The sequence below is a fragment of the Leiobunum rupestre genome, chromosome 8 (genome assembly GCF_980474605.1).
Source record: "Leiobunum rupestre chromosome 8, qqLeiRupe1.1.hap1, whole genome shotgun sequence".
Classification (NCBI taxonomy): Eukaryota; Metazoa; Arthropoda; class Arachnida; order Opiliones; family Sclerosomatidae; genus Leiobunum; species Leiobunum rupestre.
The window spans coordinates 15,645,587-15,789,765 of NC_143391.1; the positions used below are offsets into that span (position 1 = coordinate 15,645,587).

General features: G+C 40.0%; 1 protein-coding gene across 3 annotated transcripts; it reads left to right on the top strand.

Annotated features, from left to right (window-relative positions):
- Positions 1 to 43,674: 43,674 nt before the first annotated feature.
- LOC149932479 (uncharacterized) lies at positions 43,675 to 96,151 on the top strand. 3 transcript variants are annotated; one of them, XM_090156493.1, is made up of 4 exons: positions 43,675 to 43,789; positions 81,559 to 81,764; positions 92,052 to 92,220; positions 94,635 to 96,151. In XM_090156493.1, the coding sequence occupies exons 1-4, from the start codon at positions 43,747 to 43,749 to the stop codon at positions 94,793 to 94,795; spliced, it is 579 nt and encodes a 192-aa protein (XP_090012619.1). In that variant the 5' UTR covers positions 43,675 to 43,746; the 3' UTR covers positions 94,796 to 96,151. The 3 variants fall into 3 exon arrangements, with proteins under 3 accessions (XP_090012619.1, XP_090012621.1, XP_090012620.1); XM_090156495.1 differs by having other exon boundaries at positions 92,052 to 92,184; XM_090156494.1 differs by lacking the exon at positions 43,675 to 43,789 and adding an exon at positions 52,642 to 52,973.
- Positions 96,152 to 144,179: the final 48,028 nt, after the last annotated feature.

Sequence of the window (144,179 nt, forward strand, 5' to 3'; positions counted from 1 at the left end):
AGGAAAACGCAATCTGATAATATAATAAGTTAATATATTTGGCATTGGCTAGAGCTTTTCTTCGGTTCTCCAACGAAAAAAAGAAAAAGCACCGCGAATATTTTCTTAAAATAGTGACACAAATTAATGAACCATATAATAGTGATTTAGTGTGTAAAAAGGCCCTTGGGTGTTTGTGACGCCTCGATTCGATAATGGGGTAATAAAATAAAGCATCGTAGCGGTATATAGGAATCTGTTCCACTGTGCCGAATCCCATTCGACCGAAAAAGCCGCTCTTTGGCGGATTTAGGATTCGGTCTAATGGGATTGTCCGATTCGACCGAAAAACCCGCACTTCTCCGGGTTTAGGATTCGGTTTTATATGTTTCAGCATCTGTCAGAACAGCATGCAGTGTTACCTAACCTAACCTAACCAGGTAATTTTTAAAGTGGTCAACTCATTTGCCCACTACCACCACAATTTCCTTTCCTTTCCTAAGCCTAACTAATTCGTTTCCAACAGACTTAAAAATATATTAAAACGCTTCCATAAAAATTTAAAAGGAGTAGAAAGAAAAACTATTTTTTTTTGCGGTCGCTCAATTGTGAATATTGCGTCGGTCGATTAGAAAAATACAAAACCCGCCTTTGGGCTAACTTCATCAAAAACATTGGCGGAATTCGGTCGAATGGGATTCGGCGCAATGGGAAGATACCGTATATAGTTATGAAGGCCAAACCGAAGAAATTGCCACATTGATTTTAGCTATGGAAGTCAAAGTTCACAATGGAAATCATATACTGAAGCTAGCAGGGTATCTAACATTTTTAGAAAAGTAATTTTGTTATAAAGCTTAACCACAATCAAACAAATACTATCAGGCTACATATAAGAAATAAATGTCAAAATTGTCGAGTGCTGTGTCGTAGACATTGGGCGTTTCCGTGACGGAACCGATATTCGTAGCTTTGAATTTTCAAACCCATTTACGAATGCCTTTTTAAATTTGCATTGTCTGACCCCGCCCTTGAGAAATTGTCTCATTTATATTACTGAATTGTTGCGAGATTGGATAATCAAGGCAACATCATGCCAAGGGCAATTTAAAAATATTTGGACCAAAAACGTGGAAGCAATTGGAGCTGGAAGGAGACCGCGAGAGTGCTGACAAAGGATTTCGAAGTTCGAACTCAAGGTGAGGGAGCTGTGTGATGCCCTAATTAAGTGAAAAATATTTCTTACTTGGGGCTATTTCGGATCCACTTTAATTTTGAAGAATGTTAAATTTTTAATTACTCATTCGCTAATATTGATTTTCAACCAACTGCAACAAAATAACCATTGTTACACAGATTTCCATCGAGTTCTGTCTACCTCACTTTACTTCCACTTTAACATTTTGGAGTTTTCAAAATATATTTTTCACGAGGGGGTTAAATAAATTGGGTACATCGTTTCTGCGCTTATATTGCGTAGGAATAAATCGAAAAACGCATCGAATCAAAACGGGCAATAGCAAAAATCCTTAGCTCGATTTTTCATATCCCGCGTCTTTGGACTCGATAAAAGAAGAAGTTAGGAAAGAAAAATAAAAAACAAGTCCGTCACCTGGATCCATATTATTGTTTCACCCGACATATAATTTCATTTATCGTAGCTATTCGGGTTTAAAGAGACTTAGCAAATTATTTTCCACGCTTTGTACTAGAAGTTCAGGCGTGATCCAAATGGATTTAAACCGGCGTTTAAAGATTGGTCCACGACATCGTTGATAATTTGGGCGACTTCCGTGGGCCGAATCTAAAGTCGCGTGAAACCAGAAAAAGGAATGTTGGTAGAAAATCATTTCTTTGGAAGATGGCAATAAGATTGAAAGGCAAGAGGCCCTATTTTTAGGCCAAACGTATATCGGAGACTGGCTACTCGGTAGACACAAAGTCTTTATCCAATATAACCTCATCCCCTCTCTCGATCTGTTCGTTTTTTTCGCGGACTTCGTTATATACTCTCATCCTTTAACATTGGCCGGGGATGGTTCTAAAGTCAGTACACAAACAGAAGACTTATTACGAAACTTATAAAGGCGAGACTCGCCTGTAGAAATCCGTTACAGCGCTTGGCGAGCGCCACCCCCTCCCGCGTAAGGAATAGACGGTGCAGCCCCGGCTTCGAAGAAAACTAGAACGTAGTCATCCTCTACGGCTGTATGAGGATGAACAATATAGATTTCATCTTATTTTTTGAACCCCGGGGAAATCTTCCTCTCTAATACAAAACTGTCGGAAGAGAGGGGAGGGGAGGGCGAGGATGCTCCTCGCGGGTGGGCCTTCTTCTTAGCCATCTCTCCCTTTTACTATATCTACCGCGCTTCGGCGTGGCGGCGCTTAAATCCTGACCATAGGCGCCCTAATGTTAAGCGATTCGTTGAGGAATTCCTGCGCCACCGACAAGTACTGGGTGGCTGCGGCGGATGAGACGCGAAGCAACGAGAAAGAAAGGCGAAAAGGGGGAAAAACACGGAGATTTTTTTGTCTGTCGAGAACTAATAATTTATGATCATGTCATAAGCGAGACGGAGGAGAAGGAACGGAGGCTGAGAGAAGAGTAATTCTCTTGGGCGTAAGGACGGTATACCCCTTCTCTCACCCCCATTCTCCCATCAATGGAGGAGCGCCTGGATAAAAAAGAATAAGAATGATACGTGGCGCGGGCGGCCTGATATATTCTTAAATCGTTATCATCAAAATTCGTTTAGTTCGCTTCGTTTAATGACGCTACAATGTCTAAGCTATCTTAAAGACCTATTTCTCTACTTTCTTTACCGAAGTCTACGTTTGATCTAACCAGACATTCGAGCTTTCCGCTACATCATCAACTTCACTCGAAATTGTAGCTTTAGAGACATTATTCGAATAAAACTAATATAAATAATATTACATATTGTGTGTAACATTATTTATTTTTGATAAAACTAAACAATATTTAATGGACAACAAATACGGGCGGAACAGATAAATTAATTGCCAAAATTTCGGTGAACTGTTTATTTGTCGATATAATTCGCGGTTAAAGAACGATATAATATGCAAAAAAAGTTATATTTCTTATCTAAACACCGGGCTCTAAATACGGGTAAACTTCTCAGTATTGACTTAAGAGTACCGAGAATCGCAATTTAAATTATGCCCGTAAAAATCACGTTCGTGGGGGGAAAAAGCCAATTTTAAAGTTAGTATTTACTTTATATCCTTTGAGTATATAGACATCGAAGGAAAAGATAGGAGTACCAGAATAACGAAAGAAATCAAAGTATAGCTCACGATCATTTTGTTCGCATCAAAATCTCAGTCGCGTCGCAGGTGCTAGAAAATTTCATTCTATGGAATTCAAGAGGAGAAGGAAACAAAAAGGAATAATACGAAGGGATTTTAGTATTGCGAGCGACCGTCAGGGGTTTTTTTTTTATTTTCGGCGGAGTGAGGGACTAAAAGAAAAGAGGAAGAAAAGTGCTATTTTATGCTCGGATCGATATCTTTCAAGAAATGAAGTCAACCTCTATTACTATTACGGAAGGCAGCGAGGAAACGGCTGATCTTACGTTACGCGGAGACCGAGTCTTACTTTACATGGCCCGTATTTGGGACCAGTTTCGAGTTACAAAAGCGTCTTCCGTTAAGTCATAATGGAGGTCTAAAGTTACGCCAAAACTTCGTGTCTTCAAAACCGAAATTTTATCCCTATTAAAATATTTCACGGGGAAAGCCTAAGGTGAGTTTAGTATAGTGGCTATATTTCGCAAATTTCGTACCTCGATTTTATTCAGTGATATTATATCATTGATTCATTATCGGAATGAGGTCAAAGTGTTTTGTTCCAGGTCATTCGACTGCAAAAAACTCAAGCCCAGGGCGTTCTATCTCGGCGTTGGCAACGCCAATTACTAGCCTAGAAAAAGAAAACAAATTCCAATTTCGCCCGGGTAAATTTGTTAATTAAAACTGAACGGATTAATCTAGTACGCGTTCGTAATCTCCGTAGTCCTCTAATGAATAGACAAGAAAGGTTCCAGCCAATAGTCGCTTAAATTAAGAGGGACGCGTTGGCGGCTACCTCCGAACGCAAGCGCCCCCTGCCGATTGGGGGGGAATCTAGCCGCTAATATATATATATAGAACTCCATGCAAATTCAAAAAACTAGGAACCCTCTGTAATTAATTTCTGGAGTCATTTCCAGCGGTGTCGGCGGCCTCGCGCGCTCCTGTTGGACCAAGAAAGAGCCTATGACGTAAAGAAAAACTGAAGGGGGAAATAGGAGGGGGCTGCCCTCTTTCGCTTCCCCTTTTTTACCCATAAAGTATAAGCGACTCGGCCCCCTACCTATCTCTCTAATTAAGCAACGCTGTACAATGGAGAGCGCGTGTCGAGGCGCGAAGGGTTACCGTCTTGGTGGCTGCTGTCGCTGCCTTTATGCGCGGAGCCATTCAAAATTGAATGAATATGGGTCACGGTATTGATAAAATTACCGTATTAAAATTCTACATCCCATAGGGACAGAGGGAGATTAGCTAATTAGGACAAATTTTCGCGAAGAACCGCCCCACCGCGGCGCTTCTCTCCCTCCCTCCCTCCATTATATTTCAACCCTTACAAATAAATATTAGCCTATTTCGGCCGAGTTCTCCGAGAGGTTGGGCTGCCAGGCCTGTAAAGGCCCGCCAATTTCCCCCAACTTAATAGGTTAATCTTTAAAGTCGCTAATTACTTTGGAATGTCCGCGACGTCTAGCGTTAATTAACGCTATTGACGATCCGAGCCTTCGAAAAAAGTCGATTAAAAAATGTCATCGTATTTTTTATCGCTTCACCGAGGACGTTAAGGGACGCTGTCGTAACACGCCTAGAGTCGTTTTTAAAACTATTTTCTGACCTACTGGTGATAAAATAACAAAATAGTCGTCTTTATCTTTTTTAGAATCCCTGGAAATGGCGAAAAAATATGCAGAGTGAATTATAAACGAGATTCGAGGGACCCTAAAAATAGGAATAAATTTTCACTTCTTCTGTCCGGAATGGGTAGAGAGGCCAAGCGCGAAAAGAGGTCTCTCTATGGGTCCCACGTAGCCTCTTATGGGATCCCTTATTCTTCCACTCGGCGCGACTACTCAGTCTCTGCTCTGGGAATCCGCGTCGAATAACAACAGCCCTTACTAGTATTAAAGTCCAGTTTTTTTTTCAGGTTTTCTGTTTTTTCCCTTTAGTTCCATCCGAGTCAATGCTCCTACGTACATTCTAGTTTTAAAAGTTTCTTCCGCTAGCCTTAGAACGTCCTTGTGTTTTCTACGGCTTAAAATGCTACGCTGCAGTCACCGTTCTCTAGTTCATTGAAGTGCCAGATAACGTTTACTTCTTGAATGACTGTTTACGTAGAATTGAACCTCCCACGTCGCGCAATTTACTTGGGCTCAAGAAATTTACTTAAGGAGTTGTTTATCTTCTTTTTGGATATATACTTTTCATCTAAATTTATTAATTGAGGGGTATTGTTGCGGCTTGACTTTTAATATCTAACTCAATCAGCCTCAAGGTTTAATGAGCGTTTGGCATACGGGTGTTCGCGTTGAAGCGATATCCTTAATGACGGCCAACCCCCGAGTGCATTTTCAATTCCGAAGTGACTTTATTGATTGATTTTGTACGTAGTTTGGAAACTGCTTGGGATAAATCCCGGTTGAAATAAACTTGTTTGTTATGAAAGAAGGAAGCGGGGGTTTGAGGCGCGAGTTGAGGTTGGGGTTTGAAAGTGTCGTTGCTGGAGAGATTCTCCGTGGAATAAAACCGAGGGATTACCAAGAGGGAATTCGGGTTCTACACACTGCGGGCCTAGTCTCCAAAATAAGCCCTTCAGCCACTCAGCCCTCGAAGGTTACACTTTCTATATATATTAAGGATAAATTTTTACTCCAGGGGCACCGAGAGTTGTTGAGCTCTATGGCCACTATATCACGGGGGAGTGTGAGAACGGGCGCTCCTGGGCTTAGGAGGGGTGATTACCGAAGCGGGCAGCCCCCCCCCCTATACGCCGGCATCAGTCGACGGGCCGCCCGAGTAAACAAGGCGACGCGAGGGGAGAAGAAGGGCCGCTAACGCAGCAATTGGAGCTAATTGAAATAGTAATTAAAGCGGATTTAGCTCTTCTTTTAATTTCGTAAAAGGCGCATTAATTTTCGAGGAGCAACTTTATGGACGGAAACTAAATTAAGTTTTAACGCGTATAGGTTGTTAATGCGGCGGTCAAACATTGGCTCTTGGCTACGTCTAAATGTAGCATCCTTTACAGTCACGCGTATAGCACCTCTGTATACGTAAAATATTATATCCCGCTTAGGTATAGCTCCGAAATGGACAGCTACGATGCCCACTTTATCGCGTTATTATAAAACCCTTATATTGAAGTGGGTTGAAATTTAAATGCCTGTAAAAGCTCCATTTAACGCGGAAGACCCGGACGTCACGGCGAATATTTCCTAATCCGGATCGCAAACTTTCGAGAGCGGCCGACTTATACGAAGGTTACGAACATCGGATCCACTTAGTAATACACCAAGGCGCTCGGTATAGACATTTATTTGACCAGACTTACACGATACCTATCTTCGGATGGATTAGGTCTAAAGTTCGGGTTACCCTACGAATATCCGCAAACATTTCAACGCCTAGTATTCGAAGAATGAATATTTAAAATAAAAATATACGTTCGTCACTTTTATTTAGTTGGTTGGGACGATGTATTGCGGGAAAAGTTACGGATATCTCGGAAGATTGAGTTTTATATCCCAGTTAGTCCAAGAGCCCATGACAAAATAAGCATGTGATGAAGTATAGGATGGGTCAAGATATTTTTTAATTACGTTAGTGATTTGTAACCAAGAACTGTTTGTCTTACGGGTCAAAGTGGAGGCTTTCCGGAAATACGAACCACGCGACGTCACTTCCGGTGACCTTGAAAATTGATATGACCTGATATTGGTATCATTCGATTGGTCTCAACGTGCTCTTACCAAATATCGCTAATTTAACGATCAAATCTGAACCAAGAGGCGTATAAGACTAAAAACTAATTCTGAGCCCCTCCCAAATTTACACGTATAAGACAAAATTACTTTTTAGCTTTATACGCCTCTTGGTTCAGATTTGAAGGTTAATTTAGCGATATTTGGTAAGAGCACGTTGAGACCAATCGAAAGATACCAATATCAGGTCACCAGAAGTGACGTCGCGTGTTTCGTATTTCCGGAAATCCCCCACTTTGACCCGTATGACAAACAGTTCTTTGTTACAAATCACTAACGTAATTAAAAAATATCTTGACCCATCGTGTACCTTATCACATGCTTATTTTGTCATGGGCTCTTGGACTAACAAGTAAGTTGTTTGTTCCGCACTGGCTAGGCGAATATTGAGATTGGTTTGAAATGAAAAGGATGGGCTAAAATCTATCAGCAATACCCGCGAGGATCGAAACCCAAATAAAGGGAGAAGGAGGGAAAAATATATAAAAGGGGGGATTGCCGATACCCATTCCGATGCCGTTGATTGTTATTCTAGAGCGTCTTTCATAAACGTTAATCTGCATATTCATAGATTTTAATTTTTCTTTTCCATACGCTCGCTAGTCGCTCGTGCGGGGAGTCGAAACTATTTCCTAATTTTTTTCGAGGCTTTCTTCGGCGTTCGTTGCCTCGTGGGCCGGGCTTCTCGGAACCTTTCTACGGGGAAGAATCTCGTCGCGCGCAGCCTGAGGGATCATTCTCGTCTTATCCTAAGCAACGAGAGCGGAGTCGTAGTCAAATCTTACGGGGAAAGAAAAATGGAATAAAAACATCAGCGAAATTTGCCCGAAGCGGATATCTCTCAATAATTCTCGCGAGTTCCGTGGCTCGGTTTGGGCTCTCTGGAGGGATGGATTTCTCTGGAATATAAAGAGCCAGGTCCCCGAGAGTGGCGAGAGATGGAATAGACATCGGGGGATTGGAAGATGACGGCGGAATGAGAGAATTATAGCGAACCAACCCGAAGGAGAGCTACGTTATAAAAGTGGGAAGCAAAAATAAGACTTTAAATTTACGCGACGAAGCTTTCGTGAAATGGTTATCGATATTCGGGAACGGGTCGTTTCCGAAGGACGTAAAAGTCTTCTTAATGAGAGTTTAAGAGAGAGTCTCTCTTGGCGATTTTTCGAGTGGCGTCGGAGAGCGGCTGGGCGTGTCCAAATGTCTTCGCCTCAGTATTTGGAGACTTATCTTTGGATTAAGCGGAAACAATGAGACTGGGAGCATCCGAGAAAAGACAGTAATTTCCCTTAAAAGCCCTACAGACCCATCGATCGCTCGCCGCCTATCTTTACCCGCCAAAAACACCTTACCCGACTATACGGTGGACGGTGCTTAAGAAAGGCTTAAGAAAGAAGGACCTTAGGGTTTTTTTTACCCCCGTCTCCACCGCTCGTCTTCTCTTTCTACTTAATTCTCTGTCCTTCGCGCCACTGTGCATTTTTTTATCCTTCCGCATCCCCTCAACCTCTTACGAGAGCCAATTAATGTAGAGGAGAGGCGGGAAGATAGGACGCTTCCCTGCATCGCTTCTTTTTATTTACCCCTTGACTTTTCTCCCCAACTTCTAATATTCGATAAGTTAAAAAAAAATATATGTCTATTGAAAAAATATCGAACGAGATGATGATGACTATACGTGACGATTCCCTATTTTTAACGACTTCCGCTATCTCTTCGATAACTTTGCTAATAAGGGTTATAAAATAGTCGAGAATGGAAGTATTCCGTATAGCGGGGAGGGGGGGGGGTTAGAATAATGAAGGTACCCCTTTCTCTTCTCTGTTGGTCCCCGCGTCAGAGTCCGCCATAGATGCAAATTAGCGTAATTAGGATATCGACTGTGGAAGCGTGAAATCGTCGCTACCGGCGATAGATCGTCCTTTTCATCCGCTTTATTTTTGCTCTTCCAAAAAGTGCGGGGATGATCTTTTCTTTCTGGTGACGGCATCTCCGAGTCTTGCCTCGTTAACGAGAACTAGATCCCGAATACTTAGATAAGAAGAAAATTGACAGCCATTGTGTATAGTGTAATGAATTTGAATATGGCTACGCTTAGCCGCCTTTCACTTCCGGGGTGTGTTCAAATCTATCGATAGTCACCGAAGTTTTAAATACTCTTACCATACTACTCGGAAATAGATCGAAACTATATAGCCTTTCACCCTTCCAATTATTACCTTCTTAAAATATCCATATCGGTTGAGTAACCTTTTTAAAATTTATTTAAGTAAGACTATCTACTATATTCTATCATTTTTAAGGTCGCATTGTCTTACGACAACGATTTTTAATACGGAAAAACAAAATCTAGATTCTTGCGTTTCGTCTATTTTATACCTACTAGCGCCTGTAGAAGTGTTCAACCCGCAGCACACCGGTGTTCAGGGTAAAGTAAATATACATGCTGTTCTCCATAACCGATATGAGGTGCTAAAATTATTCTTAAAATAATTCGATTTTGTATTACGGATCAACACCATCCTTTTTCGGGTGGTGAAGTGGAATATTTTTTTTTTCAAATGTTTTTGGTTCAGATTTGGTATGCCAATTAGTAACGCGTCGATGTCATATAATAAAGTGAAATCCGCATTGCGCGTTGGCCGAACTTGTTCAATAGGTGGTAATGGCGCAAATTGCGAATACAGCGGTGAGAAGGGGAGGAGGCCCTTTTGTGTTTCCGCGTTTCTTCCACAAAATTGGACGGAACGATCAATCTCCGGCGGGGCCTTGAAAGAGGGACAACGCGAAAAAGGCAGTTTTTATTATTAAATTTAAAAGGAAATTTTCGCTAACGTAATTATTCAGTTTATTTCCCGCCTGAATTCGTTTAGCTTAATAAATTCCGAGTGCGAGGGGGGAACTATTTTTTGCACACTTCCTTCCTTTCGGCACCGTCCTGACAAAAATCCCCTCCATCGGACTGTTTTATACCGTTCTCGGGTGGTTCCCCCTCGTCTCACGCCGGGCTTGCCGAGAGAGGCGATAAAATATATTAAAACACATTCGGAGTTGACGATTATTATCCCAGTGACGCTTTGCTCATTTTTGCGCGCTAATGGGAGTGGACGCCGAAGATTAATGGGACGCCGCAAAGTTTCCAAACCGCCCAACGTATACCCGCGCACACGCTTGCCGTTTATTTTTACTCCTCCCGCCCTCCTTTCTGACGCCCACCGTAACTCCCTAACGTATTAAACGGGCCTTCGCTTTCGCGATATTAAGAGGGTGAATTGAGCGAAAATGGAGTGGGATTGAAGTCGCGACGTTGCGACGAACGTCGAGAAATTTTGTCATCCGGGGGATTCTTTGAAAAGAATCGGTGACCAGTTTTAAAAGAGTGTTGAACAGTATCGAATGAGGGTGGTCCGTTCGCCGTGATTCCCCCCTTAAACTGATCCTTTTCTCTCGACTGAAGCTCCCCGCTTTCCGAAACAGGCATCGCCGATCGCTCCTTTTCGAGGGAAGACCTATCGACTGATATGGATGGAGAAAGAGTGGCGAGCAGCTAGGATTCATTAATCAAGATAGAAACCCGAAACAAAACCAGTCGCTCGCCTGGCGACGACCACCCCCCCCCTCTTCCAAAGCTAATTTTGGGAAGTTGGAAGAGAGACAGAAGAGCGGGTGACCTTATAACTCGTATTACGAGCCGAGAAAAATCTTCATTGGTCTCCCTCTTTCTTCCATTTCTCTCCTGGCTGGTTGATTAGCTGGCAGGGATGAAATATATCCGAAGATGTGTCCGTTCATTCCGCCTCCATAATCATCGGAGATATTAAAAAAATGAGAGACTGTTGGACAGGAAAGATTTATTCGGCCGTAAAGGGTTGACCGATTTACTCTTTTGTTCATGATTTTCTAATTTTAACTTAATTGTTTTTGGCGAAACGCCTCCGTAAGTGCGGTGGCGTCCGATAGGGGTCCGCCAATAAAAATGGCCAATGAAATTAATCCCAGCTCGTTCGAACTAATAGCCCGAAAGGGTTTCTCGTCTCCCACGTGGCGATTGCGTCCCTCGCTTAAGAACAATCGGCCCGTCTTTTCCCTTCCCTTATGAATATCGCGACGTATTATTCGGGAAAAATCAAAAAGGTTAATAACATCCTAATGAAAAGAGAGTACGAGGTTTCTATTGCTTTCTAAATGAAAGGGATCCGAAGGGTTGGAGGAGCTTCGATCGCCGGGTACATACGCCCGGGTAGGGTGTCTTAAGCAAACATTCCCTTTAAAAGGAATAAGGTGAAGCGGTTTATTGAAGAAGAAAATTCGCTCGTAAAGAGAGAAGGCGGCGGATGTTAATAGAATCACGCTTGAACTCATTCGGCAAACACGTTATTTAATCCTTGAGGAAACACAAGTGCTTCGGGTTATCTAGACTGGTGGCCGCCGTACGTATCGTCCACGCTCTAAAAGAGGGGGACGGAGGTATAGTGCCGAATGGATCTCAGTCGATGTTTTCACCGATACCAAGGCATTTCTACTCAATTTTATCCACTATCAGCAATAGCTAGTGTTCAGTCTTTGTTGAACTTGGGTCATTTGCTTTTTTATTCGCAGTTGTACAGGGTAAATATTTTCCCTTTCATTCGAGTGAGAGTCTCGTAGATTAGTATATATAATGGTTTTTATCGGTTTGGTATTCTTTACTTCGATATCGATTTTTTGAACCAGTATTTTCGAATAATTAAGTCGCTTTTAAATCTTTCTCAATATATTTTTAACATTATTTCAGCCGTTTTTTACGTAGTGATGTAGTTGACACTCTGATCTACCGTTACGCTTGGCAACACACGCGCTTTCCGTATCAGTATTGGTAAGCGAAAGTTGGCAAAAGAAATTAGCTTTACGTAATACGATCTTGGCGGGAGCGTTAGCTTTGACGAATATAAATTCGAGGCATCAGAATCGGCACCGTTGGAAGGGGATAATCCGGGAGAACTGACAAAGAGCCATTGAAACAAAAATTGTATTCCGCTGAGATGAAGGGGCTGAAAGAGAACGAACAAAGGTGGCGGCGGGAGGGGGCCCGGGCCGGGCCTGGCCGAGAAAAAGACAAGAGAGCGGAAGAAGAGAAGGCGCCGTTTCATCGCGATGAATATTGCCTTGGCGTGTCGACGAATATGCCAGCGATTTGTAATCGGGGTTCCAGGGGGAAAAGAAGTACAGCCTACCGTATCTTTGCGCCTTTTGGGCATAAAAGGAGAGACCAGCCGAGATATGGAAGGTTGTAGGGGTATAAAATGAGAATGACGAGAGGATGAACCAAAAATGTTGCGAAAGATCCTTTGTTCTTTCCGTATTCGAGGAGAAGGATTGGTACACGGACACGACTCGCCATTCCTTTTGTCCGCGCCCGTCCTCGAGAGTACGAAATCTTTCCGAGAAACAGCTGCTTGGAATTAAATTACCCCGAATTAGGCCTCGTGGATATTAAATGATAATGGCTGGACGTTGGTCTAACGATATACCTTCCATGTCAGAAACTCGCGCCTTTAAAATGGCGCGTCTCCGCCGTAGCAACCGTAATAAAGAATCCTTGTAAAAGTAATAAGAGTCGTAAGCGGAAAAATGTTTCTATCGGGGTAGTCGTCGTTCTCTCATTCTAGAAATGCCCCTGTCCTAGGCAACTATAAGAAATAGGCGGTAAGCGACTGGTTCGGAGTCAAGGCCCTAATGTAGTTACGGGGACCCGAATTCCGCAGCATCCGAGAGAGCTAGGTCGCTAGTTTTTCCCCGGGCACTAACGGAAGTCGATTCGCTTCGAAAAACGCTCGAGGAATAGACGCTTCTGGAGCGGGATTCCGGTTGCCGGGGGCACGTCACGCTCGGGCCCGCCCGCGTTTACCAGACTAAATTGCTCGGCTCCTACTTAACGCCCGCAAATCTCGTATTCTTCTAGTCTCTTTCTCATCAACGGTTTTAATAGGTTTCTAAGACGAGCCAACTTTTACAAACCCGAGTAATTCGGTTTACCTTCGGACCCGCGTTCGCCAAAATAGAAACTTTTTGGGCGGAATCCTTAATCCCCAGAAGCGCCGCCTGGATCTCTCCGAAGAGGATAAGGCAGATACAGACCGCGGAGAAGGAATCGAAGGGAAGAAACTAAATCTCTACCGGCCTTTATTTCGCCTTCTATAGCGTACATTTCCTGGCTTTTTGTTCTTCCTCGCAATTTCTTTTTCGCCTTCTTCCGTTATACCGTATACTAGCGAAAGGCAATACCCCGCTGTACTTTACTAAGTAAAATTGAGTCGTTCAATCTGGTTGGTGAGTCGCGAGGGGCGCCGTTGTCGAAGCTCGCCCTCAATAAATTGGAATGACAACGAACGAGACTAACAAACTAAGTCCCGTTTTTTCGGTTGGCGAAATGTTGAAGGAGGGTTGAGATGGAAATGCGGGTTCGGGAGCGACTGTTTACCAAAATCAATCGAGATAATATAAGGGTTTCAACGGTGCGGAGCAAACAAGTTTGTATATTCGTTCGACCGCCTCCAAAGAAACGGAAAGCTAACGTGACTCTTCGGTATATATTAACTTTAGAAAAATAACCGTTCTTTCGCGCTCGTCGAATTTTAGTTAATATTTCTCCGCACGATGAAAATAAAATATAAAAGATTAATAATAAAAGTAAGAAAACGTAAAAAGGATTCGCCTTTCAATAAATACGGAAGTCCGAAATAGAAGCCGCCGTCGTTGAAGCTGGTCCGCGATACCCTTTGCCAATAAGAAATGAAACGAATGAGTGGGAGAGGCCGCGCGGAAATCAAAAAGAAAAGAAAGGTTATAAGGCTCGTTTTTGGAAGGGCTTCCATTTCCCTCGCTCATCGAAAGCCGTTTCTTTGGAAATGTGTCTGTCATATATAGACGGAGGGCGTATAAATTCTACCGATGTTATTAGATCCAAGAGCCGAATCAATCTTCTAAACCATCCCTTCCTTCGCTCTACAGCCTCCTTTTCCTCCTCGCGCCCAAAAAACAGCCAAAAGGAAGAGAGAGAAATAGAGAATAAACGCGCCAGAGTAGACTTTCTCGAAAAAATAAAAGGAAGAGGGCCCCTACAAGTTTTCTTCGCGCCTACACCGGTATGTCACTATCTATAGATAACACGTGTCTGTAGACTCGCTGCAGTGAATCTTTGCTGACTTTAGAGATAAAAGCCCGGCCAGTCCTTAAGTACCGTATTGTCTGTAGGAACTATACGACCCGCGGTGTACTTTCTACAAAGACGTAGAGCGCCATATATTACGTACGAAATTGAATTTTTCTCAGTTTCCGCCGTTTCGTAAAGCGTCGCGTTATGTCTAGTAAGTTTTAATATGGATTCGAAACCAAAGTCCACTCGTACGAGGAAAGCCCTTGAGTTATGGTAATTGGTATTAGTCTATTTGCCAGTCGAAGATATATCTCATCGGCGGCCGAGTGATGGAATGAAAGATTTAGAACGAAGAAATCTCGCGGGCGAGGATTTAAGCGGCCAATCTCTTCGAACAATCGGATTTAAGAAACAAAGGCTTCGGACAAACGGAAAAGTCGTATTTAAAGGTGCGCTAGCGAAGGAATGGGGAAAGGGGGTGTCCGAGGTTTTTTGCGGGAATGGTCCAATCAATCATCGGGGCCCTAGTGCTTTTCTCCGTACTCTAATCGTACCTCGAACTAAGCGCCTTTCTGGGCTAGCGAGAAAAACTAAGGGCGAGAGAGAAAAAAAGGAAGCGAATACCCCAATCGCCATCCTCATCATGATCACTTCATGTCCGTGTAAAAGTAACGGCGTATAGCTCGTTTGAAGCCCACGCGAAGAAAACAAGAATAAATAAAAAATGACAAAGGATTCTTTAAAAATATATGTATGGACCAGCCTTCCTCGAGAGAAGAACTCTTGTAATAGTTTTGGTCTGAGGAGAAAGCACTCAAGCACGCCATTAAGGCTTTTTCAAATAGCCACACTCTTTTGGAACTGGGCTCCTATACCTATTACCGCGATATCTCTCGTATAGCGTATGGGTTTTGTTGGTACGTTTAAGCGTTCGTATCGAAACCTTTAGTCGACTTACCGCTAATTGTCGGTGCGATGAAAGCTTTGAAAACATAATGATTATCCATGATATTTCTACAAGTTTGGATTTAAGAATGCAAATAAACCACGACAAAGGTATGAAAGAACGTTATTTAATGGGAATAAACGTGGTACTTCGGCACATATGCCTTCGAGGCGAAAAGAAAACTAACAATTAAAGGTTTTAAGAAAATGACAAATTTGAAAAACAGCGTGCGCGAGGACCACGCGACAACACGTGTAAAAAAACGCGAGTAAAAACAAAGCTAATGAAATGGAGAAAAGGGGGGGGGGATTTACAAACGGAAACTAAAGAACGTACAAAAATTTATATTGTAGAGAACAGTAAACAGTGAAAACCTCCTAAATAACTGTTTCTTAACCGATTTCTATTATCATTGGATTAAAACCAGTTGCCAAGTTACTGAATCTAAACAAATTCGTAAGCTAAAAGCGTTCGTCGGATAGTTATGATGGATTAAGCATTCGCTGCTAAACGTATTCGATAAATGAGGGAACGGTAAGCGGAAAACGTTGGGCGAGACATATTAGACTTTGAAATAAAATTTTATTTTTATTACGTGACGTCATCAAGCTCAAAATTAATAGTTCAAATCATTTCAGAAAGCTGACTCTCTTTGTTTAGTTGATTTTACCGTCAAGTTAAATATTCGTCGTAAAATAACTCTTGTCTCCTAAAATAAATCAAGTGATTATTTGTTTCACTGGGTAATTCTCTTCTGGTACTAGAGGAGAACCAAAAACGTGTTCCACCATATATTGAGTAAAGGTTCACTGATAAGATAAATAATTGAAAAATAGTAATCCTAGCGAAAAAAACAAACATAAGCTCGCAAAGGCTTTGAGAACGTCAAAGGAATTTACTAACACGATCAATATACAAGTCAAACATTTTAGGCTATGGACGTGAACACTTCAATTTATGGCCGAAATTTCTTACGTTTCGATTTAATATAGGCAGTATAAATGGAACTTCCATTTTAATCCGTTTAATATAAAGTAGTTCAGAGATGAGATCAGTATTGGCACACCGATTACAGGGATATCAGATTGAGTAAAACCTTCGGTAATACTTAATCTGTAATCAGTTACGTTATCACTTTATTACAATCAAAGCCACCGGTCTGGAAACCTAATGCAGGGGAGTGATCAGCAGAAGATGACGTTCCTTTTCCCTAATAAAGCGGTGACGAACGTGCCATTATTAAGCATGGGAAATATAATATAGTTCAATGTCCCTTAACTACAGTCCATAGTGTCCCAAATTATTATACTCTACAATCATGGACCAAGACTAAAGAGAAGGACTAACCAGCCTCAAAAAGGATAATCTAGAAATAACGGAGCATTTTAGTACATTTCAGACAAACTTGATGTCACTGCAGTTGATTTTTTTTCCACTTCACGCAGTGATAATAAAGCTCTTTGAAGTGGCTAACGCATTGCAGACTTTACAACACTACGCTGTCCAGAACCGGAAAACGGCATCTAAGTGTAACTATATGCTCTGACGAATAATTGGCGAAAGCAGAAGACCTTTGGGGCGGAAGCATCAAACTACACGTGTCTCTATTAACATCCTTTTGACGAGCTGTACGTGGCTGGTGGACGTGCACGTTTGAAGAGACCAAAACTGCCGAAAAACAGTCGATTAATGGCAGTTTTCCTTTTTCTCAGCCCTTGGGTGATGAACAAACTAAGGTTAATAGTTTAAACAAAAACCAAATTAATATAATAATAATAGTATGCCAGTGAAGCTATTTCTTTAGTCATTGCTAATGGGCTTTGTACATTTTAAACATTAATCGAATAGCCAGTTAAATATTTCCTCTCCCTAAAGCGGGAGATCATTTCTATAGCAAACCATCAATCACTCTAATCCGAAGTGTTGCCTTCCACTTTACATCGATTACTCTTTCTTTCGATCACGAGCATAAAGGTTGTCAGCCAAAGATCCAATTTCACTGATTTTTACCAATTTACAATTTGTACGCTACTTGGTACACTAAATATAAACTAATCTTGTTTTCACGCTTGATCCTCCAATTGCCCTTGTTCTCTTTAAATAATTTGAGTATTGAAACAGTTTTGTTCCTGGTTCGTTCAAGCTTAAGCCTGTTAAAATCTTACTAGGTCTGCGCATTTTGATGATTGTGGACGGTTATTGAAAAAAAGGTTTAAGTAGGGTTTAAATTTGAACCTCGGGATTTAATCGTAGAATAGGGTTGAAAATGAAAACGAAGGCTTCAATTTACGACCCACCAAATTTCAAGTAGGAAAGGGTCCAAATTGAATCGATTAAGAAACGTTTTCGTTTGCATCGCTGAAAGTCAATGTTGTCAGTTGGGTGGTTTTCGGTGATTGTTAGAGGAAAAATTGTTCGACGAAAAATTAGTTTTTGGGCGGTTTTGAAATTGAAGTTGACCATTATCTGGAAAACATCATACAAGCGCATTTACAATGAGTTTACAAGTTAATGGTTATGAAACACAATCAGAAACGTATAATAATAATAATAATAACAAACAGCTAGCGACTTTTATTACCTTTATTCCAAGTAGCTTGGTTAATTTGCGAAGGAGGCTAGTGACAAACTCTTCTTCATGCCCCGCAAACCAGCTGTTCCCTACAATAACTATTACCATAAGTTAATGATACCTCTAAGTAGACAAATGGCTATGCTGCCTATGGCGGATATGCTTGTCCTAATTGACCTATGTCTCTCCGTACTGCGTATCAAAGTAGCCTTAACATAGACTTGGAACTGCCGAAGCTGACGTTTCTTTAATCCCGTTTGGTGCAAGGCTAGCTTGAACTTCCCCAAAAGAGATAAATTTCGGTATTCCCTTAGAAAATTCGTTCCCCCCGCAGAGGCCAAAGAACGTTTTTTTGCTATTGGTTTATTTCTCTCAGTCCAATATAGTTTCATTCGCGACCGCACAGCGGCGCTGGGTCCGAGATATTTTTAAAAACTTTCATTTTCGCGGGAATCGGAGAGACAAGATTTGACATCACATTTTCTGGACAAAGATTTCACCTTGAAAGGGCTTATTTGTCTACTTAGAGGTATCATTAACTTATGCTATTACCGTTAACTTCAACACGTTTTGACAGTTTTGTTTATAATATTTATAAACAAACATATTCTAGGTCGTTTCGGTGTGTAGGATCTTTCGGTGTCTAGGTCGTTTCGGTGCCGGACGTTTCGCGGTCTAGGACGTTTCGGTGCCAAGGTCATTTCGGTGTACAAATTATAAAAAAATGCTTTTCAGGGGGAGGTTTCAGAGGGAGGTTTTCATAATCTTTTCGTTATCTTTAAACTTAAAAATTAGGTTTTTTTATCTCTTTATAATCTTTTCCTTACTTTTAACTTAAAAATGTTTAATTATCTCTATATAAACTTAAGCAATACATTTTACTAAACTAAATCAGTTGTTAAATATGCCTGTGTATTTACGTAGTAAGCGGGGAGGAACTAAATTGGTTGAAGAAAATTTTGAATACGTGAAAGAAAGAATCAAAGACGAAAAGGTTTAGTTACTTTTATTTTTTAATTGTTTCATTTGTTAAAATACGTGTAATTAAATTTTTCATAGACCTACTGGCAATGTTCAAGGAAGTCTGAATGTAAAGCACGAGTGCATACTGCCCAGGGGATTATTGTCAAATTTGTGGGCGCTCACACTCATTGTTCGACAGTTTCTGAAATGGAAGCTAAATTTGCAGTGGCTGAAATGAAAAGAAAAGCTATTACAACGCCGTAGAAGGTTGGCACCGTGGTTTTAATGCTCACGTGTCAGCATCGCATCCAAATATTTGGAAATTTATTCAAATATTGAAGCAAGAAGAAGCCATATCTCAGGTGACCATCGACAAGCTAGATGCAGGAGAACGACCGAAAAAAAGAAGGAAGTACGAAGATTGTGCCAACAGGTTAAAAAACATATCGGAAACCTTTAACATGGATATTTAAAAGGAGTCGCAAAAAACATTAATTTTTAGACACACTTATTATTTTATAGGTAATTTTGAATAAAAGTTATTATTTTAAATTTGGTTATCATTTAATCACACCGAAACGTCGTAGACACCGAAACGTCCTAGACACCGAAACGTCCTAGACACCGAAACGTCCTAGACACCGAAACGTCCTAGACACCGAAACGTCCTAGACACCGAAACGTCCTAGACACAGAAACGTCCTAGACACCGAAACGTCCTAGATACCCACCGAAACGTCCTAGACACCCACCGAAACGTCCTAGACACCCACCGAAACGTCCTAGACACCCACCGAAACGTCCTAGACACCCACCGAAACGTCCTAGACACCGAAACGTCCTAGACACCGAAACGTCCTAGACACCGAAACGTCCTAGACACCGAAACGTCCTAGACACCGAAACGTCCTAGACACCGAAACGTCCTAGACACCGAAACGTTCTAGACACCGAAACGTTCTAGACACCGAAACGTCCTAGACACCCACCGAAACGTCCTAGACACCCACCGAAACGTCCTAGACACCCACCGAAACGTCCTAGACACCCACCGAAACGTCCTAGACACCGAAACGTCCTAGACACAGAAACGTCCTAGACACCGAAACGTCCTAGACACCGAAACGTCCTAGACACCGAAACGTCCTAGACACCGAAACGTCCTCGACACCGAAACATCCTAGACACCGAAACGTCCTAGACACCGAAACGTTCTAGACACCGAAACGTTCTAGACACCGAAACGTTCTAGACACCGAAACGTTCTAGACACCGAAACGTTCTAGACACCGAAACGTTCTAGACACCGAAACGTTCTAGACACCGAAACGTTCTAGACACCGAAACGTCCTAGACACCGAAACGTTCTAGACACCGAAACGTCCTAGACACCGAAACGTCCTAGACACCGAAACGTCCTAGACACCGAAACGTCCGTATACCATGAAGTAGGTATATAGGTATTTAATACCATAAGTCACATACTAACAAAAAGTATGTCAATTAGGAAATATTATTACCGAACTGATTTTCAGAACTATTGCACAATCTAGATTTAGTTTTCAACACAGAGCCACCTATTGTCTAAATATGCTACTACCAAGGACGATAACATGCTACTTATTTCGAGTGCTAGTCCGGGTCGGAGCTTAGCGATAATTTCAGTATCGAAAAAACGTTTGGTCAGGAAATTAGCATAAAACAATAGGGTCATACTTATTGTTATTATGTTACTTACGGTAATACCCAAAGCAGCATTATTAGCCCAAGTCAGCGACTTTAATAATAATACGGAATCACACCCTTACCAAAATTATATTTCGAAAATAAAACCTTAAAGGCCTAGGTTTTCTTCTGCCTGTCACCTTTTAAATTTACTTTCCTGCCAAACAAATACCCTGGTGGTAGGCCAATGTGTTCTGCGGTTGGCCTACCACCAGGTTATTTGTTTTGCGGGAAGTAAACTTAAAGGGTGACAGGCAGAAGAAAACCTAGGCCTTTAAAAGCGCATAAAAAATCCCGAATAAATCTCCCACAGTCCGAAACTCAGACTAAAAATATACTTAAATGTATTTTGACTTTTGATATAATTATCTTAATGTTGGATTTCAACGGACACCCGAGCGTAAAGGTTGTCTGCTGTATAGCAATCGCCATGCAATAATTGGTGAAGAATTTCACTATAAATGGCAATGGACTGCTCACACATAGGGCACCCTGGATGTATTTTACTTAAATGTAGATACCATGAGCCTTATTTTTGTTTCTTCAAGCTAGCTCTATTTAAGATCCTGCATTGAGACTAGTTTCAATGTATTTACATAAGACCTCATTCACACTCGATTTAAAACATATTTTTATGATTTCTAGGAGATTCGATTTAAACCCATATTTTTTATTTATAGGAACGCAATTTAGTCGTGCATTTTTCTATGTTTGTTGGAGACTTAATTTACACTTTTTTTGCGATTTGTTTAAGACTTGATTTAATCACTATTTCCGTGATTTCTAGTAGATTAGATTTAAACCCATATTTTTAATTTGTAGGAGATCCAATTTGTTGGAGATTACTTTTAAGCCCATAATTTTTTTATATGTAGGAGACTCAATTTCGACCTGTGTTTTACTATTTGTAGGAGACTCAATTTCGACCTGAGTTTTACTATTTGTAGGAGACTCAATTTCGACCTGAGTTTTACTATTTGTAGGAGACTCAATTTCGACCTGAGTTTTACTATTTGTAGGAGACTCAATTTCGACCTGAGTTTTACTATTTGTAGGAGACTCAATTTCGACCTGAGTTTTACTATTTGTAGGAGACTCAATTTAGACCTGAGTTTTACTATTTGTAGGAGACTCAATTTAGACCAGTATTTTACTATTTGTAGGAGACTCAATTTAGACCTGAGTTTTAATATTTGTAGGAGACTCAATTTCGACCTGAGTTTTACTATTTGTAGGAGACTCAATTTCGACCTGAGTTTTACTATTTGTAGGAGACTCAATTTCGACCTGAGTTTTACTATTTGTAGGAGACTCAATTTCGACCTGAGTTTTACTATTTGTAGGAGACTCAATTTCGACCTGAGTTTTACTATTTGTAGGAGACTCAATTTAGACCTGAGTTTTACTATTTGTAGGAGACTCAATTTAGACCTGAGTTTAACTATTTGTAGGAGACTCAATTTAGACCTGAGTTTTACTATTTGTAGGAGACTCAATTTAGACCTGAGTTTTACTATTTGTAGGAGAATCAATTTAGACCTGAGTTTTACTATTTGTAGGAGACTCAATTTCGACCTGAGTTTTACTATTTGTAGGAGACTCAATTTAGACCTGAGTTTTACTATTTGTAGGAGAATCAATTTAGATCTGAGTTTTACTATTTGTAGGAGACTCAATTTAGACCTGAGTTTTACTATTTGTAGGAGACTCAATTTAGACCTGAGTTTTACTATTTGTAGGAGACTCAATTTCGACCTGAGTTTTACTATTTGTAGGAGACTCAATTTCGACCTGAGTTTTACTATTTGTAGGAGACTCAATTTAGACCCGAGTTTTAATATTTGTAGGAGACTCAATTTAGACCTGAGTTTTACTATTTGTAGGAGACTCAATTTAGACCTGAGTTTTACTATTTGTAGGAGACTCAATTTAGACCTGAGTTTTACTATTTGTAGGAGACTCAATTTAGACCTGAGTTTTACTATCAGTAGGAGACTCAATTTAGACCTGAGTTTTACTATTTGTAGGAGACTCAATTTAGACCTGAGTTTTACTATTTGTAGGAGACTCAATTTAGACCTGAGTTTTACTATTTGTAGGAGACTCAATTTAGACCAGTATTTTACTATTTGTAGGAGACTCAATTTCGACCTGAGTTTTACTATTTGTAGGAGACTCAATTTAGACCTGAGTTTTACTATTTGTAGGAGACTCAATTTAGACCTGAGTTTTACTATTTGTAGGATAATCAATTTAGACCTGAGTTTTACTATTTGTAGGAGAATCAATTTAGACCTGAGTTTTACTATTTGTAGGAGACTCAATTTAGACCTGAGTTTTACTATTTGTAGGATAATCAATTTAGACCTGAGTTTTACTATTTGTAGGAGAATCAATTTAGACCTGAGTTTTACTATTTGTAGGAGACTCAATTTAGACCTGAGTTTTACTATTTGTAGGAGACTCAATTTAGACCTGAGTTTTACTATTTGTAGGAGACTCAATTTAGACCAGTATTTTACTATTTGTAGGAGAATCAATTTAGACCAGTATTTTACTATTTGTAGGAGACTCAATTTAGACCAGTATTTTACTATTTGTAGGAGACTCAATTTAGACCAGTATTTTACCCCATTTTTAGAACACTCGATCTAAAAAAGCCTACTGAGGTTTGAAGCAGCTACATCCGATTTTTGGGAATTTGTCAGACATACTAGAATTAAATCATCTCTAGCTAGGTACCGAACGTATACTTTTTCCAGAGTTACACAAAATTTAAATTTTCATTTGCAGGGTTACGCGTAAAAATTAAATTTTCACATCTTTATGAAGGAAACTATAGAGGTATACACTTGTGAGACGTAACACGACATTTCAAATTTATTGGCTCGAGGTTTGACGCGAAAAGAATGCGTCGTCATGGTAACAAATAGGCGATCTTCCCGCGCAAAAAAAGGCTTATAAAACAACTAGCCGAGAAGCCCACCATATGGGCGGGCCCTCAGCTAGTTGTGTGTTTCGAGGCACTCCAACCCAGTAAGGCCCCCTGCCCCTTTTCCCCATGCCAGAATTACCGGGGTACCCTCTTCCCCCCGCAAAAATAACATAAAACTCGTCTTTCTCTCTCGTCCCAAACCCCCCTGTGAGGCACCCCTGCCCCCCTTTTCCAATGCGAGAATTTCCGTGGTACCCTTTTCCCCATAGTCGAACCAACCCTGTAAGGCACTCCTCCCCCTTTTCCCCATGCCAGAATTACCGGGGTACCCTTTCCCCCCCGCAAATATACCAAAAAACTCGCCTTTCTCTCTCGTCCCAAACCCCCCAGTAAGGCACCCCTCCTCCTTTTCCCCATGCCAGAATTACCGGGGTACCTTTTTCCCGCTCAAAAATAAATTAAAAATTCGCCTTTCTCTCACGTCCCAAGCCCCCCAGTAAGGTACCCCTCCCCCTTTTCCCCATGCCAGAATTACCGTGGTACCCTTTTCCCCACAAAAATTACTTAAATACTCGCCTTTCTCTCTCTTCCAAACCCCCTAGTAAGACACCCCTCCCCCTTTTCCCCAGGCCGAAATTAGACCGAGAGACGACCTCGCCTCACAAAACGGCGGAAGGGCCAGGAGTGTCGAAAAGCTGGCCGCATTCCCCCTCCCAGCTTTGAAAATGTTACCTACTGCTGCCCCGACTGAGTATAAAGACGCCTCGCCTCTCCTCGCAAAACGGTGGAAAGGCCGGGAGTGTCGGAAAGCTGGCCGCATTCCCCCTCCCAGCTTTGACAATGTTACCTACTGCTGCCCCGACTGAGTATAAAGACGCCTCGCCTCTCCTCGCAAAACGGTGGAAAGGCCGGGAGTGTCGGAAATCTTTACGCATTCCCCCTCCCAGCGTTTCGTCTTTGTAATAGTTTTAAATTCGTTCAAAATGAATTCCAGTACCTAAAGAGTGTGGCTATGAACGAGGTTTTAAACCCTATATTATTGATAAAATATTTAAAAAAATCTGTAATAGTAGATATCAAAATAATACACATTTAGTAGCAGTTAAAAATAAAAATAAAAAATTTGTAACAATGTCTTATGAGGGAATCACCTTAGAAAAAAAAGTTGTGTATTAAAAAAGAACAATGCTAATTTAGCTTTCAAACCTAAAAATCTTATAAAAAATGAATTAAATAACGGTAAAGATAAAATCGAAAACAATTTAAAACAGGGCATTTATAAAATTCCTTGTAGTTCCTGTGAAAAAAACTACATTGGTCAGACGAAACGATCATTAAAAAAACGGATTAATGAACACGAAGGCCACACTCGACGTGGAGAATGGGACAAATCAGCTATCGTTTTACACTGAAATAACACAGGACATTATGCTAATTTTCCAAATGCGAAAATAATCGCGCAACCGAAAATGTGTGTGTGTTTTTTTTTGAGATACACAGACATCGGTGTCGACCCGAGGCCTTAGACACCAGCACACACACAATAACTGATTAATCAGGGCGAGATATGTGTAACGGCCACGCCAACGGGGGGATACGTGGGGACAGGGGTGGGGACACCCTTGGCGGAAGTATCCCGACCACCCGTTAGGGGATTGGTAGTCGTCCTCACACGGCCATCCACAAATTCTGCCTCCCGGACGCCTGGGATTACAGGAGTGAGCCACTACTCCCGGCGCAACCGAAAATGTGGAAACAGAGAGACACACGCGAATCTATTGAAATATACAAAAATAGAAACTCCTTAATTAATGTTTCAGAGGGACCTTTTTTACCGATAATCTACAAAAAATAATTGATAAGCATAGTTCAATTTGAAATATGTTTTTTTCTGTTGATTTTTTTTCTTAATATTATATATTTTGTTTAACAATGTCTCGCCGCTCTTCATTCTCGCCTTGACAATGGCACAAGGTTGTGTCGAAACTGGTCGGCCTTTTTATATTTTATTGTAAATAAATATAGCTACTTTTTATAATGACCTACTCAAACAGTGAATCAAAAATGACTACTTTATTCAGCTGTCATGCTGGATTGCAAGTTCTAAAATCTCCAGACTGGCAGACTTAATGCCTGCTCTAGATGCTAGGCTATTTTTGGATCAGTTCAGTTACACACTCATAATTATAATTAATTTTACATGAAATGAAATATCCTAGTTTAAAAATTTCAAGTATATTATTTAGTATACTTAGAATTTTTAAACTATGCTATTTTAATACAAAAATTTTAATTTTAAGTATGAGAGGATTTCAAGTGAGTTGAGTTTAACCAAAATTAGCCAGCCAATCCCTTAAGACATTTTGTAACTAAGATTCAAATTGCAATCCATCATGGCAGTTGAACAATAAGCTTTTATATTACCTGTTTAAAATTAAATTTAAGGGGCCATTATAGTAGATCTCATGAAGGTGAGTTCAGTTGTTTGGACTATACAATATTATTATAATTGTATAATTCAGAAGTATAGTACAGTATAACAGAAACTACATGTATTTATATTATATAATTGGCGCCTCACTGCGGCGCACAAGAGCGAAAATAATTTTAGAGAACACTACAAAAATAGCTAGATAAGAGGATCCAGTCGAAAGTTCAACGTGAAATTTACGATTACTTTTATTTTAACTTCAAATTTTAATCTCTAAGCAACTCTCAATTAAGCCTCTTTCAAGTCCTCAAAAATGAGACTAAAGTGAAGTTTTAAATAACTCTTATTTTAATCTATAATTGGAACCCATAATCAACTCTCAATTAAGCCTCTTTCAAGTCACCAAAATTGAATCTCTCCATATTAAACTTAAGTGAAGTCTTAAATAACTCTTAGTTTAATCTAATATTGTAGCCCACAATCAACTTTCAATTAAGCTTCTCTCAAGTCCCCAGAAATGGGTCTTCTTAAATGAGACTAAAATGAGTTTAATTTAAATATATAATAATAACACTCTTTTAGTGAGACTAAAATAGATTTTATTTAGGACAACTCTGGTGTCAGTCTTATGCTCACATAATATTTTAAATCCTTGATTCTACATTGAGACTTAAAACTCCTATTTTGGTAAAGGCAGGCCTACGTCAACTAGTGAAAAATACACTAATAGGTAGAATAGTCCATAATGAAAAGAAGCAAAAAGCAAAACCCTAAACAAATTTGAAGAAATTTAAAAAACTAACAAATAACTCGTACCAATAGGTCTTCGAGTAAACATAAAGACCCGAATCTCGGACCAAAAAGATCTTCGAGCAAAAAACTAAATAAAATCGCCAGAAATTCCAATGATAGACCGGTTTCGTCTTATTAGGGAGTCATCAGTACCATGTGGGAAAAACTGGCTTGCGTCTATTACACCATAAAGAGAAACAATGGGTCCGACTGTTAACGAATTCAATGACAACCAAAACTTAGTTGGGGCTCTGATAGGTATCCCTCAATCTGACCATATTCATCGGACTGCAATGGTTCAGCGTCGTTGTACCGGTACGCTAGGGCGGAGGTAAGTGTGGGTTTTGGTAACTTGACATACATTTCTATTACCTCGGAGCTCTTGCGCAGCATATGTCGGACATATTCACGAACGGCTTGCCTAACCTCCGGTGTTTCATCCGCGAGGACTTTGTAGCGTGGGTCCAGTAAGGCCACTATGAGAAGTATGCTCACTTGCTCTTGGTTGTCGTTTGTACTAATCTATGTGCATTTAAGATGAAAGCGCGTCACTTGTTCCTTGACAACTATACCTTTAAATTCGGGAGTCATCGAGCAATCGCTGGTAGATATATGGTTTCAACTTTTGTAATTAGTGGTCGAACCATGGACGCTAGTGAACTATCACTATAAAATAGCGTAGTTACCATTTGCAATGGTTTTAATAGGTATACTAATTCGGCAATTTGTGTCCACTATCTCTCGGCCATGTCAAGCTTTTCAGCAACGGCTCTGGTTGTGAGTGTTCTATCGGTTAGAACACTGGTAATGGACAGTCGATTCTCGAACAGGCGTTGTAACATTTCAAAGGACGAGTTCCATCTGGTTTTTACGTTTTGTATGAGTTTCTGTTTTTGAAATCCCAGCTGCACCTGTATTGTCTAAAAAGCTAATGTTGCCAAATTTGAGTGCCGAAAGGGTCCAACTATTTTAGAGGCTTGTGCTCAAGAGCCTTATTAGTGGAAAGTTGGATTGAATGTGCTTCACTTATTTCACGAATAGTGTTGTCAACTTTTACTGCATTATCAGTCAAAACAGTTATAGTCTTGTCTAATATGTTCCATTCTTTCAAAACGTCTTCCATAACGTTGCAGAGATTGGTCGGAGTGTGACGTTCTTCCATAAGCTGTCACCGTAAGATATGATTGTTGGAACTGTGGCATACCAATCATCTTTGCAAGGGCTTGATGAATTCTTTCGGTGCGGTCTTGAGGACAAATGTGTCTACGAGACCCTGTAGAAAGGCGTTTACGTTTAAGTACTGGCTCAGTTGAAAAGGATCTGGAAGCACTCGTCGACGGTGTATTGGGTAGATAATCGATCTGAGCAATATCTTTGCTCTCGTTATCTTCCTTTCTAGTAACGTCGTCCTCCTTGCTGTAAATTAAAAACATTGCGTGAAGTATTCCAAACACACATTGTAATTTCGACATGATAAGATTAATGCGTGACCTGACAGTAGGTTTTCGTACATATCGAAAATGTCCTAATTTCACAAGACAATATTTCGATTGGCAACCAAAATAGTTGTGTCACACCACCAGATGAATTGCAGTATTTGAGCAATACACGCAAGCAACTTTCAACAAAGACAAGCTCTTGCATTTAGAGCTGAACTTATTCAAATAGCTTCAATGACATTAAAGCGTCTGCAACCCAGAAACATATTTTAGTTGAAGTAAACTAAAAATATCCCTAACATGATGTTGCATTCCAATTCTTAAACCAAAAATACACTGTAATTAAAATTATACCTCTATTAGGATTTATACACTAGACGACCGAAGCAATATTTTATTTACGTTATGTATTTTTCATTTATACAAGTATTCGGTTATGAAAAATGGTAAACCAAAAAATGTTTTTAAAACAGTGTTGGTCCGTGTGGAAATCAATCATGCAGAATTCATGCTATCCGATGGTATTGTTGAAGGATATTAATGTCGACATAAATTTTTCGGTGGTGGATTATCTACCACCCAGTTCCCTAGACTTAAACATTATTAGAGGTCACTCTGACCTCGTTCTAGCTTCTCCTCGGGCCCCCCTTACTTTTGACCCTTGCCAGGCTCTAAGCTTAAGCTTACTTAGCCTATTGGTTAATCTGCATGTATTAAATAATTTAATAATTTAAAATTGATATTATAGCTATTCAACGGTAATGGAAATTTTTGAATTAATCTATTTTACGGTTTACATTTTTATTTATTTGGTGCATTACAGTAGAAATAAGAATTGTATTTTCACCGTAAATTTAACGGTCAAAAATATGAAATGTGTTTTATCCGTTAATTTAAGTATCAACTTTCGGTTAAATAAAAAACTCTAGTTTGACCGTTGATTTTACAGCGATATTTGAAACATTCATATAACTGTTAATTTTACAGATATATTACAGTTCAATTACAAAATTTAGGAATGTAGGAGCGGTTCCGAGTTTTCACCCAGTTTTAATGTCATTATTCCACGTGACAGTGTTAAATTGCAGGCCTGACACTCACTATTACCGCTATCCTTAAAACGTTTTTATGGAAGAACCTGGGAGAACCAGTTAAGCAGTGGGGAGATAATTTTCAAGTTTTAAAGGCCTAGGTTTCCTTCTGCCTGCCCCCCTTTAAATTAGGCCAACATGTTCAGCGGTTGGCCTACCACCAGGGTATTTGTGCTCCACTAAGTTAATTTAAAGGGGGACAGGCAGAAAAAAAACCTAGACCTTTAAATAACAAGCTGGGCCGAGCTCAAGTCGCAATCTATCATATAAACAATCAAAATGAAATATACAAAGACAATTTTTATTCTGCCATAGTTAGCTTTTTATTCTCCTTGTCCGTCGTCTCGTTCCATACAAAATCGACGATTGGAAAAATGGAAAATAATTTGTAGCAATCGATTCAGTTCTTGGCGTAGCTATGAGTCAGTCTAATGTAGAAGTATGTAAATGGTATTTTTTATTTCTTTAGCTCGTGGTTTTATAGTAAACAGGTTCGTAGTATAATTCTCTAGATCGCAGATGGTCATTTGTTCTTTAATAGAGATAGGAATATAAATGATCTGTATATGCATTCCAAAAAACTGATATCCGACCATTTAGTACTGCATTAGATCTTCAGATTTAATTATTTAAAATTTATTTATTTTTAAAAATAGTGGAAATATTCAGTTTAAAACGTGAGCTAAGAAAAAAATTATACTCTAAACCAGAGGTGGTTTTTCGCCTCAAGGGATAAATTCTTAATATGTCTCGGCTCGCAAGTTTAAAATTTAAAATTATCTTACTAAAACAAAATAAAACTTTTCAGTTCATTTATTTTTAAAGTATGATTTTCAGCTCCAATCTTTTATTCGGGACGAAGAAGGCATTTCTGGAAATCCTGCGGTCCTTCATCAAACGAACATAGGCTGCGTTCAACAACTAAAATCGTAAAATAATCCGATTCTTTTGATCAAATACCAAATGCGACCTATACATTTGAAAATCGGAATTCAAAATTTATAAAATTTAAAACACGGCGTGCCACAAGCCATCCCTGCTCTAAACGTTTACCAATTGACGAAATTTAACCATTAACGCCCGAACTTTTTTAATGGCTTAGAATTGAGCCGTTTGGGGCTGAATAAACAGAACGCCAATATAAAACGTTCTACATTGGTTTCAACCGTAGTTTATTTTCCATCGCCATATTTTGATTTTCTAAAACTATTTCCATAGTTGTATAGTTTATAAATAAGAAAGGAAGTGAGATATTTACATTTTGCATTGTTAGATAGAGTAGCAAACTTGGAAGATTTCAGCCGTATATTGATAATCCAGTTCAGCGTTTCAAGGCACATCAGACATTTTACAAATATCACGGGTATAAAATCATAGTACTATAATATAATTTGTTTTTTTTTCTACCATAATTTTAATATTTTTAATTATTAATACAAAAACTGGATTTATTTTAAGTTGGCGCTACAAAACATTAACGGACAACCCACTAATGTTGTATAGCGTAATTATTCAGTATAGTCTGAGTATAAATCTTCCTCATTACGATTAAGGAGTTGCTATTTAACGTGTTGATAACTCTCGATTCCATAAAATGTGTACTTTCAAGTTGAGAGTAATCTTGAAATAAACTCTCATTTGAAAAGTAAGCTAACGTAATAGTTAAGCACGCGAATCCAATGTTTTGATGTCAATATTTGGGAAATTGGTCCTTCGTATCGCAGCTTCTCAATCTAGTTAAACTTGTGAACAACAATATACGCATCCTTAACGGTATTTATTTGAAAGCTATTTTGTTTTGAGATATATTATTTATAATCATTAATACAAATGCAAAAAGGGATGATTTTCAGTATTTCTAGTCGTGTAAATCTTCGTGAGGTAATTAAGTTGGTTTTAGTTATGTAGTTGTTTTCCTTCTTTGGAATTTCATTATTCATATCCGTACAAAATCCGAAGAAATGTTATTAAAAATTTATACCACGAAAAGGAATTATAAATAACTATACTAAACAAATTATTTTAATTAATTTTGAAATATTTAGTAGTCTTGTTCGGAAAATGTTTTTATTTTAGATAAAATAAAATAACATCAAAGTCTGTTTTGAGAATGGAAATTAATATTCAGACAAAGGAATAGGATTTCATTGGTACTAAATAAAAACTCTAATAAACACATTTTGAAACATTAAGTGTTTGAACTCAAATAAACTCAACTTTACACCTTATTTCGAATTAAATTCATCGAAACAGAAACATAATTGATTTTGCGCTAAGTTAGGCGATCCAGATATTACAAAAGAAAATGGTTTTAGGGTTTCTGATAATTATTTTAATACATTAACGTAATTTGGAAACGAATGAGTGACCCATCCGACAAATATATACAGACTTTGTTTTCATTCGTTTACATCAAAAACGTCGACCATCGCCAGGGTCCCAACTTTCCGGCCGCGTTCATTTTGCTTAATTACCATAATCGCTCTTCCGTCAACGCCCGATAATAGCGCCATAATGCTCAATTTTATTCACCAAAAGGCACGCTTCGCTGGCCGTGTTATACACCGGCAAACTATAGTCCACGATACACTACGTGGGTTCGATCTTGGCCTATATCTTTATTCAACGATCCAATTGGACAATCACGATGAGGCATACTTCCTTCAATCGACTGCCAAAACATTATGAATGTTTAGCGTTGAAATGCCTCTCGCGTTCGCCCCCAAACGCGTTCTGGGATAAAATCGCAGCTTTTCAATTATTTATTCAAATTCTCCAAAGTACGAACATTATACGCGACCATTTCGCTAAAGCGAATCTCATTGTCGTTCACCTAGGCCTATTATCCGTCTGAAAGAGGTTCCGACGAAACTTAATATATTGATGTTAATGAGGTATTACTCCGTTACGAGTCGCTTCTAGTTAATATCAAATGAATTATTCGCGAACTCGGCGTTTCGAATTTATAGCGATACAAATTGGTCTAAAATTGCTCTATTTTGGCCTGTAGAAGTATTCTTACCACCACGCTTCGTCGCGGCGCTCATTAGTCTCCCACCAGGGGTGAATAAAAATTAAGTACGACGGAGGATTTGAAGTTTATGAGTAAACACCAACGGTATTTTATATCAAACTAAATTAAATTAGTTCGGTACAGCGCCCACTAATTCTAACGTAGCTAGTGGGGAAAAAGCCGGTTAGTGGGATAGCGAGGAGCATCCCCTCTGGGGGAATATACCATTATTCGTAGGGGCCGCTGTCATCGCGTTTGAGAGGCAAGCGTCGCGCGGAAAGAAGAGAGCATCTTTATTTATGACAAGCAAATGCTGTTAGTCCGACTAGAAAAAGAAAAGAGCGACAAAAAGAAAACGAATATGGCAGCGGGAGGAATACGCCGCGGGGTTGACGTTCCGATTCGTCAGTCTCACCTGGCAGAGACGGGTCCTCGCTGGGACCCCTCCGCCGCTAGACCATAAACGCCCGGGACACGATTCCCGTAAAGATAAGAGTCCGCTCGCTAAATATCCCTAGTACTACTTATTTATCGGAGAGACAGCGAAAACATTAGGGAAAAGCAGCGAACAAGGAGCGCCCTCCCCCCGGTAGGCTTCTCTTCCGTAAGGCTCTTCTGTCTTTTCCGTTCCGGGCCACGCGTCTCCTTGCATATCTACGAAGAGGGACACCCCCTTCTTTTATTCCGCTAGCTTATTTAGGATTATAACTCCGGCAGCTATATATACTGGTTTGAGTGGAACGAAGGACGCGGTTTTATAGCTAGGGTATTACGTACTCCGCTTGCCCCCCCCCCCGCCGTAAGAAATATATAATATACGAAGAATACGTTATAAAAAAGGGAGAACGAGGGTGGCCGCGCCACTCCGGGATCGACGCTTTTTACAAGACGAAAATTTGTCGGGAATCGCTGTACCTCATTTCCATCCTGTCAGGAAGAATTTTTTCAGTCGTTTGTCTCTCGCGGGTCCTCCCCCTTCTCCCGCTTATCCCGAGAGAAAATGTAGCCTCCCGTCGCTCTACCCGATGCCTATCGGAATAGTTTAAAACCCATCCCACGGGTGCCCCCCGAAAAGACTCCTATTCTACTGTCGAAGCGATACTCCCAATGATACCCTTGCCTAATGGTTAAGGAATATTTGGCTACTACTTATACCGCGGAAAGGGCCCGGCTTATGGAAGAGAGAGAGAGAGAGATCGAGAGGGGTAGAGGTATAATATATCCAGAATCCGGACGTTAAAAAATATTTAAGCCAGCTGCAGACACGTCAGCTTTTTTACTCGGGAAGTTCCTCGATTTTCTCTCTTTTGTTCCGGCTGCGGGGGCTTATGTACTGAGCAAATCGAACCCGCCTTCCACCCATCGAGAAATGAGTTATTGGTAGATCTATTAGAGCTTAACCGAATTTTTGGCTGCCCTACATATTGGTCTTTCCTGGGCTCTCTTCGATAATGCGTATTCCTAAAAGTCTACCGTATAATTTAGTATACGGCCTATACGAGATCGTCGCATCCCATTATACCGCGTAGAAGGGAAATCAATGATGGATCCTCGTTCCAATATCTCCTCCCGTACGTTTTTTTTTCAATTATTATTATTAATGTTAGCCTAGACTTAAACCATAAGTGTTTGTTATGGTAATGTTTCACGTTTCTTTATAATTTTGCTTTCCGATTAACCGGTACTTTAATTTTTGGCATGTACGAAATTTCTGTACCCCGTCGATATACGGGCTGTTTACGAAAAACGATCCACAGCTAATAATTGAAAAACTATTTTTCCTTGAAATTTTCTATTTTCAGATCGTATAGTACGCGCAGGGGGTCATTAGCTGATATAAAACTCAATGACCTTGAACCATGTCTCGAAATTTTTTCTCGAGATCTGTTGGGCTTAGAGACTCGGTTCCAATTATAAAGTAGCTCTAAACCGATTTGTATTGGCCAATAGGAAGCCAAGAAAAGAAACACCAAAAACAAGAAGGCCATAAATAGAATATGTCCAAGACATCACGCTAAGGCGCTAATAATTTAGAACGCACGATGTCTTCAAGGTCATTGAAAATTTATCTCGAAAACCCTTATGTTTGGAAGGTGGGTTCCAATTCCAAATTCAGTTCCAACGGCCATATCTGATCTCAACTGAACTGAAATTTTAAGATGAAAATTATAGTCAGTATACATCTTTAATTATGATCTTATTGTTTTTAGTGATTGTTTTCTTGGCTTCCTTAAGGCCAATACACATCGGTTCAGAGCCATTTCGGGCAGAAAATGCGATGGCGCACACTCCTACTAATCGGAACCAATTCTCTAAGCCCAACGGATCTCGAGATAAATTTTGAATGACCTTCAGGACATAGTTCCAGGCCACTGAGTTTTTTTTTATCAGCTAATGACCCCTTGCGCGTGCTATGCGATCTGAAAATATCAAATTCCTAAAAAAATTGGTTTTGCATTATTAGCTCTGGATCGTTTTTTAGTGGACACCCTGTATATTGGCTCTAGTTTAAATATTGTTTTTCGCCTTTTAACCTTTTTTTTCTAACTACTAAATATTCTAGGCCTAGCTTACCTTTGGCTAGTCTATCCACGAAAAAGGGTTCCCATTCCCCTACCACCACTCTCGAGCGACTGACAAATTTTCTTTAACGCTTCATTCTTAGGATTTAAGATGTGAGAAAATTAAATACATGCGTTGCCATACCCGCGACCAGCTTTATTTTAAGATAATGCTAACTTAACATATTAATCTTCTATTATAATTTAAAACTAAAATTATCACATACACTACTAAACCTCATACTGGAAATTAACTCTGAATTGATGCTATTTGGAAGCACTTGTGAATTTATTGTGTTATATGCAAAGTACTTATCAGTATTTACTTGGTGAGAAGTCTTGAGCATAGCTTGTACTTTAAGAAACGACCGGAAATGACCGTGAATTCACTGCCAGCTCCAACTTAAGTTTGATAGTGTTGGATTACGATAGACCTTTTTTCCTGTATTGTCTTCGTATAAGACGATCGCAAAATCTTACCAACCGTTGATTCGAGGGGGAGTTGATTTCGTCCAATGGTTAATAGGTCAAGGCAATAACGCCATTGATCATACACACATACTTATAAAACTATCAGGTAGACAACGACAGCGTTTCCGATATGGTTTCGTAAATTTCGGTTTCTGAGGGTCGTTGGCTTGTTTTGGGGTTTGATATAACGTATAGACCGTCTATATTATTTTCCACCGCGAAAAACGCTTTGGTATAAGAAATGGAACGACTTTGTCTCAAATGGAGTGGGATGAAAAATATTTTCGGCCGCGGAATGGGAGGAAGGGACGTTGGAGAGCAAAAGTGACGTCAAGTTCACGTTTTTCCAATTTGTTTCGCCGTCGATATTTGTTGGACAAATACAATGGCGACTGTCAGGGACAGAAGTATCTAAAAGTCATTACGCGGAGCTGATAAACGAGGATACCTGTTCACTGGCCGCGAGTCGGCAGCGCCTCGGGGAAGCGTTCGATTCGGGTCAACTAAATAAGCGCTCTACCGTTGAATCGAGCGAAAGAAAAGGGACGGAATCAAAGGGGGGGTTCACCATCCTACAACCCCGTCTCTCCTTTTTCGTTTTTTACGCTAGCCCGGGACAGACTGTGGAAAAACGAAAGGGCCATAAAGAAGCTTACCATCACCGAATACGACCCTTAACCTATCCTGGGCTATTTCGAAAGAGAGCCTCGTGCGAACCGAGGAAGAAGTCTCGAAATCCATCTTTTCTCCCCCATCAGTAAAGAGACAAATTGATTTTTTTCGCCTCGGTTTAACATTCGCTGTTGGGGGACCGGGTCTTACGCTGAAGCTGAAAACGAATTTCGCCTTATTTGGGTCGGTGTAGAACGCTAAATAAGCGTAAGTCTGGCGTGTAAAACTCGATTTTTTGTAAAAATTAAACGTGGAATCTGACGTGGAGGTTTTTTCTTCGCGGGTCGTCTTATTCGCCCGGGATATCGTTAAAGTAAGGGCTGACGAAGCGATCCTTAAGTTCAATAGGAAAAATCTCGCGTTGGGTCCCGCGATATATTTATACAATATTAAAAGTTAAGGAGGAAGGGTTGCTGGGAATTATTCAAACGCCAACGACCCATATCACATTTCGAACTTTTATTGATCTGTAAAGTTTAACGCTTTCACGAATAATATTAAAACTGATGGGAGAGACCGTTTCTCGCGACTCGTTTCGGGGGGCAGGAATTAAACCCGGCAAAAGCGAAGGACAAGCGGATCGAGGGAGAAAGAAGGGAAGCCTGCCAGAGTGAAGAAAAAAAATTGAATCGTAATCCGATATTCCAGATCAATCTCCGCGAATTTTCCTATATGTATAGATTCGTATATGGCTGCTGGCTGGCTGCTCGACGGATGAGAGAGAGTGATATACTCTTTCGATCGTGCGGATTTGCTCGGAAATCAAAACATTGTAGCGCAACCCGCGACAAATTATGAAAAGCAAGTTCGATTTTTGGTCCGAGAGAAGAAATTTACTCGTTTTTAATCCATAATCCGATACCGGAAATTGTGACTGCGAGAAAAGAGAGACCCGTACCAGAAACAGAAACGGGAGACGGAACCCGAATTGCCAATACACGTATATCGTCCAACCCTGCACCGGTTGGGGTCTGCGTGACGGCTGCCAATCCACTCCAACTACGCATTAGGCAGTGAGCTCCGCAGACTGCTCGTTACATTATGCCTTCGACGGACAAACGAGCGAAATTAAATTATCAGTATCGACTCGTCGCTTTCGATAATATATCATTAGTGAGCTAGATTCGAGACAAATGACGCCGTAATAGATATTATAGAGCAGCCTATGTCGATGGAAATAAATCCGAACAAAAAAGGATTACTTCGGTAACGAATGCGCCATTTTCCAATAATATATTCGTCTATTATAATATTTGAAACCTAAATAATATAATTCTTATATGGGGGTTAATTACGGTTATTAAAGGGGTTCGAATTGGGTCCCGAGGGACCCTGTTTTAAAGCGATTAAGTCTCTGTGCGATTAAACGTTGTCGAAGATTGGAATGGAAGGTCGGCGACGCTACGATGGGCGCCGGGCCTTGCTAAGATCAAGTTTATTCCAGCCGCAATAAAAGCCATCTCGATCGGAATGATCGAAGCGCCTTTGATTGCGAATTAAGGAGCGCGGTTCGTAAATGATCAGAGCGATATGGAGAGGGGGTTGACTGATTGTATATATACAATTCCTTCGAAGGAAGCGCCCCTTCGAATTCTCTTCGTAATTGACAAAATATAGGTTTTCCCCGTTGTCGATCAAGAGGGAAAGGGTCGAATCAAGCGCTATAAAACGTCCATTTATATTTCAAGCGGCCTTATTATACCCGGAGAGATAATGCACGAACTGACACGAAAATTCGCGCAATTCGAAACCTATTTAGACATCCGCCGTATATCTCAGGCTCGCTCGCGTCCAGACATATTTGCAGGAATGGTAATAGCTAGATGGATCAATTAGAGTCGGACCGAGTGTGTAGGTATAATTTCGAGAGGGCCACTCTCCCTCCACGCTGTTCGTCGAGAGATTTATCGATAAGTCCTCTCTCTCCGGCCCTCCTCCCTCTTTCCGGGGCCTCTTTAATCGAGTGTATAGTTTGGCAGCGCTCGTCTCCCCTCCCCTATACATTGGCCAAGCGGTGGTGCGCCATCTTCCGGCGGCTTGTAGCCGAGCTATAATGTTCGTCATTTCCAACTCGCGCTCTAATTATTGTACGCCAAATTCGAATTTTACGACGAAAGCGATTGGCGGATGGCGCGCGCGCTCGGATCATCTCGACCTTCGGCGACTGTGTCTTTCGGCCCCGCCGTCGCGCCCCTTTATACAGGGTGGAAGCCTCAGCCGGGGTCCAGCCTTGATACTTCTCCTAGTACACTCGAGTGCTGCGGGTGGAACACTTCTACAGGCGCTGGTAGGCCAAAAATAGACCAATTGGATAATTGGAAGCCTCAGCCGTGGTCCAGCCTCGGTACTTTTCCTAGTCTAAAAATAGACCAATGTGAGAATTAGAAACGCATCCTACAAATGCTTTTTCGGGTGATTGGATAAAGATGTGCTTCTAATTATGCCATTGGTCCATTTATGGAATACCAGCGCCTGTAGAAGTGTTCCACCCGCAGCACTCGGGTGTACTAGGAGAAGTATCAAGGCTGGACCACGGCTGAGGCTTCCACCCTGTATAGTCGTATTAATCCGACCTAATTGGGAGGGAGCGCGGGAGGATGGCGCTAATCCGCCCGATTAAGAGATTCCGCGACTCTCACTCTCCACCCTTCCTTTGTCTTCTCGTATCTGTTTTCATAAATCTTCGCTAAAATTATCTCGTTCTTAATAACGGATATCGAGATTTTTTCTTTAAATATTTCTCGAAATAAGCGACCTTTCGATCCTTCGAGTTCTGGCTGGCTGCCGCCCTAATCGGCTCGCGTATTCTCGTTCCTCTCTCTCTGGTGGCGCGCCCTCTCGTGTTTGGGAAGCGGCATTTCCTCATTCGAGCGTTCCAGATTAAATAAGCGAATGGGCATTATAGGCGATTTGGCGCGGGAACGCCAATATACACGTCACTAATTGAAACGGTTAAGAAGGTTGAACGGCTCTCATTCTCAATCTTCCCTACGAATAGCAACCGTGGCTTTACGGTTTATACAACGAACATCGGTTCCCCCGCCGCAGTTTACCATCTACAAGTATAAGCGAACCCGATCAATTAGTTATTCGGATTATAGTTCGCTTTGTTTGCGGTGCCAACTGAGAGGGGTGACAACCCGTAATTAATACTATCGGTACACTTACATTAGGAGTAAAATTATCCGCGTCCGAATTCGAATTACGTAAACAAAGGTAAAACATTTATAACGAAAATTGGTACTGGCACGAGAAGTCGAATGAAGCGTACTGTCGGGACGGGCCGAGCCAGCGGTATTTCGATAATCGATTTCGCTCTTAGTCGGGGGCTTGATTTCGAGACCATTGGCAAACACGGCGAGCCGTTTTATTCAATTTTCGACCCATTTATATTCAGTGGTAATAACAATAAAAATATACGGTAATTTGATACGCTTGATTGATTTACCTCCTCGCGAAATTGTCGACTAAATACCATTAACATTTGGCAAAATATTTCAGCAAAAAGAATCTTAGTAGGCTCTACATTTGATCTACTAAACCCCTGTAAAAGTGTTCCAACCGCCTCACTTTGCGGCGCTATGGGTTGCCCTCATTTTAATTTTCGGGGTATAAATGTTAAACTAAAAGAAACAGATAAATTTAAAGAGTCATCCGAGTTTTGTATTACATCTATATTATTTATCAATTTTCTTCAATAAAGAAAATTGGTGTCCTGAATTTTTTTATTCACAAATTTGCAATTTGAAACTATTTGACCTATAATAAGACCAATGTTAAGGTTTTTAATTTCTTACAGCGTGTAATGTCGCGATTGAATAAAACATTTGGTTTTATGAACAGGACATAGTTCCATCTTCGTAACTAAAATAAAATTGAAAACTAATATAGGCCTAAGTAAAAAAAAATATAAATCGAGGATGTGAAAAGAGACGAAATCGATTTGGAAATTCCGAGGACAAAAAGGCTCATTTTGAAAAGAGGCCTGGCGGGGGGTTGGGAAACCAAACTGGGGTAGACATAAAACCTTCATTGATATAGAAATTTCTCGTTAGCTCGGGTATACTCGTCGCTTTTAATGGGATGGGGTAAAAATAATATCTTTCGTTGGGGCCAGCCCCGTTCGGCTCATTCCGCGAATACCTCGGAGAAATATTAGTAACGCCAGCGGTAGTCGGCTCGCACACCCCCTCGTTTGGAGTCCGTTGTTTGCTCGCAGGCCGCCTAAAGTCGCCCGAAGAGAGGGAGGACTCGCGACGGGACTCTACGGCATACACTAATGTGTCACTTTTCCTAATTGAATCCCGCGCACGTATACGCGGGGCCAAGCAGCCTCGCGCTATTATACGTCATACAGGCATCACGCGCTATAACTAGAATAGAAAACCGCGTCCGCTCAAACGGTACCGAGCCTGAAATTCCGGTCGCTTTTCGTTTCGGATAATGAAGTCAACCGAGGTGCCGTATTGGCGTCCAGCGGGAGATGGCCATCGATAGAGACATCTTTTAGCGTCCAGTAAGCCGCCTTCGATAAAGAGACGACGCTTCCTCCTACTTATAAAGGGTCCCAGAACGCTTTCATCTCCGAGCGAGATAGCTACGCCGTAGCAAAGATCTATGCCTAGTAGGGCAGAGCGTTGCAGCGGGGACGAAGCGAAACCTAATAGGAAACGCGTTGGTTTTATTCCCATCGGAATCGCGACCTTCTAACTAATTCATTCTCCGACCTGGCTTATAAATTTATTCTTCATGCATATGCCACCGCACCGTAGTGGCTTTATTCCTCCATCCGAGCACTCCTCCGCTCCCTCCTCTCTATCTAAAAAAGATAAATAATACACTGAGTTTATAAGCGTGCCGTAAAGATCCTTTTTCCTAAGTCGAACGGTGGACGCCGCCATCGGGCCAAATACGCCGCCGGGTTATCTAGCATTTAGTTAAAAAGATACGACGAGCCGCGTAATCTTACCCTGTCTAAAGTCACGTTCACACTTACCCCTAACTTTGCTTCGTTTTAGATAACTATTCTTCGGCTATAAACAGTGTGAGAAATCGATCCGTGTTGGTTCGGGAAGCAACTCGTCCAAGTCAGTTCGCTTAGAATCGCTTTCAAAACGACAAGGCGGGGGAGTAAAATTGCTCATATTTTCCAAAATAATGGGAATAAAATTGTTACTAATGTCAAATAATATTACTGTATGTATCGTCGCCGTTAAAACAAAACCACGTAACTTGAGATACGTGGTTTTGTCAAAATTGACATATTTAGATTCTACACCCCAATTTAAGTATATAACATTAAAAACATTAATAGGTTGCAATTGGATTTATTTTTTTAAATCGAGAAAACATTTATTAAACGTATCTTTGATATTCACAACTTCTTTCGCGCAAACGCAAGTATCTTGCTTATTTTCAGCTCCTATCTCACTTCATGACGCAAAACCACGTATCTCTAAAAATTCCCCCTTAGCAAAATATTTTTTAAATTAAAATCCTCATAAATTCAATATTGAAACGAAATTATTTAACTATTAAATTAACTCGCGTGTAAAAACCTAACACGCGATTTCACAAGTCCCTGCAAAATTAAAAAATCAATTTTTCTCAAAAAGGCCACCGAAAAGATACGTGGTTTTGTTTTAACGGCGACGGTATAGTAAACATGATTAACTAATTGTTTTGGGATACATTTTAATATTTCAAAATCCTGGCCATAATTTGAAATAACGTTAAACCTTAGCTATAAGTGAACCGGAGTGAATCAATTTAGCGCGTGTGAACCAAGAATTATCGTCGGCGGTCAAAACTGGCATTCAAACCGACCTAAACTGGGTTTTAAGATCAAGTGTGACCGTGGTTTTAGAGACGCGTTGGCCTGTAGCTCGCGAAATTGGTCCTTTTCGAAAATCCTAACCCGGCGTATATACTCTAGGGTGGCAATTCAGTTTTACCAAAATTATGCGAAAACCGTCCGTAAGAAGATTTAGTCGATAACCCTCCATATGTATAAGACGTACTAGCGGAGTATCAGAAGAAGTTTCCTCTTTAGATAATACTTTCCATATAATACCCACTTTATTGCGTATTTACTAGTCTTTGTTTCGGATAAAACGGGAGAGCTTTAACTCCCATCTGTATACCTCGAGAAGCGGAACGTCTACTAGCGGCTTTTTATATACATACTTTTTTATTATTATTGTCTTGCTAGAAGAAAAAAAAAAGGGAATAAAATAGAAAAGCCCCAGGTAAAGACGGAGCAGGCAGCGTCCTGCTCCCGCAGGACACGAATCCCCCCCTCGTCCTTTACGTTGCGATTATGCTCGGCATAAGTTCGTCAATTCCGCCAGAGAAAACGAGGTTTCCGTTATCCGTCGTAGAATAACAATGGACAGGGTTCGCGACTTCGAATTTAGGCGCAAACGATATGGAAAGTAAGGGTAAACAAAAGATGGGAATTTTTAAAAAAATAAAAGGGGAATGTTTATGTATTTTTAGTCCCGCAGTTTCGAATACGGCGCGTTGTTGATCTATTTTCGCAACCCTTCCAAAAATAAAAGGTTTCGGAGCCAACGCCGACTCGCGTCTTTCGAAGGAACGTACGAGTGTGGGAGTGGATTTAATTGTTCACGTCGGCGTATCCAGGGGGTCGGGGTCCGTCGACGCCGTTGTTGTTGTTCCTTCCATTTACAGGTAGGCGGGAACCCGCTACGGTATTAAAACTGCCATTTTCCAGATAGAAACGCATTTCGCATGAATATGGAATAATCGTAGCGAATGCGCTTTCATTATTAAATTACTCGTCGTTATTAAAGCGAAAATTTGAGTCGGCTCGTGTTTTGTAGCGCACGCTGACTCGGGCTCTGGGGAAACGCGTTTATAGAGAGCCCATTACGAAGAAACGCTGAAAAAAGGTTCAAAAACATTATTTGTAAAAGGGGTATATTATAATAGGTGAAACTTGGCAAAGGGTGCTGTCGCGCTGAATTTGCACGTCCCCAAATCATTTCTAAAGGGCGTGATCGCGGCCGGAGAGAGACCGCGTACGCCTCCCCCGCGCCCCCAACGGTTATTTTGTGACACCGAACCAAAATAAAATGACCACTCCCAAAAACTAGGAGCAAAATATTGTAATAAAATGACGGAACTGCCTTTTCAGCCTTAGCCCGTCATGGCAGCTATCTAACGTACCAACCACCCGGCTTATCCACGTAACGTTGCCGTTCCATACTCGAAGCCTAAAAGTACGCGTCACGAAGTTGCGTTGGTGAAACGAGGTTTTAATCCTATCACGATGTAAATGTAGAGAAAGATAGAAACTAGAAATTTTCCGGGAGTCAAAGGGGGGGGGGGGGGGGCGGAGGCACATAAATATAAATTATTTTCGTCCGTGTAATCGTCTCACCCTCCCGTTTTGGTTTGTCGCATTTTCTAATTATTTAGTTCGACCGTAATTTTAAAAAGTGGTAATAGACGAAAAAAAAACTACGCAAATAAAAACGTAAATTACTCGAAAGAGGCGTTTTAAAGGAACTGAGTCAATTTTTAGCCGCTTCCAAATATACACCAGGAAAAGGGGTCGAGTTTAAAGCGAGGTTAAAGGGAAGGGGGTTTAAAAGGGGGTCGAATCTAAGTTGGAAACTTGGTACTCGACGCGCGCGGTTATAATATTGAAATAATTACCATTTTATAGACTTGCCCCCCGCTAATATTCCTATGATGCAAATGAGAGGTTCGTAGAGCCTTCCCTTATTTGATTAAGCCGCGAGAGTTACGGTTTTGATTTTACAGGCGGCATCTCCCCCCCCCCCCCCCCCGCCGCGTATGTCTTAAGTTTATAGTGACGTAGACGTTTCAATATTTCGTTCTCCAAGGCGGTTGTTCAGTCAAATAGCTTTCGCCGTTACCTCGCTTGAATATCTTGAACCGCCACTCGACTATAGTTTATATGGATCTTGGAGCTCACTTTGTTAGCCGTACACAATTTAAAGGTAAAATTTTCTCTCCAAGTTTTAAAGTACTTAAAATATGTAGTCAAGCTCGCCTGGCGCGTGACGTTTCAACCAATAACGCTCTTTAGGCCATATTTTTACCTCTCCGAGGGGACTTTGTACCCTAGGAGGGATTATACAACCACCGTGTCTGTCTGTCAGGCCTGCGAACGCGTTCGCATTTTCGAGTCAAAGGGTAATCACTGCGTACGCAGTTTCTTAGAATCAGGGAAAAGGTTTTTCCAAAAGCGCCCTCTTTTTGTCACTGGGTGTAGTATAATTTTTTAAACAGCCGGGTTTCGAACCCGAGCCCTCTTGAACGTCAGGTGAGCGTTCTACCGCAGAACCACGGATATAGTTACGCTTCACTGAAAATTAAAAACTCTTCCGAGGAGAGGTATATTTTGGTTGGCCAACTTGTTATATTCACTTTATATTGTGGTATAATTTAATATTTATTATCGTAGACCGATCGGTTTACCACACTGAAATTATTTCGGTTTAGTGTGGGCTTATTCACGCGCTATTTCGTAGTCTTTTTTTTATAGAGATTCGGAGGCCCTGAAGCGTAACGGTTATACGGAACTGAAGGGGAAACGTATTTGGCCACCTGGCGCCCGTGCTGCTAATGATAGCGCGTTTCAGCCGATGCTGTTCGCTTCATGTAGTTTCGCCTTTATTACGGAATATTGGTAAACATATTAGGCGGAGGAAGCTATAAAATAAGCCGCGTTTCTTTGTTATGACTAGAGTTACAACAGGGACTACCAAAAGTGCTTTATTCCTCTTATTTTTCCTGCAGAAATACGTAAATGACACCCGAATGCTAAAATAGATTAGCGCTGATGTTCACACGCTCGTTATGACCGTATATATTTCTAAATTTGTTTTTATCTTTTTTATCGATATAAAATGTCTAATAACAGTAAATATACTACAAAACAATAATAGTGTTACATTGTTAATCAGTTTAAACTAGTTTAGAGGTTTAGTTTTAGATTCGAAAAAATAGGCGAAAATACCGCTTTATTTAAATTTGCAAAGAATAATAATAATAATAATAAGCTAGGCTAATACCCAAAGCACAACTATATCCCTAAGTCATCAAGCGACTTTTAAAGCCATTAATTAGACTTATCATGGAATGAAAACTTTTTTTTATTTTTTTCGGAAAAATACGGGAAATTTTCCGGAAAAAAGGCCTCGGACTTACAACACTATGCGCTTTTAATATAAAAATATTTTAATCAAACATCTATCTGCTAAATATTTGAGAACAAAGTTATATTATTAGTAAATAATAAAACGTTTAGAGACAGGTTTTTAAACAGCATTGCCTTACGTAACGTCAACGTAACTGATAAAAAAAGATAAATTCGGCTCGATAAATTAATGAATTTTTATCAGATTACTGTGATTAATCCAAAGATTAGGCTAATCTGATTTTATAGAGTTCTAATAATCTAGATGTTTCAGACAAACACAATTAATATATCTCGGTTTGAAGGACTGGAATAAGATTTTCAAAAGATTTGTAAATTCATGGTCGAGATGATTTGATAAAATTAATCAAATACACTGAAGTAAACTCGGAAGTTATTTATAAGGATAAATTTAGTTTATTACCAATTATTTTTTTATTAAAACAGGAGACAAGTAGCAGTCGTTATAGGTGAAATTCCAAGGAATTATGCATTGCACTTCTCATAAAAATAGGCTTTTATCAAGAGGGTCTTGAAAAGGTCGAAAATATACAAATTTACTGAGCTAATAAGTGTTAACTGAACTGATGGATGATTTCGTTTTAACAAAAGTCTGAGGAAAATACTTTTTAGACACGTTAGAGAGCAATGCGATATACAGTACATATTATTGGTCCTAGTAACAAGTGGGGTGGCGGAGTGGTTAGCGCTTTTGCCTCGCAGCAGGAGGAGTCGGGTTCGAACCCAGCTTGTGGCACTGGGTGAAAACTCGGAACTACTCCTTCTGCGTAGAGTTTGCAAGTTCTCTCCCCCTTTAAGGGGTTTTCCCCTGAGCTCTTCGGTTACCACTTCCATAAAAACTTGTTGAGGTTAACGGTAATAGTTAGTGTATTATTATTATTATATCATACCCATAATTAAAATTGTTAACGTCCAAGGTGCAAACTGGGCAAATAGTGAACGATATTCCCCAGTTCTACGTACAGCTCGATTTATCTAACAACATTCCAAATTCAATATTATTATAGATAAACTGATATTTAACTCTATACTTAGACAAAAACCAATAAGTTATCATTTTTAGTTAAAAAGATACAACAACCTTATACTTAGCCAAAAAAACCAAGAACTCACAAGTCAGTGGCCACGAGAGATTGGCATTTGGTTTGAAAGACGATCGAATATCAAACGAAATTAAATCGGGCTTTTAATAAACCGAGAAAAAATGAAAACGATCCAGCCAGCCAATCATTCTGCATGGTAATGTTTTTATCTCAAAAGTAGAAATGCGATCGTAAATATGAATCTATCGAAAAGAGCTCCGAATCGATTTTAGTGAGCGTTCTACACTTAAATATTTATGAAAACGCAAAAGATTTTTTAAAGGGCTTATAATTCGATTTTTTTACCACGGGTTTTGCTTTTCTTTGTAAAATTTAAAAAAAAATTTAAGAAAGGTTTTGATAGACTGCTTTAAAGTACAAGCTTATAATTTATAAAGCCTTATACTCTATGAATTGGTAACAGTATTAGGTTAGTGGAACATGAAGGCCCATTCTACGTGAAACCCATCACTATGGAAACTCACCGTTCCAAAAATAAATGTATATTTTTGTCAATAGAGCCCAAAATGTTATATAGTAACTGATTTTGATATTTTCGGGACCAATTCCTAAAATTTTCATAAATATTAAAATTTTTAAATAAATTTTTCTTTATGAAAACTATGGCGGTTGTCGACCTAATTATATTTCCTATAATTTTATAAATATCTAATTTGAAAATTACTTTGTGGGAATCATTCAGAGACCCATATTGGTTTCTGGATCAAATGCAAAACGTGGTTTATGAGCATTTTGTTCAATCGATACATGAATTGTGGAGGATATTTCATGTCAAATAAACCTATTTTCTATTTTTGCTAAAATACACGTAATTTTTTAATAAGAAGGGTTTTAATTTAAAAAATATATAGCAGGTTTTGACGATTTTCTGTGCTCAATTAATCATTTAAATTTTAAAGTAATTTCTAATATATGGGTGTACAAATGTACACTTGAAACTTCAATAACTAGTTTCTACAATGAAATTTGGCAACCCTTGATTAATTTCGATAAGATGATTGATTTCTTTTCAAAATTTAAATAGTTAAATAATTAGGAAAATGGAAAATTTAATAAAATTAACACATGCTTTATTGTTTAAACAAGACGTACGACGGTCAGAATACACACAATCCTCTTAATGTGTTAAGTTTTTTTGAGCTATTTACAGCACCCTGCAACGCCGATGACATAACCAATATATATCCACGGCCATACTTATTTGCACTTATACTTATTTGTTACTTCTATGGTCACACTTATTTGTTAATACTGGTCAGACGTTGAGTATCACATTTATTTGTTACTTATGGTTACACGTTGAGTGTCACTCTTATTGGTTACTTCTGGTCACACGTTGAGTGGTACACTTATTTGTTAATTCTGCGCAAACGTTGAGTGAGTGTCACACTTATATTTACTTCTGGTCATTCGTGGAAAGCGCGGCGCAAACGGCCTTGAAAAAGGCGAGAGGGAAACTCGCGGGTAGACTTCTATAAGGACGCCGATTTACAATGTCGGAAGTTGCGGTGGTCCGTATACGCTGTCCAAAAAACCTTACTTCGAATTAAAATTAAACAACGTGATTGCAAATCTAGGTTATATGACACCTTTTCAAAAATATAACCCTCATGAAAATCGGACTTAAAATAAGGAACGTTATGTAGACTTTTAGGCGAAAATATAAAACCGTGAAAATTTGGGTCTCGTAAATTAAATTTAATATTTACTGATATAACCGAAGGTGTAGATCCGCTGAATCCTAACCTAACCAAAAATATTTTATTTAACGTTATCGGACTAAATTTTAAAAGAAATATCAACCACACAAAGCGAAATCACCGAAAATAGTAAATTGGGCATTTGCCCAACTTCTAGGTAGAGCTCTGCGTAACAGATAAATTAACTGAGAAAATTTCGATTAATCGTAAATATTTTGGTTAACTGTTTATTTATGGATATTATCCATGGATAAACAACGATAATTGTAGGTTATGGATAAAAATTAAAAAAGTTGTTAATTTTTATTATACACACAAATCCCTAGGATTGTGTGTAAAAAACGTTTCTAAACCACATTAAAACATCGTTCAAATTTTATTCAAATCGATTTTTGTGGTTATAACTCAGGATTTCACACGATAGTTAACAAATTTTAGTTTATTGGAAATTCCATATGCAGTTTAAGGCAGATTTATTTCGTGAACCAGTTTAGACAACGTAAAATATTATCGAAAAAAGAATAATATATAAATTATAAAATAAAATATCCTTATTGTTAAGCTTCCCAATAAAGTTTTACTCGTGATATTACCCACGCTGGTTGCGGTTTAAAACGGGTAAACCAAATTTAATCTTTATTTATTCCGAAATAAACAGAACACATCTTTCTTAAAACGCGTCCATTTCATCGGTATCCCTCTGGGTGGGTAGTTGTTAACCGAGTCAAAGATTTGACTGGGGATACGAGACTATGTTCGTGTAAGGGGTAAAAGCCCCGCCGACTTTTCGGCGCGAACTCGTGTTCGTATCTGTTGACAGAAGGACACACCGAGTTGCGTGTGTGTTGGTCGTCGACGCGTCTTGGAAATCTATTCATAATCATCTCATCCCGTCCGCCCCTCTGGCTCGTCCTTCCCTCTCTAAATACGAGCGCGCTGATTGAGAAACGATGTCGAGATCATGGGTAAACCCGGCCTTTAATTAAAAGGCAAATCCGTTCATGCAAATTCATCGACGCCGGTCTACCCACCCCTCCCCGATCCCGTCCCTCCTCTCGTCACTCGCTTTAAGGGGAAACTAGAGTGGGGATGTTTTAAGCCGCGATCGGCCGACACCACTTCCGAACGTCTACGAAAATTCCTCATTACGGATACCCGTTTCCCTAGCGTCGAAAAGCGTGGCAGCTGGCGGCTAGGAGTTGCAGGGTGTCGCGACAGTTTTAGAAAAGGGCAGAGAGCGGGTCTGTCTGCCGCCAATATTAGAAGCGCGGGGGTGTCCGGTCATCCGTTCATTCGGAGGTGTAGAATTCAGCCAGTTTTCTTTTTAACACGCTCCGGGGATCACGTTCCGCAGCCGTCGACGTAGGGCCCCCTTCTCCTCTCAAATTCGGGACGGGGCCCCTCTCTCTGCCTTTCCCGGAGGGAGTGGATGATTCCCCCCGATATGGCCCGACTCATCTAAACGCGTTAGATACTCAAATATTATGAGTAACGCTATCTTAAATACGTTAGAGCGCCCATTGACTCGCTTGGTCAATTATATCTAAGTAGACAGAGAAAAGCGTTTAATGTCCGCTGACTTCGTCTGGCCCAGAAACTCGCTAATGTTTTACAACGAAATTGGTCACGGAGACTGAGTCGCGTACGAGGTTATGTCAAAGCCCGTTGAATAACACTCGGACCAACTGTCTGTGTTTTGTGAGGCATTCGGTCTTTAAGGATACGGGAAGGGCTGCCGGAAAGATCACTCGGAAAACAAAGGTCTCTTTGTATTACGTTCCTACATTCAAGCAAAGATTCTCCAAGGACGTATTGAAATTGAAAGTGTATTGTTACGTTATCACGCTCCGTTGGGAGTTTTAGGTTGAAACTCTTTTAGCGTCATTTTTTTTAACCCGCGACGTTTTAAAACACTCACGGGAGAAGGCGAACTGCGTAAAAATCCCAAAACAAATTCCGCGATACGATTGGTACAGTTATTTCCTAAAAAAAACATGTTTTGAAATTTTGAACCCGTTTTTCTATTCATTTAACTCGAAAGGCACGAAGAATCTGTATAATAAGCATCGCTTCTTTGTTCGTTTTTTCGTTTTCGGAACTTTTCTAACGGATTGTAGCTATTCACTACATTCGATGTATCGCGTATTTAATCAGCTGCGCAACTTTCTACTTAAAGCACTTTGCGCTATAAAGGCATAGAAAAAAAGCAAAAGCGCATTTTATTAGCTGATATTTTCGTGTTCGGCCGTGTTGTATATATTTCGTTCAGTCTTCGTATTCAGCAGAGGTGCCCAAACGGATGATCTATAATAAAAGTTTTTCTTCGAAAATATACTAAAATCTTAACTACTTCCATGATATTGACCTTCCAAATGGCTATTTTGGGACGCCTGATAAGTAAGACCAACCAGGCCCGTACACGGGGGGGGGGGGGCGCCAGGGGATGCTCCGCGCCCCAAATGAGTACTTGAGCATCCCCAATCCGACTGACCCAAAAAAAAATCGATTGCTCAATTACCGAAAGATATGATCTAAAATATTTGTATATTAATCAAAAAGGAAAATTACTTTTACGAGAGAACTAGTATCAGTTAAATATTTGAAACCATTTTACTAAAGTTTTTGAAAATTGCTTTCGCGCGTCTCACTGCAATAGAAAAACTTTTCAATTGTAGAAATATTGAACCAGCTTATCAAAAATGTTTTGACGGATATTTTAGGGCTACAAGCGGATTAGTATATTTACTAATTTCATAGGTGGGGAGATAAAAATTACTCAAGGTATTGGCACCCCCAAAAAGAATTTGAGCGCCCCCGAGTTTTGGCGGCTGTGTACGGGCCTGAGACCAACTGGAAGTTATCAGTTCGAAATATCGTGTTCAAACTAAGTATAAGAGCATAAAACGTTTATTTTAATAACTAAGTTTTCCTCTGACATACATGTTTGAGTTGTAAATTTTGTAATGTTCCTACGGGCAGAAAGAGTTAGAGACTTTGCATAAAATTAAACGTAAATATTATGTTTGTCAAGTCTTTTTTCGTCAGGCAAATATGGTAGAGTTGTAATGTTTGAAAAGTTTCTAGGGCCTCAGCTCGGTCTCATTTGGGAGGGAGGTTGTCGACTTCTATCTACATTAGCTCACTTTTTTACTTTCCATGTTAAGAGGTTCAGAGCTATACTCATTTCAAAATTGACATTTAAACTAAATTCGTTACATATTATAATATTTAAATGAAGTAATAAAGTCCAATCTATAATAAGAACACTTATTTATGTAAATTAGCACTCTCCAAGGCAAATATTTTGAGCCCTCAAAAAATTAACTTATTTCCCGGATTTTTACTAAATATAGAAATTTCCCGTCAACAATCTAGTTCCATGTTTTCCTGGTCTGTATGAACCCTGATTAACAGATTGAAACAAAATCCGAGTACGTATCTAACTCTATCCATAGCACCCGATTTATGATAAATCAAAATGTTCGTATCCCTTTGGAAAAAAATTATTTAATTCGTAGAAATGCAATAAATTTAGGATCAAAACGGCTTGAAGCTATAAATCATGAATTCAGAACTGAATCAAGGACTAAGAAACCATCTAACAACTTTAAAATATAGGTAAAATCTAGCCTAGATATATTTTCGTCTAGTAGGAAAATAAATTCTAATTACAATTGCATTTTAGATAAATAACTTCAATGTACATTATTAACTATTACGTGACTCAATTGTATGAAAGATCGATTCCCACTTAACAAGTTTAGTGTAGATAGGGGACCATTCTGTGCTCAGCTTATTTCAATGAAATGAATAAGTATTCTTCTTATTCTTAATTGACCCCTCAATTTTCATAATAAGGAAAAAGTGGGAGATGATGAGTGGAAGGCAACAATTCGGTTAAGAGCCAGATTCCACGCTAACTTGGAATTCTTACGTTGGCGGGACCATCGGGTTTATTGAATTTTTAATAAAAGGAATAAGAAATGCAAGCCTGGTCTATTTCTATATTAAGGGTACAGTGAAAATAATATTTAAGGAAATGGTCTAACATTAGATTAAATACTTATAAGAAGATCGAGAAATTAAAACCAAATGAATACCCTTCACTCTCATAACAATTTGTCAAAGAGCTCGAATTTTCGTGGAAACCAAACTAAGTTGCGGAATAGCCCGCATATTTTTCAGTGATTATAAAATGAAATGGAGCTGGATAATATATGGTAATATCGGCTTCTAGTTCGCGGCATGGTGCGAAAGAGACTTCGCATCCATGTTTAATGCTCTACTTTTCGACATTTCCCTAGGCTCGTTATCTTGACTCTTTGTTCATTTATTTAGTAGCTGACATAAAGAGTCGCGCTCGCCCTTTATCGAAAAGCCAGGCTCTGTTAGCGCTCTTTTTCAACTTAGAATAAGAACAGAGAGAAAGGAAAAAAAAATAATTTCGCGAAGAAGGAAAGTTAAACGAAGAGGAAAAAATATATATATTCCTTCAATCGAAATGAAAAGTTTCGGAAGGAGATAAATTTATTATCAAGTTTTACGAGTTCGAATAACGTTGGACGGAGGGGAGGGGCGCTCGTTTAAAACCCACCTGTTTAATATTGTAGCGTCTACATCAGTTTCCAACTTAACGATAGGAAAAGAATATTTTCTCTTCCGTTTTCGGAGGCTTTTTTGCAGCCCCAAACTCCGGGTTCTTAACGATGAAGATAGCGTCGTAGTTCAGTCGGCAGTCGCCAGAGGGCCGTTCTCGCCGCTGCCAGAGAAGATAGGTGGAAGGTTCGCCTCGCCCTCATAGCGCCTCAGTCGAAGCCCAACTCTGATTCGAACCGGGAACGTAAGAACCAGTGTGGGTGGCTAAGCCGGCACACAAGCCGAGCGAGTAGCCAGGTCGCCTGCAGTTGTCATTTTGAACAGGCGCGACTTTTTACGCTTCCAACCATAAAGCTAACCAATTTTTATAGCTAAGTCGTCGTAAATCGTCGATCTCGGGGATTTACGGGGACTGATTGGCCGCTTCTCTTTTGTCTCGCCACGCGGCGAAGTATACCTACGAAGGATGAAAATCTAGAGAATCTAAATTGTGCGCGCCGTTCGTACATTTTTCAACGAAAGGAAATGTGGTTCTACTTGGTACTATTTTGCATCGTTCACAGTAAGTTTTGTTTCATTCCGTGTGCACTGTGTTCGTGGTTTGGAAAATGTCACCGCTCACCCGTATTACCATATCTGCCGACCGCTTTCGAAGGCTAAATAAGATAGGCGGAACGCGTTAAATCAATTATCACGTATCGAGTCCGAGCGATAATTATAGAAGAATTAGGGGAGGGTGGGGCTCCGTTCTCTTCAAGGTTTTAATGTTGGCCGAAAACAGCGATTTACGACTATTTCGACCGGCCCTCAAATTATTATCATCAACGCTTCGATCATTCGTACACCGTTATATCATTCTTTTTAATGGGATGGTGTTTAAGCGCGCTTTATTTTTGACGATCATAATTCGGAAGAATGTCTTTTACGGCAAGTAATAAAACGGTTATTTTGAACTTTTAGAAAACTGATTATATTGTTAGCCTAAAAAGTGACCTTCAATATCCAGTACCTCACTCTTCCAAAATGTTTTTTATTTATTAATTATGATACCCGCTTTTTAGTAACGGTGTTTTCGAATGAGATGTAACCCCGCAAAAGTTCCAACCAGTATCATTATTTAGAAATGACTCTCGGTAAATTTTTAAAATGTCGAATCAGTGAAATCCAGTGTTTTTGTTTATTTAAATTGGTACCCTCTTTCCAAAGTAAAAACGTTACATTTAGAATTTATATATCCGAATAAAACAATATAATTTAGAATTGATTCGCTCGATTCTGATGTCGAAATTTATAGTAGTTTTTGGATTTAATACGTACATATCTTGGTAGGTACTGCCTTTACAAAATCTCTACAGTTCTCAAGAACATTAGGAACGTTTTATTGAATATTTAAATAAATAATAATCGTCTCGAATGTATTCATTATTGATGAAGATTAAAAATTGCAAAAAACACTTCTTGTACAATAAAAAAATTATTTAAATCTTTAAAAAAATTTAAAATTTTTAAAATTCTGACCTGACGAAGCCCCCGAATGGTGGCGAAACTAGTCGTCCGAATTTTAAAGATTTGAAAAAAAATTAAAGATTTAAATAAACTTTTTATTGTACAAGTGGTTTTTGAAATTTTATGTACAAGTGCCGTAAGTTACTTCTAATAGTATTCATTATTTTACATCGGTTTGAAAAGTTAGGTTTTAATTTTGGGAATAGTTACATCAGGAAAGGTTTAGAATACACCTTTGAGTTACTTCCCAAATTTATCTCGCTCGAATAGCGTGTCAAAATATTTAGTAAACACTGTCTCGATAAATAGCGAGTGTCTTTTCAATTCTCTCTTTTCGCTGACAGCCCGTGGCAATAATATAATAAAATTGAATCGTCTACATCCGGTAGTTGTTACGTACATCGCTCGGGATTTAAAACCAAGACGTACAGTAAATATTATTCGTATAGTTATGGATCGGTTGATTCTCCGTCTTATAGAGAACCTATTTACGAATTCGTTTGTAGTTTCGGTGTGAAAGGTTTGCCGACTTCGATATATTTATATTAAGAATCAAAGCTCGCTTCATATTTAGTCGTGCGGCCCTACTTTATTATGTTTCCATTTAAATTTTTAAAACTTTACATATAAGAGATACGTAACTAGGAAAATACTTGAATTATAATAAACGTTGCTTACGAAAATATTTGAATGATAATAAATGTTGCTTAATTTAAAGGGGTATAATGGGTGTTTCGTTTGGCGCGCGAGAGCGACGGAGGCCTTTAGATTATAGCGCAGAAATAACTAATTTAGCACGGTCCCTTTATTCTCGTAAGCGAAGTGGCCTAATGAAGCGGAAAGGAAAAATAAACGGGGAGACCTTGATGGCTAATGATTCTAATTAGGCCTTTAACAAAGAATTCCGCTCTATCGCGTTTGTATCCAAGGAACCCTCTCTCTTTCTCTCTCTGTGTGTCTCGCTGTTCTTGGTTTCCGTGCATGCCCGCCGCTCGTTGTTTGTTGAATCGCATCTTCTCCCGAGAATTCCGAAGAACTTCGCCCGCAGATTGGTCAAATACCGAGAGGGGGCGCTTTGCCGGGGAAGCGACGTATTTTAATCACGCATTCACGGCGCTGTGTACTATTCTATATAGGGAATAAGTCGCCAGCTCAACTCTAAATAAATGACTCTGCTTAAAGAGCTCCCCCTCCGGACTTCTTTCAAGAACAAATTGAATAATTCGTATAGTTGCGCAACCCAGAGTTGTAGTTTGACTATTTTAAAAAAAAACTTAATTGCTTTAAATATTCCCCTTCATCCGGTTGCTATTTTATGTACAGGATAGAGTTTTGCACTTTTTACATTAAACTGCTTCGCGGGCTCATCTTTGCTTCGCGGTATTATTCGTACAGAAGAGCTAATTCCGAGAGGTCCGACATTCGTTCAAATCCCGTACCCCCTAGAGAAAATTGATTTTAGTAATCTTGAAATCAAATTGAAAATATCGAAATTTGTTCATTTCCAAAATCTCGAAATCAGTTTCTGATTTCTGAAATCACTTCACATTGCGTAATGAACTTAGTACACTTACTTCGGAGCTGTTATAGAGTATCAGTGTTGAAAAATGTTTCGTCGAGAAAATGTAAGTGTCATTCTTATTGGTATTGCGTTACTTCTATTAGAATTTACGTAATGATTAGAAATAATATTGTTGTATCTATCGGCAGAATTTGAAAATACCTACAACACAGGAGGGGTATTGACCTTGGAACGAAAAACAAAATTAATTAAATTGAATAATATTATTTTTAATAAAATGTATATATAATGGAAAGCATTTTTGATCCCGAAAGGCTTTAGTGTGACATTAAAGGTCAATTACCCGGAAACTCGGAGGAGTAGCTGTTCAACACGTCCTCGTCACTGGATAGTCCGCCAAATTCTAGTTCTGGTAATACCTCGAGTTGTAACGTTGTCGCGACGTATAGATTAATTGCGTTAGAGGTAAAGTAGCGTTAGTTTACAATACATCGCGTAGAGTCTGTCGTATTAGATCAACAACATATGTCGGAGCTGGAAAGATTCGCGGAAAAGATTACTCATAAATGATAGCCAAAATTACCGTAAAAGACGCATTTGCGGATGTTTTCTCTTGTTTAAAAAGAACAATTCGGAAGAAAAAAGCGATCGATAATAAGAATAAGGAAGGGCATTAGTAAGTCATTCCGAAAATGAAGGTTTGGCTCGAAATAGACGGTAATACGCGCGTGGGGTGGGGGGAAGGAGGGGGAGAATCGATAACGGAAACAAAATAAATACAGCTCGAGAGACACGCCCACTACGAAATCGGTGTCTACCCTTTCACTTTGTACTTGTTCCAATTAAATGCCTCCATATTGCGGCCGTTCTCGATGGACGAACGGACGGAGCTAGCTGACAATGAAATTTATTCCGGGTTCTAAATTAAATTAGTGACGGAGTTTTTGGGCGCTTAAAGTTTAAATCGGTTTTTGGGCGTGAAATATTTGGCGCGAACGACGACGACGACTTTTAAAACTGAGGGCGAGTGGATATTAAATTACGGGAACTATGCATTATGCATGAGACAAAAATATCTCCTCTCGCCAGCTCACTTTGGAAACTTCTATTCAAACAAGCTAATTATTCTTTTCTTACTTCTTTTGGAGTAAAACAATCTGGAAGGGCTCGAGAAAGAGGGAATCGAGCTAGTAACGCTTGGAAGGAGCCCGCGGGGAGATGTTTTCTATCGGCGTTGCTTCAGCCTGGAATTGCTCCTTCGTGTGTAGCTTTATTCCTTTTCACAAATGCCAGAAAAAGAGTACGGTGCCGGAGCATCGAGTACTGCCAGCTTCGTCAGAGTATAATAGAGAGAAAAAGGACAAAGTTTTCGAATTTTATAAACTAATTAAAACGAGTACGCGCGTCTCCCCACCGCTCAGAGCGTCAATTCCTACTTCGTTATTTCGCAAGACGGTTTTTTTTTGTTTTTCTCTTTCCCGATTCCGTATTCATTCGCGTATTCTTTGTTTCACTCCGTTCTTTTGTCGTCTTAATTACTATCGATAGAAGACATTCTTCTAGAATGTTTATGAATTTCGTTACAAACCTTTTCCTCCGAGTCTTAACTCTTCGAAAAGAAAAGACGCTCCGTTTTTCGAGAAAAAGAAATATAACGGTAAAAAAGTGTAGAAAGAAGAGAATCGTTTAGGAGAGAGATAAAAAACGACGTGGGGGGATCTTCGCCGTTCCCTATATGTTTTTTTCCCCTTCTACTCCTTGTTTCTCTCGGTTTTGCCCCCCCCCCCCTCCCGAAGCCATAGAAAACGAAAAATAATGAGGATTAGAGCCCAAGATTTTCTCTCGTTGGCGGAGGAGCAGGTGTGGGAATCCGTTCGCGGAAAGCGCGGGGGATGTGGTGAGTATAAGGCCTAAAGCGGCGGCGAAGAAGCCCCCTTTCCGCGGTGGACGGAGACCGAAAAAAAGATAGGAAATCATTCGGGCACCACTAACATTAGTATAAAGACTCGTATAACCACGAACAAACTATTGGAAAGAAATATAGCCGCGGAATTCTATCAGGGTAGTCCCGCGGGTGGCTCTCGGCGATACGGTGCCCGAAATAGTGGCTGGGCTGAGAGACTGAAGCGTCCTTAAAGCCCTAAAACCCTTTCGGGCTCGTCCCCGGGCCTATAAACTCGAGCGAAAACCCTCGGAAAGAAATATACTACTTCTCGCCGTATCCCAAGTACGGGGGTTTCTAGCTCCTTTTTAAAACCATTCTTCCGACAGTTTGCCACGTCCCGAATTCCGAGGTCGTCCGATCACTCTCGTATTCCAAATAGCCGTTCACGTGCAAAATTTATGTAAAGCAAAATCTGGGACTCTTTTTGAAAGCGCGACGTTTTTCGCGAGCCCGCTCTCGCCGCTATCTACCTTCGCGAATTGAGTCTGTATCATAAATTTTTCGGCTTCTCTAAGCTTCTCCGATACGTGGGAGGAGATGGCCGCGCGTTTCGAGTGAAGTGTTTTACAATGGCACGTAAGGAGAGCGTGGCCGAGTTTCTTCTCTTTCAACGCGTGTACCTTTCTCTCCGGAGCGGGAATAAAAACATCTGCTTAGTATCTCTGGTAAAATGTATACCCCGACCGAAAGACAATATTATCCCGTTGCCCGCGCCCGATGGGTGTTAGCCGATGTTGGAGCGAAGGATTTCTACGGCCGCCCACCCTTCCGCGGCTATAAGAAATCGAGACGCGAGAAAAACCCCTCAGCCCGCGGATTCCCCCGACAAACGGTGCCACGATGGCTGGGGTATCTCCCGCGCCTTCGCTCTGCCCATTCTGGTGATCGGCCGAGCGACTATAGACGAGTGAAGGGAGAAATCAGAGAGTGTACGTATATTCATGATCGAAGGCGTATAAATAAAAGATGGCTGACTTTGACGCGCATCTGGCCGTACTGTGGCTATCATCTTTCTTTTAGCGAAGGCGCCGAAGAAAGCCAGACGATATATAATCATCTATTCTGCCGCGTGCCCCCTTTTTTTCCTCGTTCGGGTGGGGGGTGCTTAACTGGGGAGGACCCCCCCTCTCTAATGTCTGCTACGACCAAAATGACAGAGTCGCCCTTCGCGTATGTGTGTGTACCCAATATTGGCATGTAGATCTATATCATTATATACATCAAACCCCTCCTTTACCGTCGGATAATATTGGATTGAAAATATTTGTACAAAGAACGAACAGCCATTACGACATAGCGTCTTGGAATATATTTCCTGTTTCTTTCGACCACAAATTATATTAACGCCAAAAATATCGCTTACAAATCAATAAATTTTCGCGAGTAAGAATTGACTTTTTTTTCTGTTTCAGCGGCTAGGAAGAAAACAAAATTATCGGTACGAAAGACAACGCCCCAAACTACTTCGCCCAGTATAGAATAAAAGAATGAAAAAAAGATGCGTTTTCGTCTCGTGTGTATGTGGTACGAGAAAAGTTAGGCAACTATAATCTAGTTTCTTCGGAGAAAAAAATCAACTCGGGATCGAGTCAATTGAGATTCAATCATATCGGGGAGACGTAATTCAAACTCTGAGATTTGAATGCGCAATCCGTTTCGAGGTGGTAGGCGGTCTTCGTTCTTTTTTTTATCCAAGCCCTTTCTTTATTTGATGGGGATAAAGGCTAAAAGGGAGCAAATTTTGTTACGATTTCATATAGTTGTTCTGTTTTTTATTCTTGGCGCATATACGGCTCTTTCCGCCTTTCGTCATCCTTCGGATTCCTCCGGCTTTTCCTCGGGGGATTTTCGCTTATAGCGAAGCTCATTCTCAGTAGGAATTCTCAAACAAAAAGGTTAGAAAAGCGAAATTTCCGTGGCATAGCTCGGCCGGGACAAAAACGAGTCTGGAGTTATTCGTTGTTGGTTCGTGCTCTTCGCGTTCCAACTCGCGATCCGAAAGATTGCAGTCGCCGAAATGAACGGGTTGCGAATTCTAATGCGGGTGGCCGCGACTCCGAAGAGTCTGCCATTTTTAAGAGGAACGAGCCGAGCGTGTAAGGGTGCCGACTACGAGGGGTACACCTATAGCGTGCCAACACCGACAAATATACAAAAGGAAAAATTACTCTTAGCATTCCTACTAATGCCGGCAGCGCGTGGACGCGAAAAACAAGGCGTTTACGACCGTTCAAAGCCTTCCTTCCCTCCCTCCCTCCCTCCCTCCCTCTATACGGCCGCGCGAGCTCCGTTTTCATTATTATTCCAAACGAATAATGAAGAAAACCTACAAAGGAAATTGATGGTTAGTCCGGCTAGCTTAGAATCAAAGGTTTAAGCGAGAGTCGCTTTCTCTGGGGCGAAAAAAATAATGGCCATATCCGATTACTTTATTTCGTGTTTAAAAAGGTTTTTAACGTTCCATCACGAAACAAAAGGCAAAAGAGATATAAAACTAAGTAAACGAGGGAGGGGGATCTTAACGACTTTATATACAAAAGGGGCCGCTCCAGTCTTTGTTTATTTCCGCTGGCGCTTCCATTACTCTACAGACGTCTTTACCCAAACTGGTTGATCTATGGGCTATAGGTTTTTGCCCGAGAGAAAACGAGCCGCGTGTTCCGTACCCCTTATCCGAAAGCAATTTCTCGCTTTTAATTGCTAGAGTCCGACCCGAATTAAAGGAAAAGGAGGGGGTCCTCTTAATAGAGCTGGAAATAAGGGAAGAAATGAGGAAAAAATATACGTATAAAGAGCGAATGAGAGGTAGTTCCTCGTAGAAGGGAGAAACAAATGGCATTATGTAAATGATTTTTCCATATAGCCCAGCTCGTATAGGAACCTCAGGAATGGGAGGCGAGCCGGCTAATCTCTTTGGGCCGCCCTTAGATTGGAAACATTTTCGCGTGACGAAGCTTCGAACGTTTACCGCTCACCCTAATTATTTCTTGACGTAGGCGACTCGTAATGGGTTTCCATAAAACGACGCGAAGGAACCGTACTCTTTCTTAGCCCGCTTAGGCCCAACACGTAAATCTACTTAGCCTTACTTCTCCTCGTTCGCGCCGACGATAATTTTTCCATTTTAGAACTTTTAGAGTAAAGAGGTATATAGAATCAAACCCGTTCTGTCGGATAAATATTCAAACTGGGTTAAATCCTTTAGAAATAGGGGGAGTTTAATCGGGATATTTATCTACCTTATTTTCTACCTTATTTTGGGAAACTGTCTCTTCGAAGCTTTCGCGTCGCCGGATAAATAAAGCATCGACGCGGCCAGTCCCTTTAAAGAAAAAGAGGAACGTCCTGACTTTTTATACCGCCCGAAAAGGCTAAGTCCTCGCCGAGAGTAATTGCCAACGTCTTGTATTAAGATACGAGAGGTGATTTGACGGCAATTTAAATACGAGAGCCTTTACTTAAAGAGGAGGAGCCGGCGCGCCGCCGGAGAAGGAGAAAAAATTGCGAACAATTTTTCATCCGCTTCGAGAGTGATTATAAGGCGAAGGGAGAAGGGACATTTGTCGAAGGAGGGAGGCCGTCGAGGATGGTCAGGATTGGACGGGGAGGATCTGGTGGGGGCCACAGGTAATGGCGTGTCGCAGTTCGGCGCTACCGCCGTTTAATTTGAGAAAATACAGCTCGGCAACCCTCCGTCGCTTCCTTCATTCATTTTCTTCCCCGCTAGAAATCAGCTCGCCCAACTCTCTCTCTCTCTCTTAGTCGTCGCCTTTAATGGGCTTTTCTGTTTACCCGACGGGAAAAAATACCTAAGCCTTTCATTTTCCCGGGCGATAATTATCCCCGGCAACGACTGGCAAACGCGTGTGCGCTGGAAGACGTGCCGTAAGAGCGACCCGAGGATAAAGTGAAGCGGAAAGAAGAGGGAAAAATTGATAGCTTTACACTGCGCTAAAGCGCTGTTTTTCCTCTTTTCTCGGGACGTTTAGCCGAGTCGTTGTCGATTATTACGAGAAGGGGTTAAGGAGCGCGCCCATCCTCTCCAGTCAGCGCTGGCTGGAACCAATCGAGTTGCGATATTTATTAGCCCACTCCGTCTAGCTAAAGACTAGCGAAGGGCCGAGGTCGGACTGAAAGAATCGCGCGGATAAAAATACTGAGAACGCGGACCCATTTTTTTTGGCCGTGTGTATCACGCGTTATCGATCGATCCTAGTATATTCGATGGGTCGTTTTTACGAATAACGACTAGTCGGAGCCGTGCCAACGTTGTTTCAATCATACCCGGGCACTCCGCGAAAATATATAAACGCGTCCTGAGGGAAGTTAAAGGGAGAGCGGAATTATCGAAAATTAATCTTGTTAGGGCCGGCGTCGAGCTAATGTCGATCACGCTTAAAAAAGTAAAAGCAACTGGGAATGGGAGGAAGGTATTTGGGCGATTTAATCTTTTCCCGCGTGTGGGAGAACGTGGGTGGAGAAATCTGGTAGACAAGATTAAAAATTTGCCTTTGCTCGAGTGAAGAAGAGGAATCTCCCCTGGTGTATAAGTCTTTTTAAACCTCTTTTCTTCATTCGTGGGTAGCTCGTCCTTAAACTCCGAATCCTCGGGCGTACTAAAAACCCCTTTTCCACCCTCGACGCTGTCCTTACCCTTGTTAATGCCAGCTTACGCGACCAAGAAAATCAAGCCCCTATTTAGAAGCCAATGTCCCCCTACTGAAGGAAGCGAAAAAAAGACTTAATTTAAAATTAAGTACTAGCCAGTCCGGTTGGAAGGAAAGAAAAAAAATGCCGGTACATCCCGAGGGGAAGTTTTCCGAGAAATAGAAAGGGTTAAGGGCGTAAGTTTTGGGTTTTATACCGGGTATGGAAGATGGGGAATTTAGGGGTTCCTTTCTCCCACCACCCGTCGCAATTAATTCTGGGTGGATGGGGGTTACTCTTTTGTCTCGTCAGTATAAAGCTTTCGCCTCACGTTGAATGGAGTGGGGAAGGGACCTAATTCCGAGGGCCAGCGTTAACCTGACCAAGTTGGCCGCTCGAGAACGGCCCGCGAAAAAAGAAACGGCGCCACCCTCCCATTTGCTTGAAAAATAGGAAATGACGAAGTCATTTATCACGGAGCCGCGAAATTCGCGCCCCCCATCCGTCCCTCTTATAGTGTTGAAAACCGAGTTACTTCGGGCTAATTTAACTACAACTTCTTGCTCGACTTACCTTTCTACTTCGACTTTTTTTCTTCCTTCTTTCCTGGCGCGTCTCGAAAAGAATTTATCTCGATATTCCACCGGCCCCTAAAAACCTCGTAAAAAGAGGAGTGCCAGCGTGGCTAAAAGAAAAGAGGGTTGAATAACATTAGCTTAGTTACTAGCTCATTATTCCTTCCTTTATTGGCTACAAACACGCCACGAGCGTGTGCGGTCGTATACTCTCTCTCACTCGCTCTTCTTCCCGCAGACCCGTTCAACCCATTACACAGGTGCGTACGAGCCATTCCCTCACTGGAAGGTTCGTTTATGGATTTTTCTTAACGATTATCAATACGCCTCCCCTTCCGCGCGTGATCCGCGACCCCCCCCCCACCTACGTTATAAGACGGGCAACCTAAGACAAAAGCGTTATTATTAATAAAAAGAAGACCATGCGAGGTATCTAACGCATCGAGGTAACGAGACGCCGTTCTTCGCGTCGAAAGCGACCGCGATATACGAGGCGACTTCGATTTTAATCCTTGGTTTTCGTTCCGTGCCTTATAACGGGGGTGACGTTAAGTGATCGAACCAAGCTTTATCTTATATTCAAAGTAAACAAGAGGGTGGCTTAAAGGGGAGATTTGCGCGCGCTACGTAGCTTGACAATCGATTTTTGGGAGGTCCCGTCCAAACCGGAAAAAAAAAATGGATTGTCACGTAGCTGTAAACCAATCTTCCTGACATCTAGGGAAAACGGTTCCGTAGGGGTCCGAGGGGAGGAGGGCCCCGCCGAAGCGAATGCTCGAGCGGAAAATAACCCCTTTACGCCAGTCTCGCTGGGAAGCGACACCTCTTCCAGAGACCAGATTGAAGTAAGACAAAGTGGCGGGCTGAATAAAAGGAAAACACGCCAGACGAGAGAGGCAAATGAAATTTTCCAAAGTCAAAAACCTCTGCTTGGAATACACGAACTGTATAAAGTTGACTGGGGAGCGTCACTTATCCCCCCTCCCCCGAGCCACTTTCCATTTCAAAAGAGCATCAACAGGTTCGGATTTGGGAGACACTGTCGAGCGGCCCAGCCAGGTCGCCACGTTCTTTTCCAAACATACCGACCAAATCCACTTTTTTTAGTCACGCCAACAACTCGCTGGAAGAAAAAAATAAAGTTCTTTCACGCGCTTCGACGACCACCCGTTTTCCATTTTACACCTCGAGCTTCTATCTATATATAGAGCGTATTACCGGAACGCGTTTTTCAATATGTACTTTTTACTTACGCTCGGGCTAAACGAGTCCCGAAGCTGCGAAGGTAAGCCCCGAAATGTATTCGTAACGGATTTCATCCGCCCGAAGAATCCGTGGCGGGGCAGCCGGACCTAGCGAGATGTATTCACTCCATTCGAAATGGGGATTCTCTGGTGGAGATCTTTTATCATCTCTTTTGTAAAGGGAGAAATCGCTCTTTCTTTCGAATCACGTCTCGCAGTTTTCGCGCTCCGAGAACTTCATAGCAGCGACGGCGAGCCGCGAGTGTTGCTGAAAAAGGCGGCCGACTCGACCGGATGTTCCTGCCGGATTCCGCTCACTGTTTACGTTCGGGAGAAAATCCATAAAAGTTCAATTTCGGATAAAAGGGAGAAAGGTGGCGGATTGTAGATAGAGTCGTGGCTAGCGGAGACAGAAGGAGGGGGCTCACGCGTCTGCCGCTGGATGATATATATTTCGAGTGGCTCCTCCATTTTTCATCTCCCATTCTGAATGCCCAGATCCAATGATGATTAATCTGATTTCCTACCGAACGCCTCCGAGCGCTCCCTGAATTTAATTTTTTAGTTTTCCCCACTCCCCATCGTACTGACTATGAAGAACTCTTCCGTTTCATCAATATCTACGCCGTTGTTACGGAACTTCGTAATATACAAAGATACTTTCAGAATAGCTATTTCGTAACGGAACGAGCCGCGTAAAGAATTGTTTTCCCTCAACGTGACGCGCTTGTTTAGTCTTGGGAGATTGATTATCTAACGCGTTTTTGACTTATATTAACATTGCCGGATGCGACAATTTTAATATTGAAGGTCAAACTAAAGTTTCCCTTCCTACCGCTTCTAACGAAAATTATTTAAAACTTTTTAACTGTCAGTCCTTTATTGAAAATGTTAACGATTTTTAACGTAACTAAATTACATTGCGAATTATGCCAAAGGTGAATCAAAATATTTAATGGTATCTTTTAGATATTTTAAAACATTGAAATATTTATTAAAAAAACAATTAATTTGAATGAAATACACTAACTATATTTTTACTTTTCTGTTGCTTTAATTTTAATTTTTAAAAACATTGACTTGGCTTTCGTACTTTCTTTAGATGATATCTATGTATTTTTAAATTTTCAGTAAATATTGTTTGAATTTGTACTTGAATTCGTTAAAGATTACACGTAGTAAGGCGGAAGGGGCTTAGCTTTTCTTCGAAGAAACACGAGGCTGTCCACATATTCTCGGTTAACATTCTTCCTATCATAAATTCTCCGAAAAACGTTTCCAAATTTCTCAAGAAAATAACCCTTGAACAGTATAATAAATAATATTTCTTTCAACTTTACATATTTAAAAGTATTTTTTTTTAATAATAATACATTTGGGTAAAGTCTTTACGGATTAAGCTTAATAATCTGTTGTTTAGGAGCTTTGCTATTTTACCAAGAAAATATGGTAGGAATTTGTAAAAAAAAATTATTAGTAATTAACGTGAATATTTTAATGCTAAGGCTTCTGATAATATCTATTTTATGGAGTTTTTGTAGAGCATATATATATTTTTTTTAATTGGGGATTTTAACGTGTGGGACAATTCAGTCCGCTCGTCCCCCTGATTAATCAGGGCGAGATATGTGTAACGGACACGCCAACGGTGGGATAGGGGTGGGGACACCCGTGGCAGAAGTATTCCAACCACCACAAACTCTGACTCCCAGACGCTTGGGATTACAGGAGTACGCCACTACTCCCGGCGAGCATATATTTTATTTTGTACTTTTAAATATAAAATTTTATATATACCATTATTACTTTTCTCTTAAGTGTATATCTCAAACAATTCGCTATTTTATATTTATAACCGTTAAATTTGAGAACAATACTCCAAAATCAGTTTCTTTATTTACGGTGATGCGTAATTAATTTCAAATTTTGTAAATGTTCTTATACAAAGAAACGAGTACTTCCAACCAGTACAAATATGGAACCGTCAAACGAGTTTAATTTTTGTCACTTCCAGTTTCCAACTGCTGAAGCGGAAAATGGTTTTCTTTTTGAACGAATATGTTTTAAAATAACGGAAAAAGAGATTAGAAAGCGCTGGCACGTACGAACGCGGCAAATTTTTCCAAAGCGGACAAAGGAAAATTAAATAATCAATTAGAGAGGACTTGGCTTTAAGTAGGAGAGCGGAGCCTTTGACAGATAGGAGCTATTTTCGCGGGAAGAAACAAAGAAAGCAAGCGACGCCACCACGTAGGCCTCCTTTCCAGCGAGGCGTGGTTGGCGAAAGCCCCTTTTAGACAGGTAGAGAGCGAGAGAGTGCTGGGCGGAAGAAAGTGGCGCGTGAACTGCCCTCGCCGAGAACGGAATTTTAGAGCGAATTTGTTACGGGACATCGCGGACGGACCGTTATTACGACTGTTGAAATATTGTAAAAGGGCCGTGGGAGGAAAGGGAGGCCGCGAATCAATCGTTCGGCCGGTCGCCTCTTTCCGTCCGAGTAAAAGCTAGATTCCCCCGTTTCCAGGACGAAGAATCGGGTTCCGCGGAGGAGGGGGGTGTAGGTCGGGAGGTGGAGTTGGTCCACGATCCGCTGTGCCGGAAAATCGTTGTTACATTAGCGCCTTTGTCTTTGAGCGATGGAACTTTTCGGGGACTTTTCCAGGCGCGCACACCCGAAGAATATCAATTGCCGTCGAGCGTTTAACGCCGTTGTCTTTCCCTCTGCCGCGCGAGAATAATAATACACCATCTCCGCCGTTCCGCCAGAAGAGCCTAGACACACACTCGCGAACTTTCCAGCAGCCGACCATTATATCATGGTAGCCGAAACTGGACCGGATCATTATCGGCCATTCCCGTTCGCGGAATCCAATCCCGATAACTAGTGACGAATATCAATCAGCTCGAGAAAAGGGGGACCCCGACAACGAACACCGGGATCGGAGGATTCGCCATAAGCGGGGCTTTATGTCCGGAGAAGGATCACGCCGGCAACGAGTGATAAAGGAGGCGAGGGTGGGTGGCCTTCCCCGCGGTTGAACTCCATTGATTCTCGGAAGACGCGCTAATTCCGATACGTCGGCGTCTTAACAGTAGCCGAAAGGTCCGGTAGGAGTCGCCCTTTATGTCCTCGATTCACCGCTCACTCTGCGCAAATTCTCCATTGAAACGACTCCATTTGCATTACAAGGACTATAAAGTATCGCGGGCGGCGCTTTGACCGCTTTAAAGCGACCACCTACTATATATAAATACGATTGTAGAATTTCCAAAGGTGGCAATTACGGCGCCTACCGGGGCGGTTTACTTAGAGTCGGTGTCCGACGCTCGCTTGGCGCGGCCGGAGAAGAGCACCCGCTTCCCTTCGTTATTAATATCTCGCTAAATTAATGTTTGTGGCGCGGAGCCTTCGAGAGTACAACTTCGGCTACACCCAATCCTCGCCTATATATCTTCCGGAGAAGCCTTAAAAGCTTTCGTCGTATTAAGTAAATTCGAGGGCGAAAAACGACGAAAATAGAACGAAATAAAGCGAAATCTAAAAGCTTTTTCGATGCCGCTGACCATTTATCATCGGTCGCTTCGTATCATTTGTGTCAGCTCGCGTCAACTCCCGACCTTTCTCTCGCTCCAAATTGGTCGGCTTCGGGAAATATTACTTTTCCAGCGACTCCCGATCGACCCTCTTCCTCGTCGATATATACCGTATACGTTATCTCTTCCGCTCGAATATTTCTTCCATTAAAGCGCGCGCCTAACGAAAGAACACTCGATATTTATTCCGGAATAATCCGAGGAACTGTCAATAGGCGATTGAGGTGGGAAAAACTGGCGTCAAAAATGTTGTTGGAGTTAAGAATTACTTCTTTCTAAGTGAATCGAATAGCTACAGTGGTTTTAATCTGTCAATAAATTTAGGCGAACGAGAGGGATAAAAGCCCTCGCGACCTTTCGAGCGATGGAGAAGCGAAGAGGTTTAATCGATAAAAGGAGCCGACTCTCGCTACCGAAGAAATCGTAAAAGCTTGGAGTCGGACATTCGCCTAGTCTTCCGACAAATACCGAAGGCCTATTCCGATAGAGAGCGCGCCGAACGCTAATGCACGTGTGGAGATTTAAAATTCGTTTATCGACGGTTTGCCTCCGCCGCATTTGCCTCTACCCCCGTAGTTCCGGCCTTACCTCGGTGCCCTTCAATCTCGTATAAGGTTTTAGTCGATTTTCCTTCACTGTCAATATCTCTCCGGCAACAGTCCACTGGGCCGAGTCTCGGCGGGGGAAAGGAGTAGGTCTGGCGCGGAATATAAAGAAAGGCTCGCTCTGTCTCCGTACAAACGGGGGAGAAGAAGGCCGAGCACGAGCGAGAGCCAAGATGATCTTTGCTACGGCTTAAGGGAACGCGTCTCTTTCTATTATAAGAGCGGAGCTGGCCTGTCAACTCCGGGAACTGCCAGCCTTCAAATCGGCTTAGAGCTAAAACTTTTAACACCCTACAGACGGAGGTTTCCTTACATGGTAAATGTGTTTGGTCTAAAAGCTATAAATCAAGAGGCTTTCGGCCAGTCGCGCGAGCGCCGGGGTTAACTTCTCGGAGCATTTGTCTAACTCCGAAACGCCATTTATATTTCCACTGAAAAAGAGAGAGAAAAGCTTAAAATTCCCGAAGAAAGAAGTCTTCACACTATTTTTATACGTTTTTCGAAGAGGGTTTTAGCGAAGATTAGCGGCTTAGAGAGAGCAAAAACTCTCAGACTCCGATCTAGCTCCCAATGTGTATAAACATGACAACGCCTAAGCCATTACGGAGCTCTTCTCCGGCGATACTTATTTGCCCTCGTCTATTTTGGCAGAAAACGATTTTTTATTCGATATTTTTTCCACTAGCGAAAAAAATAGACGAAAACCAAATAGGTCTTTTTTTGTTCCTTTTCGGATTGAAAACTAGAAACTATCTTATTGATTTTGAAGTAACCTGCAAAAAATGAAATGATATTAAAGAAAGAACTCTTTCGGGAGTGTATAGGAGATTCAAACGCTTCGGAAAAATAAGAGAGTGAAAGTAAACCTTTTTTTTTTTCATTTCGTAACGTTTTTGATTGGGAAGAACTTTCATCTATCTAGAAAATATTTCGAGTCCCCTCTTCGCTTTAAATCGAATTTGGGAAAAGTTTCCCTTTTATATTAGCTCCATCGGGCCAGAACTCCGAGAGGCTAAAGGTGGCCTTCCGACACCCACTGCTTTTAGTTTTTATACCCTTTGGAATATCCGTATCGAAAGTATAGAGAAAAAATAACTAGAAATAAAAAAGTAGGATCGAAGCGTTTCTACGGCTCGCGGTGCAAAAGCGACTCGGGTATCGCGGCAGTCTGTCGCTTTCATCCGTGATTTACAATCCACTCTTAAATCTAGGCTCGAATCGCTTCGTCAGGAGGCCATCGTCCCCTCGAATTTTAGGCCAAGCCCGGGTGAAAGAGACACGTAAAGCCGGAATAAATCTTAGCGGGCTCCGGCTGCATTGTGCCGAGCGCCACCGAATCCGTGTCCCCGGATAAAGATGACAGGAGCCTCTTCAGCTTCTGTTGACACAAATATTATAAGAGGCACCGCCTCGGATAGTTCGAGCGTGCTGATATCGCCGAAACCCCGCCAAAGCCGGAGAAACGCCTAGAGCCACGCGCGAGAGGAGAAGAAGGGACGAATCCTTATACAAAATACCCGTAGACCCTGTCGTCGTCCTCTGGCAACTCGCTTCCGCTCCTATCGACTATTCATCCGTAGAACTCTTCAACGTCCGCGCCACGTGTTCCGCCCGGGTTTATTCCGGCTACGAAGACTCTAATACGAAGGGATTTCAAAGGTGTAGAGAGCAAACAGATTCGGATCGATGTATAGCGGGGGCGCGGGTCGTTTGAAATCTTCTTTCTTTCGGAGCTATAGCGTGCCTCGCGGGGACCGATGCCCCGATCCGCGGAGAGAGGGAGGTGGCCGTAAGGGAGGGTTGGGGTTTCAATAGTCCGTGATATAGACGCTGAGAGAAGACCGCGCAAACTTCCCGGAGAGGGAAAAAAACACTTGGCAACTTGGAGAGACAGCGGACTCTCCTCGCCGTATTTGTCCGCCCGGGGGCTGGGGGCCCCGTCCAACGAGTATCTATCGCGCGTCGGCATACGCCGTTGCACCGCCGGAAAAAAAGAAGCCAGGGGGATAGTCTACCGAAGTGAAAAAGTAGGAAGAGAGAAAGAACGCGAAAGAAGAGGCAGCGGGGAGAAAAAATTGCGATTCGTTGGCGGTAGTAGATCTCTTAAGACCCCCGAAGCTCAAACAGTGCCCAGAGTCCCGGCTTATTTATGGGATACAACTCGCGGGCTTCCACACCGACTATGGGTTTTATTCTGCTTTATGGGTTCCGATGTGGCCGTTTATAGATCACAGATACACGTACGCAATTATAGGCGCCCTGCAGAAATGAAACGGGCATCGAGATAGGGCTGGGAATACCGGAAGCGTGCGGCCCCTAAAGAACTCCGCGATCGCCACCTACCATCGCCACCAGTAGCGCTCAACGTACAGACCGTACCCCGTCCACCACTCGGAAATCAACTGGCGGCTGGTTCCCGATGGCGTCACCCAAATCTGAAAAGTATTTACACCCTGGCTCGCCTTGAAGAATAAAGAGTTATATAGAGAGCGAAAGAGAACGGACCCTAATCGATCAGCGCAAACACGCGACTCCTCCCAATGTCGAGCCCCCCATTCACCCTCCGATTTCGTTATGAACCGGAGCGCAAATATAGATCCGAAAATATGATAAATATTTTTCTTGACAGAAGTACGGTCAGGATATCAGCCTCTGACTCGAGAAAAAATTTAAAGAAAGGAAGGAAGCTTATATTTGTACGTACTGCGGAAAACTTAAAAAAAATCTTTCCGAAGTGCGTATAGAGAAATGGCATTTTGAACAATATCACGGGGCATATTACACGGTTTTTGATTGCTTTTCGGATAACCATGTCGAATTACTAACTCGAAAATCTATAAAAGTACAAAAAGAAGGTTCTTCCGTCGCTAATCAATCGATAATAGGGAAAAGAAAATGTTAAAAAGAGAGCCGGGAATCGAGTCGGGGAGAAATCCGAGAACATTTTTTATCGTTAAGAGCACGTGACTTATTTGGGTTAATAGCGACCTCTTTATTCGATGTCCCGCGATATTAATAACGAACCCTCGCTTCCTCCTTTTTCATCTCGGTCATTTCACGCTCCCCCTTGCTCGCCGATTAGAAGAATTTATATTGGCAAAATCGCAAAAATGAAATTCCATTACCACGTAAAAAAACGCGATACCAAATGAGTCCTCACTTTATTTAGGTCACCTACGTAGATCGTACTAATCTAATCTCTCGCTCGCCAGAGTTTATTTCTAAGAATGAATATTTGATAACTAGGGAGGTCAAGGTCACTCCCACCAGCTACTCTGGCAATAACTATATTAACGAAACCCTATATCAATCGTGCCCAGTCATTCGTTAAAATAAAATAAAGAAGGGTATAGTCTGTCTTCGTGTCCCGTTGTCTGGCTCGGCCGTCGTTGGGTCGCGGGAGTGAAGCCCGGGTTTAGCGCTACCGGAACGAGGACTATAAATTGGATTCCCGGACTAAAGGAGGCCATTTACCGGATCTCGAGTGCAACGCGTGGAAAGGCTCCCACTCTCTCCCGTTTCAGCCCGGTCGCGCTTTGTAGGCAATCTGGAGATCGCTCAATTACCGGGTTACGTTCGCACGAACAATTCCCGACAATGGAGCTACAATGTAGTAAAGATCTAACCTTATTCACTCTCTATATTACGAAATAAATACGCGTTTCAAATCAAGTTAAAACTGGATTCATTTACCGAAAGTGAAGCGTTTCGTACTTTATTTAGAATTCAATAGGCACTTAAAACCGCGCAAAGTGCTCTAAGACGCGTTATTTCTAACCGAAAGCGCGATCTTTTTTCGCCAATAAAAAGACGCGGTGTCAGTGCGATCTGGACTTTATTTAGTCTACAACGTCGAAGCCGCGTGCATGAGGAGAGAGAATCTCTATCAATGCATGGGCAAAGGCCAGTTTGAGGTCCACTACAAGCTGGACTATTAAAGAGAGCTCGAATCTATCGAAATACGGGGTCTTCGCGTGGCCTACACACACGCGCGCTCGCGAGCGCGCAGAGAGAAAGCTGTGCACGGACGGGGAGCGGAGGAGAGTTTTTGAAGCTCCGACGTGGAAAGCCAGCTGCAACAAATGACCTGGACGGAAACGGAGGGGAGGGGTGCCAGAGTGAGGGTAGGGGGCTCTTTTCCTTTATACGCCAGCAATGGGAGCCGCAAGAACAAAAGAGTTGGAACGGGGAATTGCCTATAGGGGCCAGAGGACGTGGGGGGGGGGGGGCTCGAACCAACCAGACCTAAGCCCTATAAAGACAATGGATAGAAATTCCTCCACCCCCTCTTTTACCTATAAGGAAGTCGGATGATAACCTGGCGGTTAATTCAAAAATATCCGGAGGGTACGGTTTGCGCGGGACGTAGCGCCTGTCTCTCTTCTTTCCGATTTCAAATTAACTTTCAGGTAACCCCGGGAAGTGGTAAACTGGCGTCTCGACCCCTCTTTTCCTTTATGGTAGTAGTAGTAATCGTTGGGCAAGCCCGTGACTCTTTCGAACGATCTATACGCCGGGTAGCCGCGATTCTATTGAGCCTGTAATAGTCGCTACTAGATCTCCGGAGCTACCCTCTCTGGTCGTTTCGCGGCCAACTCGGCCTCATTACCGCGAATCTGACATGGCATTCCCGCTTGGGCCGATTAAACCCAGTGTCTAATCACAATACCGCTTTATTCCTTCTCCGATGCTCCCAGCTCTCGTCCTTCAGCGTCTCAACGCCTACGTATATAGACGCGCGAGCTCTCTGTCACTTTGACTAAACAATGGGGCTAGTTACTGTCTTCGGTTTGCTCGAAAACGGGAGTTTGAGGTGGATTATAGTTCAATTCCGAATAAGCTTGTTAGTTTAATTTTATATCGTATTAGAGAGCGAATCGAATGCGCTGGCAGCGCGCCATTCTGAGCCTTTTCCCCCCGGACCCGCCCATAATCTCCGTCTAATAAGGACGCTATAAATGTTCGCGGATATAAAAAAGAAATATTTTGGCGCCTTTCGGTTAAGGCACCCGATCTAACTATGGGTAAGAGAGGCCGTAATGGTTTCGATAGAGGATGGATTAAAATGGAGTTTAAGGGTTTTATAGCTAGTTAATTCGAATTAAAGGCGAAGTCGTCGATTTTGCCCAACCGATCCCAGCGGGTGAGTTAAACCTTTAATTTTAGCCCAAATAAATACTTTTTCAAAGGGCTCATTGGGCATAAAGCGATAATGAATTTTTATTTAAATTAGCTCGCGGAGTATTGGTGATATCTGCCAAATATTATCGGTGAAATGGTTCGTTCTGCGCTTTTAACTTTCTTCTTGTTGAATTTCAACCCGCCGACGTATTCGAAAATTTTAAAAGCTTAAAATTTTATTCCACCATCTGTACTTAAATTGAGCGTAACTAAAAGATTGTTCAAATTGACCCACATATGCTAACGCTTCTTGACTTGTTTGGACTAGACTATTTTAAAAGGCAAATAGTTTCCTCATCTTATTTGTACTACTAATATTGGGAATGAAATAAGCAGTGTAAACAACGTTTTGGGTATGTGACCGATTTTAGGTTGTACAATGGTCTTAAGGTCGATTGGGTAATTGGATGTCCGAGGCCTGTTTACTCGTAACATTGGTAATCCAATTGTAGTGGCGTTGGGAGGGTAGCCCAAAAGTTGTATACTTGCAGGTTCGATTCCAGCCCGAGGTTATATGATTTTTCTCAGACACTATGACATGGAAACTTGCACAGAAGTATTCCTTGTTTAAAGATACTTCTTTAATTTGAAATTAAGTTAATACGTGACGTCATTGACGCGTGAACTTTGAATCTTGTAGTCTGCTTACTAGACAATAATGGTTTTCTTGAAATAGCGGCTAATGTTCAAATGACTTAAATGATTTAGACAGGCTAAGCCTAATTGCAAAATTTCATATAGGAATAGCAGTGATAGTAGCAGACGATAATATCTCAGTGGAGGATCCCAAAACATAGTAACCTGTTGGACAATTGTTGTACTATTGCGACCCACCAAAATTAAAAATAAAAGCAATCTTTGGTTTACCAATTAGTTAGTACATCGGACAAGAACAACCAATTGAAATTGCATAATTTGAACATTATTCGCATTTGCACATTTATGGAGATGCACTTTAATTTAATTTATCATACAAGTATAATTATTAAGAGATACATTTTGGAATGGTGTTTCGTAAAAAAAATGTTTATAACAGAAGTTACCGAATACAAGTTAGAGGATAGAAACAGCTCTAATGTAAGCGCGTTGTCATCATTCCCGGCGTACACTCTCCACTCTCCACGGTTTCAATTTCGAAGCACACTCTTAGGAAACCTTTCGTGGCTCTCAAACTGGACCCTGACCGTCAGTGATAGGGGAAATTCCCTTGAAATTTTAAATCTGTCCCATAACTTCGGTTCGTTAACTTCAGCTGATAGTTTTATTTCCAAAAGTTTAGAACATTTTCAACTTATTCACACTATTAGACAAATGTAATCATTTACGTGTTTTTCGAACGTGGCGAACGGACTCCTGCCAGTGGTCTGCGGCTTAACCCATCTCTGTCGAAATATTAACCTGGAAAATAAAACGTCAGTCCATAAATCCATATTACAAAAAACCTGGAACGTGAACCAAAATATACAAATTAAATTGAAAGAAAACTTTTGTTTTGACAAGTTGGTGGTACACGTTGGCCGTAGATTTCCATCCTTCCCTCGACTTCTTTTCCCTTTATCTAAGGGCAAAGAGAAAAGCATTGCTATTTACATTGCATCGCTTTCTATCTGAGGGGGAAAAGAGGGAGGGGATATGTCGGATTACCGTCCCTGTAGCTGAGCCACGGCCTCCTCCCCTCGCAGCCTCCTTTACGTGCTTTACATCGAAATCACGTTTCATCCCCCCCTCCACTTGGTCCTCCTTGTCACTAAAGTAAAAAAAGAAAAAAAAATCCTGGTAAAGAAATCTTTCGCGACAGGTTCCTCCACTTTGGCAATATATAAGATAAAGCCATCCTTTCCCCCTTACTTCGTTTTCTCTCACGGCCGCCTTCTTCGCGAACTCTAATTCTATTAGGCAAAAGGTTCCGTCAGGTTTTAGAACTCTCGAAAAATTTTCCCCGTAATTGCGCGTATACGGCAGTTCCTCCTTTATCTCTTTTTCGCGATAAAAAATAACTTAATTAATGTCTGTAGAACGATTTCGACCGGGAGGAACCGGATACCAAAGAAGGGTACGCTGCCACGGCGGGAAAGGGCGATAGCCAATTGAGATTGGGACCTTAATCCTCCTTTTCTTAGAAAAAAAAACAAAAAAAAACGAAATTTCGGATAAATCTCGCGAATGTTCCAATTTATATTTCGCCCTTATTTTAGCTTCGAGGACTTTTAGCTTTCCGGTAGAAATTAAAAAGAGCTTAAAAATGTTGGTAAGTTGGAATAAAATATTCAAGCTTACTTCAGCTTGTCAAAGTTTTTATCTCCCGCGTGTTTTTTTTTATCCTCGAAATTGTCAAATTGTTTCCCTTCGCGTGGCCCAGGCGGAATGACAGGATCCAGAGGCCATCCCTCCCACTCGGTTTCGAGTTTCCGTCTTTTTCATTCGAAATGGCCTTATTAAGCAAATCAGAAACGAATAATATCGAATGTCTTCATCTAATTTTAACAAAAGCCGTTTCCAAATCAAGAGCTATGAAGATAAAAAAAATCTTGATGGACATCTGAATATCCAATTACTTTCAGTAACGAAAATCCGATGAATGTTCAAATGCTGTATGCGATCAAATGTAATGGAAAAACGTATAGCCTAAGGAAACGAAGTTCTATATTTAGTTTACAATACACCAGAATGAGCTATTTTATTTTACAGTGAGGGTTTCTACTCTTATTACATTTATATAGAATAGAACTTTAATCATTATGATGCTGGCAAAATTATTGATATACTAGACCGTTAACCAAGGCTCCACTTCATCTTAGCAGTTTCACCATAAGTGTATAATAGTTTTACATAAGTGTGACACTTCCTATTCTTCACGTACAAAAGTTTTACTGAGAGCTATTCACAAGACCGACTGCTTTACGGGCTTCGTCGCCGTTTTGCTTCCAATTGCTAACGGGTCACACGTTGCATTTGACAGCGCCTCGCTAATGCGAGATTTTCTTCTTGTGATGACGTATTCCGCTACAAGCTCTCAGTAAAATATTTCCCAAAGTGACAGCCTTATGGAAAATATTCATATGTGTTTCTTTAAAAAACGGGAGGTCACTTGTAAATGTTTTTTCTACGTCACTAGCTATAGCTATTGAATATAGAGAGCACGCGCGGGAGTCGATAAAGATTTTGGAATTTGAAGCCAATGTGCGAAACGCGCGTGCCAATAAAGTACTTAAAAGCTTAAGCTCGTGACGCGGATAAAAACATTTTATACTTTTAGTTTTTATTGTTTTATTATATGGAAACCCCTATTGATTTTCTGATTAGCTATAGACACAGTCAAACATCCGAATAATTTGACTCAATACTGCGTTTAAAATGTTATGCTTGTAGATTCACCAACTTCGGTTCCATGGGCTTCTTACCACTGTTGTAGATGTAGTAACGTTCAATTATTATTTTTTCTTCGTGTGTACCCTGATTTACCTCAAAAATAGCAATAAATAGTTTTATCTGTTGTAACCCTTTTCGTCTTGTTTCCCAAACCAGAGGAACCGGGAAAAGTATTTTGTTCAAATTAGTAAATAAGGTGGGGTGTGAGATTAGTTAGCACATTAACCTCGGAGCACTTTAGAATCGCAGCAAGAGGAGACGGGTTTGTTCCCACCTTATGGCATTTGGTTTCCAAGATCTCTTCCAACTGATTAAAGGGAATTTCCCCTAGATCTTCGGTTTCCCCATTTCCATAAACATGTAACTGTAATAGTTAGTGTAGGGAGCTGTTGGCTCTCGTGGCATGAAGGGTTGCCACCGCCGTTCTACGCATCGTAACCCAGCCACCTGATTTAAGAGGCATTCAAAGTCGCTAAATCATTTGCTCCTTTAAGGTGATGCCTTGAGTACTAGCCTAACTGATTATTATATATTATATAAAATAACTGTTTAGTTATTGAATTTTAACTTTTGCGTCACTGACTTTGGAAAGTGTTCAGTAGGCGGACGATTCTGGGTTGGTTTATGTGTAATATGCGATTGATCTACTTTTACCAATTTTGATGATCTTTGTGTCAAAGGATACTTAACAATTTTTTCTATCTCGTCAATACGCTTGCCCCATGACAAAACTATTTTGACGAACGCCGTTTTTAAACTCTTCTTTTATAAGTTTCCTATTTTTATATGCATTATTTCTCATGATATTGCAAGTGGTATACTAAAAAATCACGAAGCTTTTGCGTAATTTTTTAATTAACAATAAAAATACCAAGTAATTTCGAAACAACTTTATGCACTTGTCATGGCAAAAGTAGAGCGACATCAAAATTTATAGATAAAAATATGTTAATCTGACAAAATGAATCGAAAACTAATTGAATAATGGCAAAGATAGAGGTTTTCTCTCTAGCTCTTCGGTTTCCCCTTTTTCATAAAAAGTTGCTTATGTTAACGGTAATAGTATAGGCTGGTTTTCACTAGGGCAAAAACGCCACAGCGGTGAGCGTCAACGTAAAAATATTGCATTAGGCCTAACGGGAATTTTTCGCGTCGACGTTCACCGTCGTGTCGTTTTTGCCTTAGTGAAAACCAGCCTTTAGTGTTGGGAGTTGTTGGCTTGAACGGCTTGCCACCACACTCCTACCCAATTCAACCCGCCACCGGTAATTTGCGTCACTAGTGGACTTAGTCCTGTCACAGGACTCCTGTGTGGTTCCTTCAGTAAGTAAATCTTCGTTATTTTAAGCCACTAAATTTTGTAATCGATATATTGGTCAAACGAAAAGATTGCCTAAAACATATGCAGCCAATAAAATAAAATAGGGCACTGTATAAATTTGATAGACGCAAAACTATTGGCCTAATCTGAATTTATGAAACAAAGATTTACGAGCGAATCGATAGACATTTATTTATTGAAATCATTTTACTTACGCAATTGGTTTTGTCTAACATTAGAATTAAAAACATTTGATATAACAAAATATACCCTTTTCCTCAAAAATGACTGTGTATTTAATTTAAACCACTGTGAATATTACGTTAGCTACATACGTCATAGTTGACCAAAGACTTCTACATTTAAAAAAAAACCTAGTACATAAAATTTACTCAACAGCTTGCTATTAAAATCAATTCATTTCATAAATAATTTTAAAATAAATATATACATTTTTTAATCAGATCTGATGAGAGTGAAATAACGTCTGGATATTATAGAGTATTTAACATTCGCGCATATTCGGAGCAAGCTTTGAGGTTCTTTCCCCCGATTTTGTAATCTAGAAAAACGACTTTTATGAGCGGAGAGCCGATTTTTTTTACCTAGTTCCAAAATGGTTTAAAAACCTAAAAAAAATTATAAAAGCTTTTATTATAAAGCTTGAAATAATTTTCTAAATTTTCAAAACGGGCAACAGAGTCTTCAAACAGTGAGCTCTAACTTCTAAGCGCCGTTACCGAAACATCATTAATTAGTATTTATTTTGGGTTCTAAAACACTTTAATTAAAATAAATGAAATTTTATCTACCGATAAAACCTTATGACCAGCAAGAATTAACCATGTGAATCATTCCATAACCGCTGTTATCCTCGTTGTCCCCATGTATTTGAAATCAATCCATATTAGCTGTAATCTGTTCATTATCACTGTAACCGCTGTACAGTTATCGATATCGCCGTTATCGTCGTTATCGTCGTAGTCACCGTATAATTTCTGTAATCAATCCATAATCGCTGTAATTGATCCATAATCGATCCATAATCGCTGTAATCAGTTCATAATAACTCTAATGGATCTGTCATTGATCCATAATCAGTGTAATCAGTTAATAATCGCTGTAACTAACGTTATCGCTGTACAATTACTGATATCGCCGTTATAGCCGTAGTCACCGTAAAATCTATAAATGGAAATATAGTTTTCATAAGTAAATACTACATCAAGAACATTCTATTCAGTGGCGTAAGTAGGGCCCACTCTGCCCCTCACAATTGGGAGGAGGAGGCTGGCTTTGGGGGCCCCCTAATTTCATATAAATGCACACTTATACGCGAATGGCTTTAAGGGCTAAGCCACGGGGGGGCGACTTTCCCCCAAAATCCTGGGAAAATGTTGGTGGGGGAGTCGCCCAATCTCCAACTTTCTTCCAGAGTTGGCATTTCAATCTTAAAGTTGGAAGTTCGTTCAAAAATATTTAAAACTATGTAATATAAATTTTTGTTCAATTATGTGTCGCTCCTCCAGATGCATTGGTCCCAAAATCCCAATATATATTAAGCCTTTTCCGACTCTATTCTATCCTTACTAAATTCCAAATTATGTTTTTTATTTAATTTCCATAGACAAAGTAGTGCCATCGTTGAAACAGTTTTTGGTCGTAACTACGATCTCTAAGCAACCTGAATTTGAGCCCGACCATGTTCGGCTACTTCGACTAAAGTCAATGGCTTAAAATCGGTTTAACACTAGCTATTAAAACAATAGAAATATTACGTAATTGAAAGTAGTCGCACGAGCCTAATGTTATCCTAGGCGGAGGGCTAGTATTTTTACTACAATTATAGGGCACATGATGACGAAATAGAAATCACGATCTGCAGTCTTATGAACTTTTTATTATAATTGTTTTTTACGTGTACCCCGGTTTAGCGCAAAAATACCTAGATAATACGCTGTCCAAACCGAGCCGCCAAACACTCTTCACGTAACTTTTTAAACCATAGGCGTTAAAATCTGGTTTATACACCAAATATTTTCCGTAATACATTAGATTTATTTTATTTGTAGTGAAAGTATTAAATCAAAGCCATTTACTATGAATTTAATTAGACAATTGATAGAGAAAAAATATTCCATGAAGTTTGCCATTTTTAAGCTTTGAATTGGCAAAAATTTATCTAAACCACCCTCCCAAGCCTAAGTGCTTAGCTACGTTCCTGGCTGGAGGGCGTCACTGATACTAGCTACACTACTGATTCTACTGGAACTAATAGGCCATTTCGAAAGCAGTCTTATCCCTTAAATTCAGGAGAGCATTAACATTTCCAGGCCCTTGGACCTGGCCAGCTACGAATGTTCAAACATTAAACCAAAAAATACTCATTAAACAGTAAAACAATAGGCCTTCTTGTTTTAATGTTTCTTTTGCGTCACTGTCTCTTAATTTTACAAAGCTACGAGCGCGTGATGGAGTCTCGAGTAATTTCGATTTATATAGCGCTAGGAGCAACAAACGCAGCACTCCACACAAGAAGAACGCAACCCGTCAAAATTCGTGCATTTTCTTATGTACCTTTTTCATTGGTTAGATGCTTCAGGGCCTGCTGCCGTCGGAAGGGGAAAATTCGGAAATTGTCTTCCCCCTTTGCGAGAAAAGTTCAGCGAAATTTGTACACAACACTGCGTTAGCGTGTCTAAGGCTAGCTGCGTTCTCCGTGTGTTTGTTGCTTGTAGGTGCTAGGATTGCGTTTGTACTTAACAGATTTTTCCAATTTTATTTTATAGAAATATCTAAGAAGCAAATTTATCGGATAAACTTAAAAAAATTAAAGTACTCTGGTACGCCCAATAAATTATATTTTATATTTATCCATTGAACAATTTTAATATTTTAAATCAGATCTGACTTAACTGATCTTTAATTACGTTTAAAGGTCTATAGCGTATGAAATATTCGGGTCAGTGAAGAGAAAACAGGCGTTGAAAACAAAATTGAGTTTTTTTTAGAAAAAAATAAAGAAAATGGGAGAAAGCTTTCAGTTTGTTTCCTCTCCGTCTAATCCCCTTAATACATCCCTTTTTCAACGGAGCCAAAAAAGTTAAGAGTGAAATCGTAACTTTGTCAAGGAGGTCAGTGGCTGGGCTGTAGAGCCAGTGAAACCCTCTGAGGACGACGCATCTATTTCTAGAGATGGGAAGAAACACATCACGTAATACCCTGAGCTCCCTAAGTTGATCCTGATGTTTTCAGTTCTTCATAATGTTATTTACGTTATTTTTACGTTGAAACGTTTTTTCCCCAAACAATCCCGTTTTCGAGGTGCGAGAAACTTAACGAATGCGTCGATGAGATCCCGTATTTACGTTTCAGATTGGTTTTAGTTCAGTTAGATAAAATACGCGAAAAAGTAGATTAGAAAGGGATAATATAGTTAAATCCTAAACAAATTTGAAGAAATTAAAAAACTTACTAATAACTCGTACCAATAGGTCTTCGAGCTATATTATCCCTTTTAAATATGGACTAATCTGCTTTTTCGCGTATTATCATCCTTCTCACAGTCCATAGGTGGTTTCTTCTAACTTTAGTTCAGTTACATATATATAAAAAAAAATCGTTTTTTGTTCGTGCAGGGGTCGAGTCGATAATCATGAAGTCGATCCACGTCCCGGAAAAGGTGCGTTTAGGTCAAGAAGTCCAGCTGAACTGCAACTATGAACTGGAAGGTGACAAGCTCTATTCCCTCAATTGGCAGAAAGACAAGGTCGAATTTTACAGGTACACGCCCAGAGAAAATCCACCAAAACAGTTCTTCCCTCTTCACGGAGTCCACGTTGACGTAAGTATATTTACCTTTACACTTCGAATCCCAAGTTTTGAAATAATTTATTGAAATATCAATCAAACGTTATCCTAACAAATTCAATACGTTGTGTTTTCCGATACAATATTTAAATATTTCAGTAAGTTTACGCGTTTGTACCCGTTTCGCATATCAGAACACCGTGTTTTCAATCACTTTCTAGCGCGATTATTTTAATGAAAGCTAATATACGAATAGGAATAACATCGTCGGATGATACCTCAATAAGCGGATATAAATAAGCTTTTATTCGTGGCGAATAATTAAGATGGTCATTGTTATTTCGGTATACACGAGAAAGCGATTAGAGTTGCGTGGGATTAGGTGGGTGCATAGTCAATCCATGGGCGAACGGAAATCGGTCGTTATGAGCCCGCTCCAGATAAATACGCGGGAAGAGAGCTGCCCGTATTATAATAGGAAATAATGATGGTTCTCTTTACATTATGATATATTATACTTAATAAGCGTCTTATTTATAAAACATTGTTAAGCTTATTCATTAAGTTTTCGCTTTTGGATATACGTGGGATTCGGCGCGTTGTGGTCCGTGTGAAGTGGATGAAGCCAGGCGAGTGGCCGCCATTCGAGTCCTCTTCTCCTATTATTCGTCGCTAATATTATAATCCTCGGGCGTTGGGTTTTAAACATCCCCGGCTCACTGCGACCCCTATTGTCCGCTCACTTTTGACTATTAGAGAGGGCGCCATATACCGGCTATATTTACGAGCGGACTGATTCGCGGTATAGGGGCCAACTTTTAACGATGGCGTAAAATAAATAGCGCGTCTTTTACTATTTGTCCAAACTCGGCGGAAGGTTTTCCCTCCGGGAGGCCCGCGTCGTCGAGGCAACGCGCTCGAATACGGTGTCCCTCCGCGCGTAATAGGATTTCGCGGGCCGAAAGACAAAACTTAGTTAATATCAATTAAGGCTTCCCAATTAAAGGATTACTTCAAAGACTTAATGAGGATCATAACAAAAGCGACACTCTCGGAATAGCGGCAGGTGAATGGGATATTTCACGCGACTAATGAAATTAATAGTCTCTCTATGTCTCCTTTCTCAATCTTCCCTTAACCGCGCGATGCGCTTCTCCTCATCCCCTGGTCGGACTCGTACGTATTCTCCTTTGGATATATCTTGCCAGAATCGCGTACAGTCAGCCAACGCGCTCGTTCCCATCAACATCTCTGCCACAATTTTTTGAGCCTCCGTAATAATGCGCTCCAGAAAATATTTACCCAAAGCGGAAAAGGCCAAAGAGCTCTCCAAATCGTTTTCGTCTGCCGCCGACTGTTTACTCGTGTCGTGGTTTATGTCCGTCCATTTATTACTCTTAATGTTCCGCTCGACAATAGACAAATCCGAGACGCGAGCGCCTAGTGGTCTCGCAGGTGTACGTCATTACCCAATCTTATAATTAAGTTTCATTGTACCATTATTTAAAGCATACGCTTTGGGGTAATCTGTTGATTCAAACGTCCGGGCCAAATTAACCCATCATGGGATTTTTTGCAGTATTTCGCCTAAATATCGTGGGCCTAGAGCCCCATATATAACCCGAAGACCATGGAGTAAAGGCAAATTTGGCCTTGGTGTGGTGGCGGAGTGGTTAGTACTTTCGCCTCGCAGCAAGAGGAGCCGGGTTCGATACCAACTTGTGGCACTGGGTGAAAATTCGGAACAACTCCTTCTGCGTTGAGTTTGCAAGTTCTTTCCCCGCTAGTTTAAGGGGGTTTTCCCCAAGCTATTCGGTTTCTCCTTCCATAAAAACTTGTTGAGGTTAACGGTAATAGTTAGTGTAGGGAGCTGTTGGCTCGCGTGGCATGAGGGCTTGCCACCACCCTCCTACGCATTGTAACCCGGCCACCTGAACTAAAGGCTTCAAAAGTCACTTGATGACTTAGGCCTAAGGTGGTGCCAAGGGTATTAGCCTAGCGGATTATCCAATTTTTCAAGTAATTTCTATTTCATTAATTAAAATAAAATTTGGATTCCGTATTGGACAGTTCCAAATACAAGATTAAATATGTTTGGCATCTTAATTAAAAGGAAATCGTCCAAATAAAGTAAAACTCTGGACCATTTTAAAACAGGTAAAACACTTGTTTGTTCCTTCAACGCCCTATATTTTTAAAAGCTACGTACGAAACTTTTGAAGCAATTTGAAACTAACCCCTGTTAATTAACCTCATCCTGGGCACGGCCGTTGGCTATTTCATTTATATTAAAGGAACTATAAATATTGGAATAGAGCATTCAGTGTAACTCGTGAGTTAAAAATTTACACAATAGCCAAACAAATTATACATTTTTAATGAACGATTTTAATAAGAAAGGTAAGGTACTTTAACTTACCATGGCGCTCAAGTTTTTTTATTTAGAATCCAATTTTAATTGGGAAACGCTATCTAATGATGAGTGTTTGTATATATATATATATATATATATATATATATGTTTGTCCGCTATAGGAATCTACAGTTTTCAACTAAGGTCAACTACATTTGGTGTACTATCTCACGGTGGTACCCTGACTGAGTTTTTCAACGGTTACGGTCGTCAAAACAACTTTAATTAATTGAATAAATTTAATAACTAGGTATATCCGCTATATACAAGATACTACACTTTGATCTTAGCCAAAATACGAAAAAAGCTTAAATGTTTGCAATTATACTAGGCCGTATAAAAAAGGTAAATTATGTAATCAACGTATAATATTGTCATTATCAGTTGGTTATATTGGGCATGGTGCCATGCGTGGCAACAGTTATTGCAGCGTTTTATTTTTGTATTGAATGTGTTGGAGTTTCGTCACTGGCGCTTTTTCCTAACCAAATAGTTAAATAATCATTGTAAAATTTGTTAAAATTTTCATAAGAAGAGATATTACAGTTTGTAATACATATAGGCATATTTCCCTAAAGCCGCTCTCGAAGATTTTATTAGATTTCCAAAAATATCGATGAATGAATGATGCGCAATATCGGTAGTGTTCTCAAACTTCAGTGGACCTTCGTCGACCTTTTACGCGTTCCCAGCCGATATCAATTTCGATCTCGCGATTCCGGGAACTATTTCAATGAAGGCCATCCGTACACGGCCAGCCAAATTTTCCTGATCCAGCGCTGGAAATTGAAATGTTGGCGGTCTAGTGTTTACATTAAAACTCTATATCGGTCGTTGGATGAAAGAGCTCGGAATATACGTCGAGGAGACCAAAAAGGAAACGCGGATCCCCCGGGAATCTTTCGCCTACATTACGTCGATACTAGGATATTCGAGAAACCGGAGCTTTATATTTCAAGGCGAACTCGGTAAAGGAACACCGTCTCGTATCAAAGATTGAAAATAAGAGCTAGAGAAACAGTCGTTGCTTAGACATTCGAATTTAATATTAAAATTGTCTTAAAATTCTCCCCCCACATGTAATCCCGGCTGGTGGCTCACGGTCGCTACAACTGCGGGTAATATAAGATAACCGCGGGGGTGGCCTTTGATTTCCAAGTGGTCGTAGCGATTGATCAAGCCAACCTTAATCAAATATTTAAATCCAGCTTGTGTCGCCGCCGGAAGTATAGTATCGCGTTGGATTACCCGGTGGATAAAGGTCGCATCCCTAAAAATGGTCTTCTATTTATTGGAGATCTCAACGTCGTCGTCAAAAGCTGGTTCTTTTCATATTTGATGACGGCCCTTGTATCAATAGAAGCCTTTCAGAATCTCCAATTTTTTGACTTCGTTACCCGATACGAGGCGTATATACGGACGCGTGGTGGGTCTTACTTGAAAAGGGCTCTCTTTGTAATATATCTCTACTTTTGTTGGCCAGAACTCGTTTAGAATAACCGTTAGCCTATGCCGTATATTCGTAGAAATACAATTTTCCAATCATTAATTTTATTTTCATTTTACGCGCGTCCGCGAAGGTCAAACGTAACCTGGAAATTGCGGCTTCCCGTATTTTTCGTTCAAACAAACGCTCAAGATTCTCGAAGGAAGGAATAATATAAGAGGCTTCCGAGATGAAATCTGGAAATGAAAGGTGTATATCGGGCCGGGGGGGGGATACCGTTATAGGAAGGGAGTCGCCATTAAGCGAACGAAGCCATCGGCGTTGTTTTGACGCGGGAAACCGCGCTTTGCCGCGCTTGGGTTATCACTCCATATATCAACCAAGGAGGGAGAAAGCTTATAAGCGTCCCCGCTCTGCTCTATTGGTCGCCCCGCCCCCCCCAAACAAATAGTCCGCTAGCCGCAATCCTTGGTCGTCGTCGAAACGGATGAGGGAGACCTGGTCCCAATATGCAGTGGCTAAGCCGCAACTTCCACCCCTCGGTATACCCACCGGAACAATATTACGGATGGCGGCCATTTCTAAACTCTGAACGGGCCAGGGTGATCTTTAATACCCCCTCCCGCCGCCACCCCCGTCTTTGCTACTTAAAGAAGCCCCGTCGAGATTGAGGCATTATTATCCGTTCGATCGAGGAGATCCTTTAAGATGACGTCACGCCCCGCTTGATGATGACTTCCGGCGCCCTTTTACGTTGGGTGCTAGTCCCGGCACCCGGTGGGAGGCAAATATCCTTCGGACGCCTCGTAAGGTTTCCAGCGCGTGCACTTTGTTAGTTCCCTTTCTCTGGAATTAGATCATCAGTCGCGATAGCCTCGGCGGAACTACAGAGCCATCGCCATAGAAACCACTTTCGCTTTCTCTTCGAATCATAATAATAGTAGTAAAAAAAGTCGAATTTTGGGGATCCGCTGAAGGGTGGGAATGAAGGGAGATCAAGCAAATGGGCTGGTTGAATGTGGACAAAGGACGGTGAGACTCTGACGACGGTCGGCTAGACGCTTGGTCAAGCGAAAACGGCAAAAACTACGAGGGCTGTTTAAAGACAAAAAGAAGCGAGTGAGCCCCGGCAGCCTAGAACAACAAACGGGAAACGTGTGGGCCTGGTCACGGAAGAACAGTCGTTTCGAATGAAAGATCGATTCGAGGAAATGGAATATCAATAGAACAAAAGGAAACGATGACGAAAGAAAACTTCTCTTTCTCAAAAATAAATTACAACCTCTACGTACGGGCTCAATCGGAACTGTACTCGAGCATTTTCATTTAAAAATATATCATTCCTAAAAAGCGGAAGTTTGAGTCGAAGCGAACTCATTTTTATTCCCATTTTTCCCCGGTGAAATAAAATATTACAAAAATAAAAAAGACTGTAAATGAAGTTTCAAATTGGAATATCCCTTCACGCTTTGACATCTCCATTCTCCCATTAAACCTTTATTATCTTTCCAATTCAATTAAAAAGGCTTCCCAGAGAAGAGGATTGGTTTGAGTATTCGCCAAAAGAGGGCTCAAAAAAGAGGAAGGAAAGGAAAGAAAAAAATGAATTGGCCGATAGCTTTCTCTTCCAACAGCCCTTTCCATTGGAAAATATTGATTCGTGGCTTTCATTAGACGCTTCTGAAAACGACCAGGCAGGGATAGCGTACTTCTGAAGCGTAAGCGTCCTGGGGAAAGGAATAAGAGGGGGGAAGGCTCGGGGATGGAGAGAGAGAGGGGGGGGCTGTAAGAAGAAACCGAAAGAGTCGGAAAGCGTAAGCCCGTAATAAAATTTGCATTCGGATCGTTTTATAACTTATCCAGGGTCTCGGAATAAAATTCAGTGCTAAAAAATAAAAGACGCCAAATCAAATATTCACTTTTATAGAAATGGTATTTGACGCCCCGGACACAATGCAATGAGGTGGATGGCCGGGAATGGGACCCGATGCGCGCGAAAGCAGCGGGAACACTATCGCGAATGCTCTTTAATAATTCTGAATAAATGACAAGGTTTTTACGACGGGCCATTTACAGTTTGAACTCTGACGCTATCGCGGATTTTATAAGAGACGAGAACGCTCTGGCTAAAAATATTCTTCGTCCCCCTCGTGGTAACGTGCTCGTAGAAAATAGTCCTCCATCCCCTTAAACGACCATTAAGTTTTGCTTCGGCAGGAAAACCATTTAGGCAACCTCAACTCGCGGTGATATCGGACCGAAGGGCATTCTCAGAATTCCTCGCTGGCAGTCGCGCAATCACGGAGACTGACCCTGAAGGTGTCAGTCGGGTCGCGAAATATGTCTCCATCTTTCTTTCATCGCGTCTTTCTAAAAGATGATAGTGGCTACGTAGAGCTTCCTTTAGCGTTACGTCACGCCGGGATTCGTTCGCACTATCGGCATTACGAAGTCAAATTTAGGCCCATGCTAAATCAGTCATTTTAAAATAACAATTGCGAGGCCGGCCGGCTCCCGCTTTTCCATTTACGAAGACGAAGACAAGCGGCCGCGGATAGATCTCTCTGAGCTAAAATAAACGAGGAATTCTCCGCTACGAAATTTCTATCTTTCGAATAAATATTTTTGTTCCGCGGATATAGGATCGTTATGGGGGGAGGAAGGGTCGTTAGCCATCGAACGGACACGCGAACGCGATAAAGAGAGCGCGACGGGGTGAGGCGCGGGGATCAGTTGAGAGTGGAATCGAGAATATTTGCATGAAACAAGATTACGTTTTCGCCAGAGTTTAATTAGATTGGAACAAGTCGCCTAACCGCGACCGTTCCTTTTCCGTCAGTCTTCCCTCTCCTTCGCTGGCCTCTTCCCCGCGTATCTCCGAGTTATAGCGAGCCCCTTATCCGCGCTTCCATCCCCGAGGTGGCGCTGCCGACAATAGCGCCAACAACGATAATAATTTGGAAGTCGCTCGTCTCAAATGTCATAGCCTTCCTCTATCTCGTCCTCCTATTAGAAAGTGGCCTCGCTGGGAAGTCTTCCGCGGATGAGGGGGACATTCTGGTCTCGCGCAGAATGGGACGCAATCTATTTTTGATGAGGCATTCTTCATCGGATATTTGCCAAGCGACTCGTCTCGCCTAGTTCTAGCCTCGGGATCATCGCCTATATCAGGCAGCTAGGATGGCGTCGCGAGAAGGGAGGTTGGCTGAGGTACGTAGAGTAGCGAACGATGGAATTTTCCTCTACGAAAATGTCTCCGGGTATGACCGAAGGGGAAATCTATTGGAACTGGGTGGCTAATAATACCGGCTCGTCACCAAATAATATAACGGGCGCGCGCCTTGAAGAGAGCGCCCGAGGAAAGGCGTCAGAGAGAGAGAGAATTCGATCATTCGTGTAAACCGGAGAAGCGAAAAAAAAACCGCGTATCTACCTATAAAAAGCGATAAAAAAATTTAGTTTGAAAATGTGTTAAAGAACACCTAAGCACTCCCCCAAGGACCTCGTCGAAAAAAAAGTGGAACCTTCGATGAACTCCAGGCCCCCTCGCGTCACTTCTCATTACGGGTTCTTGATTCCCCGCGTCGCCTCGACCCCAAACCGACGAAAGGAAAGAAATACCCTTGGAAAGATCGACCATGTCCCGGATCGCTCTGGTGTAGATTTAAAATTTAACGCCATCCCAGTCTCGTCGAGGACACGCTTAATTAAAATTTTAATAGAAGATTTCGTAAAAGACGTAACGGCAATTTCCCAGGTTTAATAAAGGAAAAAGGGGGTTAGCGGCGAGAGCTATAACGAAGTTTCAGATCCGCCGCTTCATCTTACTTTGGAAAACTTAATTTCTAAACACCTTAATACCGGGGCCTAGTCCGGTTTGAAAAATATTGGATTATTTATACCTGGTGGTTATTCTCTTTAAGAACCACCGAACCAAAAAGAAGGCGCGGTGTCGAAAAAACTCCGCGGTGTAAAATAAAGTGGATTTAACACAAATAAGAAAGTAGAGTCGCTAGAGCCAGCTACTATCGATTTTCATTTTTCTTTATTTTTAACGAGTCTAGACCCGGGATTGCTGCCTCGAAGAAAATTAAGAGGGATTTTCCGAGTCCCTGTTGATAACTTTCGCGGGACGATGATAGTCCTCCGTCCTTCGAGAAGAGACTTCCCTCTTTGTACTCGATAAAGATGTAATCTCCGCGTGGGAAAATTAACGGTTATAGGAAGAGGATTAGACTAGATTGTTAAAAATTCCCCCTCTCTCTACTCTAGTTCTCCTTATACTGACAAAGAAGCTTGTTTACGTTTCAAATTAAGGAAAACCATTTAAATTATAATACTAATACTAGTACCTAATAAGTGGGTTCATTCCGCATTTCAAAAGGTGTAGTAAGATAGATAAGCTACCAGAGAGATTTCGGAATAAAATTTCATACATTTTAATGAACTATCGAGACTCACTAGCCTCGAGCTCGCTGTAGGGCTCCGAGAGCGCGGATGGAGAGAAATGGGCTTTTAACAAGCAAAGAACAAACGAATTTCCGGCTTCTTGCCGGGCCCACTTCACTCGCTCCTGCTGAAATGGCGAACTAGATGAAAGAGCTACGTGGGGAAGCCGGATTCCACCCTAGAGAGGTTCCCTCGGAGCTACCTAATTTCGTAGAATGTCCATCGTTATCAAAACAAGGGAGAGAGAAAGCTCCCTTTGATCGTACCTTCAATGGCTCAACGACCAAGATTTCGCCCCAAAAGGGTTCTCCAGAAGTATCGAAAATCGCCAGAAGAAAAAGAACTTTTGCTACAAACGGAGCGTAACGCGATGTTTTCGGCTGAGCCTCGCGAAGGGAAATCTAATCATCAAGTTCTTAGAAACTTCAAAAATGGCTCTACGCGAACGCCAAAGTATAAATTAGCCCAGAATGCTTCCGGCCTCGAGGGTCTAATTTTAAAAAAAATATGAATTGCCCGGATATTTCGGTCATCAATTATAAGTAATTATCCCTCAGTAGGATCGGTCCGGCCCTAGGTACGCCTGAAACGAAAGGGACGGTTAAACTGACTTCATTCATATCGGAGATGGATGGTGCTTTTATTTTTATTCCATCGGCCTAATTGCGTAATGGTATTAGTTTCCAGAAATGATCTGTCATGGTTCGCAGTTTCTACTAGGATGGAGTTCTTGGAAGCGACGCTCTCTTTCCCGATGTTTGTTTGAAAGGAGGCGTCACTCGAATTAGTCCACGGCTCCCTTTGAAACAATTTCCAATTTCTTTTTCGGACGTTTCTTTTTGCCGTCGTCGGCTGGCGAAATTTCCGTAATTGGAGCTCGCTTCTACTTCCTTTTCTCGAACTGAAATTCGTCGCGAGAGCGTCAAAAAGATGGAAGACTTCTCAAAGACAATCTATCTCGAGGGGAGGTAAGAGGGACGAGACCGCCAACGAGAATTGAGCCGACAAGCTTTTAGAAGAAGCAAACAAGACCTCGCGCCAGCTCCGAAAAGTTCGAGAAAGAGTCGCTGCTGGCCAGTATTTCTTCCTTAGCACTAAAAGATTTCTCGAGGACCGCGACCTCTCCGCATTATATCCACACGCTGGTCGTTTTCCGTAGTATGGCTTTCCGAAAGTAGATTAAAAGGCGAAAGGCTAGACGCGTCTTTCGGTTATAGTAATAGAAGGCGGAACGAAACGGACTTGACCGAGACATTTCTTTGGAATGATGTTTTGGTTTTTTCGCGCATCGCGAGGCGCTGCCAGAAGAGGCGGAAGGGATAGGTGTGGAAAGGAAAGAAGCGAGAGCCGAAGGAGATGGGCCACTGTCGCCCATATCTGTTCACTCGAGAATGGAGGGTGACAAGCGTGCCTTCTTAGCGCGTGGAAGTGGCAGACTTTCCGGGTTCCCCCCCTGTTGTGTTCCAGGAAGAGCCCTTGTCGACGCGTGTCAGCCTCTGGGTCAATTAGTTCGCGGAAGGCAGATAGCGTTCACCTGGCCAACCTTAGGAAAAGGAAACCGCTGATTGTAAGAGGAGAGAGAGAGCTGGCAAACGATCGTTCGACGGATCAATCACCGGCGACACATTCACCTCTGGCGCGGAAGAAGGAAAAACCTCTTAAAAATATGGCTTGTCGTTGTATCGGAACCTAGTAATAAGGATAGCCTCCGCGGATATGAGTAAAAACGCGCTTTTCCCCGGCTTGATAACTCCCGGGAAAGTTCCTTCCTCTCTTTCCCGCTCTTCTCCGACTATAGAACGCGGGGAGAGACGCCGCTTGACAAGCCTGGCTGATACGTTCCTTCGGGGTTTTGTAACAATGAGTGATTACTTTCTTCCCAAAACCGATACTCTTCCTATCTAGCTACGGCGCTAAAGCCAAGGGCTACGCTGTCTTCCATTACTAGACCGGTATCTCACCGACCCCTAACCGTATATAGTACTAATAGGTCGCCATTTATTTTATTCTAGATGGAGCGTTCGGGTAACGGAACGGTGGTCATCCAGAATGTGGTCGCGAACACGACGGGGACCTTCAGATGCGAAGCCTCTATCGAAGTGACTTTCCAGACGGTCGAAGATGAAAGGTTCATGGAGGTTCAAGGTACCAGTTTTCCAAAGTTGACACTTAACGTTACTGGTAGGCCTAGTTTGTATAAAAAACATTTCGCCAAGAGCTTGACGCCTTCTTTTCTTTCACCGATAGCAGTCTATCCGCGAAGATAGGAGTTAAACCTTTTTGATTAGTATTTTTTTATCATTCTCGTCGCGAGATGGGTGGGATTTTCCTTGATCAACGCGTCGGCTCTTTTGTCCCAGCAATCCCGAGAAAGATAAAGACGCGTAGGGGAAAATTGACGTCTAAAGCCAATGTATACATAGGTATTTTTTTAAGGGGAGTAATCTTGTTTCCCGCTTAGCTCGCAGATTTTTGTAGACTTTTCTCGCCCGTTCGAAGCTCAAACACATAAATCTAATTCGATCGAGTGAAGAAAGAGACTCGGAGGGAGGGAGGCCAGCGCCAGTGTTCGAAAAAAGAGAAAAAGAGAAAAAAGGCGTAAATTGGAATCTCGTGGAATATCGAATCTAGAAGCCCCTTTCCGGGGGCTCCCTAACAAGGCTAACGTCTCGGGCTGAACTCGAGTAGAGAAAAGTGGCGCAGCTTCGCCTTCTAGATACATCTTCCGTCGGGCGTATATATTTACACGAGCGAATGCTTTTAGACCCTTTGACTGGCTGCCTACCCGGGGACCTTATAGAGTCTCTCTCAGCCATTTCGTCGCTCGAGAGGGCAGAAGGGAAAAATAAGAGACTGGCAAGCCGGCTTCGGAAGCCCGAGATTCCGCTCACCCTCCCTCTTTCCGCTTCGGCTTCTTTCTTTTAGTTTTCTTTTATTCTCGGCGAGCATAACCAGCCGGAATACGCTTGTACGAAAAGCACCCGAAAAACGTGATTCCGAGATGGTAGGCAATATACAGGCACGCACGAACGGAGAAGCACTTTGCCGACTGACACACGCCGATGCCATAAACGCCAGCTATGGACTACTTCGCCCGGGACACACACGCCGCGGACCCTTCTTACTCTAGTTCCAACGGCATCTAAAGACGCGTGGAATATATAGTAGCGAGTTGCAGCGGGCTAACTCACTCGAGCACGCTTTACCAAAATATATACGCCATCGGCGAGCGTTGGTTAATGGAGTCTCTATCCATCAAAATAGTCAGTTGAATACGGGGTGTGGTATGGGACGACGTCAGCGTGCCACCAACATCGCGCGCGGCGCCACCTACGTAGAAAGCCGAAAAAATCCGTCGCGTGTACTCTCCGTCGCGACTTAGACGACGCTTCCGCAACTTCCCCCTTTCGTTTATTGAAAGAAATGGTCCGAAATAAAATAAAAACGCGTTTGGTGCGAACTATGTTCTCGTATATGCTTGGAATACGGGGAAGACGTCTTTTAATAAAATTGCGTCGGCGTGTACTTGTAGACGTATTTACTAAAAGGTGGAAGACAGAGTGGGAGTGTCATTTTCAGTGTCTCGATACGCGGGATCGGGTTCCTTCCTGTGGCCGGTAATCTCGGGCTCAGGAGCCAGATTAAAGCCGGCGGCGCGTTATTCCTGGACGCCACAAAAGCGTCCCGTGATCGATTCATTTCGCATGAGCTGCTTAAACGACCTCGGACGGATCGAGTTCGCGCGGCTGACCTATCGTATTTGCTTTTCATCCCACTTCCGCCCACCCGCGCTATCTATCTTTCAATATGGTTTCCCTATGACTAAATACCGACTATCATTCCGACTAATCCCAACCTCGACGCTGTCTGAAACGCGCGTCACCCTAACCTATACCATATCGCGAAACAGAGACGGCCATGATCTTTCGTTTATATTCGAATTTGGGTCTTTTCCTCGCTCGCTTAAGTTTTCTTTTGAAATTACAGCCTTAAATTATTCTTATTTACGAAGCCAATTTGTTAGTTTATCTCGTAAAGACGCGATACGGTCCCTTACGTCCTGGAAAAATGTAACTTAACTTGGGAGTTAGTATCGGAGTCTTAATACACAGAAAATCTTACTTTTTTGTATTTAAAATAAACAGAGCGTTTGTTTTCCCATTTGGAACGCATCATCATTCTGAAGTTGAAAGAATTTAAAAGTACCCGCTTGGTGGAGGGAGTGGCAGTCCTACGCTATGCTAAATATGGTGAATCCGAAATAAAAACGATGAAAAATGTCTCTCGACTTTTGAATATATTAAAGACTCTTATGGCGGGAGGGTAGAAGAAAAAACAACCAGAAGATAAATCCCCGGGGATTCGCGCGGTAAAGACCACCTTTAACGCGAAAACGTGTGCTATGGGCAAATAGAGCAAATACCCTCAATGCGGGCTTACCACGCTGGCCGCTGCTCTTGGAATCTTTTCTTTCCTATCTTCTTCTTTTTCTTAGACTTTACATTTTCCGCGTACCCATTTCCTTCGCCCGCTAACACCTTCGGACATTCTAGAGAAATAACGAAATGTTGTTTTATTTCCCCAAACCCACCCAGAATCTTCGGCCGATAGTAATGGTTGCTGTCCAAAGTCAACCATTTCGTGGAACGTCTTCAGCGCCACCATCTTGTCCCTTCTGTTTAGCAAAATTGAACCACTGCGAACGGCCATCCACGCCATCTGTATTGTCATCGTGGTCGCTTGCGCATTTTTATAATAACCGCGTCGTTGGATTGTTCGTTCTCGTCGTCGTCGTCCTCTGTGGAATTTTAAACTCGCGCGCCGAATCTGCGCCCGAAGACACTAAATTCGACCAAATTCCGCGATGTAGAACGAAAAGAAGAGGATAAAAATTAAGAAAAAAAATCCAAAAATATATAAATTTCCATAGCTGTTATTCTTGGTTTTTATTAATATATATCGAAGAAAAAACGTAAATATGGAAGAAAATACGTGCAAATTGATGTGTTTTTGAAAATATATATATATATATGCGTTGGGAGCTATATGCAGAAACGGAAAGGATGTCACTCGGTGACTGATAAGTGTGAGCGGAATATTATAAGAGAAAAGGATTGGTGCGTGTAGGTAGTTATGTTAAAATGTAAAGAGTAAATACGCGATGGAACAAATGTCGAAAAAGCGCACTTACACACGTACATACACGCTCCAAATAAAAAAAAATGGATAATGTGCCTTAAGCCCTAAGTTTCGTTTGTGGCTTCTTCCCCCGTATTAATCTCGTCGTGTATGAAAATCGAACGCCGTCGAAACGACAGCTTGCTTCCGTATAGCTATTTTCGCCAGAAAACAAACAGAAAGAAGAGGACGAGAGCGAAAGAGTGTACCATGTGTGTTTTCTAGTCCACACCCAGAGTGTTCAAAGTAACGGAGTCGCCAAAAAAGAGAGAATATCCGGAAAAGATTCTTTCATTTCATCTTTAGAGCGGCTCTTAGAGATCATCCGCCGCGTCTGGAGGTTCTAGTCGATAGCGTTCGGGTCACTGAGACTAGACTGAGTCCCGTATTACTTCCCCGGCTATCTTACACGCTATATTTCTTCGTTTTTTCGGCCCATTCTCTACCGTCTTATCACTCCCTCTAATCTCTGTATCGTCGATGGTCGAAACATATTTTCGCCTCGTTTTTTGCGTTACCGATCTTCCAACGTTCCAATAGAGAAAAAAATAATAGCGCGCTAAAGACGTATAAACTGTACAGCGCGCGAAAAGAGTGCACGAGAAGAAACGTCCGGTGATAAAGTGGAATTAAATTTAACTAAGGAAATTGAGCGTACCAAAAATGTTAACCAAAGGAAAATAAAAATGAAACAATAATTGAGGTGCCAGCAACGGAACGCCGAGTTGGTTTTTCAACCAAAAAAAAACACAAACTTTTAAAAGAAAAGTATATAGGCCTATTTAAGTCATTTATTATTATTAATTATTATAATTACGAAATTAACGCTCATTGAGTGGTATGTTATATAAGTATACAAATTATTAATTTAAAACAAATTTCCCGCTTGCATTCCTGTAATTAATGTTGATATAGTTATGAATAAAGTGAAGTATTATTGATAAGCATCTACCATTTCAATTAATACTGTATGGTTTCAGTACGTGTTTTTATCACAAAGACATTTTTATTGCAGTTCGTACCATTGTTATAATTTAACCAATTGAATTACTAGCGGAAAAAGCGCCCGGGGAAAAGGGTGCCAAAATTCGTAAGGTAGCGACGGTAAGAGTTACGCTTTTGTTCTTCCTACTTAAATCATTTCCCCGTTAGCGGTGAACCATTTTCAAGGCGGGCTTATGAGTTCGTTATTCTCGTCGAATGTTTTCTTTTTAAATTGCAAAATGATATTTTAATTTTATTTTTGTACGTTAACTAAATGTGTCAGTGTGTCAGAATTTATAGCCCGGTGTACCTATAGCAAAAGGGGCCATACCACCGGTGGCCTATCAACATAGTGCGATACGCCAGCGTCCCCAAGCCCGGACAGGTGACAAATCCAGCATGGGTAGTAGAACCCTACTACTGATGGTCGCACCTTTGACGCGAGCCACGCAACCCAGCAGAAGGTGCAGCAACGGGTGGACCAATTCGCACTTCGCACTCAGCAGTGCGATTAAGAGTGGATGTTGTAGCAAATCCAGCCGACACCCTACCTACGTAGGTAAAGAGTCATACCCTTTGGAGAGAGTTCCTAAAGGGGAACGACGGGCACACAGCGGTCCACATAACCCGGCACAGCTGGCACCGGAGATCCCGGTGTGCCCCAAAAGGCCGGGAAACAGGACCACCGTGCACCCACAGCAGGCTAACCAATCCGCCGTTAACTAAATGGTAATTATTTACGCTACCTCATCGTCTAGTTTGAGGAATAACGCGCGAAAGCACGGTAAAGTTAGGTTTTCGATTTTTATTTCCGCCGAAGTCAATCGGGGCATCTTGTTTAACGCTCGGGGCGTATCGAGGCGCGAGGGGAGAGAAAGAGCAATGACAGTGAAATATTGGGCTATCGGCCTGGGAAGACATGATGAATGGCTTGTATCCGCTAATTCCTGCATGAGACGGCCGGTGAGAATGGTAGAACGAAGGCTCTCTCCCCTCACCGCCATCGACTCATCCTTCACCAGCCGAACACTTTTTTTTAATTTCGCTTAGAAAACGCTTGTCTAATCCCAATCAATGTTAAGTTGGCGTCTCCCCCGCATGCCGGGAGATTTATGACCTTATAATATTTCCCAAACTATTCGAGCACCTTGACGGCGCGTGCACGTACGACCTTAGCTGTCGCTCCAACCACTTACCAAACAACTTGAAATACCAACGCCTTATTACCCTTCACATTGACGGGAATTTGGGATCTCTTGTATTTCGTCATATAAAAAATTTCATTTTGCGTAAATACCTAAGGCAGATAATGAATATTTCAAAGCTGATGCTATAAGCTAATACCTAAAAATCTATTAAATATTTGAACATCCATTTTTAATGTCATTTCATTTATTCAGAACTTATAGCCGTATTGTTTTGTTTGTAGAAAATAATTTTGGGAGCAGAGTACGAGCTGTCAGCGCTTTTTTCAGGAACCACAAGGTGGATTTCAATGTATTTTCGTGTTTATTTGACCTCTGTTACTTAATCACATTAATAGACAAATATTGTTAGGACTTTAGGAAAATCTCAACCAATTTCAATGACATTTCTAAAATAGTTAGAATTTACCGTGTAAAAAGTAGTAACCAAGCTAGAAATTTTAACTTTCAACTAGGATCTGAGATATTTGGGCAAAAACAATAAGTTAAGTCAATAGTAAAAGTTCTTAAATAACGAATTTCTGAATAATATTTTTGTTCGTTGGTGAGCTTCGCTTCAGTCGTGGAAAATGGGTTTTATTCTACAATTCAATTGTAATTACGAGTACCACTGGCGCAATTTGCCCTATCCCCGTATTGTCAGAGTTAATAAAAACGGAACTTAGAAACAGATTTGTTTTTTGGACTTACCATGTTTCTGTAGCTTTGTCTAGAGTGCCATTACAAGTTTCACAGAGATACAACTAACTTTTAATTTAACTAACGTACTATGTTTTAAAATAATCGTCAGTTGCTTAGTCATTTGGCTCAAATGAAATGAAGAAATCGTCAATTTTATCGCATTCGTCCTAATTCTAGTGTTTGTAGTCTTATGGAATTTAGGTCCTAAACAAGTTCAATAATGTGAATAAGGAAGAAAAAAGCAGATATTAATATGGTCATTAACTTCTGCTTTAGGCTTGCGTCGTTTCCGTCAACCGAAACAAAGATCAAATCATTCAAAAAATGGTGAACGTTTGAAAGTCGTAGACTTATTTCAGTATTCCATGGACTGACAAAGGTAAGTGATTTTTTTATTCAATTATCGCCAACATGAGGTCATTGGATATATTATTCCCTAACCGTGATTGGATTCGAGTTTTGTACTTCTTTCACTCACCATCATTGATCGTCAATATATTCTGGAATTTTTTAATTATTTTGCACCCATTAACGGATATTACTGAAGAATGTCATTTAGTTATCAATTTTAAAAATATACCCCCGTCATTAGGTCCTCAATTTTTTAAACATACCTCTGTCATTAAGTCCTCAATTTTTTAAACATACCTACGTCACTAGGTCCTCAATTTTTTAAACGTACCTCCGTCACTAGGTCCTCAATTTTTTAAACATACCTGCGTCATTTAGACCCAATTTTATAAACAAACATCCGTCATTAATTTTAGTCCCCAATTTTTTAAACAGACCTCCGTCACATAGTCCTCAAATTTGGTAAACAGACCTCCGTCACATAGTCCTCAAATTTGGTAAACAGACCTCCATCATTTAGTACTCAATTTTTAAGAATACCTCCATCATTTAGTCCACAATTATTTAAACAGACCTCCGTCATTTATTCCTTGAATTTTTAAACATACTTCCGTCATTTAGTCCTCAATTTTTAAAGCATACCTCCGTCATTTATTCCTCAACTTTTTAAGCATACCTCCGTCATTTAGTCCCTAATTTTTTAAACAGATCTCCGTCATTTATTCCTTAACTTTTCAACATACCTCCGTCATTTATTCCTCAATTTTTAAACATACCCCCGTCATTTAGTCTCCAATTTTTTAAACATACCTCCGTCATTTAGACCCAATTTTATAAACAAACCTCCGTCATTAATTTCAGTCCCCAATTTTTTAAACAGACCTCCGTCATATAGTCCTCAAATTTGGTAAACATACCTCCATTATTTAGTCAACAATATTTTAAGCATACCTCCATCATTAAGACCCCAATTTTTTAAACATACCTCTGTCATTAAGTCCTCAATTTTTTAAACGTACCTCCGTCACTAGGTCCTCAATTTTTTAAACATACCTGCGTCATTTAGACCCAATTTTATAAACAAACATCCGTCATTAATTTTAGTCCCCAATTTTTTAAACAGACCTCCGTCATATAGTCCTCAAATTTGGTAAACAGACCTCCGTCATTTATTCCTTGAATTTTTAAACATAACTCCGTCATTTAGGCCCAATTTCTAAAGCATACCTCCGGCATTAAGTCTTCAATTTTTTAAACATTCCTCCTTCATTTAGTCCTTAATTTGTAAATATACCCCTGTCATTTAGTCTCCAATTTTTTAAACATACCTCCGTCATTTAGACCCAATTTTATAAACAAACCTCCGTCATTAATTTCAGTCCTCAATTTTTTAAACAGACCTCCGTCATATAGTCCTCAAATTTGGTAAACATACCTCCGTCATTTAGTCCTCAAATTTGGTAAACATACCTCCGTCATTTAGTCCTCAACTTTTAAGAATACCTCCATCATTTAGTCCCCAATATTTTAAGCATACCTCCATCATTAAGTCCTCAATTTTAAAGCATACCTCCGTCATTTAGTCCCCAATTTTTTAAGCATACCTCCATCATTAAGTCTTCAATTTTAAAGCATACCTCCGTCATTTAGTCCCCAATTTTTTAAACATACCCCCGTCATTTGGTCACCAATTTTGTCACACATTCTATCACCTGACCACAGTTTTGAATTTTTTCCACTTTTTGTACAATATGGCTGTTGCGTTTTTACTGTTTATTTGTTGTAATTGCTAACCACGTACCTCGGAAATATTCATAAGATGATAATGACTTTCCTGCAGGGCTCGCGTATAATTAATTATAAGAGGGCAATTTATGTAAATATCCGTCTGGCACCATTATTTTTACTTTAGTAGGCATATAATGCCATCCGAAGTACCGCTTTAGATTTTATCCCGTGTTTTGAAATCAAGTTTACGTCGTGGTAAAGTTGGAGGTTCGTTGAAAACCTTTCTCTTAATATTATCAAATTTAAAAAGGGAAAACTTTTAGCTAATGTTCTTGATATCACTTGACTCAAAGAGCCAATTGAACTGCTGGGTAAGAATCAATATTAATGAAAATCTAAAATTCCGAAACCAACCTCGTCTGAAATTGCCACTTATTTCAATCGTGGTGCTGGTAAGTATCAATATTAATGAAAATCCAAAAATTTTAAACCGACTTCGTCAGAAATTTAATCTTGTTTAAAATCATGGTGCTGGTATATATCAATATTAATGAAAATCCCAAATTCTTAAACCTACTACGTCAGAAATTGTCACTCAATAATGTGGTGGTGGTTGATATCAATATTAATGAAAATTTTGAAAACGACCGTCTCAGAAATTGCCACTTGTTTCAATCGCGGTGCTGTTAAGTATCAATTTTAATGAAAATCTAAAATTTTTAAACTAACCTGGTCAGAAATTGAATCTTGTTTAAAAACTTGGTGCTGGTACTTATCAATATTAATTAAAATCTAAAATTCTTAAACCTACCTCGTCAGAAATTGCCACTTTTTCAATAACGGGGTCGTGGTTAATATCAATATTAATGAAAATTTTGAAAACGACCGCCTCAGAAATTGCCACTTGTTTCAATCGTGGTGCTGGTAAGTATCAATATTAATTAAAATCTAAAATTCTTAAGCCTACCTCGTCAGAAATTGCCACTTTTTCAATAACATGGTTGTGGTTAATATCAATATTAATGAAAAATCTAGAGTTGTTAATTTTTTCAAAAAATTTAAATGCGGAAAAATTTTACTTTCCAGTAAAAAATAAAAAAAATATACATTTAAAGGGTTTTTATTCCAGCCTAGCCTAGAAGTTTTACTTTTGGATTCGACAAAATGAGGCGAAAATGCCGCGAAAATTTAATTCGCGAACAATATTAGGCTAATCTTGGAAAAAAAACCGGGGGGGGGGGGGGGGGGATTGAGTATCTATAACAATGATCGCAAATTCTTAAATCTTCCACGTCAGCAATTATCAATTGTTTAAAAACGTGGTGCTGGTCAGTATTAATATTAATATTAATGAATGTGGTAACAGATCTTTTAAAATACTCAAACATTTGTCGTAGAGGAGATAGTTTTGTAATTACTTACAATAACTTCAATTATTACAGTACATAAAGCCTAATATTAAAAGGGTATATTACATAAAATTTCGGAGATAAATGCGAAAACTGGCCGTTGGCGTATTTTGGAAAGGATTTTGTCGCGAAATTGCATGGTGAGAAAACATACTGGAATCTCATTGATCAAAGTCGCGTGGCTAAGAAATGTGGAGAATTTCATAAAGACGTAAGATTTCCGGGAAGCATTCGAGAAAAAAGATGTATAGAGCGAGACAAAGCGAGACGGGCCGCGGCAGAACGAGGCAAAAAATCTAGTTATTCAATTGATTCGCATACGCCGAATAATTCTTCCTGCGCGCCCGGGGTGACTGCGGAAGAAACTACACGCGACGAAAGATTCTAGCGAAACCGAGAAAGCTAAAACTCGCGGCGGTCGGCTTTGTAATCTTTTCTATCGCATTTTGTCGCGGATGACCAACATTCTTTCCTTCATCTCGGCGTCCAGCCCATCTCGGGCGAGCCACCCGGCCCATTTACCCCGCCTTAGCCACCCACGCCGCCGACAGTCCGGACCAAACTGTTTTATTATTCAAATTTGATTACGCGGTGATCTTTTGTCGGCGGTCGCCATTTAATCTGTCAAAGAGATTATAGCTCCAACCCCAAACAATGTTCGTACCATTGTTACGATTTTTCCTTTCTATACTTCTCGGTTCTCTCTTTTCCCCTTTTCCCCTTTTACAGCTATTTGTTTCCTTCTTTACATAGTTGACTGTCTAGCGGAGACAGTCGGATAAGTTAGCCCGTATCGCGCCTTAGTGCCAAATACTCGGTAATGCCGCCAACACGATCCGCGTAACTGTTAACTTTACGGCGTCCGACATTCTTTTGATGTCAGATTTTGAGCAAATTCTGGCTCGCGGGAATCTAAAGCCTTTTATTTGCTCGCAAATGGGGCGAAGTCGGTTTGAGCTAGAATTTGATGGAAAACATTTTCTTAATTTTATTGGCTTTTAAATTAAGGGAAAGTTCTTAAAAAATAGGCTGGCGAGTGTACTGGGCTAGCCGGGGGGCTCTAAAATCTATGAGTGGGCGAATAATTCCTCCAACATTCGCGTGTGTCCGCTCGTCACTCCGCTATCCCTGGCTTAATGGTCTTCCTCACTCATCCACTCACTCTGGCGGTAATGCGCGTAATGAATGCCTCTCTCACTCCGTCCCCTTTGGCTTCCCCCACCTCGCCCCCTTTTACATTCGTCCCCAATCGAGTTAAGAAAATGAGAAACGGACGTTTTTCGCTAGCCCCAGCCCCATTAAAAAAAGAGGGTCCCTATATACTCTCTCTCTCTCTCTCTCCTAGCCTCCAAAATACTCGCGTACCGGAAAAAAGTGCTCCGAAACATTAGGGTCCTGAATATTTCAAACCCAGGACCTCGCTTTAAAATGTTTTCAAATGAAGAAGGGTCGCCAGTATTTTTTCCGCACGAATATATTTTCTTTTACCCAAAAAGGGCTATAGCGAGGGTGGAGATATCGAAGGTTCGCGCTTTTCATATTCCAGTATACTTATCAAAGTTTTATGGCAAAGAGTGGTATAACGGTTTATCGGAATCCCTTCGTGTGATTTAGATTATTGCCGCCGTGCCTTTCAGTGCCTCTCGAGAGAATCGCGCGTTCGCTTCTTTGCTCGAAATTTTCCTAAATTTACTTCGTAGAAAGACTGCTTCGCTTGTAAATCTTAGTATTTCTATCGCGTATATATAAAAATATAACTCTATTTCTGAAATATATTAGTTCGAATTGGTTTATTTTAATCGAAGTATGAGCTAGATATATTATCGAAGTCTAGGCAATCAGACTGCTTAAATTTTAATTACGAGTTAATTATCTGTCTTTTACTTCAGTAATGAAAAAATTAATAAACATTTATGATTTTAATTTTGAGATATTTGCTTTAGGAGTTTGTAATTTATCTCAAATATAAAAAAATATAATTTTTGTGTGGGCTTTTCAATATATTTTTTTTCATCTCTCGTCAAGCCTGTTAAAAACTCTGGAAAGCGCTTAAACGTGACATTTAATGATATTATTCTTGCTAAAGTTCCTTAACATCGTTAGAAAAGTTCCTTCCTCGGTGCCAAAGTAATCTAATAGCGCAAACGGTTCTTTTCAAGATAGCAGTGTCAAACAAGTTCGTTTAAAAAAAGAGAGAACAAAGATTTGTTTTCAATTACTAATTAGATCTTGTTCTCTCGAGGAGGTATCCGTACGAAACAATCTCTGCAAATGAGCAGCTGCGGGAGAGTGGCCCGTTTATTTCTTTTATAATCACCCGGACACTTATCTTTTTTACGGAAAAAAAATCCACTCGCTTTTTCCCTGAAGATAATTTGATTTTTGAGAAAATGAGTTTTCGCCTTTTCGATGAGATTTATAGCTTATACGTTTTCTTGTTATTTTTTAAAAGATGTAAGGTGGGCCCGATCAGGGACGCTATATAATTTTAATCAGTTGGCCAAAATAAGTTTAGAATTATTCATTTTCATACCATTATTTATTCGTGATATGAAAATATTTATGCTCCAGACGATTCATATAGGAAATATCAACATATGCAATCGGAAGATGACCCTCACCATCAAAGGGATTTTCCACAAGTGAAACCAATCCTAAAAATTATTATAGCATTACCAAATGTAGTTGATATAGAACCAGAGCGGGCAAAAACCAGGCAAAAACCTGTTTTTGCCGAGACTTGCGGGAAAAACTGGTAAAAACTCTTTTCATGCTAATTTAATCATTGATATATCTATTAAGTGACTTAATTGGTCATTTCAAATAGGAGAGATGAAAAAAAGAGTGAATAGAATAGAAGAATATTCTGCTTTTATTATTCTTTTATGGATTTTGGCCACTAGAGGTGGAAAACACCATGGAAGTACGATTTTCCACACGGTTTTTAACGGGACAACAACAGGTGGAAAACCGCGGAAAAATCTATTTTTTTCCACCCGGTTTTTTCCTAGAAAAAAACGCGGTTTTTTCCACCCTTGGCAAAATTGTGCCAACCCTGTATAGAACAAGATTTCGATAAACACATACATTATAACCTTAAATTAGGTCTGAATAAGAAATTACCCTACAAATAGTCGATCCGGAAACTTTCATATTTTAAATATCTTCATTTGAAGCGCTCACCGCTATTATCTCTCTCCGGGAAGCCAGTGCAGAAAAAAAATCGGAAAAAAGTCCCAGTCCTCGAATAAATTTACATCGTAATATAAAATGTATGCCGGGTTTGTCCTTATGAAGAGTATAGTGACCTGCTTTTAAGACGAAACATTTTATAAAATAGGCTCTCGCGATTCCATTAAATGGATTTTTCCGGGTTACACGTACGGAATCTATAGAGGTCGCATATTTTATATAGACTCGCGTGGATTTTTATTCAAATTGGAAATTGTCCCTTTTCTTTTCGTCGAGATGTATGAATATTTAAAGTTCGTGAATTTTGGTATCCCATGTATATTTTAAATACTTTTCCCGGTAAAAAAGCATTTGTAGATTTGACCCGGGCACCATTAAGGTTCGACAATTCGTTAATGTTTTTACGATGACAAATCAAACTATTGTTCTATTTAGCTTTTAAAGGTTTTAGGACACTATTTAGTAGACCGGAAATTTATACAAATTTCTATTTTGAGCGTTGCAAAAAAGGTTAATTGGGTTTTTTGTACGAGTGAAAGTGGTCGGGGCGTCGTTGATTTCGGCAGACTGTAGAAAATAATCATTTCCTTCGGCGGCGGCGCAAGCTGATGTATTTTATCCGTCGACCGTGTCTTTTTCGATGTCTGATATATCTAAGGATTATTTGTAGAAGGTTTTTTCGCGAGTCGTCCTACGTCGTTAGTGTGACATCGCGAAAGGTGCTATCTTCGAATCACTTTTTTTCCTTTTCTCGCCCTTCCAATCGTTAATCGGATGTGAACCACGAACTGTAATCAAAGGCGAGTAAAGGGTATAGCCTATACGTTTTTTATATATAAAATCGTGTTTTCGTACCTTCGCTACACTGTCGATGCTTTTTGTAAAAATCTAGAGAGAGGGGTTTGTAGAAAAAAGTAAGAAAAACACTTTGGCGTGATAAGTCGCGAACGAATTACTTAAGTATTTGCTATTCTGTCTCTTCTTTTTCCTCGCAATGTCTTCTTAAGGCTTCGAAGAAGTTGACCCCTTCATTCGGTATAGACTATTCTATATTTTTTCTCTATATCTCCTCTTCCCGGAGTGAACTAGTAATCTAACCCGCCTTTAGACTAGGAAAAAGAACTTGGTAGCTCCTCCACCTGTACCTTTCAGCGTGCCGTTTCGTACCGTATATTCGTCTCAACGGGCGCTTTCTTTGACCGTGCAGGACTATTTGCAAAGAGATGACAAAACGAGATGCTGGCCTTTTAGAAAAGAGAGTTCGTTTTATCAGCGATGGAAAAGAGAGAGAGAGAACTTGCCGAGATTAAATGGGAGCCTCCAACAACCCAGCAGCAACGGCGGATTCCGGAAAACCCCCCTTTTAAAGGCATTGTGCGTAAAATAGATACGTGCTTTTGGCGGAGATGCGACGGATAAATTTCCCTTATTCATCGCCAGGTCGCGCCACGTCGACGAAGATGCTGAATTTTTTCCTTCGCTCTGTATGACCCCTTCGAGTCGTACCGTCCCGCCGCGCACGCGGGAATGCCGTTCGAGCACTTCTACAGGCGCTTGATCTATATTTCGCCTACTAATCCTTTTACGTATAGCGGAAAAGATTTTTTCTTCCGGATGGGGAAACTTTTTGGGGGTTAATGGTGAGTTAATGACTTTGGAAGGTTATACGGTGTTGTTTCGCCGTCAAATTTCAGGTTCCGTTTTTTTTCGCCGTTCACTTCCTTTCATTCTGTTTGGCGCCATCTGGGGGAACGAAAGGAAATTGAGTGGGAAATTCATCTTGCCGCGCCTGCTTTAGCGGAGTTTTATTTCGTTTTTATGGAATAGGTTTACGGCGCGGATTTTAAATAAAGGGCGGCCAACGACCATATCCCACTTAATCGATTTATACTAGGTTGGCCTTCTCTCACGCGCCTGGTCGAGAAAGTAAAGGTAGAACATTTTACGATGATCAAAATTTTACCGACCATCGTAAAACTTGTTAAAAAAACGTTCTTTTGGTCTTCTTATTTTTCGGTACGGTGGCTCATCCTTTTCGGGTCCTCCTCGGGTCTCCGATACGCCGCCGTTTCCTCTCTTTTCGTTTTAAGGATGAAGAAAATGGGGCTTCGGAATATCCTTTGTGAAACCACCGGCGACAAGTTCAGTTTTTTCGAAGCCGAAGATAGTGTGCCGGAGAAGGTGGCCGCGTTGGGCGAGTGAACGCTATCTTAGCCGCTCATCTTTCAAAAGAAATCCGGATCTGCCAGCTGAAGGGAATAGGGCGGTCGCCCCCCCCCTTACCGCCATTTCTCTCGGGCCCTCCTCCCACCGCCGGCCGATCATATTTTGATAAACGCGTTCCGCCCTTTCAATTCGCCTCTTCAGCGTCTTCTTTTCCTCGCTGGTAGGCCATTATCAATCTTGGCTCGCCGTCGCCGGTAGAACTCACCATCCTCGCTCCCCGAGGATTCCAATTAAAAAGGCCGGCATCCAAAAGGACAAAAAATTAGACGGCAAACTCATTCGTTCTCTTATAACGCGGCGTCTTCCCCAGAGAAGTCTACAAGGTATATAAACGGAAGTTAAAAGTATTTCTATACTGAGGTGGAACAATCTCGCCCGCGAAACTAACGTATTTCGCCCTTCGAAGAAAAACCCTCGAAATAAAAGAGGGTGGGTCAGGAGGGGGGTGACGGAATTTCTTTGTTGGCAATCTAGCCCGACTGAATTGTCATTCCTTCCTCGCTTCCGGTTTCGAGCTACTGGGATTTTTTCCCTTCCCTCCCCCCGAGATCCCTCGCTTTTCCTTCTGGGCGCCTTTCAATTAGTCGTACGGACAAGCCAGGGTGTTGAAAGAAACCTCGGATCCAACGCGCTTTGATAAGGCGACTGAAAGTGTCAGAATCGTCATTTTTGTCTTTAGAAAAATTGGTCCCTTTAAGAAGGAATTTTGGTCTCTTACGTCCTCCTTTCAAGACTCGGAAGCCTCGCTCTTTTCGCCTTTATATTTGGCCGTAATCTTGTCGGCGTGGTGTAAAATTCTTTAAGAATATATCCGGAGTGGCGTTAAGCCCAACCATAACCTCCCGTGTCTTTCCACCGAGGATATACGTCTAGAGTAGACTCGTACGGCTTCGTCGCTCCCCTCTTTATTTCTCGGGCAGCCAACAGCGCGGGAAAGTTCCTAATCTTCCGGACACAGGAGGGGCGGAGATTTGGCCAAGATGTCTTCGGGCCTAATGGTCGGTGATAGCGATAAAAACGCTCGGAAGTTTCGTTCATATTTAATAAACATCTCGTGTCCGAACGTAATTAAGAAGATTAGCGCCGTGGCTATCGGCCCCGTCGCGTCTATCGATCCGCCGATGTCGCTGAGGCTTACGCCTACACCGTATGGTAATGATCGTCAGGAACAACTCGTCAACAAGTCGAGCTATCGTAGTCAATATTCCAACCGGTTACGGTGTCCCGAGGTGATGAAATTGCCAAAGAGACGCCCGCCCTTGCCGCCTTGACCGCCCTGGCAGCTCGCTCTCTCTCTTTGCCCCCTTATCTTGACGCCCCAAGTCGCGTTGTAGCGTTTGGGTAATACCCCGGTAGTAATAATAGTAATAATGGCCCCAAATTTCCCCCAGGATAGCTTCGGGAACGCATTAGGATATCGAGGTATAACGCGGACATCCAATACGCAATAATGCTAAATTAGGTCAGCAGCTCTCTCTCTCTCTCCGAGTCGTTTTGATAGACAACAAACGGCGAGTGCTACTTTATTTGAACAATATTCTATCGCTTCAATGTTTGTTGACACGTACAACGTGTTCGTTAGAAATCGCTTTCAAATAGTCGACGTCGGTGGACACTTAATTAATTTACGAACATCCTTATTAATAAACTCTTTGGCAGACGTTGCTAATAATTTATCAGCCGCGTTTATCGCCATAGATTTATTATTTATGTAGATACATTTTTCGCTTGATTATATAGTGATTCTTATTTTTATCGTTGCCATATACGTTCAATCGAAAAGTAATTGAAATTATACCGTTAATAATATACCAATTAAAAGGAATCGTGTCTATAATTAATAAGAGACTTTGGAAATTTTCCTAATAACGTAGGCTAGTCTTTATCCGAATTATGGAACTCATCCGACCTACTTTTTTAGAAGGGACGATTTCTAAAAGGCGTAAATGCGAACGGGACTTGCCGGGATGGAAATGTCTTGACGCGTGTGGTCGGGAGAAAAGGCTGATCTGCATGGAGGCCGGCAATGGCCGAAAGACGAAATGATCCGCAGCAGCTCCGAAAGGCGTGTCCGTACCCCTCTTTTCTTTTGGGGCTCTTCTAAAAAGGGGGACGCGGTCGGTTGTTATTGCGCGTCAATTGCACGCGTTTCTATTCAAAGTTATAGTCTATTGTTAAAGAGGCAATTTTTCTTACCTAATCGAGAAGCGAAAGAGCGAGAAGAAAAGGTGCGAGAGGAAAATTGAGCCAAGTATTCTCGACAGCCCGAGGCTAAAAACTTGATTATTTTCGCAGTCTTCTTCCGCCGCCCTTATTCGAAGGACAGATTGCGAGCGATAGCGCCGAGAAGATGTCTTTATAAAAACCCTAAAGTCGGTCATATTACCTCTAGAACCAAAGTCACTATCGCGAAGTCTATTTATACGAAGTTTTATCTAATGTTTTTAGAGCGCAATAATGAGATTTTTGCCACTTCCTTAAACTTAATCTATAGCGACATTCTCGATGGGTTTGGCCGCTATTTATTTAACATTATTTTCCATTAAATAATGCTTATTACCTAGTCCTAGGGTACTATACAACCTAGGAGTGGTTGTATAATCACCGTGTCTGTCTGTGTGTCCTGCGAACACGTTCGCATTTTCCGTGCAAAGCTTAATCATTGCGTACGCAGTTGCTAGGAATTAGGGAATGAAGTCGATGGGTTGGGTTTGGTTTGGATACTTTTTTTCGTTAACGCTCACCGTCGCAATAGTTTTAACTCAGTTTGATTTTTTATTTCGTTATTGTAATGTTTATGTGTAGGTGTGAATGTTGAGTTTGTGTTATGACGGTTGTGGGTGTTGGGTATGTTCTGTGTGTGTTTGGGGGTGTTGTGTTTGTGTTTGTTGTGTTATGACGGTGGTGGGTGTTGAGTTTGTTGTGTTTGTGCGTGTACGGGAGTTTTCTCTTAAACTTCCTCTTATTGACTTTTGGGACGGACCGAGTGCTAAGTGTTCACGGTATTCGTCTTAGTGTCTATTTGAGATTTAATGGCGCCGGCCGGGAATCGAACCCGGATCTGCTGCGTGCAAGAGATTTACTCTAACCACTGAGACACCGATGCTTGTTATTACGGTGTTTTTCTAAAACAGCTTTGGCGATAGTGTTTTAAGCAGTTTTAAAGTTATTAACGTCCATTTTTTACGTATGAAAATTTAAAGTTCAAATCTTGTTTTAGCGCAGTCAGCAGATAAGATGGTTAAAGGGTAGAACCCGTTAGGTTTTTGTAATTTATTTCGTTTTTTCAGTCGTATATTTATATCTATTGTTTAATACAGTTCATCAATTGGGTTCGTTTGTTTTTATTTATAAAGAGCCCTAACTATTCCGTCTACGGTCATTTATTGATATACGAGCTGTCGTTTAGTCAAGGGGCTTTCTGTGCTTTGTGAATGGTAAGTTTTTCGCTTCTTGTTAATAAATTTTTTACTGGTGTGGATATTTTGACATCTACGATTTCTAACGCAGTCAATGATTTCCTGGGTGTGCGAGTCATTATATGATATTGGACGGTATTGGTTTTTTTCATGCGGTATGTGTCACAACGTCAACTGAAAGTCTACGAGTGTTGAAATAAAAGATGCGGCAAGTATTTCGTAAGCGAGAAAAATACAAATACCCTCTGTAGATATTTATTTCATTAAAATTTGCTTCGTATTATATTTAACTGATAAACTTGTTCTGTAAATAGGGTTAAATTCAATTGTGCATTGTTTTAGTACGTCTAACTCGCTGTTGTAACTACTTAATTTGTATTATTCTGAATAAGTTAAACTCGGTTGTTTCGTCTCAATTAAAATAAAAATTTTATATCGGGCGGGATTGAAGCGGGATTACGGTTTTAGTAAAAAACTCTGAATTGCGGAGATATCTTTAAGGGTCGTCTCGAGAAATTAATACCACTAGGGACAATTCTTCCGAGGAGAGGTATATTTTGGCTTGCCAACTGTTTTTGTTTTTTTTTTAAGAGTTTTGGTATGCATTTTATTTTTGAGATCAAAAGCTGTACATTTACCGAGAGTGGCTGGTTGGATTGACAGTTTCGTGTTCAATTTTCAAAAGATAATGAAAACACGGTAAATAAATTCATCCCTTAGTTTCAATTTCTAATAGTCAGTAGGATTTTAGCATTTGACTTCCGTATTAAACTCATGTTACTCATGTTAATTCTATCAATTCTTCTAGTTCTTAACAAATTTACTATAGCTATTTAACAACCAATCATAATAAAGCTTTTTGGTCTTTGATTAAGTACCAAATGTAGTACTAGTTTAAATTGTTAAACGTAATAACACTATGGGATTTTTATGCTCAGAGTGCCATCTGTATATAAGAAAGAATACCGCCATCGGTATTGGTAATAATACATATGAAATTTATATTTCGTAAATTTATAATTATCAATAATGTACATATTTATGCTTAGGGAGAAGGACTATCTTGAAACGATCCGCGGCCATCATGGTCTAATTTTTCCCTGGAACGAGAAAGGGGAAGGAAAACTACACCGAGATGAGCTGCAATCGAGTCGAAAGATACGGGGCTGATTTTAGTTTTTTAGCATGAGGGCGATTTGGCGCAACGCTAAAAATCTCTAGAGGTCGAATGGATTTTTTTCGGGGGGAAAATGTAAACAAAGAAATTTACCGGTTAATATTTCGGAAAATGATTAAAAAACATGTATTATTCGTAAAATTTTAGCTTTTTATCGAAAAAAACGTCGTTTCTCCGATTAATTTTACGAATTTATCAAAAAAATTAATCGGATAATACAGAAATATAAATTACTTGATCAAAACGTTTTACGAATAATTATGAAAGCTTTATCTATTGAATAAAAGTTAACCATCCCCGACCTCTAAAAATCTCTATCTATTAATTAATAATGTAATATAATTACACTAATATTTTATCGTGTTTTGAAATATGAAATATATTTCAATTACAATACACGGGGTACCACGGCTAACAAAGATGGTGGTCATTCGAGAAACCATTGTCATTGTGTTGAAAAAGTTGCCGTTGAACTCTCTCACCCAATTTTAAACATGGTTTATGAAATTCTCACTATGTACCAATCTTCTTTAAATCTAAGAAAATTTAACTGCGATAAAAGCTGCAGTCAGCAGCTTTGTAAGTTTGTTGAATTCGTAATTTATTTATAAGCTATAAGTCTTCATTCCTTAGGCCTATTTTTACGAAAACAGTATATGCTTTAGCTTTTTGGGAATTATAACAAAAACGTCCAATTTCGGTAAAAATCTAATTTACCTTGATGCGAACTTGTTATAATAGATTATATATTTACAAATATTCAAAACTCTTTTCGAAAGTATTTAATATTTAAACTTCATTAATTTAGATAATGTAAATTTCACCTATTTCCTTGTTACTGAAATTTATAAATTAGGTCGATAAATAAAATATTAAAGAGTCCATATTTGAAATATTTCGAAAGTTTTTTGGTTACATTATACCAATTATTTAAATATTTATTATTAATAATAATATATATTATTATGATTATGATTATTATTCAACTATAGTTGAATATATTGAGATGTAATTATTGTTGAAATATCTATTATGTCTGAAAGAAAAATAATTAAGCAAAGTCTTAATTTTGTAATGAAGGCTTACTTTAAAAGAAAAACTCAAGATAAAAAAGTAGGATTTTTTATTCTTTGTTTTGTTTCTAATTGAAGCGCTAAAGAGAATCTTCGATAAAATATGCGCAAAATTTGCGAGGGAGTTAGTAATAGACTTAACAAATGATTAATTAGGTCACGTTTAATCCTTTGGAAAACTCGACGATTTAATTAAAATGGACGCTTCTTTGAATAAATTTTTAAAATGTTGTACTTAACAGCTTTTACGGCCAATGTCGATTTCGTTATCAAATGGCTAGACTTAAATGTAGACGAATTTCGTTAAAGCCACGTTTTCGGAGCTATTGAAGGACAACAAAACAAACCTAGTTAATTTAATCCAATTGGAAAATTTTTATGTTTCGCCAATTTTTTTGGCATACGGTTGGTATATATGGTTCGATTTCAATTTGACAATTCGCAAAGCATTTTCAACGTAGGGTAAGGACTACTCGGTATTTTCTAAACTTGAATTCCTTAAATTTAAAAGGCGAATTCTCGAAGGAATGAGTTTGGTAGGAAAAGTTATTTTCTCCGAAGCTTCTGTCCGATAAATAGCGTCTCTCCTCGGTCGCTTAAGCTAATGCTGCCGAATTATCCAATTCATTTAATCGCCTTCCTTTCGGAATGTCTTCAATTACAACTATTTACGACTTTTCCCTTTTCCGCTCTTAGTCTTTGCCCGGGCGGTGCGGAAAATAGTTTTGGCCCGCGCCTCGGATTTATCCAGCATTTTTACGAGGCAAAATTAAAAGCTACGTTGTTAGAAAGGTCCGTCGGCGATTTGGTCGTTTGAAAGTCGTCGCGACGGTTTTATTCCCGTCAATTCGTTTGACCGTTTTTTTGGCGAAGATGCGAAAGCTTTATCGATTAACGCGCGTGGGACAGAAGCCTCGTTTCATTCCGTACCTCCAACGGTGAGCCCTCCGCTGTCTCCACAAACCTTTCATTTTAACGTGGACTCGGCGCGCGAAGGGCGTTCACTGTTTTCGGACACGCGGCCTATAATTAAGTGGCTGTATCGTCGAAGAAAATATCGACATATCCTTACAGTTTGGCGTCGCTCTCTCCGGCGCGAGGGGAGACGTTTCGTGGGCGGGATATCCGGGCATCATTTTGCGGATATTGCGAATAGAAAACCTTCATAAGAGGACAAGAACGTTCTTTCGCGGCGGCTGATATCCTACGACTGACGCCGCTTTTTTACTTTTATTTGATAGTCGACGGTAATTGCCAAATTGTATAGCTTTATTCCGTACGTATCACCGCTTCATTTACACGGAGAAACTAGTCCATTATTTAGCCCTTTTTATTTGACATTTTATTTTTAGAGCGTCGGAGCACGTTCGTTTTACGAAGCGTAAAATATTCGTAGCTGAATATTTGATACCACCGTCAATGAATTGGAGCTTAAATATGTTTCGCGTGTCTTCGTTAATGAATTTTATGAGCAATAGCCACTCCGTAAGTTTGAACTTTCGGTACTAAGGCTGCTTTGTAAATGGCAGTCGACAAATTATTTCCCTTTGTGAACTATCCGGCTGTGAAGAGAGTCGCCGTTGACTTCTTCGTGAATTTATAGAAGCCGGCGTCGTTCTAGTCTTTCGGCGTCTTCGCGAGCTCCCTTCGCGCTCTTCGCTATCTTGATTAAAACAAAAGTCATCCGCGCGAAAGCGGTGATCTACGAGGCGGGTACGGCCGGAAGGGGGAGAGGACATCGAGGGGTCATTGAAGAAGGCGGCCCCCGGCGTTGTTGCCATTTCGCGGCCGTTACGACGAGGCTGGGACGAAAGACGCCCACTCAACGACCTCTAACTAGCTTATTCGAAGTGTTTTCGGAAAAAATTAGCTCGTCGATTCGCGGTGATGCCGCGTTAGCTCGGTCGGCGGGTTGGTCTCGCGCTTTAGGTTTTGGCCCCGGTTGAGTCTCGTCTTTCCCACTCGCCGAGTCTGGGGAAAGTTTTCATCGCGAGCACTTTACACGCATTAGGCCACTAATGAATGGACGCGCGGGATTTTCCGAGTTGATCATTTTGCAGGGAACCGGGAAATACACGGGCGGCTTTATAAGCGACTGCTTTCCCCGGCCTTCCTTGGGAAAACTTAAAGGAAAAGCGAGTGGCGTACGCTGCCTAGTCAGAGACGAGCCCGCCGATATAGTTTCGCCCTTTAATCCCTTTCGGCCGTATTCGGCATGACTGTTCGGAATCCGAAGCCCTCTTAAGGTTGTTCATCTGTGGCTAAACGCCCGCGAGAATCTCCTACTTAGTACGTGGTGGCGCTCCTATATAGTAGCGGAAGAGATCAGCCGAGTACCGGGATCAGTTCCACTCGCCTAGAAATTTCCGAATAAGAGGAGGATAACTGCCATTCTCCTTCCTCGTAGAACTTGAGAGAACTTTACGAAGGGTTTAGTCCTTTCCAATGGGCTCCGTCTCTTCGTGACGTCACTGCTAAATGTATTTTCTCTCGAAGAAACTGGCTGCTCTGTCTGGCTCTTCCAACTTCTTCCTCTCTCTTGTCCGCGAAGGGTCTTCCCTCCTTCATTTGCTTCATTTTATGGCCGAGCTGAGCTCCCCATTCGACTTAGATCCGGGCCCTCTTTTCTCTTAACAACCGACCGGGAATTATACCGAGAGAGGGGATGGCTTAGGACGAGAGCTTATAATTCTCTGACGAAATTTTCCCCCTCAAAACGCGAAGGACTGTTGGGTGAGTCTGAGCCACCCTATCTTTCCGCTCCTTTTCGCAGACGTCTCTTAATTGGTTTTTGCTCTCATGTTCTGGCATAATGGTCAACCCATTAGCGTTGGGTATCGTTCATTCCGACCGAGAGATCCGGAGCAAGATGGCCCGTGGCCGGAAGAAGACGGAAACCAGATTAAACTTTTGAAAACAAGCCCCGTTCCCGGAAAAGTCCACTTCTCTCCGTGCTAGTCTTCCGAAAGCGGGGTATCCTCCGGCTGCCACCCCGGCCGAAAATTTCGTGGCGTTTCAACGCTTCTCTTCCACCTTTTCCTCGCCTTGTTACGTATGCAAATTCCTTTTTTTAATTTCGTTAAAAGCGAAATATTTGCCAGATTTGAGTTCCTCGGCCGCTTCGTCTTTCCGCGAATGACGAACCGTCTTTTCCCACTCTGAAAATTTTAATCCGATTCCCTCATCTTTCCTACGTTTCGAATACGCCGAGCTTGGGTAGTTGTTGCGTTTCGGTTTGGAGTCGTGTTTTTGTACTAACGTCGTAAGTAACGCGGTTACCGCGGTAAAAGTCAACAAAGAGATTTCGAGGTGTGTAAACAATTTTACAAATGACGTATTTTTATCCGACCAAGCCGGGTCTGGTTTTTACGGGATAGGAAAGGAACATATGATCCCGTTTGGTGAAGACGAGAGAGAGTGGAAATGCCCCCTCGTCCGCCCCCCCTCCCGCCACTTTGCTCGTCATCCAACGTTAATCAACGAGCGAGCGTCAGTTTATAGTTTGTAGAATTTCTCAGCCCTCGGGTCCTTTCCCGTTCGTTACTCTAATTAGCCGTGTGTTGATCTCTCCTTCGCTAATTCGTATTTTATTAATTAAATTTCTCCGTTTCGTCCGTAACGCTCTTCGACGTAAGTTTGGCGCTCGCGCCCTAGTCAGAGCCAAAATGCATTGCCCATAGGCGGCTTAAACTTCCCTCGGTTTTGGAATATTGATCAGGTAAATCCGTTTCACCCCCCTTCCTTTCCCCTCGCAGTTTGTTTTGTCTGTGAATGTTGTAGCATTTCCATTCGAGTGAAGAAACTTGATCGCTGGAATACGCGTTGTATTTCCCTTAAAACGCGGCTATCAACGTGAAAGGTTTCTAGCGTATCGCCATATTGCGTCTGGATTTATTTGAGCCTTTTTCTTCTCTCCGCGACTCTAATTTCGAGCAATTGGCTTTTCTTCAGCGTCGATTTCCTCAATGTTTGGCGTCTCTCTTTTATCAGAATGTAGTAGACCCGTACTTGTACGAACGTGTGTATATATTTTGAGAAATTCTTTTCTAAAAGGCGTTTCTGCAATCGGCCGCTTTCAATTTTGCGGTGCTCCTTTCAACTTTCTTTGATCAAGAAAAGTAAAGAAACTTCCATTTTATCGCCGTCCGTCGATCCATTCTCGGCTGGCGCGCGAACGAAAGGAAGAAATAAAAAAGTCTTTTGTATCAATGAGATGTTACCATCGGAGAAGTGCTTTATTTTGTTGCCACTCTCAGCCGCAACCCTTACAGCTGTCCACCCCCCTTTTTTCTATCCGTTTATTTTTTTTTGTTTCATTTCACGTAGCGTTTCGCGAAGCGCGCAGGTAGCCAACCGTTGAAGATAGAAACTCCTTTATATTTGGATTCCCGCGTATGTTCTGACCCAAAAAATTCCGAAAGTTTCTTTTGGTTCAATTATTTACCTCTCGGGTAACTCGTTCAAAAAGTTAAGGAGTACGATGGTTTCCTCGCAACGCCCTCGCTACGGAACCGCGATACGTATAAGCCGGTTCTATCCCGGAGATTACGCTCCTTATAACCGTTCGAAGCCTTCTGGAAAATGTTGTTGGCGCGGTGGGCCCCGTTTGGTCTATTATGGAATTCCCCTCGCCTCCGCTCCTCCGTCTCGGATCTTTATTTCTTTTCCGACCCAGAAGTTGCTCTCTTTACGCGCTCTCTTCCGGGAATTGCAATTAAAGTGCCGTGAAAGACGGTGTAGCTAATTTTCCACATCATCGGCGCGCGCCCCGCCGCCGTCTCGCCAAACCTTGAGAAACAGACTAATATATAAGAGAGCCAGAGACATCCGATCGAAGAAAGCCGACTGAAAGAATGGCCCAAGGAACACATCGGCTTTATTGTATAGAAAATAAAGGCATCTTTCGCTATTACTTTCCAAGAAGTTCAGTTGTGATCATCTTTCAGTAACGCGAGTCTTGTTCTAAAAATAACAATCTTATTAATCCCTCGAAGGACTATTATATTTCACGTTTGAAAACTAAATTCGAATCCCAGCGATTCTCGGTACTAATTTTCAATTATTGTAAGTTCGTATCTTTAATAATACCAAGAATTTATTTGAAGGAATAACGTCAACGTCGCGCGCTAATGAGATACCGGGCTATCTCATTTTTACGCATGAAGGGAAATGAGAGCTACTCCAAAAATCTTCTCAATATTGTATTTCTTCCTTAGTGGAAATAAATAAATTCTTGATAGCATTTATTAAAAATATATAAAAGTTATATATATTTATATATATATATATTGTAAATCTTATACTCGTATGCAATTAGTCATAATTACGTTTTGACCTTTCGAAATGTTTATAAATTTGGGTTTTTCATCGAAAAAGTGACTTTTACATATACGAAAAATGATGAATAACTGAAAAACATTTTTTTTTATTTCAAATTTCTATGGGGCATTCCTCGTGCAGGGGGACATTTACTAGTGTAAAATTGAATGACCTTGAAACATGTCTTCTAGGTCACTCAAAAACTATCTTGAGAACCGTAGGATTTACGGATTTGGTTCCAATTAGAAAGTTGTTGCTCGCTATCTTATTATTTTAAATAACTTTATTCAGGGTTTGATAATAAAATAATTTGATTAGTTTTAATGTGACTAAATCAAATAAATACCTAATAGTTTAAAACGGTTCAATTATGCCATCGTCGGCTACGATACATGCTTGAACTCGTTCAATTATTCCAAAACTTGTTGTACTGACAACCAATCTTACAGAAATCAGGTTCAATTCATTAACCTTCAATTTCAAGGCTTCTGATTGGTCAAATCAAAGTAATTTGAACTAATAATATGGCGAGCAACAACTTTCTAATGGGAACCAAATCCGTAAATCCAACGGTTCTCGAGATAGTTTTTGAATGACCTTGAAGACACGGTTCAAGGTCATTCAATTTTACACTAGTAAATTTCCCCCTGCACGAGGAATGTTCCATAGAAATTTGAAATTTAAAAAAACACTTTTTCAGTTATTTATAATTTTTAGTTTTTTTATTTACATATTAATCTTGTTAAACTGAAGCTTTTATCAATATTAATTTAATATAGTATTAACATTTTTATTTAGAATATCACCTTTACGTTTTGAATATAACAGTTCTTTAAACAACTTAAAAATTAGAACTGCTAATTCTCGCAGTAACGGTTTCCAACCAAAACGTAGTCCTATGCTGAAATATTTCTTATTATTTATATTTCTATCTCCACGCGAGTATCTAAGCCCACAAAGTTATCATTATTGCTGTATTTAAGTGTTTTTTATTTGGAAAACAAGTGTTTCTTACATGGCAAACGCGTACTGCGCGCGTAAATGAAACTTAATTCGTTCTTTCTTTATTCCCTTCAATTTTCGACTTTACAAAAGTTTCCTTTTGGAAACCGTGAAAAGAAGCTCTAGACGCCGTTATCGTTGGGGCGCCTTGGGGTTATAACCTTTAACATTCATCAACAAGAAACAGTACAACCAAGAAATTGAAATTAAACTAAAATATCACGTGACGCGTTCAAAACGAAGCCAAAGAGTTGGGAATAATCCTCGAGAAAAGTGGAGTGCTGAGTCCCGCAAAAAGGGCTAGAGCCAATTTACCACGTAAGAGTTTTGTAAAGGTACTGTCGGAAATAATGATTGAAGTTTTCTAAATGAGCTTTGGCCCAGTGCAAGACAAAATATCTGCCATAAATCTAGTTTTTGGGAGCGTTGCCTGGAAGCGATCGCTGTTGGAAAGCCCGATTACGGTATATCAGAACTGAGATTAGCGGTAGCCGAAGACAAAACAAAAGACAATAGCTGTTCTACTTAGCAGTCGACCTGCTTTTCGGCTATCGAGGAGCTCTTCAAAACTACAAATTAACGAAATTGGAGTCGCTTTATAAATAGAGCGAGAGCTCACATCTGCCGCTTTATTTTTGAACTCATTTAATGAACTTCATTTTTATTAATAACATTTATTTTATTTGAGCTCTGTTTTATTTAATAATAATTGTTTCCATTGGTTTTACAGTATATTGCAGGGAAAACCTACTTATCTTTCCTATAGTCGCTATAGAACAGTAGCCACTATATGTATAAAACGCATAAATGTTTTTTCGTCCCAAAGTTTTACCATTATACTGTCAGACTTGTAAAAATCCCTGAAGAAGGAGGAACAGTTCCTCCAAAACGTTGGATTTTTTAAATAAATAAATTGTGAATTTTAAAACCGTTTTAAGTCTCTTTCCAGTTAGTTTTTCACAATGTGCTTCTCTTCACTTCTATTTCCTTATTCTAATTATTATTCAAACAATATAATTAAATTAATAGTCGTATCCTGTTTACCCATGCTAGGATTCGTACGAAATTCTCGGAAAGAATTTTCCTGATTTTTATAGGTATTCACCGACCACATTTGGACACTAAATGAAAGGTTTGACAAATATTTATTATGTATTATTAGTACGTATTAAAAAGATGGCAAACCAAAGATTATATAGAAACCGTGTCCGTTACGTCATTTAAATACTCTTTGCTGAAACCAGCGCTTAAGACAAAGGTAGGTCGGGCTACCAGCCAACGTGATTTGTTTGTTACTACACCAAGGAGAGTCTTCAGAGAATCCGCGAGCACGATTTCATCTTTCAAAAATTTATTTGCCTGACTTTTAAGGACCATTTTCTAATTCCTTGACTTTTTCAGGTTTTCCAGATCGTGTACGAACTCTGCAATCCCAGTTTCATGATTAGTAATTTGAATAAGAACCCTTATATTTATCTTACGATAGGAAAACCTTTGGGTCTAATTTGAGCTATTCGACATTTTGGTAAAACCTAAAATGTTAGTATTTGAATTTTTAGTTTAAACCATTATTTTAAAGTATTATTAATTCATAAAAAAACAACGCTAGTGAATATTTAAAAATTTAAATGGCTTACTTAAATGTGACTATTTCTACGGATTCCCTTAATTTAAATTGGTTTACAACCTATTTGGTGACACGATTTTCAACTTTTCCAAAAGCTATTTTGTCAATTTCTTTAGTACCGAAGACTACTTTAATACTATTACCATTGCTACTTTGCAGATAACGAGTTTGTAAATTTAAATAATCCCTAAGGTTCACTATTTTGGCCAGTAAATTTGATTGAAAGAAATTAACCTCCAGATTTTGTCATTCACGAAAGATTTGGCGTATATCTAATTATTTGCGCTATATTATGTTAATAGAAATTAGAACCTACTATACTTTCTAACTGAATTGTCAATCTAATATATAAAAATGAGTGTTAGTATATATAATATAAATATATATATATATATATATATATATATATATATATATATAACCGAAAACCTCAGTCAGGGTACTATGAGATTGTGCATATATATATGTACAATCTCATAGTACCCTGACTGTGGTTTCCGACAGTTGCGTTCGGCAAAACCACTTTAATTAATTGAATTAATTTAATAATTCGGTACATCCGCTATACAAAAGATACTACACTTTGATCTTAGCCTAAAGACCGAGTTTCTTCATTCTTAAGGCATAATCACGAAAAAAGCTTAAATGATTGCAATTCTACTAGGCAAATAATAAAAGGAAAATTATTATGTAATCAACGTATAATTGGTTAAAATTGTCATTAAACAGTTGGTTATATTGGGTACGCTGCCATGCGTGGAGACAGTTATGGCAGCGTTCTATTTTCTTATAGGATGTATCGGCGTTTCATAGCTGGCACTTGTTCCTTGGTTCTTTTGAACTAGAAGTATTGAATTGTAATCTAAGTATATAAAAAATGTGAATAGTTTTATAATCTCAAAAGTCAAAATTTCAGCCAGAGATTCCAACAGGAGACCGGTTTCGCTCTTTTGGGGCTCATCAGTACTGTGTAGGAACTCTGGCTATCCTCGGAAATCTGCCGATATCAGTAAAACTAATAAACAATCAGAGTGCCCTATATGTGAGCAGTCCAGTGCAATTTATAGTGAAATTCTTCACCAATTATTGCATGGCGGTCGCTATTCAGCAGACATCTTTTACGCTCGGGCTTCCGTTGAAATCTTAACGTTGGATTTCAACGGAAGCCCGAGCGTAAAAGATGTCTGCTGAATAGCGACCGCCATGCAATAATTGGTGAAGAATTTCACTATAAATTGCACTGGACTGCTCACATATAGGGCACTCTGATTGTTTATTAGATTTATAATCATCGTAAAATTTGTTAAAATGTTTTTAAAAAGGGGTACCACAACTTTAATGTTTAAAGTGAAAGTAAATTTCAAGTTTTAAGGTCCAGATTGATTCCGTATGATAAATTACCGTCCAAATAAATTTAATTATTTTACAGGCATTTGAAATAAAAGCCTCGGGGAACGGGGGGGGGGGTTAGTCGGCGTTTGGAAAAGTCTTAAGATCAAGTGTTGAATTTATTTTTCTTTCTCCATTGTATAGAGTTTGGCGAACACTCTGAGCTCCAAAAGTGAGAGAATTCGGCAACCCCGTCCGTCCCTTCCGCGGAGAAGCTGCCAGCGGGATTGAGAGAAGGAAAGAGAATAATCGCGAAAGGTCAAAGAAGTTTCTCTCTGCTTGGACGGATTTCAATGGTAGGGTTCCCTCCTTTATATGATTTTTTTGCCGCTTTTTCTGACACCAATGGCCTTTTTCGCGTTCGACGATTCTTTTGTTGGCTGCCTGCGATAAGCAGCTTCTTCCCCCCCCCCCCCACCCCACTCCTATACATCTAAATATATACATCTATACAGGCGCGTTTCTTTAAAGAAATCTGCTCCCAAAACAATTTCGTATTCCATTCCGTCGAAGCTATTCACCGAGTATTAGTAAAAACTTCGGAGATCTCAGCTTCTTCCTTCGAATTTCTACCAGACGCGCTGATCTAGATAAAGCTCGTACAACCTGACAGGGTCACCTAACAGGTTCGTGTTAAGTGTTGAGTCGGTAAAGTTTGTTCTTTTGATAGCTATTATTTTCGAGATCTCGTACGTGTCTAGCTTTATAGGGTTGGTTAGGAACGGCTTGGATGTGCCTATCTTAGAGCATTACTCTTTAGCCTCTCTGTTTTTCATATTTTGATAGTCGAAAAAGCGGCCCAGTTTATATTACTTAGCGTAAAGTAAACGAAAAGGAGAGTTTAGATGGCAAAGGTAGATATTCCGTTGCGCTGAAAAATGTTTTCTCGTTAAATTGTAAACGGGATAAATGTATTTTTTGATCGGTTTTTGTTTTTTTTATAAAAAACGTATATAATATTAAACGCGTTCGTGATAAAACTTCTTGCGTAAAAGCCGGGTTTTCATGGACGCTTGTAGCTTGAAAAAGAAAAGATTGAGATTTTTCCATTTTACGGGAAGCGTATACTTTATTTTATATTTCGCGCTCAAGCTGCAAGGAAAGCGGTTCGCGTTTTCATGATGCAAGATATTTCTAGCATCATGAAAACGCGTTTATTTTTTGCTGAAATAAATACGGCGGTTCCGAATCACAGACGTCTTTTGATTAAGAAAAAAATGTTATTACTTAAACTTTTAGTAATTATCAAAGCCAAAAACAATAAAAGAAGGTACAAAACAAACGATGGTGGGTGCACCCTATTTGCATAATTTTGCTCAACTCTATCCATGCAACATTTACTGCTTTTGCATTTCATTTTCGGTTCCAAATTATTGGGTTATCCTTTACATGGCTTATAAAATTGTTCTTCACTTCTATTTCCCTTTGTTGTTTTCTCTTCTTTTTCTATTTATTTTTGTTGCTTTTTCGTTAATTTGGTTGTGGTTGAACTCATTGTTATTTGTTTCGAACAGCGTACTATAGTGTGATAAGCCTCGGTACTAACATACTACATACCCATTGGCTGGCTGAAGTCACATGGAGCGACGTCACGCGCGAAATTTTCGCTTGGGCGTAAAAATACCTAGTTGGATTTGATCGGCGCTAGAAGCGTGTTCCAATCTATTTTCACAAGCGCACACTCCAAGCGCAAAATACACGTGTTCTTGAAAACAGAAGCGATCGCAGCGTGAGCGCGAACTTTAAACTATTTCTAGCTCAAGCCAAATTTTTTCAAGCTACAAGCGTCCATGAAAACCCGGCTTTTAAAAACGAAAGATATACACTTTCACGCTGGATGCTTCAGCCGCATCTTAATACTAGGACATTTTATCGATTTGGTTCTGCTTTTGGTATTGTAGCGCCACCTTTAAGCTAAATTATATTTTATATTATATTTATATTCTTATACATTTATTGATTTAAAAACACGGTAATGTTATAAAAATTAACAGGATATAGATTATATTACAAAATGAAATATGAATAGGTTTCAGTAGTAGTTAGATCAATAATTTTAGCAAGCTCGTTGAATTTAAATAATGTATTATAATTCTACAGAATTAGGATAATAAATTAATGCGTTTAACTGTACTGACTACATTTAATTCATTACTAAATAGTAGAAAATATTATCCGGGATAATAGTTAATTCACGTGATGGCGTTGTATACACCTAGATCAATAATTTCGGTGAAAACATCCTATCCTTTTAATGATCCGAAATTGTAAGCTTACGGAAAAAGCGACATATCGCGGACAAGTGTAACTAAACGTAAAGGGACCGTGCGAAATGAAGTTTAATTTATCATGATTACAAAAAATATATGTATAATAAGATAATTTTTCCAACAAAATTTGTTTAATATAAGTCTTTTTATTTGATTGGTCGATCGAAAGAAGTATTGATGAAACCCCTTACCAAAATGGGAGTCTTACTTTAGTCGCCAATAAGTCTCAATGTAGGAACAAGGATTTTTAAGTATTATGTAAGCATAAAAAACTGAGACCAGAATTGTGGGTCCTAAATAAAATCTATTTTAGTCTCAATAAAAGAGTTTTATTATTATATATTTAAATGAAACTCATTTTAGTCTCAGTTAGGAAGACTCATTTCTGGAGACTTGAAAGAAGCTTAATTGAGAGTTGATTATGAGTTACAATATTAGATAAAAATAAGAGTCATTTGAGACTTCACTTTAGTATCATATGGGGAGACTAATTTCTGGGGACTTGAAAGAAGCTTATTTGAGAGTTGATTATGATTTACAATATTATATTAAAATAAGAGTCATTTAAGACTTCACTTTAGTCTCATATTTGAAGACCCATATTTGGGGACTTGAAAGAGACTTAATTGAGAGTTTACTATGGGTTAGGATTTTAGATAAAAATAAGAGTTATTTAAGACTTCACTTTAATATCATATGGGGAGACTAATTTTTGGGGACTTGAAAGAGGCTTATTTGACAGTTGTTTATGAGTTACAATATTTTATTAAAATAAGAGTCATTTAAGACTTCACTTTAGTCTCATATTTGAAGACTCATATTTGGGGACTTGAAAGAGACTTAATTGAGAGTTTACTATGGGTTAGAATTTTAGATAAAAATAAGAGTCATTTAAGACTTCACTTAAGTCTCATATGGGGAGATTAATTTCTGAGACTTGAAAGATACATAATTGAGAGTTGCTTAGAGGTAACAATTTGAAGTTAAACTAAAAGTAATCGTAAATTCCATGTTAAACTTTCGACTAGATCCTATTATCTAGCTATTTTGGTAGTGTTATCTAAAATGAGTTTCCCTCTGCACGTGCCGCGCAATTGATATAAATATACGTACATTAGTCCAAACAATACACCAAATATTTCATATGATCTACTGTACTATACTTTTAAATTATACTTTTGAAATTATATTGTAGTAAAGTCCAAACAATGGAACTCATCATGAGTTCAACTATTATGACCCCTTAAGATGAATATTAAACAGGTAATGGATTTGCAACTTGCATCATCTTGAAGCTTGGTTACAAAATGGTCATTCGGGATTGACTGGCTATATTTGGTTAAGCTAAACTTACTTGAAACCCTCACATACTTAAAATTCAAAATTTTATTATAAAATAACAGTTTAAATTTTTTAAGTCTATTTACTAAATAATATACTTGAAATTCTTCTAATAGGATATTTCATTTCAAGTAAAATTAATTCTAAGTATGAGTGTGGACTGTGTAACACAACTGAACATCTGAACTGGGTCAAAAATAGCCTAGCATCTAGCACCATCCTTGAAGTCTGGAGATTTTAAAACTTGCAATCCAGCATGGCAGCTGAACAAAGTAGTCATTTTTGATTCAGAATTTGAGTAGCCAGATAGAGTGTCATTATAAAATTAGATATTTAGAATATATTTTTTTTTAAAGGAAGCCTGGGCGTAAAAACTACCCGCTATATAGCGATCGCCATGCAATAATTGGTGAAGAATTTCGCTATAGATTGCAGTGGACTGCTCACATACAGGGCACCCTGGATGTATATTAGTTTTACTGATATCGGCAGATTTCCAATTATAGCTAGAGTTCCCTTACCAAAATCGTGACTGCCTCTTTTAAACTTATAAAGGTTTTATTTAAAGCTGTTACAATTCCAAATGCAGCCTCAAATGAGTCAAATCAGATTTAATTCATACTTATTCTGAGACTAATGAAAGTCTTAATTACGGTTTCAAAAATCTTGCAAAATCAAGTTTTAAATACGTATGCAAGAATAAACACATTTAAGACTTGATTTAGACTCAAAACAAGTATGAAATAAGTAATAAATAAGGATCGATGTATTTGGAACTGTGGCTTTAAGACTTGATTTAGACTCAAAACAAGTATGAAATAAGTAATCACTAAGGATGTCTTTGGAACTGTGGCAGCTTAAATTAAGTCTTATATGTGTTTATTCTTGCATACTTATTTAAAACTTGATTTTACAAGATTTTTGCACCGTAATTAAGACTCTCATTTTCTCAGAATAAGTATGAATTAAATCTGATTTGAGGCTGTATTTGGAACTGTGGCAGCTTTAAATCAAACTTTTTTAAGTTTAAAAGTGACAGTCACGATTTTGGTAAGGGACGTCACTCCTGGAAACAGGATTTTTGGGAGGTATACGATCGCTCATAGGGAATAATTTATTCATTCGGGAAAGTCCAGAATTAGATATTTCAATTAACGAAAAGGCAGTGAAATCGGAAATTACCTTGTTTACCCGTCTGCTGGCTAGACTTACAATATATTTCGCAAGTATTTATTACCAAGAATGTATTTATTTATACTGACAAGGAGAGTACCCGAGGTGTTTATTGCCGATTTAGTTCAAAGTCGGCCGTAATGTGGACCTATATGAGATATGAAATTTCCCAAAAGGAGACGTTGCACTACCCATTCGAATTGCCATGGCAACCGAAAATGTTTTTGACCACTTACAACCAAAATAAGATTTTTCCCTTATTTTACCCAAAATTTGTTACAAATTTACCCTAAAAATGTTTCAATTTACCCAAACTTGATGAAATTTACCTAAATGTGGTCCAAATTTCCCTTTAGTGATTTTCAAAATTTTTCAAAATTTTCGTAGCTAGGACCCTGTGAAACCGAGAAAATCCCATGCTTTTTTAAATGGAGATTTTATTGTTTTAAGTGATCAAAAAGATTTTCGGTTGCTATAGCAAAACGAATGGGTAGTGCGACGTCTCCTTTTGGGAAATTTCATATCTCATATAGGTCTACATTACGCCCGACTTTGAACAAAATCGGCAATAAACACCTTGGGTACTCTCCTTGTGAGTATAAATAAATACATTCTTGTTATTACTAATAATTTTAATATAACGTTTAATTTTTGGACAAGTTCATTTACTTAAAGCAACGGGTACAGTTGGTAAATAAACAATAAAACCTATAGTTTCTACAGATATGTTTTTAGAGGCTGCGTGTTGACTAAAGCGAATCAGTTTGAACGAATAATTTAATTTATGTCAATGGTCTTTTAAAACAGAAAATTTAATTTTGAGACCGTCTATTTCGTTTTGGAGCTGAATTTAGAAAAACCAAGTAACAGTGTGAACCTGTTTTGTTTCGAATAAGATAAAGTATTATTCATTGAATAATTTTTGAGTTCAGTAGTATTTTTAAATTATTTGGTACTGGTGCCAATGTGCTATGACTACTGACAAGTAAAATGTATAGTAATGCTTTACTGTGACCTTTTTTCGAAATTTATTAATATATGTAACTGGCAAATGGTAAGTGGTATTGATTTAAAGCCCAATTACCAGAGCAAGCATTTTTTACCAAACTTTGTTGTTCTCAAAACACGTTTCATCTTCTTCCTTACAGTGCACGAAACGTTGATGTGATTTCACACGGTAACCGGTTAAGAAAATTCTTGTTAATTCTTAAGAAAAACATTACCGATTATACTACAAAATTCGCCCATTTTTCTTATTTAAATGTAAGCGAGACTAATATTTTCATTTAGTTTTGTTCCATCAAATAGTTTCGAACGGAAAGCGTTACATTTTGATATCTGGAGATAAAACTTGATCAACAAAAGCATTTATTCGCTCTGCCCGATACGGAGAACAGAGTAATAACAAAATATTTTACCTATTAGACCTTTGGTTTGGGTGGAACATATAATACGATAATAGAACCATTGAAAGTCATCCAAAGGAAAATAATACGAATTTGCTTGAGAGCCGATTGCCTAGAATCTCATCATGTATTATATAATCATTTTAAGGATTTTTCTGTAAAACAGCTCTATACGAAACAAATTTTGTTATACGCATTTAAGATAAAATAATCCATAATCCTACCGAACAAATATAATACTAGAAATAATCTTTAAGGAGGGCGAATTGTTAATCTTATTGGACGAAAACATGTTACATTCTTGGTCCATATCTGTTTAATAAGTTGGAACCAAGTGTAAAAAATTGATCACTTTGTTCAAATCTGACGTTATTTCAGGGGTTATTTAAACTGATGTATATAAACGTATTATATCAAAAATTCGACGTATAGAAAATTTTACTGAACTGACTTCCTCTCAGCTAAAAGTGTAATTATTAATATGGTATTAACGTAAACCCAGCCACGTAAAAGTGGCTTATGTGGCAATGAGTATAATGAATAACATTGATATTTAAGCTGTAATCACAATGTTCATCAATAATTAAATCATTAATAATACTAATATGTAGCTTTTGCCATGGCAGCCATTTTAAAGACGCAATTTATCTTTATAAAAAGCGTTGTCGACATAGTGTCATTGATATATATGTACATATATAAATATATATATAAATATATATATAAATATATATATAAATATATATATAAATATATATATAAATATATATATAAATATATATATAAATATATATATAAATATATATATAAATATATATATAAATATATATATAAATATATATATAAATATATATATAAATATATATATAAATATATATATAAATATATATATAAATATATATATAAATATATATATAAATATATAAATATATAAATAGATCTTTATTTTTCTTGAAGGTCCAGGAATTTGTTTTGGAACAAATGTCTCTATTCCTCGGGTGATTACGTCAGTGATAATAGTGACAGCATCATTTTATAATAATCAACTAGGCTAATACCCAAGATACCACCTTAGGCTCAAGTCATGTAGCGACGTATAATGCCTTAAACAGGTAGCAGGGTTAAATATACTGGTTAGAATTTAGAGGAGCGATCTGTTCCAAATTGCCATGGTAAGTGACACAGAAGGTCGGATGTAGCTTATCTCGATTTACTAGCGGCAGATACGGGAACGGTGAGTGTTGGAAAAACACAAATCCCAAGAGTTCCCTTGAAAGTTTATTATGCTATTAGTTTGGGTCAGATTACAAAACAGACTCATATTAAATATAAAATCCCCTTTCAGTTTGATGTAATAAGGACAATACGAGTAATCGAGTGTCTTCCAGTTAACTTTCGGTAGGTTAAAGTCTCCAAGCAGTATGACCTCACCGTCGTAAGTAGGTAAAAATTCACGAAGTTGAGCGTCCAATTTTTCATAGGTCTTAAAGGGAATATAACCTCAGGTATTTGGTGTGGAACACCAACGCTTGCAGCTCTGACCGCTCTTGCCTTTCGCTTTAAAAATGTTTGGCGCCACTGTACAGCGAAATTTGAAAAATTGAAGGGGTCTTCCATAAAGATTGCTTTGCAGGTTATATTCCCTTTAACGGTGCTGCAAGGTGGTAAATATAAATTTCCAAGTATTAGTTTATTTTTATTTTCCAGTCCAACTTCGACCCATACGGCCTCGAGTCTTTCTCCAGGTAGTACAAGTCTTTTGAAATAGCAATTAGGGCTCCCCCCACCAAATGTGGCGCGGTCGTTTGAATGTACAATGTATTTATCAAGGAAATAATCCAAATCGAATTGTTTCGATGAAAAGAATGTCTCAGAGACGCAGTATATCGAACAGCTATATTCGAGTACGCTCTCGTAGAACTCCAAGTCCTTAGTGCAGAGACCACGGGCATTTTGGTACACAATTTTGAATTAATCCAAGTCCATTAAAGATCGTGGTCGAATTCTTCAGTTTCCGCTTGTTAGAAGTGCATTTTTGAACCTCCTTAATAGTGCCATAAAATTCCGTCAATAAGCAATTTTTAGGAAAATTGGCTGGGTCCGAAAGTTTTTCGTATTACACGTCTAGTAAAAGGACGAGTAATTCGGAAATTCGGTTTTTAATCGGATATATGATACAGAAACGAGTTCGGTGTCAGACTCAATATATTCTTTAAGCTCTTGATTGTTTACATAAGAAGGCAATCTAGAAATAAATAATTATTTTCTTCGGGGCTCCTTTGGTAGTTGCGTTATCTCTTTTATTATTTCAGAGTTTTTCCCTCCGATAAGTAGAATAGTTTTGTTCTTGACTTTAGAATTTTGGTCTGATTTGATGTTATTTTATAGCCGGCTTCCAGAATGCTGAATAAACCGACTATTCGAAGGTTGCTGTTTTCTTAAGGCGTCAAATCTCAACGGTTCTTACGTAAGAAAATAAGATAAACTCGAAAAAAAATAGTTTACCCCAGTACCTTTGTCGATTTTGCCGGAAAATCTACTTTAAGGCTCAAAATCTGCACTGGCTGAAAAGGGTGCCCTAAACCAAAAAAAAAAAAATAGTAGTTTGTACAGGATATTCCACTGCAAGGTGCAAAGCGGACCTTTTCAATACATTTTTCAGTTACTAAATAAAACTTAACGGTTTTTGAGTAGGATGGCGGAGTGGTTAGCACTTTCGCCTCGCAGCAAGAGGAGCCAGGTTCGATCCCAGCTTGTGGTACTGGGTGAAAACACGGAACAACTCCTTCTGCGTTGAGTTTGCAAGTTCTCTCCCCACTGGTTAAGGGGTTTTCCCCCGAGCTCTTCGGTTTCCCCTTCCATAAAAACTTGTTGAGGTTAACGGTAATATTTAGTGTAGGGAGCTGTTGGCTCGATCGCGTAGCATGCTGGGCTTGCCATCACCCTCCTACGCATTGTAACCAGGCCACCTGAATTAAAGGCTTCAAAAGTCGCTTGATGACTTAGGCCTAAGGTGGCTTTTATTCCCATTCGACCGAAATCCCATTCGACCGAATCCCATTCGACCGAATCCCATTCGACCGAAAGAATTTTAAAATGTAGCCCAATTGGCGGGGTGATTTGGTATTTTATTTATAAGGTATGTACTATCGAAGATCCATGTTTAGGTTAGGTTAGGTTAGGTTAGAGTTGGTTAAGTTTATTATTTCAGTTTTGGTTCAGTTACTTTCCTTGACTAGTTGAAGATGAAAATATAATTCATGCTCATTCCATTTTATTTTCAAATAAATGCATAGTACAAAGATATTAAAATGGCATAGCTAAATTCATAGCTACTGCATCTAGTAAGGAGAGTGCTACTTCATTTTGAGATTTCAAAGGATTCTCGCGGTCTTTGTAGTAGTTTTTGATTGCGGTTGCATACTTTAAGTTCATTTCAGCGTATTTCTTTGACATTTGTTTTGGTGGTTTACCAACATCCAGATCCAGCTTTAAGCACCACATTCGACTTGCAAATCCTGTAATATTTGAAGAAATGGGAAAAAAGCTGGTTTTGTGTTGAATTTGTTGTTAATTTTAAAAGCATTCGGTCGAATGGGACACATAAAAACCGTACGTTTCGGCGGAATTCGGTCGAATGGGACACCTCAAACACCGCCTTCGGTCGAATGGGATTTCGGTCGAATGGGACTAAAGCTAAGGTGGTGCCAGAATTTAAAAATAAAAAATAAGAAATCGAAAAACAATAGTTTACATCGATACCTCTAAAAATGTTTTCTATATAAACCCTAAAGGGTTTATTCTTATCCCAGATTGAACATCCTAAATGGTTTATAAGAGTGTCATATTTCACCATAAAAAGATGTAAAAATTACATATATTCAACACTTCACCCTTAAGGGTACAACTTTACTCCCTTTAAGATACTACCACACTCCCTTTTGAATAATCTATATAGATATATAGCTATTTAACTTGTTGTATAGCACCCTTTATAATCCTTTTAGGGCGTTAAATCTGGGACAAGCAAAAACCTTAAGGGTTCATGGTGAAACTATTTTGTCTTTGAGTGTAAGGTTTACAGAATTTATATAAACCCCTTTCCACACCATTTTAACACCATTATTTTCTTCACTGTACCGGGGTAAACTATTTCATTTACGAATTACTTATAATTCCTTCCAACAGCCTAAAAGTTTGAAAGACCCCTAGAGGTCGGGGATGGTTAACTTTTATTCAATAGATAAAGCTCTAAAAATTATTCGTAAAACGTTTTGATCAAGTAATTTATATTTCTGTAATATCCGATTAATGTTTTGATAAATTTGTAAAATTAATAGAAACAACTACGTTTTTTTTCGATAAAAAGCTAAAATTTTACGAATAATACATGTTTTTTAATCATTTTCCGAAATATTAACCGGTAAATTTCTTTGTTTACATTTTTTCCCCGAAAAAAATCAATTTAATCATGGATAATGATTAACCGTCCCCCACCCCTAAATTACGCCACAAATACTCAAACCCTTCCCCGTCAATTATAAGCTTGAAAATATTTTTTGATAAAACCTACTTATTCATTGTTTTACCTCTAGAATACTTTTAATTATGTTATAAATGAGATAATTAAGTACTAACTTGTAATTGTAACTAAAAATATTTGATTATTTTAGGTTATTCTCGAAATTTCAAAATTCTAAAATATATTTATTCGCCAAAGATAACAAGTTAGATAAATAAAATCGAAATGAAACTACTGGCAAAAATTACACGAAGGTCTAGTTAATCTTCAGAATTGGTGAACCTTAAATAATATTCTAAGAAATGAGGACAAACCTAACGTAGTCACCGATACACGTAAGAAGAAAAACATCATTAATTATATCTAAATAATAAATGGGTAAAGTCTTAAACGAGAGTAGAGCATCCGAGCTTTAACAGCACTGTTTGACGAAATGCTGAGATTCTCAGATGAAATTCAAAATGGCACAAATAATCGCTCTAAAATTTGTTTACGGTCAAAATTGCGAGGAATATAAATTAACTTTATTAAAAAAACTATTTAAACGAGCCTATCGGAGGTAAAAGGAAATGACGTGAAAAGTCCCGCTCACGCTCTGGAGTTACAGCATGGATGAAGCATGGGCTACGTTCAGCAGCAGTCAACGGAAAAAAACCCGATGGATTTGATATTTTCCACCGATGAGCTTTTTCGTCATAATGACGTCGTAAGTTACTGAACGCTTTTATTCAGTCATCGGTGTTTTTTAAAATGCCGTAGCTTTTATAGTAGTTTTACGTCAGTAATGACGTCAGTCATCGGAAAAACCGACTCTTCCAGCCGATGACTTCGGTGAGTAATCGATGACTATCGTGACGTCAAGACCGGAAACGCGACAAAGCGTACAGTAGGAAACCGATGTCACCGATTAGTAATCGGTGAGTCCGATGAGCTCTGCTGAACGTATACCCATTGTTACAGTGTGTCAATTTTGCGTCTCGTTTTAAGACTCATTAAGTTTTACATTAATTATGGTTTAAAAAGTGCTTTTAAAATGTCGGTTTCTACCAATATGACTAGTTCAAAAGTGAATCTTTTGAAAGCCATTCTTTCCATCTTTGTGATAATTTTAAGAATCTATCATTACATGTAGTTCATTTACGTAACTTATTGGATCTAAGCTTAGCATAATTTGAAGTCAGGTTGAATAATTTTTATATCTTTGGCTACAGCTAGGAATTCTGTTTGAATTTTTTAAATATCATTTTCAATTCAGTCAAAATACTTGATTGTAAAGTATCACAGTCAAGACTGGGTTGAAACGAAAAATAACGCCAGGTGTTTGGGTTTGAATTTTCGCCGCCATCTTAGGGGCTGCCGCCAGCGCCCCTAACCCCGTATGAGCAATTTGCGAACTATCCTAACTTTTAAAATCGCGCAATTTAGGCTTAAGTCTCTTATAACTGGAACGCACGTGCAAAACAAATTTTTTGCGTCTTCAGCAGCGCGCGCTTTTACGTAGTTTTTCTGTCTCACCGACTCCTCACCAAGTTTTTCCGGCCTTTCGATTTCCCGAAATTTCTTTATTTTATTAAAAATTAACCACTCAATATTTTTTGATGTGGTTTTCGCCATAAATTTTAGTTTTTAATGGGCTATAGGGCTATCTAACTGGTTAAAGCGTGACCGTTTTCCTTTAAAGAGTACAGTAGTGGCATTGCGCGCTAACATAAATACGAAACATAATATTCTCTAGAAGAGAGAAGACTAAGAAAAGTTCGACCTGCTCGGTCGCCCTCCGGAACCAAAATAGGTAACGTCCAGTGTCCCGACGCCCCTTTATATAGTGAGCCCCTAAGATGACGCTACCGGTCTCCAACCCAAATCGCTGGAGAAAAAGCCCACCAAGAAATCTTTGTGGACTCTCCGTGGTGCAATAATCAGCGTCACCTTTGAATTTACTCCACTCTTAACCCCGGGTCAGAAGTCACCACTTTCAGAAAATTCCGAAGGTGGGCAACGCAGTATTGGCCCAAATCAACGCGAGAACTCTCTGAAGTAACAAAGCCCGCATTTGCGAGTGCAAATGTGGCCTTTACAACACCTATAACGTGGAGTTACCAGATCCTCGATAACGGCCATCTTAAGGTTTGAACTCTGAAAAATTTGCCTACAACACTCCAGGCTTGCGTTCTATACTCAGAAAGCTTTCACCCCTCCTCTTGCCTTGAATTTGCGAAAAGTTAATTTCATACCCTCTCAAGAAAGAGGGTCCAACCTACACCTGTCGAGAGTGCAACCTGTAATTGCTATTTAACCGGTCTTACCTTAAACCTGCGCGGTTTATTCTGAAAATACACTGCCAATTACATAACTAATGAACAATGGTAAATTGTCCAAATGGCCCGCGAGCCACGCTCTGCCCATCACCGCGTTAGTGTATATATCGGCTATGTTAACCGAAAATATATCATAAGTCTTTGCTTCTAGAAGGGAATTTTCCAGAAAATACGACAGCGATACCGAGGTAAAGTATTTTCAAGTTGATCTCGCTTTCCTTCACCCAGAAACCGTTGAGATGTATTTTGCCATACTTTTATCTATGCTAACCGAATATATATATATTGAAAAATGCCTGCTTTGCCCCTTAGAGTGGATTTTCCGACAAACTAACAGAGTTATCGGGGTATACTATTGTTTATCGAGTTTTTGTCATTTTGTTCACCTAGGAACTGTTGAGATACTTTCTGTTTAAATTTTGTCTAGGTTCATCCAGAAATTAGCTTCGAATGACTGTACTATAAAAATTGCATCTAAAATCTCAGATAAAAAATATCATGGACAGTTTATAAAACCAAACGACGCTAGTGGTTTTTTTTACAAAATCTCGTAAAATTACTGAATAATATTATGTAAAAAATTTTATTATTATTATTATATCAACCACTGAATTTCTGAAACGATTTCCGGTTTAGCTCTAAACTAGCAGTCAACTTCAATCCTGACTCGGGAGGAGTATTTTTGTTATCGTGGTGAAATACTTTGACGTAAGTCGCTTTACATTCCGTATTTTTCCTTGAAGCCCTACACTATCGACTAGAGATATGAAATTTTGTACGTTTTTCAAATATTTTATTTAAATTATTTATCTTTCTGCATTGTTTATTTGTGTTTGAAAATAGGGGGGCTTTTAAAAAAGCATTAATCTAAATCACTTAAGAGAGTTAAGCACGTGATGGAAAAAGCTTAGGAATAACGCCAAGGATTGTAAGCACTCAGCCTGTTTTTCCTTCAAGTTTTACTTACGCGTTTACTAGAGCGGTCTTAACCTTAATTCAAATTATTAAAGTAGTTTCTTAAACAGTTCCAAATGAAAGTAAAACAAATAAGAGATAATAAAATTTTTGATAATCTTAAATTATAATTGAATTACCATTATAAGTAAATTGAAAATGAAGTTGACAGGAAAGAAAAGGCATCGTATAAAAATAAATAAACACAAAAAATCAAAATTAAATTAAGTAGAAAAACTATTTTTTCGTTCCGCGACTAAAGTTCTATACTAGCCAGCGTGCTACTTTGTATCGAATTTCTAAAACATGGAAAATGTTCTACCCGTATAGCAGCCGTTGAAATGTTCTTAATGAAGGTCTGAAGCCTACATCCGCGAGGGTGAGTGTGGGCTGTTGGCGGTATCGGTTTTCTTTATCTGGCCGCTCATTTAATGCTGAAGCGAGGCGGGGCCGCGGGCGCCAGTGAGCCCTAATTCCGCAATTCCTAATTGTCATTGATGGGATTAGTCGAGGCGTTTAAGCTCGAAGACACGAGGATTAAGTCTCCCTTCCTTCGCCCACTCACCCCCGCGCATTTAGTTGGACGAGTTCCCTTCTCCGCGGAAGAATACCCCTCCCTGAGGCAAATGTGTACTGCTTTATATTAAGCTCCATTCCCCTTCGATTCACCAAAGAACTAATTTTGTTGACCGTCTATCTTACCTAACCTCCCTCCGCCCACTCACGTACGCGGCTATTTAAAGGTTTGGAAAAGCGGAAGGGACCAGGGGGGAGGGGCGAACCTATTTCACCTCTTCGGCGACTATTAGCATTATTAGTAATCGCGCCCGAGTTTCCTCTTTTCCTTATTATTACGCTACTCTCTTTTATCTATAAATAAAATCCACCCTTTTTGGAGCTAACAAAATTGGCCAAATTTGCATGTTTCGAGACACGGAATTGAATCGTTCCGAGCGTATTATGATAAATTATAATAGGGTAATAAAATAAAAATGCGACCCTTTCTTTCGGCCCCTCCTCACCCCCCTTTCTATTCTAGGGAAATTTATCGTAGATTGTTCCAAATTCGGGTATAAAAGGATTAAATTATCTGTCGCGTATCCCTCTAATAGTAAATATGTATTTCGTTAACGGGGAAAAAAAAGTAAAATGATTAGAGTTGACAAAGACTAACGACTATGAGCGGGCGGTGGCGACGTTAGAAGCTCCTTTTTCATCTTTAGTCGACGCGAAGAAGACGCTCTTTCTCTCTCGGTCGCCGACGAGAAGTCAGCTGTCTTTGCTAGCGACCCTCGTTATAAAAATTTGTTGGCCTTTTCTTTTAGCCAAAAAACTGTTCGGCCAAACGTAATTCGAGAGCGAAATGAAAATCAATCTTGCCTGACAGCTTGTTAAGTATTAAACCCCTCCCCTCCCCGTTCTTTTCTTTTTTCTCTCGGCTCTCCTTCTTTCGCTCTTTGGTCCGAGTCGCGTCCCCGCGATCCCCTTCGTCTTTAGTTTTTTCTCCCGCTTCCGGAGGGTCTCGGCGCTCTCTGAGGGGCGCTTCTTGCATTTCGAGGTTCTCCGCCGATGGAGAGACTGACACGAACCCTAAGTCGCGTCATTCCGAACCATTTCCCAGAACTCCCTTCTCTCGGCGCGCGCTCCTTCCCCGGAGGCTTATTTTCTCGCGGAGGAAACTTTCTAGCTTTTCGAAAGACGGACAAAGTTCGCGCGAACTAATACCCCCGCCCTAATACTTTTTTCGATCTTACGACGTTAGCGAGAAGACGAAAAAACGTCCACATTGTGTACACTTTGTAGTTCTCGTTTTAATCGTTTTTCCCCAAAAATTCCATTTTATCTATATACCCGGAAATCTTAAGAAGGACGTCTCAGAATTTCAATAAGGATATCGATATTTTCTATCGTAACAGTTCGAAGCTTAGCTATTCGGCTTAACGTAAATACAAAATGGAATGTTATACTGCAAATCGAGAATCAATCCTTTTGATCAATTTCCGGGCTGCGTTTCGAATCGACGATAGAGATGGAATGCGAACGAGGCGGATGGGTGTCTCTACGCCTATCGGTAGTTGCTTAGATCCAATCTATAAATTGGTAGCGGGTTACGGGGCTTATAGTCCGCGCCGGAGAAGAGAAGGAGAACTACATTCATTTCGTCGTAGTCCGAGGCGCTTGATAAGATCATAAAAGAGAGAAAGGAATCGGATGAACGACTTGTATTATACGAGCGGAGAGAGAGCGTAGGAAAAAAGAACCATTCCTTTTTTGGGACCTCTCATTTGGAAAATAGACCTTTTATACGTATCTTGGCCTAATGGTCTGCCTCGGTAATATATATATAGTTAGCTCTTCTTCGTAGTCGTAAAAACGTACGATTCCGTTCACTCCGCGTGTGTTATCCGTTATTCAACGTTTTACGTTCGTTTAAGGTGGCGTTCTTTTAATTTAGTAGAAACGAAAGCGTTAGGTTCGCGCGAGTTCTGGCTTTAAATCGTTTATTCTCATTCCGAGCTAGCCTCCTGAATCATCTTAGTAGCGAGATAGCGCGTTAAAAAGCCTAGCCTTTATTTGGCTGCTTCCGGCAAAGAGTTCAAATAAATTACCGTCCCTTCTTACGTTCGCCTTCTAATTTAAAATTTTTCACGTACGCTTGTTATAAGTGCCAGGAATTTTCCAAAATTTCGGACAAGTCTTATAGTTCACTCCTTTGTTTACGAGATTCGGTTCTCTCATTTCTCTTCCGATGTTGGGCGGAGGAGGAAGGCGGGTGTACTCGGTTACGTCCAACTTTTAAACAGATACACCTCCGAAATTTGGGAAGAGGGTTCGGGAAAGGATTTGGAGATGACCATTGTTGGACTGCGGAGCTTTGAACTACTTTTGATTTATATCTCTTCTCTCGGCGAGTTGTAGACACTTTAATACGCTTTCCACTTGGCGAACTTCACGCTATATTATCGCTGCTTCTAATACAAGGCCGAACGTCGTAAGGCCTCGCGGAATTACGCTATTAGAAAAGAAAATTTTCCGGGGCCCGTCTCCGAAAGTGTTTTCGCAGATTTCTATCGGTACGTTTAAATGTAGGTCAAAGTTATAAATCGCCGCTATTCAACTCTCTCGGACGTTTTAAATTCAACATTTTTGATTATTTCATTCTTAAAATCACTAGTTTAGCGCCATTTTATTATATATTTAATTTGATTGGGCTACTCTAATGTTACGTCAAAGTTTCTAATATCTACATTCGTGAATAAATGATGTATAAATTTACGGTATATTTTGCGAGTTAAAATTATCATGTCTAAGTCTCTGATAAGCTACTTCTCCTCAATCCGAGCTAATCTTGAGGACGTATTTTACGTAGTCGAAGCTTTCAATGACCAACGTTCGCGTTTTAAAATGTTTATTGGCTTCGAGGATTGTCTAGGATTGGGTGACTCGGTGAATACACAGACCTTAAAGGGGAACGGTCAAGCTTTAACCAGTTAGATAGCCCTATAGCCCATTAAAAACTAAAATTTATGGCGAAAACCGCATCAAAAAATATTGAGTGGTTAATTTTTAATAAAATAAAGAAATTTCGGGAAATCGAAAAGCGCGCGTCCGCCGCGACACCTGGTGAGAAGTCGGTGAGACGGAAAAACTACGTAAAAGCGCGCGCTTGAAGACGCAAAAAATTTGTTTTGCACACGCGGCGCGTTCCAGTTATAAGAGACTTAAGCCTAAATTGCGCGATTTTAAAAGTTAGGATAGTTTGCAAATCGCTCATACGGGGTTAGGGGCGCTGGCGGCAGCCCCTAAGATGGCGGCGAAAATTCAAACCCAAACACCTGGCGTTTTTTTTCGTTTCAAACTAATGGGCCAAAAGCTATTTTTTCAAGACAAAAAAAGGTACGTTTTAGTATATTGAACGTCTTGTTAATCTTTTGATACGGAAATAAGGCCATATTTGGAAAAGCTTGGCCGTTCCCCTTTAAATGCTTTGCATAAAGGTGCTTTAAAGTGGGAGTCAAAGCTCCTGTGATTCGCTATCCGGTAAGGGTATTTTAAATCTGATTTTTATGAGCTGAAAACGGTTTTTCGTGACACTTTTTAGAATAGGTTAAATTAACGATTTTCAGGAGATTTCATTACTTATAGGAAAAATATAAATAAATTCAAAATAAAGTTTAATATCTTTACAGAAGATTATCGGAATCATAATTATTTATTTTTAAGTTGTACTGGCTATCTGGTCTACTAGACGTTAATTAAGGTTTATGCTTGTCTCACGCAATGAAGTTCTACCTGGCTTCTGCCAAGATCTTCTTGGCGAAGCCTCGAAACGAACATTAACTGTACGATGAATCGCGAAATGTATTTATCCCGTAGTGGTAATACGCTCGGAAACTTCGTTAGCCAGTTGAAATGGCTGTGCACTTATTAAGATCACGGAGTCACCAAGGCGGACTAGGTACCTTAACGTCTAATCGTTGCTAATTGATTCGCTCGGCTAAGAAACGTACGTAAATCGAAAGGGCCTAGACGCCGAAGAAATGATTGTTTGGGTATCATCAGAGAGCAGTCACAACACGCGATAACAAATGGACATTTATAGAAGTTTCTTTGAGAACTATGCACTCGATAATACATTATAAATTAATCTTTTATGGGGTCTGCTAATAGAGCGTTCTATAAAATCGGTGAGGTGTGCTTTCCCTCTTTTGAGTTTGGAGGAGGTGAAGGTTTGGCCGGTTTTTGTTGTGAGAGAAAAATATTTATCTGGCAAACCCGTAAGAAATTGAGAGCAGTCGATTTTTAGGAGTAGCGTAATTGCTAGCCTAGGCTTCACTAATTTCCGGCTTTCCGCGACGTTTTTCTTATTTTAAATGATTTTTGTAATAAATGTATGATTGCAAATAAGCAAAATAATAGTCCCAAATCCACGGGTTTAAAAAGAAACTTAGATCATGAAAATATTCTTAACCCTAAATATACTTCAACACCTAGGGTCCCTCCTACAACTGCTAAAAGGTACGTCTCTAAAATATTCATATGAAGACAGGACATAAGCCGAATTCTCTTATACCAAAGAATAACAAGAGTTGTTAGTCCTTCTGAACTAGCTCAGAGTCTGTATGAAACGTTTAGCCGGTTTTGGGGCGATTTTATTTATTTTTTTAATTTAACGTTACAACAAACCTTCCCATAAAATGTTCGTTACGGTAAGAGAGGGAAGGTAAACTGTTTTTGCAAGGATGATTTAGATCAACGTTATATATATTACTCCTGGTTTTTACCCTCGCTCGACTCTTCAGCTCGGTATGTCGTGTGCTACCGAGTGTAAGTATTTACAAAACACGGCTCATTAAAATGAATCCAAGTGATATTGTAAAATTTGTTATAACAATTTTTTTATCTCTTGAGTTACATGACTTTGGCCGATTCCAATTTTTTTTTTAAAAATGGGATTGGTGAATATATGGAACGGCATATTCGCCATTATTTATGAATATTTAGGTTAATTTTTCACTAGTCAAATTGACTAGTGAGCCCCCAGATTTCGATTAATTTTAGTAGTCAGAGCATTTATTTTAGTAGTCAAATGCCGTGACTAGTGCCTTATGTCCAACCCTGGTTTCTATGATGTTTAACAGTTTATAGCCTCGTGAACTAAGGCTTAACATTTCATTGACAGCCACAGTAGTTTATCAGGTAAAGATTGTTGTTTATCATAAAATACTAGCTAGTAAATACCTAAGCATTAACAATACTTTCACAGAGTTGATATGAGTATTGCAATAATAAATAATTCTTCTAACTAGTATCGAAAATAAATTAAAATCAGTTTGAACTCCAAAGTCACTAAGCCTAGCCTAAGCTCAGAGTAAAATGTTTGGGGAAATCTTACTGGAAAATGCAAACAGTACAGCCAACTTTTTGTTTAGATTTAGCGAAATTAGTGGTGGGTGACGTAGAAAAAACAGTGAAAGCACGTAGGAATATTTTATGGAAAGACCTATTGCTAAATTAGTATTTCATAGTGTGAAATTTTACACTTACTTTCAGTGTTAAAATCTCGCTCGAGAGTCTCGGAAATGAGACTTCTCCGGATATAGAACAAATTCATTCATTCATGATGGTTGGGACATTTCTACGTGGGTGTTGACCAACTAATCATGGTTTCCTCGAATTAAAATAAATTTAAAATAACAAAGACGCGAGTATACGTTTTTGAAAATTATTCAAATTAAAACAATTTTATTCTTATTTGTTCGTACATTCGCCTTAAAAATTGATTTGAGCAGCGATGCGTCATTTTTGATTTCATTACACGAATCCCCGTTCTTCTTATTATGCCAGCGCAATAAAAGGTTGAAAAATATTATTACGCTACCAACTTAAAGAGTGTATTTCCATCGTACATAGGCTACGGTACCGCTTATATGGAAATATGGCTTTGTTTTTATTCTAGAGACGGTTTAGAAGACTCTTATACGGAATGAAAGGGTTATAAGAGGCGAAAAGGTTTTTTCCCTCTCACTTTGACAGCCGTTATAAATCTTTCAAAAGTTACAGATCCGCAAATTAAAAACGCTCATTAATCATTTCTCGCTCTAGAAGCAATTATCTGTAAGGGGGCGCTGCAGCAACGCGTCTATCTAATTCAATTTTCGCCGCCGCGGATTCTTTCATTGACACGAAGAGCCAACCTCTCGAATAATTACTTTTTTCGCCTTAAAACCATCTTCCCGAGGAATGATTAGGAATTCAAAGGCTCTCTCTCTCTCTCGCACACACACAATACCGGCCGCAGCAACGCCTCGAGTTCGGTTCGAGAAACGCGTTAGAATTTTCATTGCGAGCCGGGTCTGGTTGCTCACAATTCGCGTGGACGAATACCGGAGAATCGGTAGCTTCCAAAGTTTGAAGGAGTGATTTGTGAGCGGCGATAATTTAATTTGCCAACTCCTTGTTTATTTTGGAAACGGGGTTTAAGCCAACTGCGCGCCGCCGTGATTAAAAGGCGTCTTTCTAATTACGGGTCCCGGTATAGATTTAATGCGCCGGGGAACTTGGTTTCGGGCTCGCGCCATTAACCTAAATGTTGATCTATTTCCCAGTTTCTCTCTCGCTTCATATACGTGACATATTTGAACTATAAAGTCCCTCCTTGTTTATCTTGGTGGGGAACCCTAGTTTCGTACTAAACAAACGCCCTTCGACTAGATTGTTTGGTTGCCTTCAAAGCGTACGTTTTAAAGCCTTAGCGGAGTATACGCGCGCTGCTCAAATTCGCTCGATTTCTTTCATTGGCGGCGCTGCCAGCGGCCAGTGGTTGCGGTAACACTATTTTCCAGCATTAGAGAGGTTAAGCAAAGCGCTCTAGAAGTTTAAACAACTACGTCGGGATTACCTCGACGTTCGAGGTGAAACATTCTTTAAAATCGGTTAAAGCAAGCTTTCAGTTCACCGGCTCACGTTTGCAATCGAATTTTAACAAATTGCGCACCTTTCGCTAACGCTGAGTACCCGAAGAATTAAACACGTCGTTTGAACAATACTAAAACAGGCGTCATGTATGGGTATGATTGTTGTCGAAATACAATTATTTGTTTCTTCGTGTGTCCGGATGTACTGTACAGCGAATGTATCTCTTTGTATACTCGTACTTATTTCGCCAAATTCTTCTTAATTGTACCAGGCCTAGTAATGTTTCCATTCAAACAAATATTTACACTTTTTTACCAGTACGCTCAGTGCCGTATTTCCACCTAGGCCAACCTAGGCCGTGGCATGGGCCCCTCCAGTGACCGTAATTACTGTATTCGAAGGCATAAATCTATAAAATAAATCGTAATTTACATTGGAGAAATTTCTAGGTCGAAGATTTTGTTTTAAAATTACAAATATTTCTGCCTGGCAGTTTACGGACGCAGCCTTAAATCGCAATGTTGCATAATTATCGCATATTTAGTCGACGATTGTTAAGAGCTTTTATTTAGTAATATAACCGTAGAGCTCACACTTCTACGCTGAATCAGGGAAATTCTGGCACAGCCTAGTTCCAGGGAGAAGAGTAAATGAAAAGGGGGCCCAGACTTCTTATCTGCCTATTGGCCCAGGATCTCTAAGTCCGGCCCTGAGTATGCTGCTAGATGAATAATAAGATGTCAAATATCCCTGTCTCGATTTGTTGAGTTGAAAAAT

Coding starts and splice junctions, on each gene's coding strand:
- LOC149932479 (XM_090156493.1), top strand. CDS start 43,747: ATGGATCTTGGAGCTCACTTTGTTAGCCGTACACAATTTAAAG. Junction 43,790..81,558: donor TAGCCGTACACAATTTAAAG/GTAAAATTTTCT, acceptor TTGTTCGTGCAG/GGGTCGAGTCGATAATCATG. Junction 92,221..94,634: donor GTTGACACTTAACGTTACTG/GTAGGCCTAGTT, acceptor AAACCCACCCAG/AATCTTCGGCCGATAGTAAT.